The sequence below is a fragment of the Acartia tonsa genome, chromosome 9 (assembly GCF_053477335.1).
Source record: "Acartia tonsa isolate MP-2025a chromosome 9, ASM5347733v1, whole genome shotgun sequence".
NCBI lineage: Eukaryota > Metazoa > Arthropoda > Copepoda > Calanoida > Acartiidae > Acartia > Acartia tonsa.
This window is the reverse complement of record NC_137268.1, coordinates 9,536,418-9,680,596: the sequence shown is the minus strand read 5'-3', so window position 1 is coordinate 9,680,596 and position 144,179 is coordinate 9,536,418. Positions and strand designations below refer to the sequence as shown.

Genomic DNA, 144,179 nt, shown 5'->3' with positions numbered 1-144,179 from the left:
CTAATTATCCCGTTCAAAAAAATTGCAGCCTTTTATTAGAGCAACTCTTTATCTCATCTTTTAATTTGAAATGGTTATCTTTAACCAATATCTATCCTTTTATTTACAGTATGTGTAAGTTTATGGTTTAAGTCAAAAAGTATAACATTACTTTTGGTGATACTTAACAAGAATGAGAACATCTACTGGCAGCAGAGCTCCTGAATAAATTAAAAGGTTTGACAAGGGATAATGTTTTTCTTCAAAAGAGTTTCCCTAGCTGTATTTACTGACGGACAAAGACACGGTTAAAATTAGGTGCAGGAAATTAAGAACAATGAACATACTTTCATGTAATAATTTTAGAGTTGATACGTTTCATGATTCTAGCATAATGATAGAAGAATCCTCTTGTTTGAAATCGATCGGACATTTCAATTATGTCTAAATTTAACTTTCTGTTCTGATGTACACACCTAATTGTTGAAAAGCTTAACTTTTGATTTTCATACCCAGACAATAAGACATCCTATTATTACCTACAACACATCTAAACCATTATATTCAAAAAATAATGGATAAATGATTATAAAAACTTTTTCCCCCAATTTTTTTAAAACTTTTTTTTTCTAAAAGTAGGTTGAAAATTGGGAGCGATCGACTTCCCACCCCTCACTCCACCTCAATTGCCCATAGGGGCATCTAGGTGCATAGCCGCTAGTCTTAATTATTTTTTTGTTTTCATTCCATATCTATACTAGATTCCATGTTGATATAGTTATTGCCCTAGTAAGATTGTTATCCTGTTATACATATTTTATCATGTAAGTATACAATATTAGTATACATATTATTTTCTTTATTTAGCCACATTTTCTGCCTTTAAATTCTACAAATTTCTTTTTACTTATCTTTTAACATGTAAATTAAATTTATTTCATTTAGACTGAAGAGGGTGCAATGTACACTGAAATATATTTCAATAAATAACTAAGAAGTATCAAAGACTTTTTCACTCAGTGAATTTTTCAAAGTCAATAAATCCATCGATGTTGTTTTACAGTTTTCAGAGAAGTTTGGTATTGGTGCAAGACAAGTTTTAGGTTTTATGGCAGAGGTAATTACTGGTAAATCAACCCCCCCCCCCCCTAAGGAGATATGGCATTGAGAAAATAAATTAACGCCTCCTCCTTAACGAAATTTTATCCTTCTATCTACTTGTGCGAAGACATTAGTCAAATTAAAAAGAAATAGTTTGTTTATTTACAAATATAAGTTACAAAGTATGAACAATGAGCACCCAGTACCAAAACTACAAGAATATTTGATCTAAATTTACTACCGCTAACAACCATGATATTATCATGTTAAATACTTGTTACCAGGAATAAAAACAAGAATGAAAATATTCAAATGTAGCAAATTACAGAATAATTTAAAAATCTATTGAAATATTTACTAATAGCAGCTACACACCAAGGGGCCTTTAGTGACCAATTATGGGTAAAACGCGACTAACCCCACTTTCAATTTATAAAGGAAATTTTTTGGGGATGTCATTTTTTTAGGGGGCGATTTCTCTTGGTAGGACTCATCAGAAATGGTCAATAACTGTCCCATGATATATGAATAGCAAGACACCCTTTTAAGACATGAAAAAATATTTTGAAAATAGCAATCATTTTCAGTTCATTGTCTTTATAGAAGTGAATGAAGCAATATCAGCTCGGTCGTTCACTTATTGTCAAATGCGTAACGCAAATGCGCAATTTTTTGCACTCATCCCTCCAAGGCCCTGATTTGCAAGCTGCTTAATGTGCAATTATTAGCCTATAAACATTTAAAACATTCTACTTTTATCATTTTCAATCTTCTCTACTACTAATATATTAGGCAGGGAGGGGACATTGGCTGTGTTTAATACGCTAGTCCCCAAATTTTTATATTTCCGCTTTCTTATTCGTTAACTAAATAACTTTGGGAACTTTGAATACAATTTTGATTAGATGATATATTAAGTTGAGTGTGCAAACGTTTCAACAACTAATTATGATTATAGAAGGAATAATTTGTATACCATCATTAGGGATGTACTTTAATTTATCGGCCATTGTCTTATCCCTTTAAATCCATGATAATGTATGCTGTAAAACAACATAGTTTCGGTAGCGTTGCTTCTCTTTAACTAAAGTTTTACCAGATAAAGTTTAGTGCTTGTTTAAGATTATTACAACTTACTTTGTAACTGTTTCAAAGATATCAAGTAACAAATGGTCAATTGTACCTATATATTATTTAAAAAGTATTGAAAGTCTTAATTCTATTTAAAAATGTTTGAATTCTTGTTAAAAGTGATGCATTTGATTTACTGACTGTTTTGTTGAGCTTTACTCTTATGGATGTTGTCTTCCTTTTTAAAAGCGCAGCTTTTCCATAATTAGGGTCGGTCCGTCCGTCCGTCCGTCTGGAACGGATAGCTTTTTTCGTTAATTTAGGCATGTTAGAATTACTCTATCGATTTAAAACTTTGCTTGGTGATTTTTGTAGTAGTTAGGTACGATTCCTTTTTAAACATGTTGCTTTTTAAGTTTTTGAACAACAAATTCTTATATGATAAAATTATCCGATTGATCTTATTTTTGGAATACTGATTCCTCGGACAACAAACAACAATTCCTAAAAATGTAAGTAAGTCCTTAAACATTATCCTGTACTTAAGCAGTTTTTCAACAAATTTACATATAATTTGGATTCGACATTTATATATTTATGTTCTAATTTTTCAGTTCTGACACTCTACAAGTGTTACTGTTCGTTTGTCATACCGTTTCAGAGCTTCGCTTTTATGGATGTTGTCTTCCTTTCTGTTTCATAAATAGATAAGTTATCTGCCTCCTACTACTTTATAAATGGGTCACTGTTTATTAAACTATTTAGAACATTAAGATAATTTATATTTATTTTATGATCAACAGGGAGGGAGGGAACATTACCGTATGTAGGCATTTTTTTAGAAAAGCTTTTTTCGGCCCCTTTTTAAGATAGACGACTGAAAATGTACTTTTCTTAGTCCGTTGGGTTGTTTATCGGTCATGTTACAATGTAACTGTATAATAAAAAATACTTTTTTAAAGGGTTTTGTTTTTCTATGACCATCTTAACTATAAGTTATTTTGTTCGTTTATATAGCCATAATGCTTCGCTACTTATGGATATTGTCAGCCTTATAATGTTATATTTATAAATTAAATTCAATGGCATAAAGGTTACTCTTTTAAAACTGGATTTATCCCAAAAAACGTCTTATAGAGAAATTGATGTACCTTTTAAAATGTTAAGAGAGAAATTTCTTGAACCTAGTAATAGTGTCAAACTTTTAACTTTGTGACGTAACAAAAATCGAAGGATGAGAGGGGAGGTGGGAAAGGAAACCCCTAAAAAGAGATGGATTTTTGTTACGTCACAAAGATAAAAAGTTAGAAACTATTACTAGGTTCCATTTCTTTTATAGTATCTAAAATACCTAATTGGATATAGCCATATCAGGATAATTTTTGTTTAATAATACAGTCCTCAGATATTGATCAATACGTTCCTCCATAGTCAGGGAGGGGATGGGGTAAAATTGTTAGGGGAAATAGGGGGAATCATTATATTAGCCAGCTGGGAAAAACATTTTATCAGGTTATACACAATATCTACGCATTCTATATCCATCGATACCTTGAGTATGATTATTTTATCCTCATTAACCTATCATTGTTTTCAAGTATTTTTTTGGTGAAATAAATGCGCCAAAAGAGCGGTTTGTCTCAAAATTGTTCACAAAATAATTGCATGGCAAAAAAATGGAAACGTCTGACAAAAATATAAATATTTTACACTAAATATTTTAAACTGATTCCCAGGAATAAATCAGTTAACAACCAAGTTGTTTTATTAAAAGCAAAAGTTATTTTTCTTTCTACTTATAGAATTTTAGATACTTTTAGATTTGAATATTGTAATTTCCTGAACTTTTATGTAGCCAAATACCTTTATGGTTTCTTTAATAGAGTTGGTTTCTTCTAAAATTTAATAGGATTCGAAATGTTTTCATACAAATAAACTTTATGACGTACAGACCTTATTCAAGAAAAACTCAAACTAAGAGTTTTTTTTATTTTAATCCTTTACTCTGATATTACTATGAATCTAGTGGATAAATTTGTAAAAAGGAAAAAAATATAATTTTTATGAAAAGTGGGGTTAGGTAATTTTTCCAAGGTGCTGTTTTTCTTCAGCGAGTTAAGAGCAGCTCTCCTTCAAATTAGATAGAAAATCTTCTCGGACCCTATACGAAGCTTCAATGCAAAGGAGAGCTACAATGGTCTAACAATTAGCAAGATCTTTCGGTACAGACGAACAAACAGAGAGATATCCAGTGTAAGACGTATGAGTATTAATTGATGATATATGGTTTTGGGAAAATTTATTTTCAGTGTCTACGGAATTATTGATCTAATTTCAGAGAATGATGGAGAAATTGACTAATTTTACCAGTATTGAAAGCGAAGTTAAGGTATTAGGTTTTAATGTCATATATTGTTTTTTTTAAATATACAGTGTGGCCCTAAGAAAACTTAAACATTTTATAGTGTTTTGACTTGAACTGTATTTTAAAACTAAACTTAATATTAAGGCCATGTCCTTAATAATCAATATTGGTGTTACTGTTCAGTTGATCTTAATGTGCATAATTCCTGCCAGTGATAGTTACATAAGCATAGCAGGCATTTCCATATTTTCAATCATTAGTTTGATAAGTTTGTACTACATTTTCATGTATTACTATTTGCTGCCTGATTTTAAACAGAACATTCTTGTGTATTTGACAAGATTGCTGACAATATTTCATGGGTTTCAGATTGTTTACAATTTGCCTATCGAAATTGTCCTGCATTGTTTCAAGAAACAGCTAATTTTCCTGCTAAAAGATCATCTTGAAATCCTGTTCATAGTTAGACAGAGATTCAACCCTGGAGTACTTTGGATGGCAGCTATAGTTGAAATCATAGCACTGAAAACCTTGTTAAAGTTTGCACCTGTTTTCTATCTTGGAATGAACACGACAAAGATAAAATTTATCTCACTTCTTCTACCAATTCTTGTTTTTGTTTTGCAAATTGTATTCACAAAAACTTACAATGCTGGCTTGTGTAGCTTCATAGAATATTACACAATTGATATTCCAGATATTGATCAAATAGCAAATTCAAAAAGAAAGAGGAACAGTATTATGATTTGGATATTTGTTCTAGCTTTTATCCTACTGGCTTTAGAATTATACAATTGTGTACTACATGAAAAAATAAAATCTTCTGTATCAGCACTATCAAAGGTTTTTCCAGAAGTTGTAACAAGAAATGATATTGAAACAGGAACACCCGATGATACTGAAAGACGTCATGATGAAGAAACAGCTGACAACAATCAGACTGAAGAAGTTGACAATACACAAATACAAAGAGTAAATTCAAATCAAGTTTCTAACATTGGCATTTCTATACCAAACATAGACAATTATGTAAATGAATCAACTGAGCCTGAAAATAACCCTGATGAAGAGACAAATGAGGTAAACAGTGATATCAAAGAAGACAAGGAGCCTAAAGTAATTAGAAATTATTTAAATTCTACAGCTGCACCCATAGTTAAAATACCCATATCATATGGTTTTGTTCTAATTATGGCTATCTTGGTATGTTTTAATGTGTTTATTCTGTTTCTCAACTTAGAAACAGAAAACAGCAAAGTTATTAGTATGATTTCACTGACATTGTTTAAAATTGCATTAGTTAATGCACCATTTTGGTGGATACTTAGTCATACACATGCTAAAGAATTTGCAGTCAACAGACTTAGACAACATCTTGTTAACTGGTTCTAATTCAGCCACCTTGGTCACCTTCAATAGACATATAGACCTTAAAGGTCTAAATAAATTTAGTTCATAATCAAAAAATTGAATACTGAGTGAGTAAATTAACAAGAAAAGACAACTACAATGCAGATGATGATTTTAAATTTTGATTTTCAGGTATTCTTTAATTTGTGTTTTCATATTTTTTAAGATTATTGAACGGAAAGAAATTAAACTGTATAATTGTATAATCATAATTATATAACCTTCATCGTGTTTAACAAGTTGTATTTTGTATGGTTAAGCCATATTAATTAAACACAAGATAAGATAGGTTATTTTTATGGTCTGACAAACTGCATAATGGACAGACATAAAGATTTACTGATAAACCTAAATATCTTATTATGGAGTAGCTGTGTCCATACAAATTTTAAAAATATTTACTAATTGGTAATTAATGATCTATCATTATTTTAAAATATTTTATAAACATCTACCAAGAAATTTTAAGAGAAGTTGGAATCAATATTTGTTGCTATATATGATAAGTAAACTTCATAAGTAAGAGCCTCTTAAAATAGGAATAAAACAAGAAGAACAGTTTGAAATATAATATGTCACAATTAATAAAAGTTAATATTTTAGTTCAACTTATTCTGATGTTCATCATACCTTCTAGTGACAGCTATTTCAGCATTGCAGTCTTGAGCTTCTTCTCAGTTGGTAGCTTGGTGAGCCTGTATTACCTTTTTATGTTTTACTTCTTGCTGCAAGATAATAAACAAACAATTCTTGTGTATCTCACCCGTTTACTAATTGTCTCCCATACAATTTTAATCCTTCATCATATACCTATAGAAATTATGATGCACTGCTTCAAAAAATTTCTTATTGCTTACATAAAAGAAACAATAGTCAGTGACAATCTTGGTATAGTGTATCAAAGACTCAATCCAGGAGTAATGTGGATGATCACAATGATTGAAATAATTGTGTTTAAGACATTACTTAGAATAGCGCCTGTTACTTATCTAGGTATGAACACAAAAAAAGTTAAATTTATTTGTGCATTTATTTCAACAATAATGTTTTTGGTTCAATGCATTTTTACAAACTCTTACAGTGATGGTTTTTTTTACTCTTTAGAATATCACTCAATACAGATTCCAAAGATCAAACCTATGAAATCTGGTTCTAGTAAAAATGAAATTTTAGCTTGGGTCTTTGTTTTGGCAATTATTTAATTTTTGCTAGAAATCTACGGCAGCTTTTTACATGATAAGCTTATGAAAAGCATAAGATTTGCAAAGACAAAAACTCTATTTATAAATCAAGTTTACCCTACATTAACTCAAGAGAGTATTGAACATGTTGATGATGGACATATAGTAGATGATCCTGTTGACACTGCAGACAACGTTTCTATTAATGTATTTGCCCCACCTGAAAATGATAAAGATCTAAATTTGGGAGGAGAAGGGAATGCTGGCACTGATGATCAAGCTGGACAAGATGATGATAATCCAAAAAAATTGAGGCCTTTGGACAGTCAAACAAAATCCAAAGTAGATGGAAAATCATTAAACTTACCAATAACACAACACAAGTTGCAATCTCCAGTTTCATATGGGTTTGTTCTGATGATGGCACTTCTGGCGTGCTGCAATGTATTCATTCTATTCTTGAATATAGAAACCAAGGGCAGTAAGACTATCAACTGGATTTCCTTCACCTTATTCAAGTTTGAAATCTACAATTCACCAATGATTTGGATTCTAAGTCATCCAAATGCCAAAAAATTTGCATTAAATAGACTTAAACAGAATGCCATGAATTTACCTTTCATATCAAACTTAAATTGATAAAGAATATTGAACATTAAAAACTAATATAAAAACTTATGTATGTAATCCACATTGAAAAGTCATTGGTTCACACTGTAATACATTAATACATATTGTACATACTACATAGACAGCAAGCATAGTTAGTAGAACTATCAAAGTGAAATTTTATTGACAATGGCTGAAGTAATAAAAAAAACTGATAAACTAAATACGTTTATTGTAAGGAAGCAGCTTATAGTGCTGATAGGCCAGTATACATTTTACCAATTGTCAATTACAATGTATACTGGCCCATCCTTGGTCATTTGTATTTTATAATATTATTTTCTATTAGGCACTAAAAGCTGCTTTATTGTAATGATATCTGACATTTTATTTAACAAGATAGATGTTAAGATTATTTTCACTTCAAATAATTATTTTTAATTTATTAGAGTTTCAAAAGAAATTCTTTTCATAAAAGTTAAATATATTTTTTTAAATTAAGAATTGTTCGATCCAACACCTCCTGTAATATTTTTTTCAATTTTGAAAATTTTTATACCTCCCCCCCCCCCCCTCTGACAGAACAATTATTTTAGGTTAGGTTTTAGGCTAGGGAGCCAAGTGCTGCGGCTAGGCAGGCAAGGGGGCCGAGCGCTGCGGCTAGGCAGGCAAGGGGGCCAAGAACTGCGGCTAGGCAGACAAGGGTGCCGAGCGCCGCGGCCAGAGTTCATAGTTATGTCGGGGGAGGAGGGGTTTAAAAGTTTTCAAAATTGTAAAAAAACATATTTCTAAGAGGATATTACCCCAAAAACATTTTTTCTCGAGGGATTAGAAATTAAAGTTACCCTCTCTCAAAATATATGGAGAGAAAAAAATTTCCTGGAGTTCACTTAAAAAGTTTCACTGAAAAGAAGAGCCATCTTAGAGGCAAGAGTATAGATACAAAGACAGACATACACACATCCAGTTAGTTTGATACGTATGGATTAAAATTAAGCTTCTATTAGGAACTAGAATGGATTTTAATCTTAATTTGTGGGAGATTTCATTAATTTCGAATATATTCTTATTTATAGTTTTGGATTTACTCCAGCTTCTCATAGGTCATGGAAAGGTTTTTAACTATTTTGGGTGAGGGTACCACCACCATCCCAAGAGAAATCGACCCTAGAAAAAAATTAAACCAACCCCCCCCAAAAAAAAAAAATTTAATAACAAAAATTGTGGTTGGCGGGGTGGGCACGACCCCCCCCCCCCCAAAAAAAAAAAATCATTTTACTTTTTTTAAAATTTGAAGTAAAAAAAATGGGGTTTATGATTCAATTCCCCCTTCCCCTAGAGGTCTTTAGGGGGCGTAACCGCTATTAGGTAATTAATAATTATACTATTACTGAAATGTTTTTTAACATTTTATGTTTATTTAATGATATTTGTCAATCATTTGTTATGTAATTTGTGTAATAAAATGTTGTAAAAAAATCTTTCCCCAAAATTCTTGTCAGTGCAGTGGTGTGCACGGAGATTTCAAGGCTTTACTTGAATAAAAACAAGGATGACAGCATCCATAAGAAGCAAAGCTTTTGAATGGACATAAAAGGAAATAAGGTATATTACGGACATAGTAAGTAATAACTTGATTAGTAGTCATATGAATCTTTTGACAAAATTTCAGAAATTTATCTTTAATAACAGGTGAGAAAAAATGAATTTATTTCACTTACATGGACACAAAAATATAAAATAAAATATTTAAACGATTTGTTTTGATTAAGCATTAAATTTATAAAATTTTCTAATTCATATAAATATCAATTTTTTTCAAATAATAAAAGTATTTTATATTAATCTCAATTTTTAAAAAGTCAGTGCTTAACTTAGATTTTAATATTATGATTGATTATAACTGATTATTAGTTCATTTTTTTAAAAATTCAATTTTAAAGCCACTTAAAAATTTATTTTTATATGCGTAATTACAGAAAAAAAGTATAAATAAATATTAGAAGATACCCTAAAATAAGTTTTTCTTGGAAGTCAAGCCCCTAAAGCAATTCTAGTGTCTAAATCTTTGCGAAAATTATATTGTCTATCAAATTCAACTGTTGTAAAGAGTATATGGCATTTCAGGGCCTAAGGCGAGATTTTCAACAATTTTAAAACATTGATAAAAACGCCTTTTTTAAGCCCCAATCCAAGTGAAATGGTTAGTTTGAACAAAGATAATAATCTTATGTTTTGCTTTAGAATATCATATTAAGGGAGGGAGGGGACATTGGGCATTTTTATTAAACTAGTCCCCAACGTTTTATGATAACGCTTTCTAATTCTAAGCTTTGGAGACTTTTATTGAATCTTTATTGGCTGGTTCATTAAGCTGAGTGTCCAAGCGTTTTAATCACTACTTGTAATCTACAGAAAAAAAAACAAAAATACAAAAGCAAAAAAAATCGGATAAACCATGCTCTAATACTAAAATCAAATATACCTGTTCAAAAAATTCTAATTATATTTTGTAGAATATAAATATAAAAGCATCGCTTAATATAAAAATAAATTTAGTTTGACAATAGTCTAATATATAAAAAGCAACTATGTCTGATGTAAAGACATAGAGGCCCTAATTATAGAAAAGCTTCGCCTTTTATAAAATAGAACATGTTAATAAAAAAAATAAAATATTCATGACTTTTATTGCAGGCATGTGCCTTACTTTTCAGGGATTTATATCATTGTTATTTAAAGTTTGATTTTGTTAGAACTGAAAGTGGAAAATAAGTTAGAATTTGCATTTAGTTAGATTTAGTACAGCTTCGTTAATTCATATCGATATATGAGGGTGGATGGGAAATATACTTGCAAAATAATGTAATTCATTTAAATCCATTAATTTTCACTTAGTCTCTTAGTATGATTTTGCGAAAATAAATCAATAAAAATTCATAATTTATGGATTAATATATCAAGTTAAAATGCTAAAACACACATAAGGAAAATCTTTTAAAGATAATGTAGAATAGTAAAGATTTTCTTAAGATTCTTATTCCCATCCTTGAATATTTGAATTCATTGAATTGTAAGTTTGTAAAGTTTGCAGGAATATTGGGATAGGTCAGGAGAGGATAAATACATTTATTCAAATAAGTATGAAAAGACAAAAGAACAGTATACTGTGATTTACCATTACCTCGTAAGGGCGGGATTCTCCTTTGATTGTAAGTGATCATCTAGAGAACCCATAGCATCATCAACATGAAATGGGATGCAATACCCAAGGATATTAGGTTAACATCCATCATACAAGCAACCCTTTGATTGCATAACCTTTGTCTGAGAAGTCCTAACTGTGCATGGTAGTGAGTTGCGCTGTTGATAGGCCAAGGCATTCTCCATACTCTTACTATATGTCGCGCACCTGACATAGCAGCAGTAGGAACAATTTTTAATGTCTTCAGTTGTGACGCTGTGTCGGCACGGAAATTCGAACCTATCACCTTCCAGGCGACGATCAGATGCGCTATGTGTTGAGTTACGATAGCGGGTTACAGTATACTGTGATACTAATTAATAATATAAAAATTATCTATATATTACCCTAGTCAGTATAATGTGATAATGAAATAATAATCACGTCACGAGGGGTGTATAAGTCGACCCTCAACTTCCAATTTTTTTTTTATTAAAGAGAGTGTTTAATAGAATTTTGAGAGTTGGTGTGATTTTTTATTCAGGGGTGGAGGTAACCTTTGATATAATAGTTATAAACTTTACAAGGACCTAAAAGATACTGCATTGCAAAGGAGAGACATATTGGTACAAGATTAGTGACTTCCATCGCTACAGACACTCAGACAGACATCCTGTTATTTTTATACATGGATATGCCTATCTCTGCATCCCTGGCTGAATAATAAGTTTGCATGATTTCACCCTAAATTGATTTATCTCAGTTTTTTTTTGCACAGCCACAATTTTTTTGCATAATTCTTCCAGATTTATATTTATTTTGCACATTCAATATTCTATAATAAACAAGTGTAATGATATGAAATACAATAATTTTTACAGAAATTTAATGAAATATGTCTGTCGCCATGAAGATTATAATAATTTTGTTAACAAAACCTTAGAATTTAGATGCTGAACATTAAAAATTAAGAGGATGTAGTTCTCCTTTTCAATGAAGCTTTTTATAGATCCAGGGAAGGTTTATAACAAGTTTTTTAAAGAGTATCTCCACCTTTAAAAAATGACCTCAACACTGGCCCTTCCATTAAGCGCTCAAAGTGGCCTCTAGGGGCGTAGCCTCTAATATGTTAAGGTTTTTTGTAAGCATAAGATTTATGTAACTATTGAACCGATTGATGGAATCATCTTATGAGTTCCTGGACGGTTTTAAGCTATTTAATTCGTATGTCTAAGTTTGGTTTTAGACGATTTTCCTACTCTCCTTACTCCGTCGAGTACATAGTTCCTAGATGCTAGGAGCGCAGCTGCTAGTTAAATATATAAAGCTTCACATATATCCTATGATGGTATTAGCCGATATCTCTTTTGTGATTTAAGTCTTATAATGCTAGGGGCGCAGCCACTAGTATTATATAAATAAAAAAAACAACACATTTATATTTTCCACTCACCTAATATCCAATCGTGATAGCGAATTTTGTGTAAAAGAGCCATGAAAAATGTTAATAACAACCAAGATCAATCTTCAATGAAATTTTAAAAACAAATAGAACAAATTTATAAAAAGTGAAGAAAAATCTTTGATTTGCTTGAAAGATTTAAAAATAAGCATGTAAAAAAATATTTGAGGATTTATAAGAAGTTTTTGATATATTGTCTTATATAGATGCTTTTCTCTACAGTTTTTTAATATTTAGGTATGGGTTAGAAGAACTACTTAGAGATAGGGTCCGCAGGGTGATAGATCCGAAAATGCTGGAAATAAGAATATGAAATTGAAATTAAGAAGGAGGGGAGTTCTTCGATGGTCAAGAAATGGTTTGAGTGCAAATACTTTTAAAAACTGAGCGTATAGGTTAATGTAACAATTTTTTGCCTCCTACCGCCGCCGCCAACTTTGCTACCCTTAACCCCGCCAAATTGAGATGCAGGGAAGCAGGGACGTTCAAGCTTTTATTTTTTTTTTGGGGGGGGGAATATAGGGTTTTGAATGGTTTCAGGGGGGTTATCTAATGCATTTTCTAAAATTTTTAGGGGGGTAAAGTAAGTTGTCTTGTTTTTTGGGGTTGAACACAGATTTACTACCACCCTTTGACATATATTCTGGGACAATGTCTCGTAAGCTAATCACCCCCTCCCCAGGCCCCGTGAATAATAAGCAAATAAAGAATGATTTTATCCATAAATTTGGGGGAAAGATCAATTTGTCATCAATTTCCCTATCCTTCATTCCCTGACTTATAACACTTTTTACTCTTTAACATTAATCTTTCTCAATTTGATTCTCTCTCTCTCTCTCTCTTTCTTTCTCTCTCTCTTTCTCTCTCTTTCTCTCTCTTTTTCTCTCTCTCTCTCTCTCTTCCTCTCTCTCTCTCTCTTTCTCTCTCTCTCGCTTTCTCTCTCTCTCTCTCTCTCTCTCTCTCTCTCTCTCTCTCTCTATCTATCTATCTATCTATCTATCTATCTATCTATCTATCTACCTATCTATCTCTGTCTCTGTCTGTCTCTCTCTCTATATATATATATATATATATATCTTTCTATCCATCTATCTATCTATCTCTGTCTCTCTCTATCTCTGTCTCTCTATATCTATCTATCTCTGTCTCTCTCTCTCGCTCTATATATATATTTATATATATATCTCTTTTTAATTATCTCTCTCTCTCTCTCTCTCTAATGCGCTCCATCTTACTCACATCTTTTAATTGGTGTACTTCCCTAATGATAACACACAACATTACACCTTCTAAAGATTACAATTAGAGGTTGAAATGTTTGGGCACTCCACCAATCAAAATTCAAAAAATGTCCCCAAAGTTGTTGAACCAACGAATAGGAATTGGGGACTAGCGTAATAAATAGTCCAATCTTCCCTCCATTCGTGGTTATTACTACTGGCCTAAAATTGTTACTCACAAAATGGTTGCTAGTGCCAAAAAATGTCAATAAATCAAAAAAATAACATGGAGATATATTCTTGAAAATAAATCATAACATAACATAGAGAAATATTCTTGAAAATAAATCATAAAATAACATAGAGGTATATTCTTGAAAAAAAATAGTTGAAATGTAAACCAGAGGTAAGTTAATTGTTGTTATCCGCTCGTCGCAGGCGAAGGTGAAGGGTTATAATCTCGGCTCAACACTGTGTCATAAGAAAGACTTTAAAAATTGTTATGTCATATTCTCGACATTAACCCGCGACTGTAGGTCAACACCTAGCGCACTCGCTCGTCGTCGGGGAGGTGATAGGTTCGAATCTCGGCTTAACACCGCGTCATAACTAAAGACATTAAAAATGGTTCATTCTGCTATTATGTCAGGTGCGCGACATTAATAGTTAGAGTAGGTGGAATGTCTAGGCCAAAAACTGGCGCAACTCATCACCATGCACAGTTTGGACTTACACACAAAGGTAGTCCAACCAAAGCGTTGGTTCTCTAATGGGCAACCTAAATAAGAAGGATAATTTATACAAATAAAATTAGTCTGATTAAATTGGGAATGGAACACCCTAAAAGTATGGTAGTATGAAATAAACTAAATTTAGACCCTAACTTAAAACTTTTTTGTTGCCTTTAATTTATTTTTAAAGACATATGTCTATTCTAATCAAACCTCCATCACCTAGGCGTAATTTTAGACTAATTGTTTTATGGTTTGAACCTTTGAGCTAAATAAACATTATATATGGTTCAAATCAAATACATGTGTGCTGAAAAAAAATACAATTTTTATATTTATAAAAATGTCTGTCTTTCAGTGTGTTTGTACAGAGGCCTCTAAGGGCACTTAAGGTTTAGGGTGGAATTCATTTCCCCCTCCACATTAACATTTTTTTTAAAATCTGGGAGCGATCTCTTCAGAGGGTGGTGGTACCCTTCCTTAAAATAGTTATAAACCTTCCAAGGACCACAAACATCCTGTAACTGTTATATAAGAATTTAAGTTTACTACATTTGTAATAATAAAGAATAAATGTGAACCCTTGCTAGCTTGAGATCACCTTAAAAATTTAAATATTTAAATATTTTTTGTAGATTTTTAAAGTAAATTTAATCCAGAAAGTCCCCACTTCAATACTTTGCTACATATGGTTCAAGGGAGAAGTAGTAAGTAAAGTAGTGATTAACCCCCCCCCCCCCCCCTTAAATAATTTTTCAGTGGGCCGTAAGAACCAACTGAGAATTTGGAAATGTCATGCCCCCTTCCCCACTCCCCATAAAAATTAACAAGAAAAGTTTTATCTTTAAAACCCGCATAAAAAATATTTAGGGGTTAGTTACCATCCTCCCTTTCAATATAAATTGAATTGAAAATTTTACCCCCACTATTAAGATTTTGTAGCTACCCTAACCAACCCCCCCCCCCCCTCTCCCTAAAAAATTCTTGGCTCTTATGGTTGTATTAATCCCAGCAGTGCTATCTGTTTTTCTTGATAATTGAAGAAAACAGTAACTTTCTCTTGACACAATGAATTGAAAAACCAGATTTATGAAACAATCATAATAATAAAATCCCTCCCTTAGATTGTTTCCTTTAAGTAGGTTATCTATCAATTCCACGAAAGTGTCATAAGTCGATTCCACTAATATCACGTTACCAAAGTGTTCACTGTGGGCTAGAATTAAATCAAGACAAAGTAAGTGCCGAGCCCTGGGACCTATGTATGGTGAAAATAGACATAAAACCATGATGATTCCAGGTAAAAACAAAATATTTCAGCGGAGCTTTTTGAGAAAATTAGATTTGAAAATTTCAAGTTCAATTTTCACTCCCTAGGAGTTGCCGCATAATCATGACAAGAAAAGCAAATATTATTTATTTTAAATTTTGAACAACTTTGCTTTTATGAAGTCCTTCTTAAAACCTCTCTATATATGATTTATTTTAGGCTGAATTTTCGTGACCTTTACAAAGCAAGTGATATAAATGGCCATTTATTAACTCAGGAGTGGTTTTATGAAGAACTTTATAAAAGCAAAGTTGTTCAAAATTTAAGATAAATAATATTTGCTTTTCTTGTCAAATATTTTGGTTTTACCTGGAATCATCATGGTTTTATGTCTATTTTCACCATACATAGGTCCCAGGGCTCGGCACTTACTTTTGTCTTGATTCAATTCTAGCCCACAGTGTGTTACATCCTATTATATAAAATAGTTTTTTTGGTCTGTGGCTTCATTAACTATTGATCTGATTGAGTATTTCAATATTTGTATGGTTTTAGACTATTTTTCTCCTCAGACCCTGGATATTAGGGGCACACCCACTAGTATTAATACAAAAAGCAGGTAATTTCACTCATACTTGAATATGAGTAAAAAAAAGCAAAGGATAATTTGTAGTTATTAATTTGTGATTCTGGTTGGTTTTTAAAATGATAATAAATCCCTATATAAAAGTAAATGTCTAGGTGTTTGTTTGTCTGTCTGGCTATACAGAAGGATCTCGCTAACCGCTGAACTGATATCGTTCTCCCTCACAATATAGCTTGACATAGGTCCAGGGAAGGTTTATTTTTATTTTGGGGGAGGGTACCACCACACTTCCGAAAGAAATCGCCCCTAGAAAAATAACACATTTTTACTTAATCTTTCTAAAACTAAAATTAAAAAGGAGAGAGGCACCCCCACCCCCAACCCCCTTAAGCGGCCCTGGAATCATCTAGGGGTGTAGCCGCTTGAGTATTAACAAAAAAATATATAAGCACTATTTATGTGTAAGTGATTGAATACCTATTTAGTACCCTAGTTTTCTATTGGGCAATTTTTAGAAAAGATTACTGTCACAGAACTATAAGGCATAGTTAAATTTATGTTTTGGGTGTAATATTATTGTAATACTTCAAAGATACTAACTTTGGGAACCGCCTATTTATTTTGTAATGTCCCGCCCTCCTTTCAGATCCAATTTCACATGAATTTTTATCTGGGAACATCCCTCAATACGTTATTGTAAGCTATCTCCTCCCCCCCGCTTCCTCTTTTTTTGGTAAGATGAGGTTAGAACCTCAATAGGGGTTTGAACTCAAGTTTGTTGACATTTTTTTAATGGGGTGGGGGGGTGGTATTCATGGTCCAATTTAAGATATTGGTAAACCACTTTATTATTTAGGGATATATCGCAAAATTGAAATAAACTTATGTAATCGTATAACCGAACCTTCGGCCCGTCGGGGATAACAAAACTGCCATTAATTTTATGCTTTTTTAATTTGATATTCGTAAAAAATTGTCTGTAATACCATGCTATCCATGATTTTTAAGTATTGCTGTGAACCGGTTCTAATCCAGCGGATATTAATAATTGGAAACTCACATTAAAAGTGTATATATACATATACAGAAGTAAGTTATTTTGTCTGTGGCGACGGATTTCACTAACCGCTGAACCGATATGATCCTCCTTTACAGTAAAGCTTCTTATAGGTTTTAGCTAATTTCATCTTTATAAAACGCTAGTGTATGGTTTTAGTCTTTTTCCCGCCATTCCAAATCCTTTCGAATAGAGAGCTCCTAGATGCTAGGGGCACAGTCGCTATAATATTATAGCACACATCATTCTTAAAATTTTCTATTTCGTACCATTCATATCCGTATATATTAGGGGAAATTTAAGAAATAATAAAAATAAACCTCTAAATGAAAAGTAACAAAAGATTTAATATCTTAAAAATGGGAGTTGTCCCCACTTTAGAAAAGCACATGTAGAACATTTATACATGGTACTCAGAGACAGAGAGGGATATGGCAATGGACAAGAAATTAATTTTCTTCAAAATTTTGTAAAATATACTTGTAAAGAATCGGATGTGGATTAATTTAGTGTTCTCTTCCTCCTTATTTGCATTCTGGATGCTCATCATAAAAGATATTTAGTTTATTATATTATATTATACTTAGAGGCCTCTGCAACCCAATTTTTTTTATATAAAAAGAAAAAGTAAATTATTTTCTAGGGCCAATTTCTCTTGGGAGATAGGTGGTACCCTCCCCCAAAATAGTTATAAACTTCCCCAGGAGCTATGAGAAGCTACATTTAAAGGGAGAAACATATAATTTCATCAGTTAGCGAGATCCTTCGGTACAGACAGACGGACACACACACAGCTAAAGATCTTTTTACTTTATTATAAGGATAAAATCCAATTGCCCTTATAACGTCATAACGGACGGACTAGCGGACGGATCTACAATGCAAAGTGAGTGGCAGCATCGATAAAACACCTGTGAAGACTAACTTTATCAGTTATTGACGTACGTAAACACTTTATTTTTTGTCTTTGTGCGCAAATTTTAGGATCTGACATAGATATTAAACAATTTATAATAAATATTGATTTTATTAATTTAGATTTTGAAGAATAGAATTCTTAGTGTTTCAGTTTTAGAGGTTTTAGTTGCAAAGCTACTCAATAATTGTAACGCTACCATTTATAGATATGGGAAATGTGATCTCTCAATTGCTATTTACCTATAAGCATTTAATGTACAGGGTGTTTTTTTTTATTGAGTTAAAAGTATTGCTTAATTTAACCCACTTGCCATTGACAGAAATTAATAATCTATATCTTAATTTCTTCATTGATGTGGGACATTTTGTATGAGAACAAAATATTTGGCGATTTTCAACAAATTCTGCCTTAAAAACCGGTTTTTACAAAGTACCTATTTTTGGAAGATTTTTGGATCATGACTAATTTAAAGAGTGTGCAAAAATGGGTACATTTTTAAAAATCAAATTGCGCGGCTTGTGTTAATAGTAGAAAAATGTTATGCATACCGTTAGAATTGTCATAATCTCTAGTTTTTGAAAATATATGTATCATATTCATGCTATTTGTAGTATAGAAGCTACATTGGAAAATGTGAGAAATGTTAAAAATTTGAAGTAAGTTGGAACATTTTACCACGTAGCGATCCTAAACTATACGTAGCACAGGAATAGTTCTTAAAAACCTAAAAACTAGAGTTTATGAATATTCTAACGATATGCATAACATTTTTCTACTATTGTCTGTATGAAAATAATGGATGTATTAGGTTCTATATGTCTTAGAAAAATTGCATACAATAATAATATTATTACTTATTGAAAAATCATTTAGTAATAAAAATATTTTTTATTTATTAATATTTAATGGTCAGTTCTTTCATCCAGCAGAAGTGGAGGGGATAGGGTTGCAAATTTCATGTTTTTTCAGAGAACATGAAAATCTTGTGTAACATCCAACTTACCCGCGACCGTGGCTCAACACGTAGCGCATCCGCTCGTCGTCGGGAAGGTGATGGGTTCGAATCTCGGCCCGACACCGCGTCATAACTAAAGACGTTAAAAATGGTTCCCACTGCTACTATGTCAGATGCGCGACGTAAATAGTTAGAGTGGGGGGAATGCCTTGGCCCAAAACAGGCGCAACTCGCTACCATGCACAGTTGGGACTTCTCAGACAAAGGTCGTGCATCTCAGAGAGTTGGTTGTCTGACGGGTGAATGGACGCTTTACACCGCAATCATAAGTATTGTATGTATGTTTCAAGGTGCGTGGAGAGAGGTCTAGTTACCTAGTACCCGAAGCGACACCTAGCCCCCTAGAGTCTTAACTCTTAATATCCAACTTAATAATATATCCATTCCTACACCTTGCCCTGTTTTTTCTCTCGCGTATTTGAATTTTTATGTACTTGATTGATGTTGCAGATCTTTATACTGAAAGATTTTGATTATATCTCTAAGATTTTATCAGTATTTTAGGTATATATAAAAAAATGTGCGTTAATATAAAGTTTTTTACAAGAAGCGCAATAAAGATATACTAAAAATAAATATTAACAAATCTTTACAATAATACACAAGTTTTTAAAAAGATTTCTTGATATAAGCACAAAAAAAGGTAAACTACTGATACATATTTAATTACTATGTTTCAATATAAGGAACATAAGGAACATGAATTAATTGAATTAGTAAATTACACCATCAAGGACAAATTTCACTTATAACTAAATCCCCACCTAATTGAATTTCTAGCTTTTTAGGGGACCTTAGTCCTGCGGGCCATACTCCTAGCTGGTTATTCCTTAAATAAGCTTTGTGGTCCTTATGTAGTGAACAATCAATGGAATTAGAGTGTCAAATAAAATCATTCCCTCATTTTTAAAAAATTGTTTTATTAGAAACAAAAGTGATTTTTGTTTTGAAGCTTGAATTTTCCCAATAATTAGAATGATACAATAGACAGAAATATCTAAAACTGATGATCCATCTAAAAAATAGTATGAAACTTCGAAAAATTAAATTTCTGTTACACATTATTTCACAAAAACATGATTGAAAAGATATTTTTTAAAGGTTCTGTGTCCTTGGATGTTATCTTGTAAGCGATTATCCACGGTCTTTAACTTTCAGGCTATTGTTGAGATTCTTAGCATCATCTATGTAAACATAAGAACCAGGGAGGGAGGGGATATTTGGCTGTTTATCATATTAGTCCCCCCCGCCCCCCCCCCCCCCCCAAAGTTTTATAATAACATTTCTCGTATTCATTTGAATCTGGTGGATAGGAACCGGTTCTCATCCATACGAAAAAACTATGTCTAGCATCGTATTATATCCAGTTTTCTACGAATATAGAAATGTACAATCATTAGCCGGTGCCTTCGGCACCACGGGGCTAAAAAAACTAGTTTTAATCTTATAATTGTACATTCTATATCCGCGGAAAGCCGTTTATTATACGATACGAGAAATAACTATTTCTTATTAGTTGGCTTAATAACTTTGGAGACTTGTATTACATTTTAATTGGTTGGTTTATTAAATTGAGTATCTAAACGTTTCAACCATTAATTGTAATCTACAGAAGGGGTAATTTTGTATATCATCATTGGGGATGCATATTTTTACTGTTAGCAGTTTTTAGGTTTAAAAAACAGGACATTTTGGGCAATACGATTAGGAATTAAATTGTTAAACAAAAGCTATCAGACCATTCTTTCCTTGGAGAAGGACTGGCTAACCTAAATAAAGAACAGATAGAGTAGTTTCGCACTAAAAAAAAAATAAATAAACTACAAAAAAATAATAATTTCCTTTTAGAATATATTTATCCAGCTAAAATTTGCATACACAAAGCTATATTTAAGAAAATTGGCTTTATTTTGATTTAAAAAGAAATAAGTTTTGCTTTTTTTATCCTAATAATGTTATATATTTGTTATTAAAGTTGAGATAAATAAAATTATTGAAATTGTAAAGGTTGCGTGATTTTTTATACTCCGAGCTCCGTTACAATTATCTGCCTCTCTGTTACTACAGCAGCGAACCTAAATAAAAATGTATAGTAGCACTAGTAAAGCGTCTCTAAAACTAAGGTATAATCGTTCGCACAACCTTTATTTTACTATGGAAAATGTTATCAGAGATACAGAAAGTTTCATGAGTGACGTCATAAAAATACATCTTAAGAGGAAGGATGAGAGGAGAAGTAGGAAAGAAAACCCCTAAGTAAGAGATGGTTAGGAGTTATTTTTATGACGTCACACATGACACGTCCGTATCTACATAATCATTGTAAACATAGCTATTTGCGCTAAACTGTCTTCCTTTACAATGCAATGTAGCTTCTAATTGGACCAGGGAAGGTTTATATCTATTTAGGGGGAGGGTACCACCACCCTCCCAAACGAAATTGCCCCTAGAAAAAAGACCACTCCCCCAGAATAAAATATATATGTTTACTAAAACTATGAACATTCCTTACCTCACCCTTAGCCGCTATAGCAATCCTTTCTCCATTACTCCCGCAAACTATATCCGCATCATACTTGGTCCCGCAGTACCGTGCGGATAACTTGCGGTTAGACGTGTCTCCTAGATAGATAGATAGATAGATAGATATATAGATAGATAGATAGATAGATAGATAGATAGATAGATAGATAGATAGATAGATAGATAGATAGATAGATAGATAGATAGATAGATAGATAGATAGATAGATAGATAGATAGATAGATAGATAGATAGATAGATAGATAGATAGATAGATAGATAGATACATATATAGGTAGATAGACAGACAGATATATATTTAGATAGACATATAGATAGATACATATATATAGTTAGATAGACAGACAGATAGATAGATATATAGATAGATAGATATATAGTTAGATAGACAGATAGATAGATAGATAGATAGATAGATAGATAGATAGATAGATAGATAGATAGATAGATAGATAGATAGATATATAGTTAGATAGATAGATACCTGATAGTTCCTTTATACAGTATGTTTGATCCGATGGGCAGGCTGTTGACACTCCTAAATAAAAAATGTTTTTTTTTAAATCAAGAAACCTCTTAACTCAAGATAAAATTGATACTTAAGCTCTGAAGTAGTTAGCCTGTTAGCCTTATAAAACGTTATATTTTAAGGGTAAGGTAAAATTTGTGTAGCCTCCCCTCCCTTCACCCTATAACAGTTTTTTTTAGAAGGGAGGGTAGAAATTTTGAAGTTGAAGTTACAAATTATATGTACAATCTTTAGGGTTTTCATAAGAAGAATTCTGTTAAAATTAATTAATTCAACATGAAAATGAATGTAACTAATTCTTTTTGCCAAAATAGGATTATCTTTGCTTTGTAATTAATTTCTTGATCTGATTTACGGAATTAAAACAAACTTTGCCTCAAAATTAAATTTTTAAAAACAAAGCTACTCTACTATTCCTATTTTTTTTTTACTTTTTAGCAATTAATTCTATCCCTGATTAATTCACATTAAAAAAATAAACATTAACATTCTTATATAGCAGCTAAGCAATTTTCCGCATTAGCTAACGTTCTTTCCTACGTTAAGTTAGTACTGACATACTCGAGGTAAAGAGTAGTATCGCTTCTAAAAAATAAGTGTCAAAATCAGGCTGATTAAATTTAGCAAAATGTTTCATAACATTGATGACTGACGGATAAGCTGACAGGCCATGTTTAAAATTGTAGAATAGACGCCAAAAAAAGGGCCCCACCTTATTTTGAACCTTTTGGTTTGTTCAGGTTAGGTTAGGTTTTTATCGGGTGCTGTGTAGCTCCACAGGTAATTTCCATGCAGGGTTCGGAGTTAGGCATGGGAGTATTTAAATACCCCCCCCCCCCCTCTTATATAAACTAATGTTTAAAAATAAGGGGTTGGGGGTAATAGACTATTTGTGCTCAACAGACCCACGTCCGTTATTTAAAAGTTTTATGATTATTATAAAGGCGCGACAGCCGTGGTCAGACTCATATTTGAGCCCGTTAAGAATACTTCCAGCTGATTTTTATATTAGTATAAGGTTTATTTCCCTGAGGCTTACAGGCGGCTGAGGCGCGGCGGATGAGCCCTACCCTTTTAGAAATATTCGATTTAAAATGAAAATAACTTACCCATTTCTCCTTCGCTACAAACATTGTTTGCTCCGTTACAAACCATACACCTGAATAAATAAACGTTCCAGAACAACAGACAAACTATTTTAACAGTATTGTATAGAGACTACGCTTTTTATATCCAACTTTTTCTCGACTATAAATGTTTACATATTTTAATGATCAACTGCGGCCTTACAATAGACAAACTGCTGTAACGGCTGTCGGCATAATCAGCTCCCAATTAATGATATAGCAGAGGTTAGACGACCGCAAATGTGCAGACGCCGACGCAGGCTATTATTTGCCGCAAAATTTTCAAATGTAACCGCCTTAACTATTACTTCATTTTTTTCAGTTTTTTTTTATTGATTTTCAGCCGTTAGTAAACATGTCAAACAGCTCTCTAATGACTGTGGTTTGCTAGCTTTGCTGGCTTAATGATAAAATGCAAAAAAAAACATTATATGTGCCATGTTAATACCCAAGAAAGTAGGAGACATTGACTGTATAATATACTGGTACCCAAAGTTTTATAACCACTCAGAAATTGGGTACTTTTGTTGGATTTTGATTTGTCCAGTAGTATCCAAACTTTTCAAACAAGATTTTAATCTGCAGAAGGGGTTATTTTTATAGATCATTATTGGGGATGTACAGAAATGTATCGTCCATTGTCTTATCCCTTAAAATCCTCCCTGATTAATACCTGTAAATGCCTTTGTCATTGCAAAGATCTTCAGCACAATATTCTTTCAGACATCCCTCTCCGCAATTTTCTTTTTCTCCTGGGAAGTATTAATGAACTTTATTAGCTGTGATTCTAGGGGCATTTTTGTATAAAGGGGCTCTGGAATAGCCTAAAAACATCCCAAGACTTTAATTGAATAGAATAAACCATCCTTAAAATCATGTAAAGGTTCCCCAAAAGGAAAAACTCAATTGGTTCTGTGGTAAGAACTATACTTAAAAACAAACAAAAAACCTTATTATTTTAAGTAATTGGATTGATCAATTTTTGCTTAAAAATTTCAGCTTATTGTATTTGTAGTTATTATTTTTATTATTACTAGCGGCTTCGCCCCTAGCCTCTATGTATAATTACATCTTTTATTACTTACCCAGCAGAACGGATCGCAAATTTTCGCACCTACCCAGCAGGAAAACATTTTCTCAATAAAATAACGAATTCGCAAAATTCGTAAAAAAAAAAAAAAAAAATAGCGATTAAATACCGAATTTACAAAATTCGTAAAAAAAAAAAATGGGGGGAGGATTTTTTTGTTTTTTGGGGGGTTGGGGGTGTCCCACCCACCAATAAAATAGCTTAAAACCACCGCAGGACCAATAGGTATATACCCTGAAGAGTAGAATCCGATCGGTTCAGTGGTTACCGAGATTTTAAGCTTCAGACGGACGGACGGACAGACAGACAGACAGACAGACATCAAGCTACTTTGTATTATAGATATACTTTTTATATTTTCTTATCAATTTAAGAAATTTAAAAATCTGTACCATTCCCTTGCGACTTCAGTTTTGATTCCAGCCATGTCCTGAAAAATCATTATCTAAAAGTAAGAGGATCTCTGTGTGTGTATCTGCCTGTCTGTCTGTACAGAAGGATTTCGCTAACCGCTCAACCGACATGATTCTTCTTTACAGTGAGCCACGGTCCTGGGAAGGTTTAAAGCTATTTTGGGGGAGGGTACTACCAATCTCCCCACCAGAGTAATTGCCCCTAGAAACAAAATACTAATAGAAAAGTCCCGCAAAGCGGTGCACTGTAGGTTGATGAAACTTTTTTTTAAGTTACAATTTTAAGTGATGGGTCGACTTCTCTCTCACCCCCCCCCCCCCCCTTTCTATTATCAAGGGCCCAAAAGGCCACTAGGGGCTGAGCCAATAGTATATATAATTCAATTAAAATAATAATAACAGGTTGACAGTAACCATAAGTAGCGAAGAAAGTTACTTGAAGAACAGATGTTAATTGGTAATTAAAAAGATATACAGAAAATCGGTAGGACAAATAAAGTGTATAAAAGAGTAACTTATCTCAAAAAACTATTTTTAACAGTTATAAATCTATCTCAACCATAACATTTATAAATTAGTAACTACTGCTGCTTCATAACGAAATATATTTCAAAGAAAAAAATCTTCATTATCAATCGCATCTCTTGTAGAAGTGAATCAAGCAATATTAGCTTGGTCGTTTTAGACTATGTATTGTTAATTGAAAAGCGTTTAATAAGTAGAGTAATTAACACAACCGGAGCAATATCTTTTTTATTTTTTCTTATTAAAAATGTTTTAGAATTAAGAATGAAAACTAGAACCTACCAATCAGAAAGTGCAAGGTCTTGGTTATAATTACATCTTCTGTGATATTTCTTATTTCCATCTTTTGCTAAATTAAAAAATATTTAATGAGAGTGGGAGTTCTTAATGACTAACTCATTCAGGATTGCCTAGAGAGAACAAATCTCGGAGGGGCGGGGGGGGGGGTTATATTATCGAGCGAAAAACTCCATCACCCTTTTTAATTAATTGAAAATAAAAGGAGGTGGGAAGTTTTTTCTTCTTCATGTCCTACACAAAGTAAGGGGGGGGGGGGGCTCTAACCCTGCAGGGACTGTAACTTGCTACCTAGTACCAACCTAGCCCAACCTGACATAAAGTAAAACTCAAGAAAACTACACTAAATCATTTCAAATGTTTCCACCTGTTTTCTGATAATAGAAGCAGACATTAGGAGGATGGTCTTCAACTAGGAATGAGACAATATTGTTCACTTTCTTCAGCATCTCCACGTCTGTTGTGTTGGGAAATATAGTCAGGCTTTCATTGCTATAATTAGTTAAAGAATTAGTAGTTTTTGCACCCACTGGCGGTTGGGCCCCTAGGATCAATATCTTTAATATAAGGGCATAAAAACAGCCTAAAACCAATCTATGACTTACATCTAATAATTAAAATAAACTGGAACTATCCTAGGACCTATGTACAGCTTTTATAAAACGGAAAACTCAATCGTTACAGTAGTTATCAAAAATCTAAGCTTCAGACGAAAAAAACCTTACTATTTATATAATAGGATAGACTCCAAGGAGATACTTCCCAATCTCCACAACATTTTTTTATTACTACAAAAAGAAATAATATGGTTATCCGTTACAGTGTGGTTTATCATAGATCCTAGAAAGGTTTAAATCTAATAAATTCCCACTCCCGCAAAAAAAAATATAATATTGAATGTTGGGGGAGTTGACCTCCTAAACCTCCCACTGCAAACTAGAGACCACTAGGGGCATATCCACTAGTTTAAAATAAAACACTTACTAAAGCTTCTCGTGAAAAAGTTCTGCTGGTAAACTCTCATTGAATATTTGGACCAGGAGTCCAATCTTGTCATTTCTACTCTTCTCTACAGGTAGCTGACTCCAACTAGAATTTTAAATAATTATATAACAGTGACAGAATGGCTGTTTGCGATGCTGATCGCTGAACAGATATGTTTCTCCTTTACATGTAGCTTCTCATAGGTCTTGGAAGGGTTTATAACAATTTTGGGGGAAGTTAACGCCACCTTTCCAAGATAATCCCTCTATTCTAACTATTTATGTTGTGTACCTGACATAGCAGCAGAAGAAACCAGCTCGAGATTTCAACCTATCACCTCACCAATAACAAGTGGATTCGCAAGAGTCGCAGATTATTACAAACTCTTACTTAGGATATGATTCTTTAGTTGGCAACTTTTCTTAGAAAGAATATAAGCATTTTGGTGTTTTAATAAAGTCAAAATTATTTTACTTACCCTGCGTCAAATCTTATTTTGAGAGGATTCTTTATTAAATCCACAATTTCTGGGCATAATGTTTCCTTCCCAGGATCTGCCTCAACCTGGATTAGAAACAATATTGAATAGGACAAATATATCCACATGTTGTGAAAATGGATTTTTTATGTATTGGATTTTATAACCAAATTATCATGTAATCTAATAAAGTGAAACTTGAAACTGGCTAAAATAACAATTCCATCATTCCCTCCTCCTGGATGAACAAAATGACCTATAAATATTTACATGTTAGCAACATAAATTAGTTGTAAAGCAAATCCTTGCTCATTGGATTTAAAATAACTCACATGGAATTTTATAATCTGTCTTCAAAAGTAATCATGGGCGAATCATATTGTTGGATGACTAACCTGGCACTCTCCAGCAAGTCCTGCACACTGATAGCAGCTAAGTCCAGTACTGATGTGTACCAAGTCAAGCAGAATTACCAACAGTACAACAGGGTCAAACCATCGCAAGCCCATTTTCTGATTTCTGAAAAGCATTTAACAGTGACCTTTGCTTTACAAATCCATACAAACAAGACATAATTCACATACTAAATGGTTGTTTGATAAGCAATAGTACAGAGGAAAAGCTATGATTATAATAAAAACAAATTGAATCATTGCAAGTCTTATGTAAATTTTCTGATTTATGAAAGCATTTAACACTGTACTACAGTAAACCTATAGATAAAAACACATTTTTTCTGCCTTTTAGATAGCAGAAGGTTATCTCATAAACAATAGTAAAAAGAAAATATTATAACAATTTAATAACAAGTAGCCAATCTATTTTGAGCCTTTATTGATTTACGGAAAGCATTTGACTCTGTACTACATTTAACCTTACCTTAAAAACACATCTTTGCTGCCTTTAAGATAGTATAGGGTTATCTGATAGACAATAGTAAAGTAAACTATGATTACAATAAAAAATAAATAGTCCAGCCATTGCAAGCCCATTCTGTCATTTCTGAAAAGTAATTAGATAATATTTCATCTGGATTAACAAATTATAGCAAAATAAGTTTTTTAGATTTTTGAAAGATGCTGTGAGTATTGGTGCAAAAAATATGACGTAACAAAAAAAATTAGCCAATGAGAAGCCGTTATTGACCAATGGTAAAATTTATAGTGGCCTCTCATTGGCTAATTTTTTTTGTTATGTCATATTTTTTGCACCAATACTCACAGCATCTTTTTGAAAGGCATTTGACACTGTTTTATCTAATTTTCTGAACATTTTATCCTAGCTACATTGACAAGTACTCAATCAATATATAGATATTTACATAAATCTCAAGAACTATTTTTTAAACTTTGAAAATAAGATTCAACTCAAAACAGACGAAAACAAGTCAAAGATAATAAAGTATAGATGAGAATATAACCACCTTGTAATGAAATCTGATAATTAATTTTGTCTAATATTTCTGTAAAATAAGAATTCTTAACACATTTTACTAATAGGACATTTTATTCTACATTACTATAAGATTTTTTACTTTGATAAATTTTGTTATAATTATTTTTTTCCTATTTAAACCTATTATATTTAAAACTGCATTTTATTCATGCGCAGTAGAAGCAAAGTCTCTTTTAAAAACTATCAAATTCAGTATTTTTTACATATGGAATATATGCAAGATTATTTTATTGTCCTGATGTATGTAAAACCTTGAAAATCTACTTAACTTTGGCAAGTGTAAGGTCTAGACCCTGTCAATAATATTGGATTATATAAATCAAGTTAACTGGCAAAAATCCTAAACTCAAGTGGGGTTGTCATTATTCCACCCCTACCCTCTTAAATCTATTTGAAAACTAATTATTTTTGGTTTGGTCCTATTAGGTTAATTGGAGGATAGACTTAAAATATTTTTGTTTGCTATTTGGGAAAGCTTTTTATTCTTTATTTGTAAATTAAAATGTATACTGGCCTGCCATTGGTAATTTAGTCCGTATATGGCCTATAATTGGTCGTTTGTTTTATATGACGATTTTACAGAGCTTAAAGAGCTTTTTATTTTGGGGGAGGGGGATTATAATTTTTCCTCCACAAAAAAAAGGTATTCTACCATTTAACCTTGAAGGTTTTTTCGCTAAAGAAAAATGAATCACCCAAAAGATAATTTTAAGTTATAAAGGATAGATTTTCAAAGAATTGAAGAGTATTCAATTAAATAAATAGTTGAGATTTTTATTAATGTCTAAACAATATCGAATATCATTTATATGTTTTTTTGTTGATATTCTTTGTGCTTGTTTTAAATAAATTGTTTTAATAAAGGTTACATATTGGCGTTGCTACAAAAGCCTAATCCTACAAAAGTCCTAATCCCACAAAATAAAAAATTAAGTTAGGTTAGGTAATGTTTGGTTTAGATTATTGGATATAAATTTGTGCAAATGATTATTGAATAATAATATACACAAATGTATATAAAATAATCTTAACCAAACCTAACCTAACTTAACTTGTAATTTAGATCTTTTCTAGGATTAGGTCTTTTGGTTTTAGGTCATTTGTAATGAAGATTTTTGTTAATGCAACAACATAATTAATGTTAAAAGAAAGGAATGATAAAATGATGATTTTTTATGTATAATTTTACCCAGGGAATACTAAGCTTTATAATTACAGGGAGGTAAAATGGGAGGTTTTAAAGGTTTAAGGGAGGTAATCAAATGTTGTTTTTTTTAGTTTTGAGGAGGGTAAAAACTTTGAAGGGGGTTAACATCTCTTTACCACCACCCTTGGACGTCTATAATTTTATCTTACCTTAAGTTTTTTGTCCTGATACCAAAGCAACTAAATATTCACTTACATAAGTGTGTCTTACAATAATATTATTCAGTTTTTTTCTTGGCAAAGGATAGAATATTATATAAATACCATTCTTTATCTAAAGTCTACTTGTCAAAGCTCGTCAGCTGCAGCCCCTGCCGCTGTCGCATTAATTGTAACTTTTCTTTTGCAAGTCGTAATGTAGCCGCCAGTATAATTCTTAATAAAATCATTTTAATATTTAGTCAATTTTGTCCTAACTTTGTACTGGTTATTCTTAGTCATCTTATCCTATTATATAAAGTAGTAAGCTTTTTTGTCTGTAGCGAAGGATCTCGCTAACCGCTGAACCGATATGGTTCTCCTTTAGAGTGAAGCTTCTTATAGGTCCCAGGGTGGTTTTAGGCTGTTTAATTTTTATAAAAAAAATTTTTTTTTTGCACTTTCATGTCCCTTCTAATATCCCTAGATACTAGGGAAGCAGCCGCTAGTTTTTTATATAGTGCTTCATAGGATGATTAGGCATAATAAGTGTAAGTGACCTTTTATTAAGTATCCTTCATTCAAACTTAAATTATTAGAGCTGACTGTTTTATTTGATGAGCTTAGTTTTCGCGAGTTGTATTATCACCTAGCCTCTCAAAATATTAAATAATCTAAACAATTTCTTTCAAACGACAGAAAAATAGCTGAAATAAGTATGCAATCTTACGGGTTAAATGTTTTTGATTTATTTGGTATTTTTTCTTTACAAGGATTACAACCTACATAAGTAGCGAAGCACAAAAAATCATAGAATGAACAAACAGACAAAGTAAATAAAAAGCAGATAGTAATAATAATGTTTACATCTTTTAAAGCATGACCGACAGACTGACGGACACAACAATGTATAAATTATATACGCATATGTCATATGTATATTCACCAAAACTTTCAGCTTTCTATCTGTAAAAGCAACCAATAAACTCACATTTCCCGCATAGCGTTACTGACTGACGCACAGTCAAAGTGAATTGTAAAGTAGATTCGTTACAAAATATTATATTTTGAAGTTATTTTTACGAAGTTCAAACAAGATGGCAGAAAAATATGTAATTAATATTTAAAAATTAAGCATATGAACACATTAAAATGTATGGTTTTATTTTAACTGACGACAATAAACTATTGTTGGGCTTTATTTTATGCTTTTTTATAAAGGGATAAATATGACTCTTAAAATATTTTGTGTATAAATTTTACAGCAAAGCTACTCTATAAATATCCGACTTGTCATAAATCAATGTTAGTAAATTTACTCTAATTCTCTTTAAGTGTAATTGTCTAATCGACTTAACAATTTTTTTGATGATTCTTATAACAGTTAGGTATGATTTAGGAAACGTAGCAACTTTCTAATCCTTATGTGCATTTCAAACATACAAATTTTTAACTTTTTTGACAACATTTTTATACATAATTTTTTATATTTTTTATACCTATTCAAATGATTTTCTTAATTATATTTTTTAGGAAAACAAGGTACAATGTTAAAAGCGAATCGTCTCTATAATTAAATAAAAAAAAAATAAAATCATGCCCATTATGCAATTTTGCAGCAAACTTATTAAGGTTTTACTCTCTACATGAGTTATTATTTATTTGTCCTTCTTTCTGATTTTAGATGTAACTTTTAAAGATGTTGTCATCCTTTTTTTACTTAATATACTGCTAGACTAAATTGTAGAGCAACTACTAATGGATATAATTGTCCTTGTATTTAATTAAGCATTTTAATGGTAATTATAATGTTTTAGTATTTTCCAGTTTTAATTACAAATATTTGTGTATATATACCCCTGTAGATCACCAATAGCAATGCTTGTAAATATTCTTGAATTATTAATAAGTCTAATTATTTTATTGTCCTTTGCCCAACACTAATATTAATATATACAATTGTATATACATAATATAAATATGGATATAGAATTTACATGAATATAATGACCTGGGTCGACTATTTATCATCGTGGTAATGTCAATTCATAACACGGGGAATGCTTTGGTTCAAAACAGGCGTAACTCGCTATCAAACACAAATAAGACATCCAGATTGGTTGTCTGCAATAGTTAGAATGTTAGCCTTCCCCTCCCTCAGTTGGTAAATAGTCCCCAAAGATATTAATCAGGCATGTAAAAATAAGAAACATTAAGATTGCATTTATTTTAATAAAAGTTACAATTTAATTTAGATTCTTTTAATTATATTTTTGTGGTATTTTTTAAGCAAAAAAGTTGTTTAATGTCTGACCATTCCAAAGAATTTTTTCAGAAGTGAGCATCCATCAATACCCAAATCATACAGGGTGATCACTGAAAAGCCAAGCCACAGTCCCATATTACTTCCAGCATCCACAAGAAACTATTACAAGACACCCTGTAAGGTCGATTGTGTATGTAACTCAAATTAAGGCTTAAAATTTTATCGCCCATTATAAACGCCTACCAGAAATTTAACAAAATTCACTTTTGAACCTGATATAAATTATCATAAATCTTTTTTAAGTAATCAAATTCTATAAAGTAGTAACATTTTTTTTTGTCTGTAGCTTAAGATTTTGATAACTACTGAACTACTGATAACTATTTTTATCTCCACCCTCTCATGAGAAATCGCCAATATGACCTTTGTTACTTTTACTATAAAACTTAGAGTGAATATGTAGGGGGGGTCGACCCTTTCCCTTTTTAATGGAATAAAGGGGTCTGGGGTTAAATAACAGTATGTCCATTGAGTGGGGACCCTGTGTTGACTTTTAATTGGGTCTTTGAATATCAGCCTTTAGTGTCACAAATATAAACACTGCCAATTTGCTACAAAACAGTAGAAATATTTGCTAGTAGACAAAAAAGGTCCCCAACAGAGGGATCCTGGCAGTTGTCCTGTTATGAATGTATATTTATCGATTTATTCCTATACCTATGCAAAATAAAACTTTGAGATGATATAATATCTAGTTGTTCATGGAATAGTCTATCCATTTAATTTAAAATTTTAACTTTCTGGGTGTTCCTTGAAAGTGTTATAATCAGGCAGTTTGCTGTACTTGACAACTTTCTTGTTAAATTGAATCTGGAGGTAAGAAGAATTAGGGTGACTGTGCGGGTTTGAACCAAGCATTTGAACATGGATATTCTAAAAAAGTATTTAAAATTCAATTCACTAAGTAATTGAATCCTTAAAAAAAAGTAGCAGGATCTCTGTCTGTTTGTCTGCCTGTCTGTCTGTTAAAGGATCTTGCTAACTGCTGAACAGCTATGGATCTCCTTTACAGGCTGGATTTTCATAGGTTCTGAGAAGGTTTATAAATGTTTTACAGTTATAGGGGCGGGGACCATCATCCCCCCCCCCCCAACCAAGAGAGATCGCCCAAAGAAAAAAATCCTCCCCCAAATTTTTTTTTTTACTTTTTATTATCAAATCTAAATAAATTAGGTTATGAAATTAAACTCCCCCCTCCTCAAGTATCTGTTAGTTTACAATATTGAATAGAAAGTTTTGACTGATTAAGGTAAATAATATTCATGGACCTGTTGTTGACATGGCAATTTACACTTTTTTTGTACTTCAGTTCCAAAAAGATAAAAATACGGTGCACAATACTGATCCTGGAAATAACTACTGAAATTCAACATGTCAATTGTTGTGCATGGCTTTTTATCTGACAGCCATTCGGGTACACATCCATATTTAGGAACCAGATCTTCATTAATTACATCTTCAACACATTCTAGATAGTTGTACTTGTCATTTGGATTACAGTCATCCTCATCTGCCGACTGTGTGGTGACTGAGATTGATACATCAACTTTGTACGAGTTTATTTGATCCTTGCCAGCTAGTAATCTTATTTCCTCTCCTGTTTGAATAGACATAATATATCTAGATTGTCATAAGTCCGTATAACCACAATTTTTGTCAAACTTAAAAAGGGATATTTTACAGACAAAAACCTTTGTTTATTATTGGTTATTTACAAGATACAGGCAACTAAATTTTGACATACTGTTTTGACAATATAAATTTTTGAAAGCTATCTTTATACTAAGAAATTCAACTATTCATAATAACCTTTTTATGGTTTGTCATATGCTTCACAATAAATGAGTGAAGAAATTCTAACTCAAATAATTTACCCAAGATAAGCTTTATTCTAAGATATTCAACAATAACATATAGCTGACTAAAATGGGAAAGAAACTCTGTAAAATGTTTCAACACAAGAGATATCTTTGTTTCGGAACGCAATGCCTAGCCGTTCTCGAAATCTTATCTCGAAGCCTCCCGAATGACCAACATAGTGAAGTTTACGAATGTGTATTTATTACCATGAAAACAGTAAGTCTAAAACAAAAATATAAGAATTAATTACATAAAATTAATTGTTATTATTTTTAGCATCGAGGTTGCGTGATTTTAATTTAATAAAAAATATGAATTTTCTAAAAAACTTAAAATTGGCACGAATCATATTAAATCGCATCAGAAATTGATAATTTTAGAATAAAATAATCAATAATATAAAAGTAAATATTCGTATATCAAAACTTAGCAGTTAAATGGTCTATTTGCTGAAAAATTAATGATTTAAATTTCTTCATAAAATTGTACCATTCTACGCTTATTTTCAAGAATTAAAAGATAAATTCTTACCACATATGATGTCAAACTAAGCAGGAAGGCTTATTTGAGATCTTCCACATATCAGAGCGCATGTATATTCAAGCAATACATTATTTTCATTCACGTAGCTCCTCACATGGGAAATATCAAAGGAAAAGTGCGCGTCTCTTTTGTTTGTTTACAAGCCACGCGCGGAGATAGTTAGGAATGCCACATAACACACTCATTCTCTGGGGAATTCTGGTGTAAGGAAAAAGGGATTAATGGGTTCGAACTTGCCGGGGAATACAAGAAATACATACCGACACACACCCGTCTATTCACTGGGAATCGAACACAATACCTCATCTTTGCAACATGCGTGCAGACAGTGTCCACAAATCACAATCTCATAACGCATAAATTACAAGAGTTTAAAATGTCATGGCCATAAGGCCTAAAATTTGTTATGGAAACTTACGTATACCACAACGACTCAAACTGCCTCAGTTACCACATAAGGACAGGAATAAGGGAATGGGAAAAGCATTCAACATTCATGAATTGCACATTTACCACTCACACATCTCATTATATCATGGCCTCATAATCTCAAATAAAATTAGAATTACAGACCATGTAATTGCGAATACATGAATTAATAATCATTAGTACCTAAACTTCAATTAGGTACCTACATAATAAAATAGGTAAATGATTTTTATACTAAAAATCGCATCAATAATTAAATAATCAACTCAAACTTTTTTCATCAAAAGAAAGAAAGATTAAATAATAACATTTCTTCTACTAAATCTTTTTGCTAGAAAAGAAAAGTAAAATTGCATAAAAACTTCTCAATAATTAGAATTTTTCTCTGACAGAAAAATAATTCACCTTACATCTAAACATTCTTCAGATAAGATAAGTAAGATCCTTAAATCTAAACATGTTTTAATAAAGTAGATACTTAAATCTAAATAAAGTATGACTGTAAAAAAAATCATCAAACTTCGGAAAATTAAAATTTCATAATTTTAAATCTTCGTGAATCAAAATTGCGTAAAATTAAAATTGCAATTGAAATATGCAAATTAAATTTACTAAAATTAAAACAAAAGCTCAATGTAAGAAAAGAACTTCTCTAAAATGCTGAATCTTCAATTTCTCTCTGTTTTAAGAAGAAAGCAACATATACATATTCATACAGTCATAATTAAAGGCAATCTGGGCCTCAGTTAGAATGAATCCCTCAAGATACAAACTAACAATGTCCATCAAATAATAATAAATGCCTTGTGCCAGCTATCCTGTTGGACGTTATGACTTTCCATCACATCTTTTGATACTGCATAATTTCTAACAGGATTTCTGGCGCAGGGCTGCATCAACTGAAACAAACATAATTAGTGATGTTTAATTCAAAACAAAAATAAAAAGAATCATGAAATAATTCAAAGAAACTTTTAAATTCATCAATCAAAGCAAATCAAATCAAAAATAAATTTTTTATGCTTTAGTTTTGCCGTTTTGCGTCGGGCCTGGCCGAGGAAACAGAGCTTAGGTACGTCGTAAAGCGGTCTTATTAAGCTAAATTCTACGAAAATCAAAGAATCTACTTAATTCATCGCGAAAAAATCTGCATTTTTTCTTTAGGTACATCAGTTCAAAGGTAAATAGTAATAATTTTAATATGCATGTAATATTAAATTATTTATGTGATTGTAATAAATCATAAAGAAATATTTAAATGATGTAAAAATCTCATTTTGTTAATTTCTTATCATATCAAATTTCAATCCAACAAGGATAAAAATGTTTATATTTGCATAGGTACCTAGGAAATTTTCCTCAAAAAAAATCCCAGGTCTCGGAAAGACTTAAATCATTAAAAGAACTTGCGAAAACGTATAAAAACTTAAGTTTGCATTTCAAATGAAAAAAATCTTGCATCGATTTGAAAGTTTAAACGAAATTGTATCAAAAATTGCGTTTTTTGTCTTTTCGAAAAAAAATCTGATAAATCTACCGAAAAAAATAAAATTCAAAGTTAAACAAGAACGATACTTATACTAAACTTTGGGTAGATTGATCTTCAGTAGTCGTCTTGCGGAAATCTCGTTATCTGTGGCGGCAACGTCGTCTGATAATTTGTATTTGGCACTTCTTTAACTCGTCCCAATTTAAACTTCTTCATCAAACTTGTGCTGTCATCAACAAGCACCACATCTCCTGGCTCAAGCAGCACCTCGTTGTGGCGCCACTTGATGGACCTCAACAGCTCGGGCATGAGCTGCTCCTTGTACACCTGATGGAACTGCCTGGTCAACTCCTCCAAGTTCTCCAACCTCTTGGTAATCCTCTCCTTGCAACCGGTTTCAAACGTGCAGATTGCATCATTTGTCCTGCCTCCAAGCAAATCAGCAGGTGAAATAATTCTCCAGGTGTTGACATCTTCGCCAGCAGTGGCATAAGTCAACGGTTTAGAATTCAGCACTCTAGCTGTCTCAGCACACAACAACAGTAAATCATTGAAGGTTACGGTAGCTCCGGCCAACTTCTTGTTCAATACTCGCTTGACCAGCCCAACCTGTCTCTCCACAGTGCCCACAAATGAATGTGCAGCTGTGGGCACAAGATGCCACTCAAAATGCATTCTTGTATCCTTCAAAAGTTCATCCAGAATGCGTTTGGTACCTGCAAAATTGCAGCCACGATCAGTTGTAACTCTTCTTGGCATATTGTAAAACGCCTGAAGTTTTCTCAAGCCGACCAGCATGGCTTCAGTTGAATAATCTGTCAAAACATCAATAAATACAGCCTGTGTAAATCTACAAGCTACTATCAACAACCAGACTTTGTACTTTGTCTTGGTTTTCCTGGTGCCAACGCCAGGTTTCACAACTTCTATGGGTCCGGCAAGGTCCATATGGACGTGTTGAAAAGGCACCGACGGTTCCACACGATCAGGCAGGATCTCAGCCATTGCGGGACTCGAACGCTTGGCATACTCAATGGAACATGCAGCACAATTCTTGACCACTTTCATAGCCTCCATGCGGCCATGTGTGATCCAAGCATACCTTCGGCTTTGAGCCAAAGTCTTCCGATGGCCTCCATGGCCCAGCTCATCGTGAGCTTGTTGTAGTATCAGCCTGGCCAGCCTGTTGTGGCGGCTAAGCAAGACAACACCTGGGCTGTACTTCATAACTTTCCTTGGGCCTCCAGCTGCGGCCTCAAGAGCTTCGTCACCTCTGGCGGCCATTTTAAGTATTGTAAATGTCCGAAGAGGAAAACATCCATCGTGACCCACTATGGGCCAACAAACCTGGACTTTGTGATGATACGGCTGAAGAGAATCGAACTTCCCCTCAGCGTCCATGGTCATTTCCTTCTCTTGGTTGAAGGATGTCAAAAACAGGTCACAAACAGAATCCAAATAAGTGTTTGTGAAAGTATAGTTCTCATAATACCTAGAACTATCATTGTTGCTACCACCATCCTCATTTGTTGCAACACCACGTTTCTTGACAAGTAACAATTTGAATAGGTTAGCAGCCTTAAGAACTGCAGCTACAGTCCTTCTTGCCTGCTTGTAGGTCCTCCTTGCCAGCGACCTCCAGAAATCATTATCCACCATTTGTGTGAACATGCATTTGAGCTTCGCCATCTTTGGATTAAGCTCACTCTCAGGAATAGATGCGTTAACCTCACCCGCCGTTTTAACGGGCCACTGGTCCTGTTCCAGGCGCAACCAGCTTGGACCTTCCTGGTATGTAGATCCAGGTTGTACATCCTCAATTGTACACAAACCTCGCGTAGCTAAATCCGCAATGTTGTGTTGGGTAGGTACCCATCTCCAATCTTCAGGGCTCGTCAACTGTTGTATTTCAGAAACACGATGACTGTTGAAGACATTTAGCATAACACTGTCACTAGATAATTGTGCTAGGGCGCAGCTGCTATCACTAAAAAATACTTTGCCAGAGATGTTAAATGGTAGGGCTCTGACAACTGTATCCACAAGCCTTGCCAAGATTAGGCACGATAACATTTCTAACCTCGGTATAGACTCCATCTTAACTGGTGCGACACGTGACTTGGCGCAACACAAAACTACATCAAATCCTCCAGCAATTGGCCACCTCAGGTAGATAATGGCTGCATAGGCTGAGCTTGATGCATCACAGAAACCAATTACCATTGGAAGCCCCAACGGCTTATTAGGAACCATCGAACGTCTGAACGACACATTTCCAAGCGCCGCTCTGTCCTGGAGGCTGCTCACAAACTCAGACCTCAACTCTCCAGGTATGGAATCATCCCAGTCACATCCATGTATGCAAACTGAACGTAGACATAGCTTGGATTTAAGCAACAATGGTGAAGCTAAACCCAACGGGTCGTACAATTGTTGTACGATTCTCCAAACTTCTCGTTTAGTTATCGTTTCAGGTAGACTTCTCCAGAGATCCTCCAAGTCCAGGTCCTCCAGCAACTTTCTACCTTTAATCTTCGCGCCGTGGTTGGCTCTAACAGGCAAAAACAATACATCCTGTTTTGGGTCCCAAACAATGCCCAAAACTTTTGCTCTGTCAACATCATCTCCAGAATAAATAACAGATTTAAATCTGAAATTTCCAGGTTCAATCATCTGCTCCAGCTCTCGGACCAGCTGGACAGCTTCAGGTTTACTGTTATGACCGCTTAAGTGGTCATCTACGTAGGTACAAGTCTCCAATTTTACAGAAGGAGGATCTTGATACAACACAAATTCAGATCTGAGTGGCTGCTGAACATCTCTCCACACATCTTGATTGGCTACAACATCAGAACCTTTAATCTTCTCAGATCCATAAACATCATGAACATCCTGCAGGGATCTTCCACCAAAAATACGACCAGTGAGTCTGAGGGCGGTCACGGCCATATCGCCTGCGAGGGCCTCGCCAAAATTAACAGTTTTGGTGAGGTAAACCTCCGGCTCTCCATCAACTGTATCAGCAAAAAATACGAGTTTCAGCCGAGAATCTTCATAGGTAGCTAACAAACTATTATAAAACTTCTGGATATCAGCCACAAGCGCACACTTGTAGCTTCTGAACCGAATAAGATTGTGCATCAGGGAATATAATGGAACTGGCCCATCCATCATAATACTGTTGAGACTCATCCCCTTGCAACAGAGGCTGCTGTTGGCGCATATCCTCAACGGCGTGGAAATACTTTCTTTATATGCACACACCAGGCTCGAATAATAAACAGGCCCAGTATAAGACAGATCTTCTGGCGACGCTTTAACATACACGCCACGAGAAACAGCTTCATTAAACACTTGGCAGAAAGTATCATATTCGCCTTTTTTGACCATTCTTTGCCGGTCACGCAGGCAAATCTTGTACGCCTGCTTTGAATTATCAAACAACACACTTGGCAGCGTCTTATAAGGATATGAAGCCGTCCAGATACGGCTCTCAAGATCCAGCGTCAAACCTTCTTCAATCAGCTGCCGCTTGCGCACGTCCAAGGCGGACTGCCCGGCGGCAATGGCAGCGCAATGGCGGCTGTATTCCCAGACTCTCCGTGGAAAGGAACTCCATCTTGCTGACCTCTAGCTTAGTAGCTTTACAAGCGACAGGATTAGCAACAGTCCTGCCGTCTGCAGACACAACTAGATAACCTGTACCAAATAAGCTTCTGTACAGTCTAGAATCACCAACCATTTTATCTGCACACGGGAACATAGCTGGTGTCAGGTGCCCAATAAGAACATCTATCTTACCATCAACCATAGAGAAATTATCAGGCTTCATTTCGAAAATCTCGGCGGCGGCTGCAGGATCAATAGAACGTAACCCTTCGTTAGTACCAATGCTGGGCACTACCGCCGCCTCCAGAATATGGCAATTTCGGTTGCGGTCAACCAAGCAGATTTTAACCGTAGGACATGCTTGGCTCTTTCCATCCGCCAAAGAAATAGTAGCTGTGCGACCAGTTGATGGCAACTCTAACTTTTTGGCGATACTTCTAGAAATTAGTGTGAGATTTGCTCCAGAATCCCACATCGCGTTGACGGTGACTTGACGTTTGTCAGCCGCCACGGCTGGGAGCTGCTGCAACATCAGCATATAATTGTTCTTGCTGAACAACTGTGATTCATAAACTGCCGCAACTTGTCCACCAGCAACAGATTCATGTAATAATGAATTATGAGGCTGATTGCAGCTGTCTATGGTACAGCTGCCAAGTCTATCGGCCTTAGGACAATCAGCAACCCTGTGTCCCCTTTGAAGGCAAAGCAGACAGGCACCGATCTTCTTGATAAAGTTTTTACGTTCAGGAACAGACAGATCCCTAAACTTAGAACACTTAAATAACAAGTGTTCAGAACTGCAACCTTCCGACGGGCAAGGCTGTTTCTTCTTGGTCTTTGCTGGAGACCCAGGTTTACCTACGGCTGTAGCTGCTGCCGCAGGATTACCCTTCTTCTTAGAGGGGGTGTCCATATCAGTCGAGCACCGCATTAAGATAGCGCCCCTCTGCTCTTTGATAATCTGCATCAACTTTGGCACATTTGGGATGTCCATTGAGCCCAATGCCAAATTAAGCTTGTCTTGAAAGTCTCGAGGAAGTTTCTTGGATAACATCTCCAGGAGGATCACGGTCAACCACTGGCTGGTGGTAACCTCATCATCTTCATCATCTTTAGTCAGCTGCTCCAGCTGGCTAACTGCACCACCGAACTCTGCTAACACAGTCACAATCTGGTTGGAGTCCGACGGTTTAGACTTTTTCTCCCATTGGTTGAAAAGGCAGAGCATTTGACGTGTCTTAGACTTGAAACGCGAGTCAAGGTAAGCCCACTGAGATTCATGCGATTGAATCTGAGTTAATTGGAGTCTCAGCTCTTTATTTTTACAGACCTTCTCACTGCTCAACAATAACTGCAAATACGACGGGTCCTGTCCTACAGTAAGCTTTTTAAAATTGTCCTTAAAACTTACGTAAGATGCTTCCTGGCCGTCGAATGAGGGGAGAAGCCGCTCGTCAACACGATTCATATATCCTGGCGTGAACATAGAACCGGTGGCGAACTGTGGTGTGCCAAACGGTGACACAAATGGCGATGCTGCTGGGGCACCCGCCGTCGTCGTGGGTGGCTTCACAGGTTCAAGCTTAACCTCAGCCAATTGTTTCATCAATGCAGACAAAGTGTTTATAATTGGATCAGGCAAAGGGAAAATATGACCCTTTAATAACTTTCACGATCTTCAAGCATCGATCATATAGTTCAGCCTGATGGTTAGGCAAATTATCACCAACTAAATCAACAACACTTTGAATGTCACTAAGCTCTTCTATAGCATCAAGAGCATCCTTCAAGGCACTATAGTCTTTTTGCACAGTAACTATATCAGAAAAAATGTCACTAAACTCATCAAGCTCTTGGATTCTCAAACCAAGCTTGCTAAAACCGCCCATGATGCTGTCGAACGTTTCGAACTTGTCGTGGACAAGGATTGACTCCTTAGTGAGATGTCTAACATCAAGTTCTGAAGTATCACTGACCAACTTCATCACTCTACTTAGCTCACTGGTTAGGGCATCAACGGCTGGGCGCAGCCGCTTACTCAATTGATCACCTTTATTCTTTTTAGGACCCATGATTGTCACTAAAGTTAACTGTACTGATTATGACTATAATAATGTGTGGTAAGGTATCACAACCAACACATTCACAAAACTTCACAGATTCTTCTTAGCTGCATCTGTTCTGTCTTGTTTTCATTGTTTCGGAACGCAATGCCTAGCCGTTCTCGAAATCTTATCTCGAAGCCTCCCGAATGACCAACATAGTGAAGTTTACGAATGTGTATTTATTACCATGAAAACAGTAAGTCTAAAACAAAAATATAAGAATTAATTACATAAAATTAATTGTTATTATTTTTAGCATCGAGGTTGCGTGATTTTAATTTAATAAAAAATATGAATTTTCTAAAAAACTTAAAATTGGCACGAATCATATTAAATCGCATCAGAAATTGATAATTTTAGAATAAAATAATCAATAATATAAAAGTAAATATTCGTATATCAAAACTTAGCAGTTAAATGGTCTATTTGCTGAAAAATTAATGATTTAAATTTCTTCATAAAATTGTACCATTCTACGCTTATTTTCAAGAATTAAAAGATAAATTCTTACCACATATGATGTCAAACTAAGCAGGAAGGCTTATTTGAGATCTTCCACATATCAGAGCGCATGTATATTCAAGCAATACATTATTTTCATTCACGTAGCTCCTCACATGGGAAATATCAAAGGAAAAGTGCGCGTCTCTTTTGTTTGTTTACAAGCCACGCGCGGAGATAGTTAGGAATGCCACGTAACACACTCATTCTCTGGGGAATTCTGGTGTAAGGAAAAAGGGATTAATGGGTTCGAACTTGCCGGGGAATACAAGAAATACATACCGACACAATCTTGAATGCATCTTTATTATTTTCCTATTGGCTGATTCAGACTGTATGACTCTAGAGAAAGTATATCTTTTCCTGTTTGAGAGAACAGATCTGGTCCATGCACAGTTCTCCTACTTTCATCAGTTATGTATATGATGATATCCGAAAATATAGCTTCATACAAATATAAGTTAAAATAGCTTGTAGAATAATTAACAGCTTTGAGACAATTACCAAACCTTGGAAATAAAATTCTTTCAAACTTGTTATAATCATTGGTTTCTTCTATTAAATCCAGGATAGTATCATCAGTTACAAGAGCAACAAGTTCTTCAAAGGATAAACCAACATAGTCACCCCAGGAGGAGTAATTTTCAAAGTTTGTCATGTAGTTGTTCACATCAAAGTTGACCATATTTTCCTGTTTTGCAATAAGTCCAGCAAGCAATTCATACTCATGCATAATACCAACACTTTTTAACTAAAAATTAATAGCAATATTAATATCAGTGCTGTCAATGTGCTTGGAATGTAAAATATGAATTACTTGGATGTTGCAACAGATTTTCATGTATTCTACAATAGAGTGATACTTCCAGCTGGCTAAAATAACTATACCCCTTTATCACCTCTCTCCTACTGGCATGAACTTACTAATAAAGGAGGTCAACATTAGCAACCTAAATTGATGATAAATTTTCCCCAGTCAATATATCCATTTTATTTTACCTTTGTTGCATTAAATTGTTGAGCTGGACATACTAACACCAATGGTGGGTCTACTTCTTTTATGTCAAGAGTTGTTGTTGACATTATCATTGGAATTTTCATCAGTTTCTCAACTGCCTCTCTCATTTGGTAGAAAAACATAATTGTGGCAAGTACCTGAATATTTAACTTCTTTAATCAGCTGGAAAAAATTTATTCCTATTTGTTGTCGACCTACATCTGCAGCCACTGCCAAGTACAGCTACCGCCATCAAATTTATGCTTTGAATTTGTAATTTAAAAAATAACATTTTCTAATAAAATCTTCTAGCTTTAAATAGAAGCAAATTCAGCCATTTATTTTTTTTAATAAAAAGAACCTACAAACAAATGTTGTTGAATAATAGGGTGAAGTTAGAAAAATATGAGTTTGACCATCTTTATCAAACAGGAAACAAGCACTGTGGCTTTAATAGGAGCTGAGATGATAGTGGGGGGGGGGGGAGGAACTAAACCTATCCCCCTTTCTGATTAAGGTGCAGAAACAGTTTAGCTTTAGCTTTTCATGGTTATATACTATGAAACCTGAAGGAGGAGCCTACAAGCTTTGAGTCCTTTCATATTGAAGTTCTGAGCTCTACTGGGGACCTCTGAATTACCATATTAAACAACTCATGAACATTCTAATGTAATATGTATTTATATTCTACGTAATTTATAGCTGTATGTTCAAATGAAGTACCAGCTTCTTTATGTTTGTTAAGAAGTGAATTGATATGAAAAAAATGGACAATTAATTATTCAAAATGATGTCTATTTAAAAATGATTATCTCAAAACTAAACTAGTTTTGTGATGTTTTTAAAATAAGGTTACTTTTATTTTACCTTTACAATTAAGAGATAGAAACAGATTTTAAATTGTCTTTATCTAAATAAATACAAATTAAGTTGTCTGTAAACAATCAGCTGTTTTGGAGTCATACTTTTGAGTATAAGAAACCTTAATAATTTAAACCATCAGTAACAATTAATTCGATTGGTTTCTATTCAAACCTGTCTAATTTTAATGGCATGTATGTAAGAATATGTAATTTTTCAAATATTTCTTTACATATTCAATGAAGGCAATGATTTTTCATGTATACATGCTTTTATGAGTTCATTGAACAAAAACTACATATTAAATAGAAAATGTTTTTTTTGTTTGTTAAATATTACTTAGTAGGGACAGGGAGGAAGGGCACATTGTGCTGTTTATTACACAAGTTCACAAAGTTTTATTAAAATATTTTCTTATTCGTTGGCTTCACCACTTTGAGGACTTATTGAATCTGGATTTCTTGGTTCATTAACCTGAGTTTTCAAACGTTTCAACCACCAATTGTAATCTAGAGAAAGGTTAATTTTGTGTATTATTATTAAGGATGTATTGTACATTAATTTCTGAACCATTGTCTTATCCCTTTAGATCCCTGACTAGTTAGTATTCAATAAAAGGCCATGTTAATGACAACAATCAGAAAGTTTACCTTAAGGTTTATAAACAACATCCAACTTTTCAAATATACAATTTGTAAAGAAAAAAGCTTTTGCAACTAGTTTATATTTGTAATTTAAAAGAATTTTACACTGTGGTATATGTTGCATGTATGTTTAAATATAAATATATTCTGTTTAATAGAATTTATGAAAATGCAAAAAAAAGCAGATAATCTAATCTTTGCCATTTCCTCTTGCACATTTTATCGCAAGTTTTTATGCTTTCAATTTTTAATAAATTTTCTCTTTTATAGCATAGAGAGAAAAAAATACAATATGTACCAAATATATTTTATCTTTAAGACAATTGTCTGTCTGTTTCTTTATTGTCTGAAAAAATGTTTGACCATCCAATTGATACAAAAGATCTCAGACACAAATGGACAAATTATTGCAATTAATTATATAAAAATAAAAAATAATCTTATATTAATCCTAATCTAATAGGGGCCGGAGCATAAATGCTACCAGTGGCGTGCGAACCGAAGGGGGCATTTGGGGCAATCGCCCCCACCCCCCTAGCGACCAAAACGCCCCCCCCCCTGCCCCCCCCTAGCCACTGCCCCCCCCTAAATGTTGAAAAATGCCCCATTTTGCCCCCCCTGGTCAACAAAAATGCCCCTTTTTGCCCCCTACCCTACAAAAAGCAAAACTATCCCATTTTCCAAAAGAAAGATCAAGAAATACTCAAAAAAAAATTTTGGCGCTTCGCGCCAAACAGACAGTTACTATTCATTTAACCTTACCAAATTTTTTTAATTAGTGTAGAAATTAGGTTATAATCTTTTTTCACTGAACATAACAAACCAGGTAATAGGAAGTATTTTATTTGGTATAATATAAACTTTTTACCAAAGAAATTTTGTACATCCCCAATGATGATACACAAAATTACCCCTTATATAGATTACAATTAGTGGATGAAATGTATGGAAACTTGACTATATTAACCAACCAATCAAAATTTCATTAAAGTCCCCAAAGTTGTGTAGCCAACGAATAAGAAAATTTTATATGAATTATTTGGGATTATTGTAATAAATAGCCCAAAAACCCCTCCTTCCCTGCATATTTGAAGAAAAAAAATAGCGCTTCGCGCACTTCCAAATGGTTTCTGCTTTTTATCACATGCATTGTATATTTTGTTTTTATTTCTATAAAAACATTTGTAAACAACAAATATTTAATCAAAAAGTTATTTTATATAAAAAAGAAACAGCGTTGATATTTATCTAAGCCTTTTTCTCAACACTGTATGTCTGTCTAAATGAATAACTATATATGATGTCATATTATTTTCAGGATAAGTTTATCATTTTTTTGTTTACATACCCTTACAAAAAGACATGTTTTTTTATGGCAATTTTCATTAAAAACCCTTAAAACTAACTACACTCTATATTCCTAACTTGATAAAATACTCCACTCTTGTTGTCTTTAATTAATTTTAGTTCAAAGGGGGAGTAAATATTTTTAGGTGCGCTTCACGCACCGCCCTTATAAATCATTGGAAACACCACTTAATGAAAAATAAACAGAGTTTTAAAGTGCCATTTAAAGAGGGTAGGATATGTTGATATAACTTTTTAGCTTCTCTATAATTCACTATGGCTGTCAGTATGTAATGCTAAGAGGGAAATGTGATTTTTTCAACTGCAATTAAAGATAGAAGGCTAAAACTTAATGTTAACATTCCCATCATTATGGAGTATAATTAACTATTAAAAATTCATGGATGTCGGACTGCTTTTCAGGACGTTTTTGGCTATTTTTGTATCTTTTAAATTTCGGGTATAGTCCCTTTTGTGACATTGCCTCTCAAGGTGCATTTTGTCGTATTTTCACAGTAGCTTTTCCCCTATTTATAGCTCCTGCGGGGCCAATTGCCTAACCCTGCGGGGAAATCACCTGACCTAACTTAACCTAGAATAACCTATTAAAAGCTACTATAAAAATACGACGAAATGCCCCTTAAGAGGCGTTGCGACAAAAGAGACTATACCCCAAAGTTTTCCATATTTCTAAGAGATTTTTATATCTGTAGATAAAAGGACAAGTAATTTTTTTTATTTTTTACATAGTTCTTTATATCTTTGGTTTTTATGGTACAATAAATTTTTTTGTGGTTTATAATATTAAATAAAAAAAAAATTTCTTGCTGTCTCGAGCATCCAGTATGTAATTTACTTTGACTGTCATCACACAATATGCAGGAAAAAGGATTTGTGACTTTTTCTACCTAAAATATATATTTATTTCAACAGATGCTCTTTAAATCTACTTGTCTGTATTCTTATTAATGATTTTTTGTGCTTTGCTACTTAAAGATGTTGTCATCCTTGTTGTCATACAATAAAAAAATATTTAAAATCAGTTTTACATATTAGGTTAATTTTTGGTAAATTATTTCCAAAATGAGTGTTTTTATCTCCTCCCCCCAAAATTTTTTTTTAATGGGGTTATTCATCCTTCCTGCTGAGATTTTATAACATCCCCTTTCACCCATAAAAAATGTTTTGTGGTGGGGGGGGGGGAGGTTAAATTATATTCTGTACTTTTTTTTCGAAGATGCTTTCTAGCTCCCTCCCCTTTGGTCATTGGAGGGTGGGGAGAATGGATGGGGGAGAAGAGATGGGGGGGGAAGAGATAGGGGATATAAACGGGAAATAGGAATTGGAGAAGGGATGGGGAAGAAGGGATAAGGACTAGAAGGCCCATAATCAAATAATCCCACCCGGCCCCTTAAAACGCCTTTATTTAAAATTAGTATATATAATCAAAATGCCCCCCCCCTAAAGCAAAGTGCCCCCCCGGGGCACTTTGCTTTAGGGGGGGGGCAAAATTTTACAAAATCTTCAAAATGCCCCCCCCTAGACAAAGTGCTTCGCACGCCACTGAATGCTACTTATTTTATATGAAACAGACAAACCACAAACTCGAAGATATTTTATGTAGGGCAATTTGTGACCGGGAAGAAAATACTGCATGTCAAATTACCAACTACAACGGTCATGGTGACCAATCAAGGTTACTTAAGTGTCAAGAAATTTGTGATAAAACCTGTATAAGAACAAAAATGATAGTAAATCAACTCTTTTCGTCTGTTTTTCTGTCCGGCTCTTTGTCTATTCGACTGTCTTATGGTTTGGATGTTTGTCCCACTGTCATTTTAACTGTCTGTCTGATTTAAGGCAGAAATGTGATTTTCTTGGCTGCTCTTTGAGATAGATGATTTTTCACTATCTGTTTTTCTGTATGTATGTTTTACTGTTTATGTATCTGTCTAGTCTGTCCATCTGTCTGTCTTTCCTTCTGTATGTCTAAAATATGATTTATGTACTATTTCCAAATCTGTCATCATTTTGGTAATTTCTTTAAAAACTGAACTAAACTAAATTAAGAATATGTAAACATTAAAAAAAAACTAAATGCACAAAAATATTAAGGCTCGTAATATTTATTTTGCTTTATCATTTAACAAAACATAAATAAAGAATGAACATTGTTGATTATAAATGAAAACTGATAGTTTGAAAATAGTGATAGTAAGAAGGACGGGACTGCTATTCCAAGCTTATAGTATTACAGTTTTAGCCATTCTAAAACTAGATTTCAATATCTAAAACATGTTTTAGGTGGTATAGTTTAGTTTACTAAGATTACGAGTGACCTTACCACTTGTATTACGAGATTCAACATACATTAGTCCACCCTTCAAACATTTTATCACCTAAAAAAAATCACCCAACCTTTGCATTTCCGGATTTGTATTATTTATATATGTGGAATATAATAAACTTGCGGCTACGCCCCTAGAGGCCTCTAGGGGCACTTGAGGAGGGGAGATTCAAATTTGATAACCCAATTTATTATTTTAGATTTAACACAGTAATAGTGTCTGACTGATTATGACGTAACAAAAAAAATTTAGCCAATGAGAGGCCATTATTGACCAATGGTAAAATTTATAGTGGCCTCTCATTGGCTAATTTTTTTTGTTACGTCATAATCAGTCAGACACTATTACTGTGTTCATTTTCTAGGGGCGATTTCTCTTGGGAGGGTGGTGGTACCCTCCCCCAAAAATAGTTATAAACCTTCCCGGGACCTATGAGAAGCTATCCTGTTAAGGAGAACCCGATCGCTTCAGCGGTTACCGAGATCATTCGGTACAAACAAACAGACAGACAAACAAACACACATCCTGTTAATTCATTATAAGGATAAATATTCAAACAATATCTAGGACTGCAGAATAGGGAAGGGCTAACTGAAAAAGTAAAACCATCCAAAAACAAGAACAAAGCTTCTATAAGTTATTATTATTTAATCTGACCAACCATTTTCGAGATCTTTAGCTTCTATACCTCCATTTCATGAAGTCCCGCAGGGTTTAAGAATCAAGTTTTGGTATTAGAATGGATAGAATATACGTGGATATTATGACATGGGAAAAATAAACGTCAACTTAGGTTACTAACATGGAACTCGTTTATCCGGTAGGAGGGTAATGGATGGGATAAAGGGGGTAACGATTTTTATCCAGCTATGAGTTTCAATTTATTAGAGTAAATGATAATCTGGTGTAAGATCCAAGTATTAATATATCCATTGGGGATAGAAATAAGATTTCTTAAATTATGGTAAACAGGTAATATTTCACTAATTACCTTATTATTACAGTTAGGGAGTTGAATCCATTTTTATAGAAGCAGAAATATAATCTATGATTATGGTTTGGACCCTCTAAAACTGTAATCTACCCTTCCACTTTCCCCTCTCTTGGTGAAGATATCTTCAACGCCGATACGATTTTTGAAATATAAGATTCCCCTTTTGTCTCTCTTGTTGAAGATATCTTCACCAAGAGAATAGGTCCTGGGAAGGTTTATAACTTTTTTTGGAAAGTTACCTACAATTACCTACCTAGAGAAATCGCGCCTGGAAAAAAATATCACCCCAAAGAGATTATTCTATTCCATGAGAACCCTAACGGTTCAGGGGTTATTTGGATCCCTCTGCATTGCAAAGACAGACATTTTGTTATTTTTATATGAAGATAATAATTCTTCATACTTTTTGAATGAAAAAAAAATAAAACCATATTAAAAGGAAATAATAATTGAAAAAACTGCTAAATTGTTAAACATCATTAAAAAAGCTCCACAGTACAATATGGGGTAAAGAAAGCATAAGGAAAGATATAGTTCTCAGGGATCTAAAGGGATAGAATAATGGCCGATAAATAGATGTACATCCCCAATAATGATTCATATAATTACCCTTCAGTAGATTAGGATTAGTGGTTGAAACGTTTGGACACTCAATTTAATGAACCAACCAATCAAAATTCAACCAAAAACCCCAAAGTTTTTAAGCCAACGAATAAAAAAACGTTATTATAAGACTTTGGACACTAGTGCAATAAACAGCCCAGTGTTTCCTCCCTATTTGAGTACAGATAGGTCAACTGAATTGGTAAATTTATCTTATCCTATATAAAATGAAAAATTAGAATGCTATTAATGTTAAAGATTGGGGTAAAAACGAATATATCTTCCATTTTTCTATCCCTACCTGCCTGGTTGGCAATAGAAATAATTTGCCAAATATGTGGACCAACTAAACAGAGCAATAAAATCTGTCAAATTTGTCTTAGATTTTGGTGGGTTTTATCTAAACAGGACTAGGAATCATTTGTTTATTCGGTGCTTTCCCTTAAAGTGTATGTCGAGCATTGACCCCCTCCCCTTTATTTTATAATCCACTTTCGCATTCGTTTTTACAGTTTAACTCTCTATTTGTTTTCTTTTTTTTTCTCTCTATTCTTTTCTCTCTCCTTCTATCCTTTTCTTCACCTGTCTCTTTGTCTCTCCCATTTTATTAGATCGCCTTTTTCTAATCTTTTATATCTATCTATGTATTTGTTTTTTTTTCTAAAAATCTAATAGGTAATTACAAATATGCTTGTTTTAATTTTTATTTTGACTTCATTGCACTTCTTTTTTATCCAAATGAAAGGGAAGGGTCTAGCTGGGAAGTGACTTTAGTTTGGAAGGACTGATCGAGAGAAAATCTCAACAAGAGATGACGATTTCTTTTGGCTTTAATTCCAATGCAGTTGTTCTTAATACAACTCAAGGGTTTAGATAAGTGTTTAAGGTGCCATACAGGGAGGGAGGGGACATTAGGCTGTTTATTACACTTGTCCCAAAAGTCTTATAATAATGTTTTCTTATTCGTTGGATAACATCCTTGGGGACTTTTTATTAAATTTTGATAGGACGGTTCATTTAGTCATGTGTCTTAACATTTCAACCACTAATTATACATCATTTATCGGCTATTGTCTTATCCTTTAGATCCCAGAGTGCTATACCAATATAATAGAGATAAACATTGTAGTAGAATCAATACTTTTTCAGATTACTTTCAAAAGTTAAGCCGTTTGCCTGTAATACAATCCGAGTGAACGGCAATAATACGACCGTCAGAACTTTACTGGCAGACTGAAAGACCAGGTAAATTATATACTTAATACTCCCTGGTGTAGCAAATCTACACAAAAAAATTAGCCGTCTATCTTAAATATCAGCATAGAAAAACACGTTTCTTCCTAACACACGGACAAACGGATATTTTGAATTTTTAAGTTGCTTCGCTTCTAAAAGGATTCACATAGCATAATTGAAAAAAAATATGTTGTGAGAATAGTTATTTCTCGTATCGTATTATAAACGGCTTTCCGCGGATATAGAATGTACAATTATAAGATTAAAACTAGTTTTTTTAACCCCGTGGTGCCGAACCTAACCTAACACGACCTAAAGTAATAAAGAAGGAATGAAAAAGTGCCCCCCTCCCCTTTTTCAATATATTTCAAATTAATGGTGGGGGGTGGGGTTAAGGCAAACAACCAGATTTATTTACCCTTGTAACAATGGATATAGAATATACGTGGATATTATGACAAGGGGAAAAATTTCCGCAATAGACATCAATTATTGTTCAGTTAGTTCATCCAGTAGTAAGGGAATGGATGGGGTAAAGAGTGTAGATGGGGGGAGGGTCGTTATTTTAGCCAGCTACAAGTATTACTTTCTTAGAGCACATGATAATCTGGTGTAAGTTCAAAGTAATAATAAATCTATTCTTATATCCCTGTAAAACCCCTGACACAAAAAGATGCAATACTTCAAGACTTAAAAGGCGTGAAATGGGAGAAATAAATTTGTCTCGTAAGAAAGGAACTTTTTTTCATGGCTCGGCAGCCGCTCATAAGCCTCAAATTTAAACCAACTTGTTTGCAAAAAAAATTCTGAAATAATGGATTGTCTGTTTAGGGACATGTTTAAGCCGTTCAAGCCGTTTTTTTTGGAAAAAGTACTTTTGTAAATACCCCCTCCTCAAAAAAATATTCCGAGATAAGAATCTTCACTGTAAAGTCGAGCCATATCTTTTGGTTGAAATAGCCTAAAACCTCCCCCAAATTTAAACTCCAATGGTACATCAGTTTTTGAACTCTTAACACATATACCTATATCTAACTACTTTGATCAGTATAAAATCTTATGGATTTACTATTTCTTGGATCTTGGATTCTAATTACTCTAATAAAGTGAAACTTGTAGCTAGCTAAAATAACAATCCACCCTTTTTACCCCATACCCTACCCTCCTAATGGATGAACGAACGTCTACCAATAACTGATGTCCAAGTTAGCAACATAAATTGACGACAATTTTTCCACCACGTATATTCTATATCCATTTGTTTAATAATTTCTTTAAAATCATATCATTTTTGCGTTCTAAGAAAAAGAAACTTATGTAAAAAGTGAACGATGTTAAAATTTTAGATTCTTCATAATAACATATTTCATGATAAACCGTCAAGTTTTTTTATGTTTTTCAGATGAATATTTATGACATTTATTTTTTTCTTTGAAACTGGTGAGTTAACAAGGTGTCTATACTTTAGTCAGGAATGTAGGAATTAGAAAACAAGTTGTAATAAGTAGTAAGGTTTTTTTTATAGCTTAAAATTTCGATAAATACTGAATGATAATGAGTTCTCTAGTTTATGGAAGCTTCTTATTGTTCCATGGATGGTTTTGGGCTCTTTTCCTACTTTCCTAAATCTTAAAAGGTTGGGATATGGTTTTAGGCTATTTTTCTACCCTTCCATATCTCTAGGGTTGCAACTACTAGTGTAATATACTTGGATTTATGACAGGATTTTCGCATTCTTTAATAATATAATTTTGCTAGCTGGCTAATCCAAGAATCGGCTTCATGAGTATGCATTCTATTATCCAATCAAGTCAATTTATATTTTCCTTTTTTCTTGCAAGTCCTGAAAGTTATGGAAAAAGGAGAGATAAATGGTAGGTTACAAAAGTTAGCATATAACAACAAAGTAAAAAGAAACACTTTAGAAGCGCTAGTCTGTCTATCAGTCTGTCGGTCCGTCAGAAATGGTGGAAATGTAGTTTATGCTTTATTTGATGAGTCTTGTCTGTCGGTCAGGCTTCAAAAAACAGTGGTACTTATTTTTTATAAAGGTTTGTAAATATTTAATTGTATATATTTTTTTCTTTTCCTTATGACAACTGAACAAGGGACATCCGAGCTTTTTATTTTGTGGGGTTGAAATGAGGGTTTTCAAAGGTTTAAGAGGGTAATATAATGTATTTTAAAAACTTTCGAGTGGGAGTAAAGTGAGTGGTTAACATCCCTTAAACCTTCTAAAACTTTTATCCCATTACTCACATGGTTTTTAATTCGAAATAGAAAAGATTAAAACAAATTATTTAAAATATTAAACCTGCAGGATTTATGCCTAATTACAGGACACCTCTATGATATAATAGTATGAAAAATCTAAAATATTTGCTATTTCTCACACAAATAATGTTTGCTAAAATGTATAGACATGTGTAAAGTCGGGCTTACCCTGTAAATCTAGTGTGCATAATGATCAGATAAAGGAATATGTAAAAATGGTAAAACCAGGACAATTACGTCTATAAAAGCAACAAGGATGACAAACTAAATAAAAGCGAAACTCTGTAACGGTAGTACAAACAAACATTAACACTTGTAGAGTGTCAGAACTGAAAAAGCAGAATATAAATGTATAAGTCTAGACAAAATTGTTAGAAAATTAGTTGCAAATGTTAGTTTTTAAGAGAAAGGAAAATAAATCAGGAATTGTGTTTTTCAATTCTTTAACCCTTGGAATATTGTAAGTAATATCAGACAGATAAGATAGATAGATATACAAATATATATAGATAGATAGATAGGATGGTTTAAGAGTTAACGGGGATGTTTTTAGATGAGATAAGGCTGGGTGGGGGGAGGGGCCGGGGGAGAGGGGCGTAAGTAAGGGTCAAGGAATATTGGGGAGTGGCTGGAAAATTTAGAACAAGCTAATTGTATTTTGTGGTTCTTTTGACAAATCCTATGATAGACTTGTTAACCAGGATGTGAGGGGACATTGGGTTATTTATTATACTAGTCCCCAAAGTTTTAAAATAACGTTTTCTTATTTGTAGGGTCAAAAACTTTGGGGACTTTTATTGAATTTGGTTTGTTACTTCATTAAGTTAAGTGTCCAAACTTTTCATCCACTAATTGTAAAGAAGGAGTATTTTTGTGTATCATCATTGAAGATGTACTTTAATTTGTCGGTCATTGTCTTAACCCTTTAGATCCATGCTTGTTAGGGGAATCTTCACATTATCATAATTCTAACGTCTTACAGCAGCCAGAAGACTCTTTTTTTCTTTTTTCAGACATTAAAGTAAAAGATAATAGAGGGGAAATAAGTTATGTGGAACTCTGCCCACAGGGCAGGCACCTTGTCCCGATTTTATATTGGGTCTTTAAAATAAGCTAATAGCGTCGGAAATATAAACTCCGCCGAAACCCTTCAAAAGAATAGAAAGCAATTTGCTTGCATACAAAAAGGGTCTCCGCCAATTTGGCAAGGTAGCTGTTTGAATTATACATCTTTTTTTATACACTGTCTACTAGAAACAACAAAATTTCAAATTTCCAGCGTAATGTTTCATGTTGTACTTTTTCCAGCCGACACTCTGCCATACACACAGAATATTAAGTGGACGGGGAGTAAAATGGTTAGGTCCAACAAAATCTGTGGTGGTGTGGGGGGGGATACAAATTGGGAAGAATTATAATATTAAAAAGGGGCGGGGTGCAAGGAGTTAAAAGAGACGAGAGAGAGAGAGAGAGTGATTTATATAAAAACAGCAAAAAAAAATATTTGTTAACAAAGCTAAATTAAATGCAAGAAAATTAAAACAGCCTTACGAATCTTTATTTAAACAAGAACATGTAAGCACATAAGTAACGCAGCTAAAAAGACCGATAGAGAAAGAAGAGTAAGTATTATACAGTAGAAATAGAGCACAATGTATTATTTTTTAATGTTCTATTTCGAAGTTAGTGACTTATTTGTGAGCAAGCTAGAAACAGATTATAATTTGAACAACATAGAGGAGACAAAATACTGATTCAGTGATAGACATACGAACGTTGCCTTTTTATCGCTTGGCTGCCATTTTTAAAATTGTGTTACTCAAATAAAGAATATTGTTTTTCGTTGTATGGCTGAAACACCGAAAGATATATGGTTTTGGTTTTGGTTCAGTGTGGGTGGAGGGGTATGAAGAATGGTTGGAGGGGAGGGGTACTCACTCAGTCCGCTCGCTACTATCACAGCAAAAGTGAGAAGGGGAATGGGACGAAGAGAGGTGGGAAGACAGGAGACAAGGAAAGAAAGAAAGGAAGAGTAAGAGAGAGAAAGATCTCCTAAATAGAAGATTTTCCGTGCAGTTGTTTTAGTTTTGACACTTACAAACATTCTGAAATAAGTGAGCTACTTACAAGAGCTTAATTTTCCAGTGATTTTTATTTACTTTAGTGATATTTTATTAATTTTTATTAACAATAATTCTATGCCAGAGCATTTCATGATTTTTAAAAGTGTTACAATTTAGTATATTTAATTTTATATATTATGCTTATTATTTAAAACCACAGGTTTGGGCTATGAATTAATAACGTTCCTTAAATATTTAATTTAACCCTGGCCTTAAGGTGATTTAAAATAATATTTATCACATATTAGACAGTCGAAAATGCTAACATATTATTCATTACAAAGAATTAATTCTTTCATAAAAAGTTTGTAGTCTTTATTTTAATGAAAATTTAAGAAAAAAGAGTAAATTCTGCCCATGTAAGTAGTAAGGTTTTGTGTCTAAAGAAAACCTCTCGGAAAATTCTTGTCCCACATATTGGTACTTTTTAGGGAAGCTTTTTAAATGTCTTTGGATTTTCGGATATTTTTCTTATATTTTTTCTATAAGGCAACTATTTATACCTAAAATTAATGTCTTTAGTAGTTCATAAAAGTGACATAGAAATTCAAGTTAAAGAGTAGCCACATAAAAAATATTCCCTAAAAAAATTTAGTAGGTAGGTAGGTCAGCAACCAACTTTAAAATGAGAAATAAAGGTCACCGTTAGAATTTACATAAAAATTAGTCTTAACTTGTTTTAAACATTTATTCATGGGCGGGGGTTTGACACTCGAAAAGAAAAATATTCATGTTTTTATGACACTACATATACAAAAGCATGCTACAATTGTTGTTATAAAGTAATGTAATTTTTACTGACAAAAATTCAAAATAAATTCATAGATCATTAGATCCAAATAATATTTACTTAAAATAAGATATAAACCTTTTAAACTTAATGATACTGTTGTTATTTTCATATGATAATCTGTAAAAGAATAGTAATTGTATTGTTGGTCATAGTAATGATGTTAATATCAGGCATGTTACGACACGTCGTTAATACACCAGCAATAGCCACTATGATAAGACTTTTTTTTGTCGACATAAACTATTGTATCATTCATACAGGTTTCAGGGAGGGATGGGACATTGAGCTGGTTATTACACTAGTCCCCAAAGTTTTCTTATTTGTTAGCTTTACAACTTTTTGGACTTTATTGAACTTTGATTGGTCGGTTCATTAAGTTGAGTATCAAACGTTTTAAACACTAATTGTAATCTTCAGAAGGGGTAATTTGTGTATCATCATTGGGGATGTACATCCTTATTGCCTTATCCCAGTAGATCCCTGATTTTAATAATGATTTTTTTTACATAACATAGAATTGTTTTTGCCAAAACTATGCGCTAGTTGCAATAATTTTGAAATTGTATAACATAAATATTTATTTAAAATGCATGATTGTTAAAAAGTCTGGCAAGTTTCTTTTAATTGCCTTGCCTTTATTACAAAATATGCAGGGATATTTTAGTGCTCCATAGAAGCTTTGGGGGAAAACACAAAAAACCTCAAGGATCATAAAATGACAGGTTTAATTTTACTATTAATGATACCTACATTTTTTACCTAATTGTCTGCTTGAAAGCAATGGTAATAAACATTTTTAACTCGAAATTTATTGCATTTCTATTTTGATTTTACAAAAGCAAATTGTATTATTGTAAGTTTGTTTTTTCGTATAATTTCTTATAAAAAAATGTTCCAACCTTTAAATAAAAAATCCATGTAAACCGTGACAACAATTCCGTCCATGACCGTATGTGTATAGAATGGATATATAATATACATGGATATATTGACAAGGGAAAATTTGTCGTCATTTGAGCTTGCTAATATGTTAACCTCATATATTGGTCAGTTCGTTCATCTAGTAGGTGAAGAGAGGATGGATGGATGGTATTGTTTTTTTAGCCAGCTTCTATCATCACTTTATCAGAGTACATGAAAATCTGGTGCAACATCCAAGTAATATTATACCAATTGTATAGATAGATGTATAAAAACAAGATATATTGACATTTAATTGATAACTAATTCACTCACTGAAAAAAATGGTTTTATCATTGTTTCACTGAGTTTTGCAGTGCAAGTATTTTCTATAATAATTAATGATTGTATGTCTGTATGCATTTTTAAATAATTCCCCTATATGTTAAGTCGAAATTTGACATGATTGAATCATTCAATTGATTTAAAACTATAAATTGTATATTTTACTGTTAGGTTTACTGTTACGATAGGTTTTGCTGTATAATTGTTCATTTGTTCTGGTTGAGTTTCGCAGTATCGAGATTATCATCCTTGTTTGGTTAAAACCAATAATTTCCTTATTATGACTCTATAAAATATTTTACACTTTAAACTGTTGCAAAAATGTAGACTTCTTTTTGTAAATTTGACACTAAAATTAAATGTTATTGAAACTAAATTCTCTTAAAAAAGTAATATGTCCCAAAGGCGTGCTCATGTTTTTTACTTAGGGGAGGAGGATTAACTTAGTCCCTAAAAATGTTACCCTATCCCCCTTGGAACCTTTATCCCCCGCCCCCTTTTTTTATTAATCCTAGACCTAGTTAGGAAGGGGGGTTTGTGGATTTAGTATAGATTGTCTTTTGCTATTTCCAAGACAAAATAGAATATACGTGGATATTATGACCGGGGAAAAATAGTCGCCAATTTAGGTTGCCAACATGGACATCATTTATTGATCAGTTCGCTCATCCAGTAGGAGAGAAGAGGATAGGACAAAGGGGATGAATGGCAGTAACGTTATTTTAGCCAGCTACGAGATTCCCTTTATTAGAATACGCGATAATCTGGTGCAAGATCCATTTATATAAGAATAAGAATAAGCTAGTGTCGAGGGTGAATATTTTTACCTCAAATGCCCTATCACTGCTTATGATATACTACGTCGAGGTGCAGATGTAGAAAAAGTCATTAATATTTGATCATACATAATATACATTTATCACAAGTATGACATACATTCATCATGTAGCAGATAACAAAAAAAAGTAAATGAAATACAGAGAATTGAAGTTATCAATATGCCTCAATATATGAATTTTAATGATTCGTTTCGTAATATTGATCATTCTGGAATGGATATAAAATATATTCTGGCAATGTGTGATCACAAGGCAAAAATTTAAATTTTTCTCTACCCGTATGTGCAACATTAAATAATGCGATACACAATTTTATACGATAATGTATTAATTATAATATAAAAAAATCTTACTGGAATTAATACAAAATAGTTTTAAATACAATTAAATATATATGGAATTAAAAGGAATTATAGTAGTATTAAGTGTCCAAGATTCATTTACATTTTAAGGCTATCTTGACTATAAGCCTTCAGAAGGACATCTTTCTACTCTTTAATGACACAACCCACTCTTTCCCGATTTTGTATAATTTTTTTAAGGAACACGACTCCAGTGACGTCATATTTTTCTTTCCCGAAAAAGGGAAGGGAGGAAGAAAAAAAGAGATGAGAGAAAAGGGGGTTTTCCCCATCTCTTTTGAAGAGATTTTCTTCCCCCCTTCCCTTTTTCGGGAAAGAAAAATATGACGTCACTGGAGTCGTGTTCCTCAAAAAATTATACAAAATCGGGAAAGATTGGGTTGTGTCCTCTTTAATACATAAGTTTTAAAAAGTTTTATTCTGTATTAGGAAAAATAAGCATAATAGAACATACTTGCGTGTTAATAATAATATAATGTTGGCTACAGGAGCCATTTCACAAAATTTGCACGAAGCATTTTTGCATTACGAATTTGCAAATGTCACTACCACATATCATCACACACACACGCAAACACACACACACACACTCACAGACATATGAATTAAAACACATCAATACATTACATATATCTATTTACTTTTTGCCATCAAATTTTAATTTTATTTCCTTAAACAGTAATACTTTTCCCCCAGAAAATTTTACTTTTTGAAACAATAAAATTTTTGACACAAAAATACTTTAGAAGGTTTTATATCGAATTTGTTTATACAATTTTAATTTTGTTGAAAAACTATTTTAAACATTTAACAAATATGCATATTTTAAAAATCCTCTAAAATTTTAATTCATTCTGAATATTTAGAATTTTATCCCAAATCTGTACAACAAATTATTAAATATTTAAATAACAATTTTTAGCAAACTATTTACTGCAATTTTTATTAGAAATATTTTGCTTGTCTTACTAAAGTTTCAAATTTCTTAGATTTTATTAAAAATTGCTTAAAAACTGTATAAATTATATTAAAGAGAAAAATCTAAAACTTTCTAGAATATTCTAGAATTTTCCCCTTCAATAATATATGAAATTATATAATTGGAGCAAGAATGACAAACATCCATAAAAGCGAAGCAAATCAGGCGTTCATACAAACTATCAATAAAAAATGTAGACTAACAACAATTATTTATAAGTCTGAATGTAAATCCATATACACTCAGAAGCGTTCAAGCTTTTGATTTTGAGGGGGATAAAATAATGGGTTTCAAAGGTTTAAGGGGGTATTCTAATGTTTTATTAAAATGAGGAGTTTTAAAGTTTTTGGGATAACAAATTCATATATATTTATTCTAAAATTTAAATTTTTATTTAGGGGTGGATGTGAGTGACTTATTTACAGTGGCACTCCCCTTCTACACGCCTCTAATCTAAAATTTTAAGTACCCTAGAAAACCTTCTCAGACCAGGGACGTCCAAGCTTTTTATTTTGAGAGGGGTAAATAAAAAGTTTGATGAGGTAATCTGTGTATTTGTTAAAATTTTAAACGGGGTAGAATTTGGGGCTTGAAAGTTTGAGGGTGGTAAACAGTACCCCTTGACACCCACCCTTGGACGTCTGTACCTTTGACAAATTAAAGAAAAACATGTAATAACAATTTTGTGTTCCTGACAAGTAAGTGAAAGAATAATAAACCAATAATAGGACTCGCACAGTTAAGCAATAAAACCATGCAACAAGTCATAATAAAATTGTTCATTCAATTCAACAAACATTTTTTCTTTTCTTGTTTAGGTAAAATGTAGAATATTTATCCAGGAAGGAAGTGTATATGTGGCTGTTTATTACACTAGTTCCCAAAGTTTTAAATGGCGTTCTCTTATTCGGTGGCATAACAACTTTGGGGACTTTTATTGAATTTGATTAGTTCGTTAGTGTCCTAATGTTTCAATCACTAATTGTAATCTAAAGAAGGGAAAATTTTGTCACCATTTGAGATATAAATCAATTTATCGGCCATTCTTTGATTTCTGCTATTTATCGAAGCATCCTTTTGACCTTGGTATAGCATTTAATATATTTTAAATATATTATTTAAATACGACTCTTCACCAATGAATATTATTTAAACAGGGACAATTTTAGCCATAAATTAGCAAAGAAGGCAATACAGCGAACAGAAGAATTATTTGATATTTGAAATGTGCTGTTTTGTGAAATTTTTTTCATAAAGCAAATTTTTCTATATCATAATGGATTTATATCATTTAACTTTGATTTAATTTGCTGTTTAGTTTCAGCAATCGTAAAAACAAAAACAATGATAATCTATTTATTACAGAGTTGCAAAAGTTTGATTTTTTCATTATAATTTTGTTTAGTATGGATTTTTATATTGGTGACATTGATATTATCAGAGCCGGATCTTTATATCATTTCAATGGTGCTCCAAATCGGGGTGCGCCGAATTTCCGCCAATCACAGCGCGGCATATCATAAAATGTTGTGCTCTCATTGGTGGAAAGTTGGCTCACCCCGATTTGGCGCACCATTGAAATGATTTAAAGATCCAGCTCAGGATGGAAAGGGACATTGAAGGTTCCAGGACAAACGCAGGAGTCCCAAACGTCGGAGTGGACAAACGCAGGAGTGTTAAAATATTAATTTAATTAAATATTTCTGTACAGGCTAGGTTAGGTCAAGATATAAATATACAAATAAGCCGGGAGTAAGGCATTTAAAAACCCAGAAGATAGTTTAAAATAGGTTAAGTTAAGCTAAGTTTCCAATCCTACGTTTGAGACCACATTGAAGTATTAATTATTTATATTGTTCCCCAAAGTTATATAAAACACGCTCTCTTTGAAACTTTGATACTTTTAATAAATCTAATTAGATTGTAATAACTAGTAGTGTACTAACTTTTCAACCATCAATTTTAAGCTTAAAGATATACTATACACAACAATTTTGTTACAGGAAACGGCATGCCAGGTTTTAAATCAAGAGGATAATTCTAACATGCCGTTAATCATTAGATCATGTGGAAAGCTGAACTTTATAAACATAGAATGGGTTATTTATATTGAAGTGTAAGGAAGATTAATTTTAATTCCATAAACCTATCTCTGTAACCCTGTATGGAAGAAAGTGAAAACCTAAATAAATAATTTATGAATTGCAAATGATATTCAGAGAATTCTTAAACTTTTAAACAGGTATTTAGATCATTTGTATTAAAAAAATATAATAGTTATTATAGTCGTGGATTGTCGATTGAAAAATTACAAGAAAAAATCAAGTTTTGTTAGCCCTGAGCTCACAAAAATTGCTTTAATATAATAATTATTCATTTTGATATCAGCGAAAAGCTGTCTATAATACGATCCGACAAATAACTATAATTTTTCTTCAGAAAACATTTCCATGACACATTTTCTCTCTTTGCATAAACAGTTCGTCAAGTTAAACAACTTAATTCATTTTTAAACCTTGCCTAATTTCATTTTGTATAAAGGGAAAGGGCAAAAAAGAAATTTTGGATGATTCCCAGTGCTCGGCAGCTGCATGTAAGCCGCGTGTAAATTTCAGTGAATAGCCATATTATTACTTTAAAATTCTGCTGGATGTTTAACCTGTTCCTATACAGACAATCTATATTTTCGAAGATTCTTTTTTTCTTCACACTAGTGCGTTTTAATCTGAGGCTAATGCTCAGCTGCCGAGCCCTGGTTATACATGCTGGATTGTTTAAATAGCTATATAGTACACTTTTTACTTTCTTTCACTGTTTCTAAATAATGTCACTCTATATTTGTAAATGTTCGTTTGGTTGACTTTCTTTTTTTGTTTAGCTTCACTTTTTATAAATTTTCACATTCTTATTTTCAACGGAATTAAAAGGAGTGATTGTGTAAATACTTTTAAATTCAGTTTAAGATAAATTTTTTTGGAATTGTTAAAAGAACTGCCGTGTAGTATATACTATTACTAGGATCTTACACCAGATTTTCATTTTCTCTAATAAATAGAAACACTCAGCGGGCTAAAATAAATCCCTTCAACCCCCTTTCCCCACCTCTACTCTTCATGAACGAACTGACCAATAAACGAGTTCTAAATTAGCAAGCTAAATTTTTCCTGCCATAATATCCACGTATATTCTACATCCATTCGATTAGTGTGTCGTGTAAATGTCAGTTTTTTATGAATATAAAATTATAGAGCCAAACCTATTAATTATGCGGAAACCATTTGAGAGACTTCATTAGCATGAAAATAATTTCTAGTAACCTGATCATTCATCAAGTATTTATACTTCAAAAGTATTCTTACTCCAAATTAATTGTTTTGAGTAGTTTAATATGTATCAGCTATAGTCCAATTTAGTGAGAATATATCTATATCTAAGAGCCCAGGGTTGTTTAGCTGGGATCCAAAGGATAAGATAATGGCCGATCGATTGATTAACATTCCCAATGATGACCCCTTCTATAGATTACAATAAGTGGTTGAAACGTTTCGACTTAATGAACCACCGATCAAAATTCAAAAGAACAACCAAGGTTTTTAGACTACCGAATAAGAAAATGTTATCTGAAAACTTTAGGGACTAGAATTATAAACTGCCCCTGTCCCCTTCCTCACTGGTAAGGTAGCCTTTTAAAGAATGACTAAGAATAGTTATTTCTTTCATCGTATTATAAACGGCTTTCCGCGGATATAGAATGTACAATTATAAGATTAAAACCAGTTTTTTTTAGCCCCGAGGTGCCGAAGGTACGGGCTAAAAAACTGGTTTTAATCTTATGATTGTACATTTTTATATTCGTACAAAACTGGATATAATACGATGCTAGACATAGTTTTTTCGTATGGATGAGAACCGGTTCCTAACCACCGGATTCGAATGAATACAAGAAAAGAAATAAAAACCTTGTATTTCACCATTGGACTGTTTACTTTCTAAAATTATTCATTGAACGGTATGATTCATACATATACTAATGATCTATACGCTTTAGATATTTATTAATAGGGAATTTCTGATATGTAGTCATCGTAAAGTTCGAAGAATTGTGCATTAATTTTCAACAATTAGAATTATTATTTTAAAATTAAGATAATAAAGTTTTATTTTAAATGCTCTCTGTAAAATTTAAGATAGTCAATCTTAAATAGCAGTCGAGAAAATCACTTGGCGTTACTTACGGAAGGATGAACAGACAAAAAAAAATAGACAAACTATTTTTTTTACCTAAGTTTTTTACATATACAAATTCTACCTATCATAGGTGTATTTGTAGATAATATTTATTGTAATGTATTGCATATTTGTATTAATTGAAATATCATATTCTACTATTATTTTCCAGTTTATTCATTCATGAAGGTTTTATTACAATTCATTTATATTGATTTTTATTCTTGGAAAAAGTATCTCTATAGATTCATCTTGATGGAAAACAAAAACAGCTCTTTGAAACCTTTCATTTTGACCCCCTCAAAATTCTAAAAAAAATACATTTGTTTTAACCTCCCCCCCCCCCCTTCCTCAACCTTTAAACCCCTCATTTTAACCTTCTCAAAAGAAGCTTGAATATCATGTTCTCATTTACACTGCAAAGTTCTGCTATTTAATATTTAAGACAAGTTATAGATATGAAAAAAGCAGCTACAATTTTGAGTTAGATTTGGTGAATAAACTAAAACTTAGTGTGTTGATAATTAAAAATATTGGATTGTGCAATTGTGCTCTAATAATGTTTCCTCTGATATACATTTAGAATCCCCCCCCCCCCACTATCTCTCAAAATATATTTATAGAACTCCCCCCCCCCCCCACAAACACACATATAAATGATTAATTGATATATCTCATAACTATCTTTGCACATTAATATACACTTATTATTGACTTATTAGATATAGATTCAGAACTTTATTTGCACATTAATATACACTTATTATTGACTTATTAGATATAGATTCAGAACTTTATTTGCACATTAATATACACTTATTATTGACTTATTAGATATAGATTCAGAGTTACATTTGCACATCAACATAACTTTTTTATTGACTTATTAGATATAGATTCAGAACTTTATCTGCACATTATTATACACTTATTATTGACTCATTAGATATAGATTCAAATCTTTATTTGCACATTAACCCTTAACGGTCGGGGGGGGGGGGGGGCGTTGAACGCCCCCCCATCCGGTTTTTTCTATCTCATTTTCTGTGTGTGAAAGATAAAGAGCCCAAACTGCTTGACTTTTTAAGTATGGGTATGACACACAACTGAGAGTTGGAATTTTTTGAATATCTCCATCCTGGCGGGCACAGGATGCCAGCAAACCTGGCAGGGTCATCCAGGTAAAGAGCAAAAATATTTTTTTTGACTAAAACAAAGCATTTTATCATACCAAAATACTAAAAAATCCTCTAGTAGTACATCCTTATATGAAATACAGGTGTTCAAGTCACTTTCAGGTTCCAGGTATGATCCTGCAGGTCCTGATCCTCCAGGTCTCCAGAAATCTTTAAAAGGCTCCTGTGGCCGCAATTTTTGACTTAGAGACTTCAAATTTTAAACTTAAGCTTTTCTTACATGTCTACATAACGTATTGAAATTTCATGAAGATCCGCCGTCGTTTTCCCGCCGACCGCCGACTGTGGCGGCTGGCAGCTGCCAAGTACAGCTGCGGCCGCTGAAATTTATATTTTGATATTTCTAATGTAAAATTTACATAAAAATAAACATTTTCTGGGAAAAAATTTTTCTTCTAGCTTCAAAAATAAGAAAATTACTGCCGTTTGAAATTTTTAAATAAAAAAAGACCTAAAAACAAAGGTTGTTAAATAAAAGGGTGAAGGAAGCGAAAATTGACTTAGACTTATAAAAGGTCGGAAATTCATTATCAAACAGGGGACTTGCACAAAAAAAATAGCCCTCTAGCTCTAATAGGAACTGAGATAATTAGGGGGGGCGTTGAACGCCCCCCCCCCCCGACCGATTAAGGTGCGGCAAGGGGCCCGACTGTAAAGGGTTAATTAATATGCACTTATTAGATATAGATTCAGAGCTTTATTTGCACTTTGATATACACTTATTATTGACTCATTAGATATAGATTCAGAGTTACATTTGCACATCAACATAAATTTTTATTGACTTTTTAGATATAGATTCAGAACTTTATCTGCACATTATTATACACTTATTATTGACTCATTAAATATAGATTCAAATCTTTATTTGCACATTATTATACACTTATCATTTACATATTAGATATAGATTTAGAGTTACATTTGCACTTTAATATACACTTATTATTCACATATTAGATATAGATTCAGAGTTATATTTGCACATTATTGTACACTTATTATTGACTTTATAGATATAGATTTAGCTTTTTTGCACATTAATATACACTTATTAGATATAGATTCAGAATTCTGTACATTATATAATCTCTAGGGAGAAAATTTTAATTTCTCAAGAGCTACTTAATGTAGATTGCAGATTTTTGTGGTAAAAAAATACCCATTACCAAAAAGCATTTTGTGTACATTATTTTGCCTATAAGTCTTTTGTTCATGCTTAAAAAGACATCTAAATATCGATTTATATATAAAACTCTCTACTGACAGACATCCTGTTACTTTTATACAAAGATAATAGGATAGCCCTCTATATCTGCTATAATTATTCTAACAAAGGGAAACTTGTTTTGTTTCATATTATGAATCCCTAGCTCTATTATTCACCACATATGTTTTCAAAAATTCAAAGGGCTAGTTTGATAATCATTTACATCTTTACAAAATATGTTTCTTTTAGGTGATTCAATTTTAAAATCTTGACTACTATCATTTTTGTATCTTAACTGTTTTGAAGTAACTAATCAAAATTCATTAAAAAGTACCCAAAGTTTATGGGCCAACGAATAAGATTACGTGAATAAAAAAACGATACTCACTATCGACCCCCTTAACCCCATCCCCTCCTTTTCTACTGGATGAACGAACTGACCAAAAATGATGTCCATATTAGCAAATGGAAACAAATATTCCCCTGTCAATATATCCACGTATTCTATTCCCATTATCATAGAAAAAATAGTATTTATCCTATTGCTTTTTAAAATTTCAATATAAATTTTTTTGTAAAGATTAAGACAATTAAGAATCTTCTCTATAACTATATTAGTCAACCTGTTTTACATAACGTAAAAATGAAATGAGAAATGTGCTAAATGGAAGTTATCATCCTTGATAAAACATGTTTTGGGGGGTAAATTAGAACTCTAATGAACTTGCTTCTATTTTCTTACTAATTTGTCATTATTTCATTGTCATTGGAAACACATTTTACTAACGAACATCAGTATTTGAATAAATCTTGATAAGAGAAAATCTTCTAAGTTTATTTTAAAAATCTGTTGAATTTCACGAAAAAAAATTCCTATCATGTATTTGACTATTTATTAATTTGTCCGTCTGTCTGTCGATATGCTTCAAAAGACAAAAGATTATTTGTAAAAGTTTTGTGATTGTTTTTGCATACTATCTCTTTTTCCTTTCTTTGTTATTACAACTGAATATCTGCTTTATAACTAACTTTGTCCGTTTGTCAAATCCCTTGCTTGTTTCGTGCTTCACTACTTATGGATGATGTCATCCTTGTTAAAATTATAAGTGGTATAAAGTTTGTTAACAAACATTCATGAAAAAATCTTCTAAATTAAATAAAAAATTTTTATATTTCAGATAATCAAAACAAAAATCTTATACAGTGAATTGAAAAATACATGGAAGAAAAGACACAGAATTTGTATCAATAAAATGTGATTAGAAAAAAATAAAAATACGCCAATTTAATTTAGATCTAAAGTGAATATTTACCCACCAGACAACCTGCCCAAGATGTTAGATTGGAGATGGTTCTTTTCTAGTGATTATCATTTATGTGAGGAGATATGTGAATCATATTGTTAGATTCATATCTTAATTTTTGGTGAGTTTTTTTTTCTACAGTTTGTGTTCTATAGTGCTTAGTTTACAACCTATTGTACAAATTATTTATATATGACGTTTTTGTAAAAAATGGGCTGTCGAAAGGATAGGCAATTGTAGATGGGGCTATCAACACTCGCCTCAAAATTAAAATGGGTTATCATCCTCTTTTTAAGTCCCTCTCAGAGTGCATTACCTGAGGGAAAAAGCTGTACATGCCACTGTTTTCAATATTTTAATAGTGATCTATCGCATCGTACTTTAGACAGCTTTCAACGGATAGTAAAAGTAAAAAGTTTATTTTTAATATTCGTAAATATAGTCTGTAATACGAAGCTATACATGCTTTTTCAGTATGACTGAAAATCGGTTCTAATCCAGCGGTTATTAATCGGTTTTAAAGCCACACTGGAAAAGATTTTATAGACATATTTATCATAGCAATCGACACCTTGATGTAAAAAGTTCGCAATTAAGCATTTATAAATTCGAGGGTTAAAAAATATATTTTTATAAAGAGTTTATTTCTATAAAATCGAAATAAATCCTAATTTTTAATTTATATTCAAAAAGTAATATAAGTTTAAGTGTCATTAAGTGCTGTCTAGCAATTTATACAATGTTTATTTATAGCATCCTCTTATGCTATTTATATTATCATACTTTTTGTGGTGTAGCTATTCAGTTATAAGGATAATTCTGATCATACTTAAGAAGAATGGGGCATGGGCTGATTATTACACTAGTTCCCAATTTTTTATAATAATGTTTTATTATTTGAACAACTGTGGGACTTTTATTAAATTTTGTTTGAATTGTTCATTAATTTGAGTGTCCAACGGCTAATTGTAATCTATAGAAGAAATATAACTGTGTATCATTAGGTATGTACATTAATTTATCGGTTATTGATCATACTGTTTTATTTAAGTACTATAACCAAAATTACTTTGATTTTTATTTTGAAGACAGATTTTAAAATTTAGTAACTAACTTGCTTATCATTTTAATATATCGAATAGTATCTTTAATCGTTATCAATTAAAGAACTGTTAAAATAATAACTATTTATTTGATTTGTAATATCATTGTTCTTTTTTGACAATGCTTCGAAATGAAAAATTAAATGATAACATTTTATATCATATGTTTAAAGAAGGAAGACATATCATTTTTTAGGTGCAAGGTTTTTTACCAAAAGTTTGAAAATTAAATTTGGAACTATCCGATTTTGATGTTGATATTAAAATATAAGATTATTCCAGTTTTTTTAGCCTCGGTCCATGCCATTAAACTGTAATTGATATCACAATTTTAATTTTAATAATTCGTAGAAAATTGTCTTTGATAAGATACGATACATGATTATTCCGTATGAATCTGAATCTGTTTTAGCAACATTATAAATTTGTATTCCCTTATTGATTACATGATTACTACCGAAACCGTTGAATCCATGTTTCTTAAATGTTAAGTATTTACACTGTCAAATGTCTATTTCTTAATTTTTTAGTATGAAATCCTTGGTTAGTGCAGTGTGAAAAAAATGACTTTACAAAAAAGAAGAATTAACACTTTTAATTTACCGTACTAATTATTAATCTGACAGTTCCCTTTACTGTTCTTTAATTTCTTCCTTGTACCTTCAGTTTTTATCATGCAAGGTGTGTTCCATAAAGATTGTATTCGATTCTGTTCATATTCTATTATATAAGGTAGTAAGGGTTATTTGTCTGAAGCTTAAGATCTCAATAATTATTAAACCACTTAGATTCCGTGTTGGTTTTAGGCCATTCTATTTTCAGATCTAAATCTTGTGATGGTTTTAATCTACTTTCTAGACCTTCTGTGACTCTTCGAATACAGAACACTAGAATCTAGGGGCGTAGCGGCAAAATTATTACTAACAATGTTTTCAATCTAAAAAAATATCATATCAAAGGATTATTAAGTATCTTCCAGGGATCTAAATGGCTGATAAATTTTTGGTTATCTCCAATGATGAGAAACAAATTACCCCTTTTGTAGATTACTTAAGTGCTTGAAACTTTTGGACACTCAACTTAATGAACCAACCAATCAAAATTCATTAAATGTCCCCAAAGTTGTTAAGCCAACGAATAAAAAAATGTTATTTTAATTTTTTTAAACTTTGGGGACTAGTGTAAAAACAGCCCAATGTCCCCTCCTCCCGGAAAACCTTCCCTGAAAAGGTAAATATGATTTGACCTGCTGTTTATTAGATCTTATATTACAAGTATTCTTAGGTTTTATTATGTGCTAAGTAGTAATTAATTTATTATTACTTGGATGTTTCACCACATTTTCATGTTCTCGAAAAAGTGAAACCCGCAGTGGGCTATAATAACGCGATACCTATCATCCACCTTCTTTACCCCATCCCCTCCCCTTCTACTGGATAAACGAACGGACTGATAAATGAGCTCCATGTTGGCAAGCTAAATTGACGTCAATTTTTCCCCCTGTCATAATATCCACGTATATTCTAAATCAATTGTCCTAGTGGTTATTAATTATCAGATAGTACGTTTTTAAAGTGTAAACTTGATTTTGCCCTTAAGCCTTTTTTACACACACGCAAAATGAACACACACGAACACATCCACACAAAAACACACACACACAAACCTACACCAAAAACACACATACAGATTACAGATTGTAGTAAGAAATAAGAATGGTTATAAAACGGTATTTAACATTCTAGGGACTAATTTACAAACTGACAAATAAGTTTTTTAAATAGTTTTTTAGAATTAAAAATGTCCATAACAAACTAGGAATAAGAGTATAAGTCTGAAAAACGAAGCATTATGTTATATAAACAAGGATGACAACATCCATAAAAGCTGAGCTCTGAAACGAACATTAACACTTGTAGAGTGTCAGAACTAAATAATCAGAACATAAATGTATACCTAAAAGTCGAACAAAATTGTAAGTAAATTTGTTGAAAAACTGAATAAATAAAGGATAATGTTTATATAAGGACATACTTACATTTTTAGGACTTGATTAAAGAGATGCTTCGGTTGAAACATTTACTTTGTTGTCCTAGGAATCAGTATTCTAAATGCTATCCGTTCTGGACGGACGGACCGACCCTAATTATAGAAAAGCTTCGCTTTTAAAAAGATTTGTCTTGTATCTTAAGATTTTTATAATTACTGTACTGATTAGTTTTCATTTATGCAAGCTTCACATAGTTACCAGGATGGTTTTGATTTTAGAATGTAAGTCTTGGTATGGTTTGAGACTATTTGGCTGCTTTCCCTAGCTCTTCGATTACAGATCTACTAGATACTAGGGGAGCAGCCGCAAGTATATTTGAATTATATATCTTTACTTTTATTTTATACCTATATTTCTTTAAATATCGAAATTAGCATAGGTTCTATTTCGAGATTTTCTAATTAATAGCAAATATTCGGCTGTTAAAAAGATTTGCAGCAATTTCTGCAAACTCCTTATCAATTCTACCAAATAAATTCCCCGCATCGTTTAGAGGCAATAATTTCTTCATTCCCCTTCTATTATGTAAGAAGTTGTTTTAGAAAACAGCACTTAGATCAATTTGTAACTTTTCACGAGCAGCTAATAGTGCCTTCATACTTGCCTACCATTGGTCAAACAAATTTTATACTGGCCTGCTTTTGGTAATTTAATCTGTGTATTGGCCTATCATTGGTCATTTGTATTGTATGATGTTATTTTTTACAGGCACTATAAAGAACTTCTTTCATGAAAGAAGATAGAAGATGAATTATGGAGAATCTTCGCTTTCGAATCCTATACAAAAAGATAATTAACCCAAACTTTTTAAAAATAAATAGGCTCTATATCTAAGTCGGTAATCGTATAGTAGGTGGTTAAGGATTAATAAGAATAAGAGAGGTTGTTTTATAAATTGCCAAAAAAAAACTATTGAGTGCTCAAAATTTGCCAATAAAAACTGTTTAAATGAGAAAGATATTCAATACTACAGAACCTCACAATTAATTATTTTTTTTGCTGTTTCATGGAATCTCCTTTTGTTTATAAAGCAATTGTTTGTGTTTGATTGGTACTCTAATTAGCAACCAAATTATATTTAATGGCAAACTTGGTTATTTTCCTTTATATTTATAGCAATACTACTCTATAATTCATGTGTCTGTCTTCTGGCCGTTCATATTAATAAGGAAATATGATTTACATAACTTTTTTTAGCGATTTGCTGTAATGGATGTAGAATATACGTCGATATATAAGGGAAAAGTGATCGTCAATTTAGGTTGCTATTTTCCCTGTCATTTATTAGTAAGTTTGTTCATCCAGTAGGAGGGGAGGTATGGTAAAGGGGGGGAGGTGGGGGGGGTTGTCGTTATTTTAGTACGCTACAAGCTTCACTCTAGTACATGATATTCAGGTTTAAGATCCATTTAATAATAAATCCATTTTAGCAGTCAAATTTTTTTTTTAAATAAAAATAAAAAAAATATCTACTCTCTCTAACTTTCTTAGTCTGTTAAATGGGCTGTAGTGCTCTCTAGAATATCAATTTGTATAAGGGGAGTGATGTAATTTTATCAGCTGTTTTTAAAGAGAGATATCTAAATTTTTACTTTGATATTTTATATCCATGTTCCAATTCAGGAATAAGGTATAACCAACAAGCAAAATAAATCTAAAATAATATTTGGGGGGCAAATAGAGTGGTCGTCAATTTTACGATGTGTTGCCCCCCAACGACAGCTTAAAAACACGTATAGGTTTAGTAAATTTTTCCGAATTAATTTCTTTATTGGTATAAGCTGGTTCCAATTACTTTATTGCTATGTTTATACTTCTAAGCTTAGCTCTATATCTTTGTTGTTATCCTTGTTATATTTCCTTCTTACAAAGATAACTTATTGGTACTCTTATTAGCAAAGGAAATTACATGTAATGGTAAACAAATATTTCCTCTATTCTACCATTTTTACTCTAAGCAAGGATGTTTATATTTTTAACCAGCGCAGCTATAATATTAATCAGTACACTAGTTACTTAGAGTTTTTAAAGTAAATAACGGATAATAAGTCCAAACAGGAAATGTTAAATATTAAAGTTTTAAAAGTACAAAAATTTGTGAAAAAATAGCTTGTTGTTCCTTTTATTTTAGAGTAACTTTTCCTCCTTTATAAACTTGAAGCTAAAATTTAAAAATTTTAAAAATTTATCAACAAATGTAAATAATGATGTAGATATTAATTGTTGAAAAATAGTAAGATTAATATTTTTTCTTTGTAGTACTTTGGCATATGTATAGGAATGATTATAGTTTTTCCTCTCTGAGCCCATATAATTTGAAATATAATTACAAACTCTAAGAGTGTAATATACTATCCAGTTTGGATTCGAAACCGATTAATATCAGGTGGATACGAACCAGCTCTCAGGCACCCTAAAAAATCATATATCGTATCGTATTATATCCAGATTTCTACAAATAGATATAAAAATGTATAATAATAATAATTTTAGAACTAGTTTTGTTAGCCCGTGCCTTCGGCATATCTGGGCTAACAAAACTGGTTTTTAAATTATAATTGTATATTTTCATATCCGTTTACAGCTCTTCTGTAGTTTTTAAAATAATCTCAAAAAAAAATATTAGCCAAAGTGTCCCGATTTACGTCATATTTCCTCTTTGCGTCATTTGCCCTCTTTTGGGGGTGACACATTACCAGTCTCAGAAAGGATATAACACTCTTAGATTTCTTTTAAAACGAAGAAAAATGCTTTCATTTACTCCACTCTAATATCATTTCATTTGTAAATTTATTAAGTGTTAAAATGTTATCAAAAAATGTATTACGTTGCAAAATTAGATTTGAAACCAGTTACATCTTGATTCAAACTTTTTTTAATTAGCAATCATAATTTATTACAATTCAAAACATTAAATTATGGTGCTATAAGATAGGTAAATAAGTCCAAAATAGTTATTTTTTGTATTTTAACAAAAAGACAAAATCCATATTTGCTCGTGTTTAAAGGCAAGATTTGAGAGAATTATTGGACAAAAAAACTTTTTAAATGGTCAAATTTAATCTTTGAAAGGAATATTTTTAGGAATTTTTCTCTGTGACGCAAAATTTGAAGTGTAAATAAAATCATTTTCTTTGATAAAACATATTGCCACACAGAACCTGCACAAAAGGGTTTTGGAGGGGTTGATTTTTTCAGTAGTCAACATAAAAAAGTAAAAAAAGAAACTTTATAAGAATATTAGAAAAAAAACTTCTCTAGGTTGACCAATTTTTTTTGCAATAGAGGATTAATGAATTTAATAGATGCAGTATTTCTTTTGTGAAATTGACTTGCAAAGTTTTAATTTGACAGAACAACAACATATTCTTCTATCCCTGATCGAAATGTACTTTGAGAGAGATGCCCCAAGATGTTTTATAATAAATGCACCTTTTTGTCTGGTGGTCCATCTTCAATTTCTTTCTACAACTAGATTTTTAATGCGTAATATCAAAGTAGACTTGTAAATTCAGGGATTTTAAGGGATAAGACAATGTTTAATAAATTGATTTACATCCTCAATGATGATAAACAAAATTATTACTACTGTAGATAATTACTTATTTGTGGAAAGTTTGAACACTACTAATTAATAATTCAAGTACCAAAAGTTTGAAGCCAACAAATAAGAGACAACTTTGTCATAAATATCTGGGTATCAGTGAAAATTACATCCTAATGTTCCCTTCCACCTTGAGTATGTTCTATCCATGGATGTTATACAAAATATAGCCTAATAATTTTGCATCGATAATGTTGAATAGTCATCCAAGTTTAATGTTATATATAATACTAGCAGCTACGCCCCTAGAGGCCTAAAGTGGCACTTTAAATGTTTGGTTCTTTTAAAAAATAATACGTTGCGTTCAAGTCAAGTACAAAATTCGATTTTTGTGATTTCTCTTGGGAGTGTGGTGGTACCCTCCCCGAAAATAGTTATAAACCTTCCCGGTTCAGCGGTTAGTGAGATCCTTTGGTACAAACAAACAGACAGACAGACAAACAGACAAACACGCATCCTGTTACTTTATTATAATGCTATTTACTGCTTACATCTAATTTTAAAGATGCCATATTGCCTAATTATCCCATGAATCCCAATAAGTATATAGGATTATTTTACTATGCTCTAAAGATTGTTCTATATTGTTCTAAGAATCATTATAATCTGTTACAAACACAGAAAAGTGTTTTTTTAATATTAGTATTTTAATTGTAATAATTATTTTTTTTCAGTGCTATGGTGAATTTATTGTTGATCCTACTATCCATGGTACACCTTTCTATACAGGAGTTAGGTAAGATATCCATGGTACACCTTTCTATACAGGAGTTAGGTAAGATATCCATGGTACACCTTTCTATACAGGAGTTAGGTAAGATATCCATGGTACACCTTTCTATACAGGAGTTAGGTAAGATATCCATGGTACACCTTTCTATACAGGAGTTAGGTAAGATATCCATGGTACACCTTTCTATATAGGAGTTAGGTAAGATATCCATGGTACACCTTTCTATACAGGAGTTAGGTAAGAGCTGCAGCATTTACAGTATGGCTTCCAATCCGATTAATATCCGCTGGATTAGAACCGATTCTCAGCCATGCTAAAAATCATGTACAGTATTGTATGTTAGAATAAAAATCATAAAATTAAATCCCTTTTTGTTAAACTGGGCCTTCGCCCTTTCGGGGGTCTAACAAAACTAGTTTTAATCTTATAATTATTCATTTTAATATCCGCGGAAAGGTGTTCATAATACGATACGATAAATAACCATTTTCTCTCCTATTGCAATTTTGATTTTTGTTGAGTGTATATTAAAAGCGAAGCGAAGGGTCGGTCTGTCCGTCCGTTACGGATAGCTTTTTTCGTTAATTTAGGCATGTTAGAACTCTATAATCACTATCAGAATGTTAGTACGTCCATTTTAAACATGTGGATTTTTTATATTTTTTTAACTACAAGTTTGTATGTGATCTAATTATCCGATTGATCTGATTTTTGGGATACGGATTCCTGGGACAACAAAGTACAATATTATAAGCGAAGCAACTCTATAATAAAGTCCTAAAAGTGTAAGTATGTCCATAAACATTATCCTGCATCAAGCAGTTTTCTCAACAAATTTATTTACAATTTTGCTTCAAGTGTTAATATCCGTTTGTCCTACAGTTTCAGAGCTTCGCTTTTATGGATGTTGTCATCCTTGTTTTCTGTGGGGATGTGCATTGCACCCCCCTTTAATTTGAGAGCCAGAGTAAAGTGTAATCTCCTAAACCGCACTCTCCTTAAAAGGAACTAGATTTTATAATTCTGTAATAATGAAATTGTTTCTAAAAATAATTTCTAAATTAATAAAAACCAAATTAGTTAATGGAACTTGAAAAAGTTTGATTAAGTTGATTTGTTTTGTTATGTAAGTACTGTCATAAATTAAAGAATAAAGTAAGTTTAACAAAATTAAATTTTCGGAAAACTTCCAAATTTTTTATTTAAAATCTAATAATACAGAATTCTTATTTCAAATGTCTGTTTTTGTTTATTAGCTAAATATTTTTATTCTAGAAAAGGGGTAATAGTGTTTATTATCACCGGGAGTTCACACTAATATATCCTTATCCCTTAAAATTCCTGGTGCTGTTAAATTAAACCATTTTTTTCCTCCTGACTTAAATAATTTACTTTTTTTATGACCCTGTAGGTAAATGTTATTGTATAAAATGACCTTGTTTATATAAAGGGTGAGCAAAAAAAAATGCGTAGATTTTTAAAATTCAAATTGCGCGGCTTGTGTTAATAGTAGAAAAATGTTACGCATACCACTAGAACCGCTATGAAGTCTATTTTTTGGAAATATAAGAACGATTCCTCTGCTACGTATAGTTAGGGAGCTACGTGTTAAAATGTCCCAACTGACTTAAAACTTGACTTGCGAGTATATTAGTAAATATTAGACAATAATTCTTGCAAAAAGACGTGCGTACATTTTTAAAATTCAAATTGCGCGGCTTGTGTTTATGGTAGAAAAATGTTACGCATACCGTAAGAACCGCTATGAACTGTATTTATTGGAAATATAAGAACGGTTCCTGTGCTACAAATAATCTAGGAGCTAGGTGGTAAAATGTCCCAAAATTTACTCGCAAGTCAAGTTTTAAGTCAGTTGGGACATTTTTACATGTAGCTCCCTAACTATACGTAGCAGAGGAATTGTTCTTATATTTCCAAAAAATAAACCTCTTATCGGTTCTAATGGTATGCGTAGCATTTTTCTACTATTAACACAAGCCGCGCAATTTGAATTTTAAAAATCTACGCATTTTTTTTGCTCACCCTTTATGTAATATTGCTAAACTTGGTATGCAAGTTACATTCATACAATTTTCACGGATGCTGGTATTGGGGATTTATTATTTAATCATCCCAGATAAATCTTGAAAATTGTAAAAAAAAATGTCTTTAGTCCTTTTTTTATCCTTATAATAAAGTAATAGGGTCTCTGTGTGTGTGTGTGTACTGAAGGATCTAACTAACCGATGAACTTATATGGTTCTCTTGTACAATGAGGCTTCTCATAGGTCCTTATAAGGTGTATCACTATTTTGGGGGAGGGTACCACCACTTTCAAAAGAGGTATCGCCCCTAAAAAAAATATCAAAGAATATTTTAAAGTGTTGCTAGTCGGCGCTACTGTACGACTTACTGAACTTTTCTTCGTACAAGGGTGCAGAAAATTTTTCTTCATATCTACAATTGAAGGAGGGGTTGATTCTTTTATATGCTTTCCAAATTATTAACCATTATCTCTTTGAAACCCTCATATTTTCCTACTTAATTTACAAATAAATAGTCAATAATAATAGTCATAATAGTAGCAACTAACAAAATATATTTCTTACAATTCCTTTATCTGTGAATCCTAATATAGAATAAATATATTGAATATATGATTATTGCACCTTCACAATATTACACATTTTGTAACAGTAAGGATATTGAACTGAATATTGTATAATTGAGCATGTTATCTGCTTTTTGTTGAAGTATAATCCTAGTATATGAAGTAGTAAGAACTTTTGTCTGTAGCTTCAGATTTTGTTAACTACTGAACTGTTCTTCATATTATGTAAGCTTCTTGTAGGTCCCTGGAGGGTTTAGGCTCTTATTTTTTTCTATCTAAAATTCGTTTTAGGATATTTTTCTACTTTCTCTATTATAAAAACTATGAACAACACAATACCCTATAATGTGGAATTACATAGTAGCATATTCTTTTTATATGCATGATTTATCTAAAAACAAATAATATACATACATAAGAAATATTTTAGAGTTATCCACTTTTAAAGAAATATCTATGACATGTAAAATAATAGATAATATTGACTCATTTTTTCAAGAATTCCCTAAAAATACTATTTTTAAGATAAATCATGCATATTGTATTACTATGATGACTAATATTTTTTTATTTTTCAGAATGGGCGGTTCATGTAAAGGGAGGAGCCCTACAGGCAGATTTATTAGCTCAGGTATAATTATTATATCATATAGTTACAGGTATAGTAAAGGGTGGAGTAAAGGGAGGATCCCTACAGATTTATTAGCTAAGGTATGGTGGTTATTATATCATATAGTTACAGATATAGTTTATGTAAAGGGAGGGAGTCCTACAGATTTATTAGCTAAGGTAAAATTATTATATCATATAGTTACAGGTATAGTAAAGGGAGGAGTCCTACAGATTTATTAGCTCAGGTATGGTGGTTATTATATCATATAGTTACAGATATAGTTTATGTAAAGGGAGGGAGTCCTACAGATTTATTAGCTAAGGTAAAATTATTATATCATATAGTTACAGGTATAGTAAAGGGAGGAGTCCTACAGATTTATTAGCTCAGGTATAATTATTATTTTCCTTGTTATAAAAGGAACAGCTATCTGTGGGTGTGTGTGGCGAAAGCTTTCGCTAACCACTGAACCTAGAAGAAGCTTCCTTAACAGTGATGCTTTTTTAAGGTCCAGGAAAGTTACATCCAAATCCAAAGATAAATCTAGTGGCCTCTAGGGGCATAGCAACTAGTGATTTCATATAGTAACAGATACTCTTAATATTCATGTACAGCTAAAAGATTGCCTCATTGAGGTTATATAGTATTTGGGAAAGAAAGTTACTTTTTCGTTTTGTAGACATAATAAAAATTGGTAATGTAAATTACCGTTTGATTATATTTATTTATCTTTCCATCTATCCCGGATTAAAATTTACTTAGATTTTACAAATGAAATATTTAAAATCTATTTTATTGCCAAGTCCATTTCAATAAAGCCAATAGTAAAATATTTAAATCTCTGGATCTACTGCAGTTCACGGTAAAATATTGCTGGTAACGAATATTGCTAAAAATTTATGAATTTTAAAGGCTGCTAGCTGCCAAACGGCTGAACGTACAGATCATACCCGCACACTATTTTAAGCGGCATAAGGAGGCCTTCAAATAATCTGGAATAGCCAAGATCCAATTATGCACAGGGAAGGCTTCACTGAAGAAAAACCGCGTAAAATAGGTCTTTTTCGCGCATTTCTCTGCACTGCAAGATAATTATGCATAATTGATTAATGGCTATTCCAGATTATTTGTAGGCCTTTTTATGCCGCTTAAAACTATGTGCGGGCATGATCTGTACGTTCAGCCGTTTGGCAGCTAGCAGCCTTTAAAATTCATAATTTTTTAGCAATATTTTACCGTGAACTGCAGTAGATCCAAATCTCTACATACTTGCTACTAGTAATTTTATTCAAATTTGAAATATTCAATTTTGGGTTGACAGTTAGATAGATATCAATAAAGACTTTAGAGTTAACTGTTAATAGAAGCGTAGCTGCAATACATTCAATAATCGATATATTATTACCTGAATGTTGCACCAGATTTTTATGCATTCTGATAAAATTATGCTTGCACCTGGCTAAAATAACGATACCCCCCTTCACCCCTTTTCCTATTCTCTTACTGGATGATGGAACTGACCAATAATTGAGGTCCATATTAGTAAACTGAATTAATGACATACTTTTCCCTGTCAATATATCTATTCTCTTATATTCTATGTCAATTCATACGATACAATATGATTTGTTCGTCCTACTTACAAAAAAGACATTTAAAATTAAGATACTTTCCTTGTAATTAGTGGATTTTCAAAGACTAGAACATTGTCATTGCTGTGCTTTTTACTAATAGCCTAATATCAATCTTACTTATTAAGACTTAAAAATGTATTAGTGATTGGTCAAGAATTATTAGCTCTAATACTAAGCGAATAGAGAGTTAATGGAAAGGTAGTAAGAATGTCAGAGGATATAAGTTAGGAGGCATCAGCTTTGTGAAACAGTAAATTTATAAATTTATTAGTCCAGAAAAAGGTTTTCGCCTATTTTGGTGGAAAGAGTCCATAGAAGAAAAAAATATTGCAACTTACCTAACCGTCAATTTAAAAAAAAAACTTAAGTCACTCTAGCTCTATCTTTGAAATGGGTAGCCTCTATTGGCGTAGCTGTTATAATGCATGAAAGTGATTTATTCCTAATATATGGCTAAATAACTGTTTTTGAAGAACACCCAGGGGACGCAATAAAGATTTTTAAAACCACTGACTCGTATGCAATTCAACTTCTATCAAAACATCACGGAATAAATTTTAATTTTGTGGAGTGAGTAGCTATGAGGGAATTAGGGGGGGAAATTAATCAAGAATCTTAAGGGATGAGACAATGGCCGATAAATTGATGTACATCCCAAATTACACAAAATTACTTCTTCTGTAAATTACAATTATTGGTTAAAATGTTTGAACACTCAACTTAATGAACCCATCAATCAGAATTCAATAAAAGTCCCTAAGTTGTTAATGAAAAAAAAACTGGAAAACGTTATTATAAAACTTTGGGGACTAGTGTAATAGCCCAATGTCCCCTCCATTCTAGGAATATAAGATTCGCTAAAAAGTACATAGAAATTACTTCAAGTTTGAAGAAGAAAAAACAAAATGAAATAGCTTGTGAACGAGTTCAAATTTAAAACCAAAAAAGGCGTTATTTACATCTCTTTCTATCTAGATTTATTTATATCAATATCTATCTAATTAACTAACTTTCTAGCTTTAAAATTAGCTATCTATGCTAGCGATAATACTAGAATCATATTATTTCCTATCTCTCCATCTAGCTTTTTATCCATATTTTAAGACATCTATAGAATATATATTTATTTGCTATCTAATTTTCTATCTATGAAATGGTGAATGTTGGAGAGATAATACCAGAAACATATGATTTCTATCTTTTTATTTAACTTTATATATATTCTTTAAGATACCTAGCTATATAATTAATTATCTAAATAGCCAACTTGATATCTAATTATCTATCTATTTAGAAACATGAAATGGTGAATGTTGGAGAGATAATACCAGAAACAAATTATTTTCTATTTCGAACCAAAGACAATGCTAGAAGAAAACGCAGTGTCAGGTAAAAATATTTCCGGTATGGCTTCGAAACCGATTAATATCCGCTGGATTAGAACCGATTTTCGGCCATACTGAAAAATCATGTATAGCATCGTATTACAGACTATTTTCCACGAGTATTAAAATGAAAATTATAAAAATTAAATTATAATTTTAGTTCGCCCGGGACTTTAGCCCCTTTGGAGCTAACAAAACCGTTTTGATCTTAATGTTTTATTTTGATATCCGCGGAAAGCTGTCTATAAATTGATAAATAAGTATTCTAGAATTGACATTTTAATGACTCCTAATGTAAAAAAGCACCATAAAGTGTAAAAAAAGACGTATGATTATTAGAAAGTAAAAAACATACATTTAAACAGAGGCTTCTCTGTTAAGCCTAGAATAATTTTTAAAACCTAAATTGACACGTAACTTTTAAAATCGTTATTACATAGTTTATTGCAAAAGATGAAGTTTTTTTATGAGTAATTTATCGTCTATTGCAAATCCCCATAAATGCCTGTTTACATTTATAATTACTATTAGAAACCTAAATATTATTCTGGTATATTATTAATAAAAAACATGAATATTCTTTTTATTTACACCTAAAAATACATCTAAAAATAAAACAGTAAATGATTATTTATTTATGTGAGCCAAAGAAACAATTACCAAAATGGTCAAAATGCAGTTTTATAATTTCTCTTTTCAGATTGACTTTTTAACAGAACAAAGTCAGTAAAATAATATCATACACATACAAGTACTTCATTTTATTTATTTATTATTGTCGGGGATAGAAAAAGAAAAATTTATTTTATTCAGTAATTTTTTTAGTTATATTGATATTAAACAATTAGATTAGAATCAGTGGCGTTAGCGAGGGTTTTAGACACCTATGAGTTTTGGTTTCATATTGGTTTCACATCCCCTAGTGAATCGCTGTGCACGCCACTAAAAATAATAAATTTTTAGCTTCTTATCTAAAGTATTAGAAAATACATGATTATTATCTTTTTTGGATAAAATCTCATTGCGCAATTATGTATTCATAATTATTGATTATGAAAGCTATAATAATTTGATTTGAACTAAATTTTAAATTTAACAAAAAAGTTATAAACTAGCTTCGAAACTTAGGAAAAGTGTGGATTTCCTTATTGTTAACTGTTTATACATTTAACAAGTATAATGTGTAGTAATAGAATATATTCTTGTAGGATATAAGGAATATAAAAAATGCTTGAAAATAAATTTTCTTTAATATTCTTACAAAATTAGAAAAAAAAATATACTTTTCGCTTTTTTTATTTAATCATTTTTTGTCAAATTTTTAATTAATACAAATATTCCAATCCTTTTCCCCCTGTTTTATAGTAAACTAAATAATTATATGAATTAGGTCTGCCATTACTTCCCCAAAACTTAATTGTTAATTTTCAAAATGAAATACACACGCCTTTTTTAACCGTAAATAACGGTGTCATGATGATAAAAATTAATTTCAATCTTTGTAATATTTAATTTAGAGCTACGTTGGTTTTGTTTTGTTTTAATATGTTTGGTTTTCTGAGATAAGAAATGTGCCCTTTTTTGTCAAATTTTTAAATTAATACAAATATTCCAATCCTTTTCCCCCTGTTTTATTATAAACTAAATGATTATATGAATTAGGTCTGCCATAACTTCCTCAAAATGTTAAATCTTTGTTAACTTTCATTAAGAATTAAAACATATTTTATACCGCTATCGCCTTTTTTAACCGTAAATAACTGTGCCACGACGATAAAAATTAATTTCGATCTAGATGGTCTTAACGTATAGCTACGTTGGATTTTATTTTGTTTTTAATATATCTTTGGCTTTATGAGATAACAACTAGTGGGGGAGGGGGTCAACCCCCCCCCCCCCCCCAAGTCCCTAGAATTCCAAAAGATCCTCCCTCCCCCCATAAAACGAAAACTACAAGATGCGGGAGTGATAACACACCATGTTGTATTAGCATATGAATAACATTTAATTTATACAATATTTATTCATTGTCCTGTCTTCAGAGCTGGGCCGTCTGGAGCTTACCAGGGCTCGGCAGCGGCGCCTCAGTTGCGCATAAGCCTCAAATTTAAACCAGCTTATGAGCTTGTGGGCAAAAAGAAAAAATTCTATGAAAAATAGATAGTCTTTTTATGAACAGGTTCAGACATCTACCTGAATTCATAGTTGTAATATAAGTATTTCACTGAGGCTTACACGCGGCTGCCGAGCCCTGGAGCTTACAATTCATTTATTTAGATAAATTTAGACGTTGTTAAATGATGCTATGTTAATGAATGAACTTGGAATATTCCCAAATTTTTATTAAGTAATCAGCATAGCTTTAGATAAAAGTAACAGGATCTGTGTATATGTCTGTCTGTCTGTAACGAAGGATGTTTCTGACCGCTGAACCGGTATGATCCTCCTTTACAGGGTCCTGGGAAGGTTACAATTATTTGGGAGAGAATACCAACAATCTCCCAAAATAAATTGCCCATATTAAAAAAATGTCCCCCAACTAACGATTTTTGAGGAAAATATTCGGATCATATGAAGAAAATGAAGTCATTCCTAAAAAGGACAGAAATTCCCTTCCTTGGGTATAGGAAGGCTATTTACTTTCCTTTTTCTTACAAATTCTCAGTAAGGAAGGTGATTTCTGTCCACTATCTTACAAATTCTCACTAAAGGAAGGTGACCTCTGTCCACCATCTTACAAATTCTTCCTAATTCTTAGAAATTCTTCCTTTTCCTCACTATTACAACTATGCTTAATAAATCTACATTATTTACCCAAATTCTCACTTATTCTCAGAAATTCTACCTTAATTACACAAATTCTCCCTTATTCTAAGAAGACCTACCTTATTCTAGCAAATTCTTCCTTATTCTAAGAAATACTTCCTAATTCTATGAAAATCTACCTTATTATAAGACATTCTTCCTTATTCTAAGAAAATCTACCTTATTCTAAGACATTCTTCCTTATTCTAAGAAAATCTACCTTATTCTAAGACATTCTTCCTTATTCTAAGAAATTCTTCCTTATTCTAATAAGATCTACCTTATTCTAAGAAATACTTCCTAATTCTATGAAAATCTACCTTATTATAAGACATTCTTCCTTATTCTGAAAAAATCTACCTTATTATAATAAGATCTACCTTATTATAAGACATTCTTCCGTATTCTAAGAAAATCTACCTTATTCTAAGACATTCTTCCTAATTATAAGAAAATCTACCTTATTCTAAGACATTCTTCCTTATTCTAAGAAATTCTTCCTTATTCTGATAAGATCTACCTTATTCTAAGAAATACTTCCTAATTCTATGAAAATCTACCTTATTATAAGACATTCTTCCTTATTCTGAGAAAATCTACCTTATTCTAATAAGATCTACCTTATTATAAGACATTCTTCCTTATTCTAAGAAAATCTACCTTATTCTAAGTCATTCTTCCTTATTCTAAGAAAATCTACCTTATTCTAAGACATTCTTCCTTATTCTAAGAAATTCTTCCTTATTCTAAGAAATTCTTCCTTATTCTAATAAGATCTACCTTATTCTAAGAAATACTTCCTAATTCTATGAAAATCTACCTTATTCTAAGACATTCTTCCTTATTCTAAGAAAATCTACCTTATTCTAAGACATTCTTCCTTATTCTAAGAAAATCTACCTTATTCTAAGTAATTCTTCCTTTTCCTTACTAATTCTCTCTTATTTTCAGATAACCTAGCTTATTCTATGAAGTTCTTCCTTAATTCCCCTAATTCTTCCTTTTTCTCAGATAATTTTCCTAATTTATATTGGGATATCATAACTGAAATAGAGGTATAGAGAATATATAAATTCTGCCTTTTCACCTTCCTTATTCTCTCAAAATCTTGGTTTTTCTCACATATATTTCCTTATGTTTATTGGGATATCAGAACAAGATGTGTAGGATAAGTTTGGGTTGTATCTTTTGACCTGAAATATTTGTTTGTACTTTAGAGGAGGAACCCCAGTCTGTAAAACAAATATGAAATTATCTTAAGAAATAATAGTACATTCAGTATTTTTTTGGTTGTATCTTTTGACATTTAGTGTTTATGTTTTAATTAATAAAATTATTGATAATATTAACATAATTTTACTGAGAAATAAACCTTATAATAACAGGATAGCAGAAAATAAGAACAGGAGTCTTTATAATCATTCACTAGCCAACACATACAAATATTAGACCAAGACCAAAAAAGTAATAATTTCAAAACAAATTTAAATATATTGTTTTTTTTACTGATATTTTCTTATATAACTATATGTAATTATCAATCCTTTTATAAAAGTAACAGGATGTTTGTCTGGGCTCCCAAGAGAAATTGCTTAAAGAAAAAGTTCCTACCCTACCCATCAGAAAAAAAATAATTTCCTTGTCAAAAATAAAATACCAGGCTTAGAGTCAGACATTTTTATTTGATTAATTACCCTAAGTGTCCATGGAAGCCTCTAGTGGCGTAGCTGCTAGTCTCAACCAATGTAATGTTTTTTTTCACATTCCTATTTATGTGGTACAAACTCTATAGAAGGTTGGCAACTTATTTTTTTCGCCGGAAGTGATTGAACTCAAAACAGCTGATAATTATGAAATCAATTCAAGGGCGTACATTGAAGTTTTACTATTTAACCAAAAGGGGGGGAAAAGTTTAATAAATAGACAATAGAAAAAAAATAAATAGAAAGTTGTAATTGATTAATTAAACTTGGAAATTAAAATCATTTTACCGGCCATTATCTTATCCCTTAGATCTTGAAGACTGGTTTTCACACATTATCCACCCCATAAACTGCATACGGAAGCAAAGGTTTTCTATAATTAGGGTCGTTCCGTCCATGTGTTAGCTTTTTTCGTTTATTTAGACATTCAAAACATGCGGATTTTTTACAACTTTTTGTATGAAACTAGCGGCTGCGTCCCTAGCCTTTGGTGGCTTTGTATTTCAATGGGTAGAAAAGAGCAGAATAGACTAAAACCATCCCTAGACTTAAATTAAAATAAAAAAGTTGCCTAAAACCATCCTGTACCTATGTAAAGGTTCTCTACAATGGAGAACCTAATCGGTTCAGCGGTTAGCGATATCCTTCTTTACTTTTTATAATTGGAATAGCGGTTGCGCCCCTGGCATCTAGTAGACTCTTTCTGTTGAGGGGTAAGGAGGTGGAAGAAAAATAGCCTAAAACCATCCCAAGGCTTAAATATAAAATAGCCTAAAACCATCCCGGGACCTATGGAAAGGTTCTCTACAATGGAGAACCTAATCGGTTCAGCGGTTAGCAAGATCCTTTGTTACAGACCAAAAAAGGCTTACTACTTTATATAATACTAGCGGCTACGCCCCAAGAAGCCTCTAGGGGCACTGCACTGGTAGGAGAAGGAAAAGTCGACCTCATCCTATTTTAAATTTGAGTTTCCAAAGAGTTATAAAAATAATTTTTTGGGGGGAGAGGGAGGTTAGGACACGCTCTCGAAAAATAGTTTAAAACCTTCCCAGGACCTATAAGAAGCTTCACTGTAAAGGAGAACAATATCGGTTCAGCGGTTAGCGAGATCCTTTGGGACAGACAACAAACGCTTACTACTTTATATAATAGGACTAGCGGCTACGCCCCTAGAGGCCTCTAGGGACACGTAATTTTTTTCTCTCTTATCAATCTATTTTAAAATCAGCTATTTACCAAAAATATTTTTTCGCTGATAGATTGTGTTAGTTATGTTTTTTTCCCGGGACATATGAGAAGCTACCCTGTTAAGGAGAACCCGATCGGTTCAGCGGTTAGCAAGATCCTTCGGTACAAACTTACAAACACAGAGACATCCTGTTACTTTATTATAAGGATTTATTTATATATGTAACATGGGTTATTTTTTAACATTTTATTAATGGAAGACAATTGTTTCACTATTAAACAGATCATCGGTTCCAATTAAAATGTATAAAAAGAGTTACATCTTTATATAATAGGATAATTATCCTATTTCTCATACTTTGGGAATAATGATTCCTAGGACAACAAGGTACAATATCATATGCAAGGCATCTCTCTAATCAAATCCTAATAAAAAAGTACATATATATAAACAGTATCCTGTATTTAACAGTTTAAACATTTTTACAGTAACACATTTATAGTCGGATTATTTAGTTCTGACACTCTAAAGTTTTAATGTTCTTCTTTCCCGCCGTTTTAGAGCTTCAGTTTTATGGATGTTGTCATCCTTTTTAAAACTAAAATAAGGGTTGTGGGTTGACCTCCCCTCACCTTAGGTGCCCTTAAAGGCCTTGAGGAGCGCAACTACTAGTCAATATTCAAAATTAACATTGTGTGTTTGTGTATATCTGTCAATACCTGTGATTATATATGTATATCGAAAGCTCTCGCTAACTGCTAGACCAATTTCTGGTTCTCCTTTGCATAAATTGGGGAAGGTACTCCCACTCTCCCAAGAGAAATTACTTAGATAAAGAGGGTACAATGGGCTGTTTGATAATAGTCCCCAAAGTTTTCTTATAATGATTCTTATTCGTTGGCTTATTACCTTGTGGAATATAGTGAATATTGATTCTTTGATTTTTTGTGTTCAAACGTTTCAACCACAAATTTTTAAGGAGTAATTTTGTGTATCATCATTGGGTTGTACATCAATTTAACGGCCATTGTATTATCCCTTTACATCACTGGAAAAATCTGAGAAGAAACAAATTTAAAATCAAATCAACCAGCATAAAAACTAAAGGCATTAATAGTTAAAGTATGTAGAATGCCTTGGCCCCAAACAGTCACAACTCATTACCAATCCCATTAAGGACTTCTCCGACAAAGGTTTTGCAATCAAAATGGTGGTTGTGTGATGGGTGTTAGTGTTACTTAACCTAATACCTCGGGTGTTTGGGCAGTTATTTTGGTTTGTTGGACCTGGCGTTTGAGTTAATTGATAATACCCAGGGATCTAATGGGATAAGATAATGGCTAATAAAATTATGTAAATCTCAATATTAAAACACAAAATTACCCCTTCTGTAGATTACAATTACAAACATTTGGACACTAAACTTAATACACCAACCAATTAAAATTTATTAAAAGTCCTCACAGTTGTTAAGCCAACTAATAAGAAAATGTTATTGTAAATATTTTTGGACTTGTGTAATTAACAGCCCAATGTCCCCTTTCTCTCTCTCTCTCTGCAAACACCAATATTCTCTGTTTATGTAATACTTTTTGAACCACGGTAGCGCGTACATCCCCAATGATGATGCACAAAATTATCCCTTCTATAGATTAAAATTAGTGGTTGAAACGTCTGAACACTTAATTAACCAACCAATGAAAATTCACTCAAGTGCGTAAAGTTGTATAAACTTACAAATAATAAAACATTATAATAAAACTTTGGGGACTAGTGTAATAAACAGACCATTGTCCCCTCTCTCCCTGAAATAATATAAGTATAAACAAAATTAAACATGGATGACAGCATCCATAAAAGCGAAGCTCTAAAACGGTAGGACTTACGGACACTAACACATGTATAGTGTCAGAACTGAATAATCAGAATATAAAAAAAGGAGTCAAAGCAAAATTGTGAGTAAATTTGTTGGAAAAACTTCTTGATAGAGGATAATGTTTATGGACATATTTAATTTTTTTGGACTTGATTATAGAGTTTCTTTGCTTATAATATTGTACTTTGTTGTCCCAGGAATCACTATACCAACAAATTATAACAATCGGATTATTAGATCACATAAAAATTTGTTGTTAAAAAAGTAAAGAACCAACATGTTTAAAATGGACGTACGGACATTCTGGTAATGATTATAGAGTTGCTACGCTTTCTTAATCATACCTAAATACTAAAGGAATCACCATGAAATCGACAGGATAATTCTAACATGCCTAAATTAATGAAAAAAGCTATCTCTCTCAGACGTACGGACTGACGGACGGACGGACGGACGGACCAACTCTAATTATAGAAAAGCTTCGCTTTTTAAAAAGAATGACAATATCTATAAAAATGAAGCTCTGAAATCAGAAGGACCTCATTGTTATAGGAATCATCATGCCAAGTTTTAAATTGATAAAACAATTTTAACTGTTTAAATTAACGAAAAAAGCTAACTGTTACATACAGACGGACCAACCCTAATTATAGAAAACCTTTGCTTCTACCACTTTGAAGTCTCAGGGATCTAAAGGGATAAGATTATGTGTTCAATTTTTCAACTATAAGTTAAGTCAGTATTTAAATTATGTATCGTACAGACTTTAAGGTTAAAGAAAACATTCACATTTTTAAAAGAAAATATACAATTTAACATTAGCGATTGGGGTGGGTGGGGGAGGGTAGATATATAGATAAATACTATGCTAATTTTTGTACAGTTTACATGATTTTTAATTTACATAATTCTAATCTTACGTAACTCCAGTCTTGTATATTTTAATGTTTTTATGTGCAATCTTAGTTCGTTATCGATAAATAATTGCTATTCTGCATAATTTTACACATTGCTATCGTGTTATATAAAGATAAATGATGATCATTGTTCAAAAAGTTTAATTTAAATATTTCTGGAGAGAACACAAAAACTTTCTTTATACCCCAAATAGTACAAATTCATAGTACGCCCTTGCATCCATTACATAATTATCAGCTGATTTATAGACAGACTGAAAATTAAGTTGCCAACCATTTGAGGAAGGGGGGTGTACTTTTCATTATATACAAATATCTGACTCTCTGCCTGGGTTTTTATTTTATTATTGTAAAGAAAATTTTTTTTTTTTTTGGGGGGGGATGATTTTCCATTTTGGTCTAATATTTGTATCAGTTGGCAAGTAGAACAGATTATTGATACAGCTAGTGTGTTTTACAGACTGGGGTTCCTCCTCTAAAGTACAAACAAATATTTCAGGTCAAAAGATACAACCCAAACTTATCCTACACATCTTGTTCTGATATCCCAATAAACATAAGGAAATATATGTGAGAAAAACCAAGATTTTGAGAGAATAAGGAAGGTGAAAAGGCAGAATTTATATATTCTCTATACCTCTATTTCAGTTATGATATCCCAATATAAATTTAAAAAATTATCTGAGAAAAAGGAAGAATTAGGGGTATTAAGGAAGAACTTCATAGAATAAGCTAGGTTATCTGAAAATAAGAGAGAATTAGTAAGGAAAAGGAACAATTACTTAGAAAAAGGTAGATTTTCTTAGAATAAGGAAAAATGTCTTAGAATAAGGTAGATTTTCTTAGAATAAGGAAGAATGTCTTAGAATAAGGTAGATTTTCTTAGAAATAGGGAAGTATTTCTTAGAATAAGGAAGAATTTTTTGGAATAAGGTAGATTTTCTTAGAATAAGGAAGAATGTCTTATAATAAGGTAGATTTTCATAGAATTAGGAAGTATTTCTTAGAATAAGGTAGATCTTATTAGAATAACTAAGAATTTCTTAGAATAAGGAAGAATATCTTAGAATAAGGTAGATTTTCTTAGAATAAGGAAGAATGTCTTATAATTAGGTAGATTTTCATAGAATTAGGAAGAATTTCTTAGAATAAGGAAGAATGTCTTAGAATAAGGAAGATTTTCTTAGAATAAGGAAGAATGTCTTAGAATAAGGTAGATTTTCTTAGAATAAGGAAGAATTTCTTAGAATAAGGTAGGTTATCTGAGAATAAGGGAGAATTTGTAAGGACAAGGAAGAATTTCTTAGAATAAGGTAGATTATCTGAGAATAAGGAAGAACATGGAGGTATTGGGTTAATTTTCTTAGAATTAGGAAGAATAAGTGAGATTTAGGAAGGTGATTTTTATCCTCTTTTTCAGATATGTAAGAAAAAGGAGAGTGATTTTTGTCCATATTTGAGATATCTGAGAAAAAGGAAGATGATTTCTGTCCTTTTTGGAAGGGAATTTCTGTCCTTTTTAGGAATGACTTCATTTCCTTCATATGATCCAAATATTCTTATTGAACTAAAATAAAAATTTTTACCAAATAACATCCAGTAAACAAATTACCTAGTCCGTCTGTCTGTCGGCCATGCCACAAAAGACAATTAGCATTATTTTTAGAAAGATTTTGTTCTCTCTTTTTAATGACCATTAAATATCTGCTCTATAACTCCGTTTGTCAATCCAACCATGGATCTGCTTATCATTGTTATGGTTATTAGATGGTAGCTGGGTTTCATATAATTCGAGTCAAAACCTTTTTAATGATTTACTGTTATATAATATTTTTTTGTTAAGTACAATTATCTCTAAACAATTCTGAAATAGACATATTCAATAGTTTTTATAGTTTGCAAATTCATCGGTATATTTATGTATTATGTAACATTTCAAAAATTAAGTTTCAACAAAAAAAATAATAAAAATTCTTTCTTTTAGCTTAAACTTTTATAGCTAGATAGGACATTCACCGAAAATTAACATTCCTTAAGCCTAAGATATCTAGAAAATAATATGGAAACAATTTTTAACGACATTGTGTGGTATCCGCCGAGGATCAATGGCAGACACCGGAGTTCAATTAGATTACGGCAGTGTGACAGACGTGGACACCTTACTATAGAGAAGCTACGCTTCTCTAGCTTTCACTAGATAATGATCCACATCTACTTTTAGTTGTCACTTTATTGAAGGCTTAAGATATACTGGAGTTATATACAACAAACAATAATTACATGGATAGGAATAAATAATCATAACATAAAAGCATAAATAATATATATACAATGGTCAGTTTGGGCAATAATGATTCCCCCATCCCTGGAAAGGGTGGGGGAGAATTAAGAATACAGTTAGCCATAATAAACATGACAGATTCAAATCATTAATTCTAAGCGTAGGGAGGGGGTCACTAGACCCCTTCCCCAGGACTCGGGGGAGGGCCATTGACCCTCCACCGAACCCCAGATCAGGGGTGCCATAGACATGGCTCACGGTTGCCGAATACCACAACTCTCCCCTCGGAAGGCTGGGAGATGGTTTCCCTACCAGACTTCCGACAGTGGTTGAGGCCTTCGGCCCGCTCCTTAGGGCTAAAAATATATACAAACGATAATGATTCAATGGAATCCTAGTGGTGAGTATCTTCTTAGGGTTGATGGGCTCCCAATGTGGGGTAGAAGGCAGAGGCTGCCTTGGGTTGGATACGTTGGTCGGCGCCGGCAGGTATCAGGTTTGGTGGTGGCACATTGGTTGCTGGAACGGTCAGCAGTGGGACCTGCGGGTTGTTGTTGGCAGCGGCTGGGGCACTGGCTGCCAGGTTGAGTGTCTGAGCAGCGGCCTGTCCTCCTGAGGGGCCGCGGGGTCTGCCAGAGGGCGGTCCTGGTCTACCTGGGCGGTCATGCCCGCTGTCAGTGGATTTCATAGACACCATTTCCTCGGCTGCTTCCCTGCCGATGGGGATGGCATCCCAGTCCACTGAAAAGTCCCGGGACTTGGCATGGTTGAGCCTGGCTCTAGCCATCGCCTTCTTATACAAAGCTGGGTGGTACAGGAACACTTGTGATATCGCATTCAGGGCTGCCCGGACTCCTCCTTGTGCTGCTGCCAGAGAAATGATGGTGAGGTCCCCCAGCAGTTTGAGGATCAGCAGCAGCAAGCACAAGATGGCGGCGCCATCTCCCCACTCATGGATGGCTTGTCTAAATCCTGCCCAGACATCCAGGGCTGCCTCTCCTTCCTCCGCCAGTCGGTCAATGTTGTAGGACACTATCCCATGGTCTCCTGTGGCCGAACAGCTGCCTTGCTGAACGCAGGAGCCATAGGATAGGCCGGTCAGCATGGCGCTCTTGTATGCTGGGAACGCCAGCAGCTGTTGCCAGTCGTTCAACTCAGCCTGTGAATACAGACCACCTGAACTGAAGTCATCTAAGGGGTCTGTCAACAGCTGCTTGGGTGTATCCAGCGGGGGTGGCCTCTTCTTGGGAGCAGGGGTCAACTCTATCCAGCCTTCCTCTGCGTGCACAGTCAGGGGGTAGGTGGAGGAACAGGGAATCTTGGTGGCGTGCTCACTGTATACCCGCGTCACGGCGTCTACAAAACCTGTGGGCTCCACTGGCACTTTGTCCCAACACTCCTTGTGTTCGCGGACAACATACTTGTGCCTTTGGCAGGTCAGCTGCAGCAGGATGTCTCCCCTCAGTACCGAGAACGTGCTCCCCTGGACACGCACCGGGTGGGCCGGATCTAGTTGCTGGAGCTTCCAGCAGTTGGCCGCTACTTCTTCTGCTGCAGTGCTCCTCATGCGTGTTTCCAGGGTGAATCCAATATAACCTGCATGGATCTGTGCTTGGAGGGGAACGTCAACATCCCTGGCCGACACTCGGGGCAGCGCAGCCGCGGCTGGGTCAGCTGCCACAAACAGCGCTGGATGGTTGGTGGCATGGGCCTCGAAGTCGCAGTTCACAATTGAGGTGGGGCTGGTCATGTTGATGAAAAACTGGGCCTGATGGTCAACCAGATATGCATCCCTCACCAGGCTGGGCTGGAGGCTGCGGATCAGCCTCAAGGGGCAATCTCTTCCCAGGTGGTCCCACACGTAGGTTGCTTCCCCAGTGATACAGGACAGCTCAGAATGGGGACAGTCGAGGGTCAGGTGGTCAGACTGGGACTCCACCCGTCCATCCTCCACCACATAGGTCTCCTCCTTGACCAGCAGCCGCCGCTCCTGGAGCACTAATTCATTGCGGTAGAGCTGGCCCTCAAAGTGGACGTCCTCCCCCTCGCAACCCACCCCCTCGGGGCTGTTGACGAGGGCGCCCACTACATCAACGGTGAAGAACAGGGGGTGGTTCAGCTGGAACGTCAGTGGCTGGGTCTTGCCTGGCAACGTGTATACTCGGTTCCTGGCCAGGTCTCGGCACGCTTCTGGGTCTATCTTGGTTGGCCTCATGAGGGTGGGGACCGAGGTCACCTTGAGGTGACCCCATACCCCACACCTGAATGTCCACTGGGACACGGTGAGCTGACAGCTGAACCCAGTGGTTTCCCTCACCTTGACTTGCTGCAGGACGTGGATGTCGTGGCCCAGGGGCACCTCCTGGTGTAGGGGCTCCGTGTCACACATCTTTTCTTTGTTGTAAGACGTGACATGGGTGGGGTTGGCACAGTCCCACCCCACCAGGACGTAGCTGGTTGTAGGCCACACGGCTGCCGGAAGGAGGCCCCACAGGACCATCCACCAATGGGAGAGGCTTCCAGGTAACCATCTTCCTCGGGCACGCGGCTGGGGATCTCCGGTTCTGGTCACGGCTGCTTCTTGGGGCTGGACACGGCTGGGCTGCTCCTGGCTAGACACAAATTTCCATTGAGCGTTATCTGTATGCGGCCGAGGCACCCCGATACCCTCCCCAATGACAGACTGGCAAGCGACTGGCACTTGCCTGGGTGTCGGCTCCCCTAGCCCTAAATGCTCCCTTCCCTGGTCCAAGGCATGCCCAGTGGCATGGGGCTGAAGTGCATGTGGCACAGGCTCGCCCTTACTCAATGCCCTCCCCTGCCCTAGGAACTCAGGTGCATGTGGCACAGGCAAGCCCTTATTTTCCCAATTTTCAATCTCCCCAGCCTCAAGTGCAGGGGGCACAGGCAAGGCTGGGAGTTTACAAGGTTTTGGATTCAATACATTTAACAAATTCAACTTATCCTGATGGTGAGCCGCTGGGTTCCCTTGGCTGGTAGAGGGCTCTGGATGGCATGTAGCTGGACTCTCCCTGCAGGCTGGTGGCGCTGGCTGGCATGTAGCTGGGCTCTCACTGCAGGCTGGTGGCGCTGGCTGGCTGGGGGTGACGGGTGTCACCCCTTCCTCTGGGACCGCTGGCTCGTTCCAGGACTCAGGTCTCTCGGTGGCGGCGACGGGGGTCGCCCCAGACATCAGGTTGGAGGCTGGCTCGTTCCAGGATCCAGGTATCTCGGTGGCGGCGACGGTTGTCGCCCCAAGCACACGGTGGGAGGCGCTGGATAGCACCCCCCCATCATCCCAGGTGGCGACGCCGGGTGGCGTCCCATACATTGATGCAGAGGTGCTGGCTAGCACCTCCTGCCTCTCTCGTTCAGCGGCTGCCAGGGCCTCCCCATACACCGTCTCAGGGACGCTGGGCAGCGCCCCTCCACTCTTGCTGGGTAGGCTCGGTCGGGCAGGTTCCATCATATTGAGACTGAAAGGCTGGGGCCTCAGCACCTCTGGCTCGGCTATGTTGTTGGGCTGTATCAGCTCTGGCCCCAGATGGTTCAGACTGAAGCCTAGGCCAACCCGGTTGGGCTCAGCCGCGCCGCCCAGTACGTTGATCCTAGCTGGGACAGTCCCGAACTGCGGCATCCCATCGGCTCGGTCCGCAGCTCTGGAGGTGGCTGCTTGCGGTGGTGGTGCTGGGGGCGCGCTCCCTTCCATATGGGCCACTCTGCTGGGCTTCCCTGGAGGGGCACCTTTGTCGGCGGTGCGCCTGCGGCTGGCTACCTGGGCCCAGTCAGCTCTACACTCGGCCGCCGTGTGGCCGTCATAGTGGCAACGCTCACACTTGGCAGAACGGTCACGGCGTGGCTGGGTGCGCCTCTCCTCTAGGCTAACTTCCATAGGCGTTGGACAGTCTCGAGCTCGGTGGCCTCTCCCCTGGCAGCGGTAGCAGCGGCCTGGAACCTTGTCATCTGGAGCGACCTTCCCCATCTGGTGGAGACCCGGAGCCAAGGAGCCAATCTCCATTGGCTCCGACTCGTCATATTGGGGCAACTGGATGCAGGCAGATCCAGTCAGCCCGTCGGTCGAGTCCACTAAGCACACACCCTCCTTCAGTTGCTTAGTAACCATGGTCACGGTGAACATGGCCTTGCGAGTGTACTCAGGTACACTCGCAATTTCATGGTTCATCATGAGGCGTTTTACATTGGCGTTACGAATTCCACGGTTTAATTCGTCCACCAACAATTCAAGATCCTCATGATTGTAGGCGTCCCTATACAAGGCGCACTTTGTTGATATGTACGCCTGTATAGGTTCTGTCGAGTGTTGCTTGTAGTCCCTAAATGCTTGTTTAAGCGTTTGGGACTCAAAAGCAGGACGAAATAACAATTCACACTCGGTCTTGACCTGCTCGTAGGTCAAGGCTTGGCCTGCCTCGCCAAACAGATGGGACGCCATTTCCGCCGCTTGCCCTACCAATGACAGTAGTAGGGCGTTGCGGCGGTTGAGGGAATCATGAGGTGGCACGCGGTAAGCCGCCCATGACATTTCCAGTCGGCGGATATGTGCCGACCAGGACTGCTTGGGCGGCCCTCTATACTCCGGCAGATTGCTCAACATCAGCTTGCGGTACTCGGCTGGTGCCGGCTGAGGGTCATCCTGGAGCCATCCTGGGGCTTGGTCACCTCCTGGGACTTGATGCTGGTCCATTGGGTCAACGGTGAAACGGCGGGCACAAAGTTATACAGGAATACAATGAATGGGTTGTCACTTGAGGCTTCCTAGCCTAACAGCCAACACTGTTTGTATCACTAGGTTGGGAGTTTTAGTTGCAAAGGTATAACTTAGCTGTACTTATCAATGGTTAGATGTTGAGGTAGATAGATGTTGAGGTAGATAGATGTTGAGGGTCTGAACTGCTGTCAGGAACTGATTGGGTTTTCCCTTATCACACTAGAGCTAGGAGGAAAGAAACTTGCAATTCTTTATTTGCTAAAAATACCCCTGTTAGATGCTATGGAGTAGCTCTGCTCTGGTGTGAAGGTGTGTGTGTGTGTGTGTGTGTGTGTGTACGTGGAATCTTCTGTCCTTGTAACGCGCGTTCGCGCCGTCAAATCCGCGCACACGGGGAAAACGCGCTCTCACCCCTCAGCTCGCTCCCTCATTGGTCCGTTTCGTCCGTTGGATTTATGATGTTTTCCGCACTTTGTTGCGCTACCCGTGAATGGCGCTCTGTATATCCGATCGCTAGCTCCACACTACAGACGGACTTGGCCTAGTGTGGGTAGGAAGGGGGAAGCGCGTGAGGGGACGGGGGTAACTCCGTCCGTTCCCTCTGTGAGGGAGGGGGTAACTGTGTGTTGGTGTAATGGGGCCTCTGCTTCTTAATCTCAGGCTTATCTGTTATATAACCCTGATTGTATTTGTCTTCAAATGGAAAGGGGCCCCCTCCCCTTCCCTTGGAATAAAGGGTGTATTTGTTATTGTGCTGTGGGCTTGAAATTGTTTTGATTATATTACATCTAACTTTTATTGCTGTCCTTATCACAATTACATAACAGATTTGTTGACCAACTCTGTTCTATTTTTAGCTGTTATCACAATAAACAGTAATCCAAGCCTGTTCTATTCTTAGATTTATCACAACACAACAATTTGTTTGCCAAGCTTTGCTCATAAATCTATTGTTTGGTCATCACATTGGGGTGGTAATCCCTGCAAATGTGATATAATATCTGTCTTCTAGATGGGTGGCTGCGTTGTAGCTTCTCAGGATACTCGGGGTTGACGTAGTTTTTCTCTGTTCTGGTGCACTACACCCGTATGTTAGCTCGCAGCTTGCAGCTATGTGGCATGTTTCAGCCTATCGGCGGCAGGGAATGTCCCGTCCTGCTAGCGCCACTGGTTCGGATCCTGCTATTTCTTGCAGTAAAGTTGGCCTATTTTCAGCCGTCTACACGTATTTGGCTTGTTTCAGCCGGTCCGCAGGCCTGTTTCAGCCCTTTTGGCGCTCAATTCTCCGTTAGATATCAGCGCTGCTCGCGGTTATTCGTCAGATTTCGCTGTTTTGCTTCCACAACTGCCGGATGCAGAGTTAAACTTTGCTGTCCAGGGTGGGTAATTCAGGTTGCTTGCGTCAGTTTTGCCAGATTCACTGCTGGGAGTACCTTAGCCTCAGATGCGCGTCTGCTCTACACTTGTGGTTCGCCGTAATCTCACACAGCTGTCACCAAAGTTGTGGTATCCGCCGAGGATCAATGGCAGACACCGGAGTTCAATTAGATTACGGCAGTGTGACAGACGTGGACACCTTACTATAGAGAAGCTACGCTTCTCTAGCTTTCACTAGATAATGATCCACATCTACTTTTAGTTGTCACTTTATTGAAGGCTTAAGATATACTGGAGTTATATACAACAAACAATAATTACATGGATAGGAATAAATAATCATAACATAAAAGCATAAATAATATATATACAATGGTCAGTTTGGGCAATAATGATTCCCCCATCCCTGGAAAGGGTGGGGGAGAATTAAGAATACAGTTAGCCATAATAAACATGACAGATTCAAATCATTAATTCTAAGCGTAGGGAGGGGGTCACTAGACCCCTTCCCCAGGACTCGGGGGAGGGCCATTGACCCTCCACCGAACCCCAGATCAGGGGTGCCATAGACATGGCTCACGGTTGCCGAATACCACAATTGTACTTTCAGTAATATAAAAGTTAGAGAAGGCCTGTAAGAATTAGCTTAGAACCATCCGAAGACTAAAAGATGAATAGAAAAGGGCCAAAAACCGTCACAGAACCTAGTTGAAGCTTGCCTAAAATAGATAACCTAATCGGTTTAGTAGTTGCTGAGATCTCAAGCTTGAGACAAAAAAACTTTATATGATTGGATACTACTTCAATTAGACGTTTGTTATTTCGACTGATAATCAAACGCTTTGCTAAATTCCAAAGTACACTAAATTGCGTTTTTTTTCGGTTCTATTCTTATCAAACAAAATTTCATTGCCTCGCTAATTATTACCATAATCTATCCTTTAAATTTCAATAATTTGCTATTTTATATTATTTTTGTAAAAATTAAACATAAGATTTTGACGTATTGCGACAAGTTTATGAAAATGTGTGTATATGCATCAATCTTTATTTATCATAAACTTTTTAAATCCTTATTGAACATCTTAAATTTTATTTTCAATAACAGGGATAGACATTCAGATTCAAGTGTTTCTAGTTTTAACCTACACTCTTCTTAATAAGTGACCATTGTACTAACGCGGTTACTCTATAGCAAGATATTTATATTTGTCCCAGATAGTTATTTTGAGGGTTATAAAATAAGGCACATTAAAGGTTTGAGAGGGGGGGGGGTGTAATGTTTTTTATTGTTCATGGGAATAAAATGAGGGGTTTAAAAGTTTGAAAATAACTTCTATACAGTATCATTTTTTCGCCCCTTAATGACACATTATGTAAGGCTTTAAATAATACTATATAAAATATAATTTATTTTCAAAAAATTTTAAAGGGAGATTGAGGGTGGTAAACACCCTTTACCCCACTCTTGGGCGTCTAAGTGACAATCATTAAGAAATAAACCTCTATACCGTATTTCATTTGCCACTCAATGGCACATTATGTAGGAATTTATCTATATATGGTACCAAATATGTTCAAAAAGCTACGCTGTTACTTTTATCTGTTCTTTCATCTAAAAAAAATTTTGTTAGGACTAATTCTTTGGGAGGGAGGGGGATGATTTCTACACTCAATCATGACATGATTCAAATTTCTGAGAGTAATTATCTAGCCATGCTTATGTAAGTTATGAAGACTATATTGTGTAATTTATTATGATACATCAAATTTTAACACAAAAGAATGAAAGCTTTTGAAAAAAAGTCTCATTATAATCTGAACTTTTTTACCCCTTTTTAACACAAGGATGGCAATATTTATAGAGAAAAAGGTATTTTGAAATAAAAAATATTACAATATTCTACAATATTTACAAATTAAAAAATATTTGTATAAGCAGTGTCATAGGTTTCTATTTTTTTATGAAATTATATTTTTTTTATTTTTTTAGTGATTTAGAAGAAATTTTTTCATCGGATGAAGAAGTTGATTGGGCTGAATTTCAGGTTAGAAAGATACCTTGCATATAACTATGTAGAGTTGTACATTTATGAATACCTAAGAGTTAAAAAATCCTATTATATAAAGGTGTATGTATTTTCCGAAAAATCTTGTAAATAGTTGGACTGATTATTCGCTAATTTTCTGGACACTTTAATAATGGGCCATGTAAGGTTTAAAGAGGTTAGAACTGTTATATCTAGGTATAGGTATTTATTATTAATAGGCTTAATACTTAGTAGACCAAGAAGGTAGATAATCAAAACTTTTAGATTAAAGAAAATGTTAAGTTCAATTTAGACAGAGAACAGTTTTATTATTCTTGGCTTCATACTACTAATGCAAAGATTTAAAATTCTTTTAATTTTTTACCATTCTCAATTTTTAATCCAAATAAAATATAGATTTATACTATAAATGTCTATCTTTTCATAGATGAGATTCATAAAATAAGAAAAATATTGACATATGGATCCTAGACCATTTTTAATTTCAATATTTGTAAATATTATAATATTCAAAAGTATTTTTTTTATTATTTTAGGCTCCAAAAGTACGGGTAAAGCGCATTCCACTTTCTGCAGAAGATGAACTTTTATCCAGAGACGCTAGATATCATGTGCCTAGTAGGCAGAGTAGCATTGGCGCGGCATTTTCCTCCAGACACAAAGACGACATTCTATCAATAGAAGAAGAACTTTTGTCACGTGATGTTAGAGAATTGGAGGATTTTGAAGGGGAGGAGGAGTCGTTTGGGGAAAAGCGGGCAATTCAGCCCGCTGATTCATACGCTTATAAATTTGGTCGCAGACTTGTAGATAATCTGCTGCCAAGAAGGGTAAGTTTTTATATATATTTATTAGGGAAGCTTCTTTCCAGCTCTTTATATGGGCTTTATGATATGTAGTGTTAAATAAATGAAAAATACAAACTTTTGTTTACATAGTTTTCAACACAATTTGATAAAGTTTGATGTTCGATAAATCCAGACACAATATAGACATAACTTTATTAAAAAACTTTTATTTAGTCAGTGAATATGAGAGTGGGCTTAGAAAACAAAAGTTGAAAATAAAGTTCCATCAGACAACTCTATTCTACGATTTAAAATTTTTCAGAAAAAGTTGTTTTCAGAAGGAGGGGACATTGGGCTGTTTATTACATTTTCTTATACGTTGGCTGAACAACTTTTCTGACTTTTATTTAATTTTGATTTGTTGGTTTATACAGTTGAGTCCACTAATTGTTATCTACAGAAGGGGTAATTTTGGAGATGTACATTGTACATAAATTTATCGGTCTTTGTCTTATCCCTTAAGATCCCTGAGTGTTTCGCTTAGGTTAGGTTTATCTAGAGACTGTTTTTTGGTCAAAGGTCCGTGTGGTTATTTACGATTTATTAGCAGATTAAAGGATCATACCTTAAAGTTTTTTATTAAACATGCCAGAATAGATACAGGTACGATCAGTCAATATAAATATTGCTTAGATGAAATATTGATTATTTAGCCTTTTTATTCTTAAAAGAAATATTTTTTATAAGAAAACTGGGATCATGAATTTGTAAGAAAAAGGAAAGCAATTAGCCTTCCTGTACCCATGGAAGGCAATTTCTGTCCTTTTAGGAATGACTAAATTTCCTTCATATGATCCCAAAACTACTTTACAAAAATCATTTAAAACAAATTAGCCTAAAACTATCCCAGTTTCTAAGTGAAATTTCTCTAAAAGATATCTTAACGGACAAAAGAAGCCTTACTTCTTTTGATAATTCCTTGTTTATAAAGTTTTAGATATCTATTATTTTCCGGCTATTCCTTCAAACCAATAGCTAATAAATTCTAATTTGTCTGTAGAATTTAGAATTGAATAGCGACTACGCAAAATTGAAAAAAAATGAAAAAAAATTTCTAAGAGGATAACGCCAAAATCTCAAATAATTTAGTTACTCTATTTCAGGATTACCTATACCTCAAAAAAATATTTTTTTTTTACAATTTAATTTTAACCTGTGAAGGTTTTTAATGAGCTGCCACTGAAGGCTAATAATCAAAATGTGTTAAGTTTGATAGCGGACTATAAATATTTTTTTTAATAAATATTTCCTGGGGTATTTTAAAATGAAACCACTTATCTAGACTTGTGATAAAACTTTTTCTTTCTATAGAAAAGTGTTAATAGCAAACAAAAATTATAATATACACTCAAGTGTTAACAATTCTTTATCATTCTAAAACAAAATATATTAATTTTTTGTATCCTATGTATGTTTCCAATTATGACGTAACCTTTGACGGATATGTTGGACATTAAATAATTTTTTTGTTTTGAAATTTTTGCTTAAATGTGGTAACACCAATTAAAATGTCATCCCCAGTGGTGTTCATTTTGGCACTCTGTGAAAACAAATTACGGATGGATATAGATATTGGTGTTCATTTGCGCAAGCCAAATTTATCAGTTAATAAAGTTATCAGAAAGGCTAATATTCATTGCAGCATTTTCTGATATTTTCACCTCAAATTTTAGGCATTTACTTTTTGTATGTTGTGACAGCATTTGATATAAAGTTAAGCTGAACTTTATTATGACAAAAAGTTAGGTTTATAAACTTTTTGTTACCTATCCTTTATCTTAACATTTGTTGTAATGCTAGAACGTCTAAAGTATGCCTATTTTGGCACTCTACCGTTAAAGAGGGCCCTATCCATTTAGTCAAAATGACAAACACAGAAAAAACGCGCTAAATTTTACAAAATATAAATGAATATGTTGTTACTTGCATGATGCATCTTACCCAAGATTTTCATGTTCTCTAATAAAGTGAAACACATACAGCGAGCTAAATTCATGATTCCCTCCTTTCACCTCCTTTACTCCGTCCCCTACTCTCCTATTTGAAAAAGAAATTGACCAATAAACAAGTTCTATGTTAGCAAACTAAATTCCACTTTCATAATATCTACATATTGTCTACATCCATTGAAATATATATTTCATTAGATAGCATTAAAAAATCACGCGAAAAAAACTTACTAGCCTCAAACACCAAAACATACTTTATTGTTTTCCTGCCTAAAATTCTAACAAATTTCATTTTGAATAATGCTTTTTCTTCACCATTTAAAATAAATTGGTTGAAAAAGTATATTTTTCAAATATTTGAAATGTAAATACTCTTTGAAGAAATATTATTTCTGTCTGTTCAGTCAGTGAGTTATGAGAACTATATTATTGGAGGCGGAGCTGTTCTATAGCTAGGATATGAACGTCTGTCTGACCGATTCACCTTATTAATTTAAGACTATTGTAGTTGCTGATATATAAACGTTCGGGTATTGTCCCTTTCAGATTTTTTACAGTAGGTTTTCTCCTGTTTTTCTCTAACCCTGCGGGGCAATCACCTAACCCAATATAAAATAACCTAACCTAAAATAACCTTTAAAAAGCCTTTTTGAAAATACGACGAATCGCCCCTTAAGGGTCGTTGCCACGAAAGGGACTATACCCAAACGTTAAAAAAGAAATACTCTATACTATAGAGTTTGTCAATCTGCCGTCTAATAATACTTATACAATATACAATTTTAAGTATCCTTTAGATTTTTTTCCAGTTTTTTTTTAGGATAGCCTGATATTTACATAGATAATTGTATAATTGTATGCTATACTTCCTTGTTACAATTATGAAAGATATATTTTTCTAGAAAATCTTTATACATTTCTTGGCTAAGCTTTCCATCTATTTATTTTTCTTTATAATCTTTTTTTAGATTTTCTTTTTAAGTCCTTTTCCCTTTTAAATTTTTTGGTAGAATAAAATGATAGAGGTTTACTAACATATTTTTAAACTTTGAAAACAGAAATAATAAATATAAGCATGCAGCTATAGTAAAATTAACAAATGTACAATGTTATAAGCGAAGTATCTTGTATTTCATCTGTTTTACAACAAATTTCTTTTAATTTTAATTAGACTTACATATCTATATATATATTCTGCTAATTCAGTTCTGACCTTCAACATGTGTTAATGTTTGTTCGTCCTATTGTTTCATAGCTTTGCATTGATGGATGCTATCAGCTATCTCTATATTTTTGTGTTTGATATACAAGTTCTTTTTAACCTTATAGTTATTCTTTTGTGAAACAAATTCTGTACAAATCAATGTTTAGTATATTCTTACAAGGATAACTATATCCATCAGCACCATCGTTGTCGGGAAGGTGAGCGGTTCGAATCTCGGCCCGACACCGCGTCATAACTAAAGACTAAAGATGGTTCTTACTGTTGCTATATCCGGTGCGCGACATAAATAGTTAGAGTAGGAGGTATGCCTTGGCCCAAAACAGGTGCAACTCTCTACCATGCACAGTTAGGACTTCTCAGACAAATGTCTTGCAATCAAAGGGTTGGTTGTCTGATGGGCGAATGGACGCTTTACACCGCAATCGTAAGCGGAGTCTGTATGTTTCAAAGCGCGTGGAGAGGTCTAGAACCGGAAGCGACACAAGCCCACTTGAGTCATCATCAAAAAGTTTGCATATTAGTCATTTGAGTTTGATCAAATTTGATTAGATTCAATATTGATATCATATGCAAACATTAGACAAACAGACGATTACAAGTCAGATTTGAAAAGTTTATTTCTACCGATAAAACTCAAGTTACCAAGATACTTGCAGACAAAATGAGTTGTGTAGAAGCTTTTTCTACTAATTAGGAATATAAAAGAATGTCAAGAATTATATTTCCGCTTTCCACGGATGGAGAAAGATTCATGAGTTATACATTTTTTTAAAAGCAAAGCTTTTCTATAATTAGGGTCGGTCATTACGTTCGCCCGTCCGTCCCCGACGGATAGCTTATTTTCGTTAATTTGGGGATGTTAGAATTGTCCTTTCGATTTCAAACTTTGCAAACTTTAATAGTCAGGTACGATTTAGAAAGCGTAGCAAATCTGTAAGCATTACCAGAATGTCCGTACGTTTGTTTACTTTTTTAACTACAAATTCCTATTTGATCTAATTATCCGATTGATCTGATTTTTAGTATGTTGATTCCTGGGACAACAAACTATAATGTTATAAGCAAAGCAACTCTAAAATCAAGTCCTAAAAATGTAAGTATGTCCATAAACAATATCCTGTATCAAGCAGTTTTTCAACAAATTTACTTACAATTTTACTTCGACTCTTATACATTTATATTCTAATTATTCAGTTCTGACACTATATAAGTCCGTTTGTTCTACTGTTTCAGTGCTTCGCTTTTATGGATGTTGTCATCCTTGTTTGTCATGTAGTGACTTCTTTGTTATTCTCTAGATGTTATTTTTCAGGGATCTAAAGGGATAAGACAAAAGATTTACATCCCTAATGATGATACACAAAAGTACCCTTTCTGTAGATTACAATTAGTGGTTGAAACGTTTGGACAGCCATCTACATGAACCAACTAGTCAAAATTCAATTCTAATAGTCCCCAAGGTTGTTAAACCAACGAATAAGAAAATTATAAGAATTAAAATACTTTGAGGACTAGTGTAACCTCAATGTCTGTCCCTGGTTATTTTTACTCAAAAATGATATGAAATGTTGAAAATGTATACCTATCCAAATTTTATCTGACAATTGTTATTCTTATCATGCTCGTATATTCTTTATTTAGATGTTATTGAATCAAATCAACGATCCTTTCTGGTCTGAGATGTGGTATGTCAATAGGAGAGATAGTCTCACCATGAATGTACAAGGTATAATAGTTTTTTTTATCGCATCGTATTATAGACAGCTTTCCGAGGATATTATGATTAGAAAATATATAATTAAAACCAGTTTTGTTATCCTCAGGGGGGGGGGGGGCGAAAAGGCCCGGGGTAACAAAACTGCTATATATTTTATGATTTTTGTTTTAATATTCTGTGGAAATTGTCTGTTATCCGATGCAATACATGGTTTTTCAGTATGGCTGAGAACCGGTTCTAATCCAACGGATATTGAAGTATAATAAAAATGTAATATTAGAAGCTTTAATTTAGAATTTTTGAGAGATACCGCACTAAATTATGCTGTTATTAACACCTAATTAATCATCCATTAGTTTTTAATGGAAAATCAATTATTCTTAATTAATTTGGTTATAATATCAATATCATATCCATACACTGCAGTACTAAGATCAATGTTTTGTTTTAGAAAAAAATTCTATATATCAAATTAGGCCTCTAGGGGCACTTTTACTATTTTTCCTAAAAATGAATAGGTATTTTCCCCCAAAAGAGCTACTTTCGCTTTAAAGAAGAATCATATCGGTTAAGCTATTTGTGAGATATTTTGCTTCACACAGACAGACAGAAATCATATTACTTTTATCACCAGACCAAAGCAAAATGATTTAAATCTTTTGTTACATATAAATTACATGTATTTGATGTACTCAATTTAAAAATAGCCTGAAACCATCAATTTTATTGTGATTTAGGTGCCTGGAACCTTGGCGTAACTGGTAGAGGAGTAGCCGTCACAATTTTAGGAATAATTTCACATAAACAATTTAATAATATAGATTGAATGAAAATGTATAAGGTTTAAAAAAATACAAAAATATGGAGAAATTCCTTTCCAACTAACAAAGAATGATTATTGATATTAAAAGTTTGAAATCAATATTACAATTCAAACATGCCTAAATTTAATATCTGAAACAGACTCAACGATTTTTATGGAAATTAAAGTACAATTAAGCCGATATTTTTAACTATAATATAAGATAAGCAAACAATTTCAAAATTTAATTTAGTCACCAACCTATTAATCACCTTATACCAGCGAGGCTGCTGTTCATGAAACTTTAACGCCAGGTCCAACAAAGTAGGATAATTAAGGAAGGGTGAGCCAAATCTCTCCTTTTCTGTTTTTCTTTGTTTCTTTAGTTACACCTAATAAGCAACCATTTCTTTACATGTTCTGTTTCTATCCAAGGCATTCCCCCTACTCTGTCGCGCGTCTGACAGAAGTAGAAACCATCTTTAACGTCTTTAATTATGACGTGTCGTTGAACCGAGATTCGAACACCCCAACGACGATCATTTTATACTATTTCATTTACCTTTCTGTAACTTTTTCCTTATTTTGTCAAATGCTTTACTGTGGTCAAGCTGTAGAAAATAAAACATTTTTTATAGGAAGGAACGACTGTTAAAAAAGATTGTTATGTAATATATAAAAATTTGGTGAAATAAACAAGTAAAATAGTGATATAATTAAAATATTTTAACAAAATGAATTGACAAATTTTAATTGGGAAAATATTTAACGTAAAATATATAAATTAAAACCTTACGTAATTTTGTTTAAAGGGTATTGTTTTTTCAATATGATCTCACTAACAGTCCGGCCAATTTTTCATAAATACTTTTTTTTCGGTCTTGAAAATTCCATTTAGTTGAAACCATTGATATTGTACGTCGTAAGAATTTTGATTGTATATACAAAGTCCAATCCTTTCATATAGAGTAGTAAAGTTTTTGTTTAATTTTTCGTTGAGATTTGATAATAACAGATCAAATTGAACCGTTCCTTTCAGGAAAGTTTCATATAACTCCAGTGGTGGTTTAAGGCTATTTTAATTGTTTTTAACAGCGCCCCTGGATGCTAGGAAACCGCTGCAATATTAAATACTGAATGTGAAATTACTGAAAACTGGTGCTAGATGATGGGATTGAGAAAGATCATCCAGATTTAGTGACCAACTATGATCCTCTTGCTTCTACTGACATCAATGATGGCGATAGTGATCCTAATCCTAGGTAAATAGAAAAAAAAGTTGTTATAATGGACAGCCATACGTTTTAAAGCAGCTGGCTTCGGCTATGCAACTGCCGATGAATAAAAATCCATTATATAAATACAGTCAATAAGCAGCTTAAATATTGCAACTAGCATGAGGCTGCAGCTTTTTTTTTCAATGACAGAAAAACTGACAATTTCACTTTTCTTCTATTGTAACATTGAGACAATAGCAGTTTAATTGATCTAGAAACATTCCTTCTCATGGTGTATATATAATCTGTTAAAGGCATTATTTTACACTAAAAACCTTTTGCAAATATTTATCGTGTGTTGATTTATCTCAAAGGATCTAAGGATGTCCAAGTTTTTTTTCATAGGGTTAAATTTTTTGTGCCCCCTACGACACCCTCAAATTCGTCTGGTCACCCCCCCCCCCCTTCGACGTCTCTGTCTATACCTACATCTAATGTATTTCTTATTTCAGATATGATTTCTCGGATTCTAACCGGCACGGAACTCGCTGCGCTGGTCAAGTGGCTGCCACACCAAATAATTCATACTGTGCCATTGGGATTGCCTATAATGCTCAGATAGGAGGTAACACAACACTTTATTTGCATGACCTTTGTCCAAATATTAAAGTAAAATAATAGAGGAGGAAGGGGTTAAATAACTTTATGTCCCCTTCCCGAATACCTTTTACTTACTATCAATTTTGTCTTTACATTAGCCAATAACGTAGCAAATATTAATACAGCCAATTCGCTACAAAAGAGCAGTACGCAATTTGGTAGCAGACGAAAAAGGTTTCCAACACTGGATCCAGGTAGTCCTCTGGATTATATACATTATTTATTTAAGGTCCAAATAACAAATCTGATAATATTTATTCTATTTTTTCAATATAACATATAGGTATATTGTATTTATAACCGTCTATTAGCACAAACAAAAAAAAATGTATTATTTATCTTAAGTTTGTAATAAAAATCACAATTCATCGTTTAAACTATATATTTGTTTGCATTGAAAAATATAAATTCAAAACTCATGTTTGAATTCTACATTGGTATACTTTTAAACAATATTTATAGTTTCTTTCTTTGGATCTAGTGCAGTTCACGGCAAAATTTTCCTGGTAGCGATTATCTCAAAAAAATCTATGAACTTTGAAGGCTGCTGGCTGCCAAACGGCTAAACCTATTTGTCATGCCCGAACATCGTTTTAAGAGGCATAATAAGGCATATGAATAATCTGGAATAGCAAAGAACCAACGACACACATGGAAAGTCCCAATAAAGAAAAAATGCTCAACATAATTTTTTTTCACGCATTTATGTGCACTGCGAGATAATTTACCATTATTTAGTAGTGAGTATTCTAGATTCTTTGTAGAGCTTTTTGTCGGTTAAAATTTGGTGCGAGCATAATCTATACCAACCACCGTTTGGTCGTTAGCAGCCTTTAGAAATCACAGATTTTTTTAGATAATCGTTTTTAAAATATTTCACCGCGAACTGGACTAGATTCTTTTCTTTTAATTCTAAGTAAAGGGTGAGCAAAAAAAAATGCGTAGATTTTTGAAATTGAAATTGCGCGGCTTGTGTTAATAGTAGAAAAATGTTACGCATACCATTAGAACCGCTATGAAGTCTATTTTTTGGAAATATAAGAACGATTCCTCTGCTACGCATAGTTAGGGAGCTACGTGTTAAAATGTCCCAACTGGCGTAAAACTTGACTTGCGAGTAAATCATTAAAGATTAAAGTAAAGGGTATGCAAATAAAAATACGTACATTTTTAAAATTCTAGTTGCTCAGCTTGTGTTAATAGTAGAAAAACGTTATGCATACCATTAGAACCGCTATGAAGTCTACTTTTTGGAAATATAAAAACGATTCCTGTGCTACGTATAATTTATGAGCTATGTGGTAGAATGTCCCCACGGAATTAAAACTTGACTTGCGAGTAAATCATTAAAGATGAAATTTTTCCACTTTTCTCACATTTATCAATACAGCTCCTAAACTAAAAATAGCACAAAAATCGTACTTATATTTCCAAACAATAGAGCTTATGACGGTTCTAACGATATACATAGCATTTTTCTACTATTCACACAAGCCGAGCAGTTTGAATTTTAAAAAGGTCCGCATTTTTGCACACACCTTTTTTTATCTTTAATGATTTACTCTCAAGTCAAGTTTTAAGTCAGTTGGGACATTCTTTTACGTAGCTCCTAAACTATAAGTTGCACAGTAATTGTTCTTATATTTTCAAAAAATAGACTTCATAGCGGTTCTAATGATATGCATAACGTTTTTCTACTATTAACACAAGCCGCGCAATCTCAACTTTAAAAAGGTACATATTTTTTTGTATGCTTTAATCTTTAATGATTTACTCGCAAGTCAAGTTTTAAGCCAGTTGGAACATTTTACCACATAGCTCCTAAACTATATGTAGCACAGGAATCGTTTTTATATTTCCAAAAAATAGACTTCCTAACGGTTCTAATGGTATACATAACGTTTTTCTACTATTAACACAAGCCGCGCAATTCCAATTTTAAAAATCTACGCATTTTTTTTTGCTCACCATTTAAAACAAAAAAATACTGATTTTAGCATATATTATAATATCCCAATTAAAATTAAATTCTTCATGGGAGCTATGAGAATCTTCCTTAAAATCAATCAAGCTTTGCATATAGTACTCATATAACATGATTAAATTTAAGGAAAATAACTATATACATATCTCCAAAACAAGGTACAAACTATAGCCAAGTAAATTATAAATTAATTAAACTATTTGGTGCAGATATTTCAAGATACTTTAGATGACAGCAATAATCCTATGCAGATTAATATATATCTAATCAATATCCCCTATTTCTAATATTTGGTCATTTTCTGTCCCTCTTTTAATTTTTTCTTTTGTCAATAAACCAATAAAGAGGTAAAGTTACATGCCTTACAACTTTTAAAAATCATATATATGTACACAGAAGTCTACTTTTTAACTTATAATGAAATTGTATACAAATATAAAATGCATTTTCCGTATATGGTGTATGTACAAGAACAATTCTGTCAAAAAACGAACAGGCAGAAATCATTTACTTATGATACAGACATTTTATAAAGAGGAAAATTAAGCAGAAAAAAAAACTATTTCAAGAGTTTTAAAACTAAACTAACTAAGATACTTTTACAGACAGACGTATGTACAAATCCTGATTGTATACCAACTGTGCTTCTAAAATAGTAGATTTTTGTCAATTGGTTGTTTTACTATAAAAACTTAAAAATAATATTTATTCTGCTTGTTATGCTTTTCCACGTCCTTGTGTAATAGTTTATCGCTTGATTAGAAATAGTTAGAGGGTTGACGTGTGAACCATCCATTCTTTTTATCTTTATATTAGGAACATAAGGATAAGTTAATTGAAGGAAATTATTCTTTTTCCTTTAAATATTTCGGCTGTGAATTTGGCAGCCTCATTGAATTTCATGGGTGTGAAAATGACAGTAAAACTGTGTTTTTGACAGTAGTAATGGAATAATTTTGACAGTGGATAAAAAAAATATTGCCAAAAATACAGCTAAAAATGAAATTGACAAAAATACACCCACTTTTTGTCAAAAACACAGTGGTTTTATTTTTGCTAGTGGTAAAAGTGGCAGCACCCCCTTTAATGCTTTAAATATTTAGATATATAAAGATAGAAAATCTTGGTAATTTTTGTCTATAGGTGACTTGTGAAACATTCATCCTTTTTTATCTTTCTTTAATTAGGGTAATTTAAATTAAATAGCAGCTACGCTCCTGGAGAAATCATTTTGGTCGTGGGGTAATTTTTCGTGGGAGGGTAGTAGTATCCTTTCAGGCTTAAAATAGGACCATAGTAATCAATATGTTGGTTTAGTTGTTATCTATATCTTTCAGTACAGACAGACACCTTAACATCCTGTTACTGTAGAAAGAGATATATTTATATATTGGCTGAAATTTGTTTGTGCACCTATTTTTTTCTTTTTCTCTTCTATTATATCATTTTTAATCTCTTTTCCCTAGTTTCTGTTTCGTTTTATTTACCTAACATAACCTATCCTTTTTTCTTTTACATTCTTATGGTGACTTGCTATTTGATGTGTAGGTGGTATAATTTTTTCTTCCAGTAGATTAACTCTAATCCAATCTCATTTCTTATCAACAATTATACTCTTAATCTTTTTCCTTTTCATTTATAAAATGTTTTTTTTTATTTCATAGTGTTTGGACCTAAGCCGTCATGTGTTAGATTGAAACATTTTTGTATAGCCACAAGGGCCAGTTCAAAATCACTGTACATTTTTCTAGTGCTTCCATTCGTTTAAGAGGAATCTATTGAAGCGATTGACATGCTACAAAAGAAAATTAACATGTAGTAGGCATTTTCGTTTTTAAGATATATGTTGTTATTTTAGATAGGCGTTTTTTTTCAATATAGCCAAGAAAATGGCCTAAAACCAGACAAGAACCATAATGTTTTAGTCAAGTGATTTCCAGAATTTTAACACACACAATTATACATCCATACATCTAATTACTTTAGCATATGGGATATTTACCTTTTATTTTGTATTAAGAAGAATGTGGCCATTTTTTTGACAGCTCACTGCTTTTCCTTGCAATAAATTTCTTAAGTCTCACTTTATCTACTTGCCTATCTTATCTTTTTAATATCTTGTGTATAAATGTTTGATATCCATCTTTTAATTTATTTATTACTAAATCATTTTAGTTTTAAATAGCTACCATTTATCCATTATCATTTAAACATTATGTCCATCTGTCTAAAATTTCCATTAAGTCCTATCCATTTAGCTATGTCTATCTACTTATATATTAAATATAACCAATTAAATCAACAAAAATATGTGTTTATCTATAACCCATCTATATTTTTATCCATCTATCTATCTGGCCCATGTGAGTATTTGTTACCCATCCATTCTGATCTGAAGTCAAGGGAATGACAGCTTCATAGGAAATCAGGGAAACAGGGGTAGGTCATTGGACACTTTTTTATCAGTGTGCTTGGGAAATTAGTATTAGGAGGAATTATTTTAATATTTCTTATCTACGTGTCACGTCTAGGAAAGCAGCTTACAGTGCCTCTAAAAAAATGACGTCATACAATTCAAATATAGGCCACTATACAGTATACATCTAGTCATTGGTCAATTACAATGTATACTGGCCTAGCATTGGTCATTTGTATTGTATGACGTCATTTTTTTTTGGAGGCACAATTAGCTGTTTCAAGTCAAGGTCTTTAGCAGATTTTATATTTTTCGTTTCTTGAATTTTGGCGCTTGCAAATTTTTTTTAAATATTTAAATTTTAGCCCATTCCACTCCCATGAAATTTTTTTATGGGGGAGGGGGAAGGTGAATGGCTTATCTCCCCTTCCACCCAAAAAATCTCTCAAACCCCCTGGATACATAGTTTAATGCCCTTAGTTTGTACAAAATCTTTTAACAGAATACATTACTTTGGAAATTTTCTATATTCATTACCTCTCCTTTAACCCATAAGATATAGAGGACATAAGATTAACCATATATTAGATCTACTTACAAAATTTTGCATCTAAACGTACTCTACACATAAGATATTTTAGTCTTGAGTTTTTAGAGAATTTTTCACGTACAGATACATTAGCCTAAACTTAACAATAAGATGAAAGTTAACATATCTCCTCAATAGTATTAGTTATACCTATAATCAAATATATTTATATATGTATATGAATTTCCAAAATAAAAAAAAATTAGGAAGGCTTCTGGGATGGTTTCATGCCATTTAATTTCTGAATAAAAATACGTGGTTTTTTTAGGCCTCATTCTCTTATTCTGACCTAGATGTTAAGAGCCAAGTGACTACATGCTATTCTTTTTTCCCAAACATGTTTAATGAAACGGGACTGGATATAGTTCTTATGATGTTTAATGAATACGGCTTCTGATCACATCAATCATACACAAACAATTTACTCCCCATTTACTTCGATCCTCTCAATCACACACATACACACACACATACACATACACACACACATTCCTACATACATACACACACACATACCTACATACATACACACATACATACATACATACACACACATACCTACATACACACACACACACACACACACACACACATACCTACATACATACACACACATACACATACACACATACACACACCAACACACACACACACCTAAGGTATTTATTCAACCACCATCATTGACATTATGCAGGATATTACAATATACTGTTAGAATCATAATCATTATATCAAATCATGTTATAATAGTTTGTTTTAAAAACTACGTATAAGAGTCAAAACAATTACTGAAAAAATTGACCTACAATGTAATTTTAATTTTTTTTTTATAAGCTTAGTATATTGAATTTTGTATAACTTTCAAATATGGATTTTTTTTACAGTGTTAAAAAAAAACTTTTTATTTACTTATCTATTTAAGATATAATAGCAAATAAAAAAACTCATTTGTATCATATTAGCTTGAATATTGATGCATATAAATAAATTTATTTTCTTAGTCTATACTACGGGCCTCTTATAGTTTTATCAGCGTTTCTCTGAAAGTGAACAGAAAGCCCCTCCCCACATCATTTGAAATAAATTTACAAAATTAGGGGAGAAGTCTAGGAGTGTTTCGATTCTGAGGTTAGGTTATATTTTGTATGGGTAGTCCTGCAGGGTTAGAATCCCTGGAGGGGTTCGACATAAAAGAAAAAACTTAACCCTTTAATTTTAATTAGTTTTAAAAAATGTGCTTGTTAAGTTGTTAGTGGGAAAGCTACATATTATTTATTTATTTTTTAGTTCTGTACATAGACAGCCAGACATATAATCATAATTTTCAAATTTTAGGTATCCGAATGCTGGATGGCCAAGTATCTGATGCAGTAGAGGCCAGGCAAGGGACATCCATTTCATACTGAATTTGTTATTTATTGGGTGTTTTTTTGGGGGGAAGGGAGGGGGTTATGGCTGGAATTATGTATAACCAACAACCAATTACAATCCAAAAATATCGTATGAGAGTCATTCACATGTTTGAAAGATTGAAAAAAGGGCAGAATAAACCGTTTTTGGTAGATTTCTAACATGGGAGTTTTATGGAGCAAACCCTCAATCAAAACTGTTGATATTAATTTTATTTTATTTAATCTAAAATTATTTGCTTTATTGCTTTTAAATAGCACAGATTTCATACAATTTCGGCTTTCAAAAATAGTTACTTTGAATGAAAAGTTGGTTGGGTTTTGATAAGCATAAAATTAGAGGGGTACTAAATAGCTACTACTGATATGAAAATATAAATTTGCCCGAAATGAAACTAATATTTTGTTTATGTATGAAATGGTTGTTGTTTGTTGCAGATCCCTATCTTTCAATCCTGACCATATAGATATATACTCTTCATCCTGGGGACCTAATGATGATGGTAAGATTATACGGAGGTTTCCCTCAATGTGACTGTTGAGCACTGAACACCCTCCTTCCCCTTAATTTTATGTTGAAAATAAAGTGGAGTAGTTTTTTGTATGTTTGATTATTACTTTAGGGCAGATTAGGTTTTATTGGGTACTGGGTAACCCCACAGGAGTTAGACATAGTGCAAAAACTACGCTGCTTATTTTCATTTTATTTCAATAAAAGGGGGAGGTGGTGTTAATTGCTACACAGGCACATTAGAGTTAAATCACAAATCTTTTTTTAGTTTAAATAAAGTTGCACTATAAGCTTTAATGTATTTGTCGTTGGTCTTATTGGTTTTAATACTATTTATCAATAAACATTTTGATTTAAACATGCCTCCTTACTTTATTTGATACTAGCGGCTACGCCCCTAGAGGCCTCTAGAGGAGTTTGAGGAAGGGATAGTCGAATTTGATAACCCCATCTATTATTTTAGATTTGAAAAGAAAAAGTAAAAAAAAAATTTGGGGGGTCATTTTTTTTCTAGGAGCGATTTCTCTTTGGAGGGTGGTGGTACTCTCCCCCACAATAGTTATAAACTTTTCTGTGACCTATGAGAAGCTACAGACACACAGACAGAAAAACACACATCCTGTTACTTTATTATAAGGATTATTTTAGGATAAAATTATTTTTATGATATACTAGTGGCTTTGTATTCAGCACTAAAAAGATTATTTTTTCGGAAGGAAAGGGGTGACAGGTCAATTTCCTAATGAATGAACCTTCCCTGAAAAGTACATTCAGATTATATATTTCTGAGATATTTTGATTTAGACAAAATAATTATGACTATCCTATTATATAAAGTAGTAAGATTTTTTTGTCTGTAGCGAAGAATCTCGCTAACCACTGAACTGATATGGTTTTTCTTTACAGTGAAGCTTATTTTAGGTCCACTGAAGGTTTTAAACTATTTTGGATAAGTGTATCTCCCTCATTAATTGCCCTTAGAGGCTTTTAGGGGCTTAGCCGCTAGTACACATTTAAGAATTAAATTATAATTTGTACACTTTTGACTTTGTAAAAGCCTTTAATAATATAGTAAAAATATTTAAATAATATGTAGTTAAAATTGTGGTGCCTATCTGCAGCATGTGTATGTTATCTGAGTTTAATATTGTGTAAGATTCTCAAGCTAACATCAACTCATATCTTCAATCTAACTTTATTTAAAAGCTAGGTAGCCGCATTATATGCACATAGCCGCGTTGTCGCAACTGCAATCTAATATTGAAGCAACCTTTGCTACCAGTTCGTTTAAAACAGCTGCCTAATCTGAAAAATTGTTCTGCCGTGGCACTTTTGTCGACAATACAAAATTTGCAGCTTATCTCGGCTAAATAAAAACCATAGCCGCTTTATTTCACCAGATGTTACAAGAATGTTAAAAAATTAATAGCCGCAGCAAGCTGCCCTAATATTTTGCGGCTGCCGATCCCTCCGTTACATCTAAAGTTTGTAATGGGAGATTTACATTCTTATTCAAAGCTATCTCAGAATAAAGCTGTAAGCGTTGTTAGAAAATTATGGAAAATTAATATCATTTTATCAGAATTTAAATATTTTGTTTTATAAATTACAAAATGAACCATAAAAAATTAATTTTTGCTTCTTTATAATATTAAAATAGTACAAGCTATTAGTTTTTGAAGGTAAAAACGTTTTAAAGGAAGACGAAAAAGTCCCTCTATGACGTCATAAAAATGAAGGGAGGAGAGGAGGAGTGGGAAAGAAAACCCCTAAAAAAGAGATTGACAATCCCTCGTTTTTATGACGTAACATGCTGATTTTTTGAGGGACTTTCTTCATCTTTTTTTTAAGTGGTTATGATTGAAAAATATATGCAAATAAAATAAAATAGTTCCTTAACATTTTGAACTTGAAAAGAAATTTTTCACTTGAGGAAGGTGTTGATGGGGGAAGTCTACTCTCCACTTAAAATTTTTAAATTGATTGATTGATTGATTGATTAGCCATAGTTTCTTAGGGTTTGGGCCTAAGTAGTCATGGAGTAGGCTGAGACACTTTTGCTTAGCCACTAGGGCTATCAAGCTCCACGTTCAAGCACATTATGACTTGACCCGCTGTCTCATGAGAGCTACTCATTATTACCTCACCCTCGCCGAGTATGGCAGGTGTCCCAAATTAAGTCACCGTAATGAATGACGCTCTCTGCAGAGAAGCTTGAGATAAGGGTAGTACTGATGTTATGTACTTGACTATTGGGTATCCAAACTTACTCAATAATCCCCTTCTAACACAACCAGGGGAAGTTGCGTGATTATTATTGCGAATGAGAAATTCGAGTCAACACACGGAGAATTGAACTCGAATTCTCACCACCGTAGCTCAGTGTGTTACCACTCAGCCACGGCACCCCTTAAAAAAAAAAAAAAAAAAAAAATTTTTAAATAATATTTGGAGGTAAGAGAGCGATTTTTTTCTAGGGTCAATTTCTCTTGGGAGGGTGGTGGTACCCTCTCCCAAGGGTTATAAAACATTCAATGGACATACTCTACACTGAAAAGAAGAACCAAACCGGCTCATCAGTTAGTAAGATCCTTAACTAAACACACACATACACACAACCATCATGATACTTTTTTTACTAAATATTATATTGAAAATAATATTGTCTGAAGGTTTGTATGTTTCTATCCGCGGAAAACTTTATTGTATATAATACGATGCGATCTCACGGTTCATTCTCCTTATCCGTGATGATGTTAAGAAATGTTAGAACAAATTTCACTGAGCTATATTTTAGGAAAATGCATTTTAAATTGATTGAAAGTCATAGGAGCCATTTTTATTAAAATCAATTTTGATAAATTTATTAAATTGTTTAAATTTGTTACAGGCAGTGCATGCAGTGTACTGTACAAAATTTGGTTTTGTACAGTTTTCTCAATATTTTCTAGATGTTGAATAGTTTTTTGTATTTATCAGGGTTGCTATTCAGCCAATTAATTCCATTTGAAATTCGAGTAAACTGGAGCAAAACTTTTTTTTGGCGTAACTGAAAGGGAAGTGGGTAGGAAGGGGAGAAAAAAGGGAATTAGAATTAGAATTGTTAGTCAGAATCACATTACCTTTTCCCTGGTCTTTATGCTTTTGTACAATAATTGATACTTTTGCTTTTAGTGTAGCACATCTACTAATAAATAGCAAATGTAACTACGTCCAAATTAATTTATTATGACAAGACTATTGACCAAGTCATCCTTGTTTACAATTAAATACCTAATCAGTGATTTATTGACAAACTCCTTAGTATATGCTAGAAATCATAACTGATCTGATATTAACAATCTCAAAATACTACCTCCTTTAATTTTGTTACTGAACATTATTGTTCTTCATAATAGAATATTGGCTGCGCCCCTATAAACTTCTAGAAATTCTTAGCAATACAAACATAGACACCCTGTTACTTTTTTTATTTTTTATTGTTATTAATAGTTTTGTTTATTTTTGTAGGTAAGACAGTAGATGGGCCTGGTAAATTGGCGAGTAGGGCTTTCCAACAAGGCATTTACAGGTATTATTTTTCTTAGTAATATAGCTACTCTATAATTAGGATATGTCCGTCCGTTAGCCATTCACTCCGCATTATCTTACGCCCGGGATTCTTTTGAGTGACTCCCGATTAATTTATTTCAACATACTTTTTCTAGTTTTAGCCATGAAAGGAGGGGACATTTGGTTGTTTATTATACTAGTCCCCAAATTTCTATAAAAATGTTTTCTTGTTCTTTGGCTTACCGACTTTGGAGACTTTTATTAAATTTTGATTGGTATGTTAGTGTCAAAACGTTTCAACCACTAGTTATAATCTACAAAAGCTACAAAAGAAGTAAAAATGTTTTTGAATTCTTTAGCTTACCGACTTTGGAGACTTTTATTAAATTTTAATTGGTATGTTAATGAGTGTCAAAACGTTTCTTCAACCCCTAGTTATAATCTACAAAAGAAGTAATTTTGTATCATTGTGGATTGATCAATTTATTAACCATTGCCTTATCCCTTGAGATCCCTGAGTTTTAACCCAAATTTAAAAACTCCTGAATCCTGGACTTCTTTTCTTTTCTTTTAAATGGCTTCCCTTAAAATGTTAGATGTGTATTTTTTGGCTAAGATGTGCTTTTTTTCTTTTTATGAAATCATATAGTAGACCAATATTATTTGGCTTCTTTTAAAGCCATATGAAAGTTACCTGTTGAGTTTTTTTCTTTAAAATTTTTTTGATTTTTTTATTCTTCTGAAATATCAAAAGATCCTTCTTATTCGTTTCTAAGTTCTAATTAAATCTAAAATTATATGGTTTCCTTTTGATTAGTTACTAAATATACAGAAAAATAACATTTATAAGTTTGGAAATTTTTTAAAACATGAAGCGTTGATATTAGACTAATAGAAATATAATACGTGGATAATGTTCTTGTATACACTGATAAAATGTTTTCCACAGCTGTCTAATATAACGATACCCCCCAACTCCCCCCGTATTACTTGACCCCATCCCATACCCGTATGACGGAGGAACGTATTGACCAATATCTGAGAACTATATTAACAACCTGAATCGACGTAAAATTGGCTAAAATTAATTTTAAATTGAAGAGTATCTTGCATGAAAAATATAAATTTTATTTTTATACTTTTTTTCAGAGGACGTGATGGGAAAGGTTCTATATTTGTGTGGGCTAGTGGGAACGGTGGTAGATACAAGGAAAATAAATATCTCATTCTTAAAATCTTATTAATTGATTAGTTTCTAAGAGTTTGTACCCAAGTCGTCATGTGGAGACACTTTTGTACAGCCGCTGGTGCCAGTTCAAAGTTAAAGCATTTTACTCTACCCGCTATCTTATGAGAACTCCTCATTATTACATCACCCTCGTAGAATATGCCCAAAATTAGGTCACCGTAATAAATGACGCTCTGCGCTGATGAGCTTGGGTTGAGGGTAGTACTGTTACCATTTATGTGACTATTGAGTATTAAAACTTACTCAATAACATGTATACTTTCTTCAACAACCAGGGAGAAGTTGCGTGATTGTACTGTGACTGGAAATTCGAGTGGAAAATTGAACTCTTAACACCTTAGCCCATTCCTAATGATTTTATAGAATTAGCTCTTATAGTGCCTTGTAATCAAAAAAGTTCAAATAAGCATGTTTTAAATGGACGTACGGACTCTTTGGCAACGATCAAAGAACTGCTACGCTTTCTAAATCGAAGCTACTTGTGGCAGGAATCACCAAACAAAGTTTGAAATCAATAGGTCAATTTTAACAAGCCCAAATTACCTCTAAGAGCTATCCGGCACATACGTATCTGCCCTTAATGTAGAAAATCTTTGATTTTAATAATGATACGAATGAGAAATTATTGTTTTAATAAAATAGGACAATTGTAACTGTGATGGTTATGCCACCTCTATTTTTACTATTACAGGTACGGATAGATAATCAGATGCATAGATATATATATTAATAGATAAATTAATTAATTAAGCACCTCATCAATTGTTAATGTAAATGTGATGGGATGACACCTTTTCGAAGTAAAATAGATTGATAAATAATAATTAATAAATAACGTAAGATTTTGTTTTAACACATACATTATTACATTATTTTTCAGTAAGCAGTACTTCAGAAAGTGGGGCAATACCTTGGTACTCTGAACCTTGCTCTGCTACCCTTGCCACTACTTATAGTTCAGGTATAGAAGGATAGATATAACGATAGATATATAGTTAGATAGATAGATACACACAGAGATAGATAGATAGAAAGATAGATTATATTCCCTTGGTATTCTGAACCCTTGCCACTGCTTATAGTTCAGGTATAGATAGATATATGTACAGATATATAGTCCACGTAGAATGAATAACAAAATGAATAAATTATTTGTAAAACATCATGTTTCATGCATTATAGCAATCTTCAGTTACAATAAATGTACTTACTTTTGAGATTTAGATTAACAGACACACGGATTGATAGATACTATCATTATTTTATTTAGGAACTGCTTCTGAGAAGCAGATAGTTACAACAGACCTACACCATTCATGTACTACCAAACATACAGGTAAACATTCATACATAATTGTAAAGTAGGTGCGATACAAAAAAATCCCCCAAATGATATTGAACAAGGATGACATATCTAGAAACGCAGTCTAAAATATGACGGTATGACAAACGAACACTTACTAGTGTCAAAATATTTGTTTACAAGTCTAATAGAATTTTAAAAATCAGATTGATACTGTAAATATATCAATATCATACAAAACTGTCAGAAAAATTCAGCACGTACTTTCTGATAAGAATTATAGAGTTGTTAAAGGAATCATAATCCAAAATTAGAATTGGACAATTCTAAAATGTCTAAATTAATGATAAAAGCTTTTCGTAACAGACAGACATAAAAGCCGACCCTGATTATAGAAAAGCTTCGCTTTCAAAAATAATGTGTATAAAGTAAACTAAATTATATAAATGTTTATTTTCATAATAGAAAACAATTTGGCATTGATTGTTGGTAATGGATATATAATACGTAGATATGTCGTCAATTTTGGTTGCTAATATAAACCTTATTTATTGATCAGTTCGTTCATATAGTAGAAGGGAAGTGGATGGGGGTACTGTTACTTTAGTCAGCTGCGAGTATCCTTTAATTATTTTAGTACATGAAAATTTGGTGCAACATCCAAGTAAAAATATATCGATTTTGTTGGTACACATCAATTCAACATTATCATGCATTTAGCAGACAGGCAAAAAAGGATATTCATAAGTGCTGTGTTGTATTGGTTGTTATATTTATAAGTGTTTTTAAAAAAATTGAATCCGATTCATAGAACGGCTGATTGTATTTTTATCATAAAAATTTCATTAAAGTACCCAGAGTTTTAATTTACATATAACATATGATTTACATTTTAATAGGTAGATACGTAGTTAAATAATCAAGAAAGACAAAAATTCCATTTTACCTATTATTAGATTTTATGGGGTACTATTGATTGTAAATTTATTTGTATTGAAATAGCTAGGAGATAAAATTTTTATTAGTTAATGGATTAAAATCAAATTTTTTATAACTATTTTGGTGAAACGTACGACTAAAGTGGAAAGTGGGGAGGTCCCTTCAACTTAAGTACATCTTGGATCAGGGGCGTCCAAGCTTTTTATTTTTTTGGGGGGGGGGGTAAAAATTTTTGAAGGGGGGGGGGGTAATTCGTTTTTGGGGGGGGGGAAATTTAAATTTTATTAAATATATAGGATTAAAAATGCGCGCGAACCGCGCCAAATTTTTTTTTATTAGAGATTTTTTTATTTTGGGGGGGGGTATTTCCCCCCCAAAAAATTGTTTTGGGGGGTAAATACCCCCTCCTAAATGGTTGGAGGTGCCTACGGCACCCCCAGGGTAGGGGTAAATTTTAAATGGGGGGGGGGGGGTAATCGCCCCATTACCCCCCCCCCTTGGACGTCTATGTCTTGGATCCTGTATGAACTTCAGTGAATTTCATCTTTAAATATTTTCATGTTTGCTAGGGACGAGTGCAAGTGCTCCTATGGCAGCCGCAATTATCGCCCTGGCCCTGGAGGCGAACCCGAAGCTCACCTGGAGGGACGTGCAACACATTCTGGTCAGAACTTCCAGGTAAGAACAGCTATGAAACAACAACAAAATAATGCAATTTTTTTGTTTATAAAATCTAGAAGGTTTGTTCAAGAGGGGCAATTTTATGTTAAGAGTAGTTTTACCTGGATTGCCAATTAGGACGTATTTTATGGAACTTCCAGGTAAGAACAGCAAACAAAACTCAGTAAAGGCAAATTCCAAGTTTACTACATCATCTAGAAAATGAAATCCTTATATGAAAGTAAAGTATCTCTGTGTGACCGATGAACCCATATGGTCCTCCTAAACCAAGTACCTTCTCATAGGTCCTGGGAAGGTTTATATCTATATTGAGGGAGGGTACTACCATCCTCCCAAGATAAATCGTCCCAACAATTATATGACCACGCCCCCTTAAAAATGTTTTTTTTATATTTTCCCTTACAAACATAAATTATAAGTGGGAGAGGAGGTGGTTGAGCACCACGCTCAAGTGTCCCTAAAAACCTTTAGGGTTATAGCCGCTAGTTAATAATTTAAACTTTAATGTGGAGAAATTATCATGCAGTTCTAAGGCTGACAAATCATAAATTAATCTAATGTTTACTTGAAGGAATAAATAACTAAAATTTTACAATGTATACTTCTTTTGTATTCTACAGACTAAATAGATAGATTTCCTAATCCACACCTCATTTATTTAATGCCTGGTTCAGATATTTTTTCTTTATTTTTTCCTGTTGCAAGCAGGTTTTAGGACAGGTATTCAAACATCTCAATGCATTAAAACATGGGATCAAGGAAAGAAAACGAAGTATCGGGTTTTTCGTATTTTCACAGTAGCTTTTCTCCTATTTATGACCCCTGCGGGGTAATCATTAACATTTACCGAACCTAACCTAACCAAAGATAACCTATCAAAAGCTACTGTAAAAAATACGACGAAACCCGCAACTTCGTTTTCTTTCTATGATCCAATTGTTTTAAACCATAAAGACCAGACAGTATGGCTTCAAAACCGATTAATATCCGCTGGATTAGAACAGGTTCTAAGCCATACTCAAAAAACCATGTATAGCATCGTATTACAGACAATTTGTCACGAATATTAAAGAAATATTAAAATTAATACCAGATTTGTAAGCCTTCGGCCCCATGGAGCTAATAAAACTGGTTTTAATCTTATTTAATTTTAATATCCGTGGAAATAACTGTCCCTGTCTACAGTTGCAAAACAAGGGATTATAGTCTATCATTTAATTTTCAAGGAAAAATATTGATATAGAGATATCTCTTGTCTATCTGTTTTCCAATCATTATTTCAAAACAAGTTCAAAATTTATTGATAGACATCTGGAAAAAATAATCTTTTGAGAATGGAATAAATAAATGGAATAAATCACGAAACCTTTTAAAAATATATAATGTCTTTTGAAGCATTAAGCTAATCTAGGAATCGATCTAGCACCCCAACCAATAGCAAGTCTTTAATAAACTTGGTGAAAATATGTAGAATGTTGACTTACTTAATCCCTAAAAATTCCAGCTGTTTATCTTGAACAGGAGTCGAAAAAATCATGAAAATTGAAAAACTAGGAATCGATCTAGCACCCCAATCAATATACAAATTTTAATGAAACTTAGTAAAAAAAATATGTAGGATGCGAATTTACTTAATCCCTGAAAATTTCAGTCGTCTGTCTTGAAAAACAATTTAGAAAATTACGAAAACATAAAAATCTAGGAATCTTATCTAGCACCCCAATTATCAAACAGATGGACTAAACAATGTATAGATTAGATGCGCATATGTCATAAGAATCTTTACTAAAATTTCCGCTGTCTATCTTTAATAGGAGCCGAGAAAATCACGTTTCCCCCACTTTGTCTCTAACAGACGGACGGACGGACAGACGGACATTTCGAACTATAGAGTAGCTCCGCTACTAATAACAGGATGTTTGTGTGTTTATATCTGTCTGTCTATCTGTAGCTAAGAACCTCGCTAACCGCTGAACCGATATGTCTCCTTTGCAGTGAAGCTTCATATAGACCACCCCTCCCTACCTCCTTGGTTTAAATACAAGAGAAAGGGACCATTTTTCCATAGCTATTTAAAATAAATGAAAAAATAAAGCATGGTCTAATTTTATGTTTAGAAGAAAGTTTTTTTTAAAGTTATTATAGGGAATAGATATTTATCGCATCGTATTATAGATGGTTTTCCGCGGATATTAAAATGATAATTAACAAAACTGTCATTAATTTTCATTTTAATATTCGTGGAAAATTGTCTGTATTACGATGCTATACATGATTTTTCAGTATGACTGAGAATGAGTTTCGAAGTTGTACTGAAATATGAATTAATCTGGCAATTTCCAATACCTTTTTCCTTGACTTAAATGTCATAAAGTTGGTTCAGGACATATGCAGTTGTTATGAAATTTCATTAATTATAAACTTTAGGTGTAAAACTCGGGGAAACAAATGTAGGTCACTCACACATTTATACACACGCAAATACAACACACACAAACACACACACACACTCACTCACACACACACATACATAGATAGGACTTTACTTCATGTATATTCTTAAAAAGCGAGATAAGTAGTTGAAAGATGAAATAATAATGTCCTCCCAAAAATTTAAATATTTTTCACCATAAAAATAATTAATCAAAAATATATCCCTGTTTGCCACAACCCCAGCAGGGGTTAGGCAAAAAAATTGAAAAAAATCACCCCCCTCCTTTAATCTAAATTAATTTTTAAAAATGAGGGTGGGGGAGGTCTCTGTGCTCGTTAGGTACTTTGAGGGAGAGGAGTGTCAAATAGTTGAGAAATACACTTGTGACAAACTTGTACAAACCTTCGTAAAATTACATCTACAGTATAGTGTAATTACAAAACCACAAATTTATCAAAGTTTTTAATAAAATGCCGTTTGAAAAAAAATAATCGCTTCGGCACTTTATAATCAATATGATACTAATAAAAATGTTAAATTGATACAAAATGATTTAAACAGTAGAATTTAAAGTATTAATAACTCCTTCGAGAAATCAATTGTTATGCTTTTTTTAAGGCCTGGAAACTTACAAGCCTTGGACTGGAAAGAAAATGGAGTTGGTAGAAAGGTAACTTTATCTTTCCTTTAATCTTTCTATAAAATACGTCTGAATATAAGATTATTTCAACCGTTTAATAAAATAACTATGAGACTAAGTAGGTTAGGTTAAGTAAGGGTATGTTAGTTAGTTAGTCTGCTGTATTTAGGTCCCTTGCTAGGTTCGTGGGTGCCTTCCTATGTGGGTGGAGTTCCGATGATTTTCCACTTTTCAATAGTGGCATAATTAAAGATGCCCGCCAATAAACTTTATTCTTTGTAAATAAAGTACTATGTCCGTCTAAATGTTTTATTGATTTAAAACCTTGTCACTACTTACTAATATAAGGTAGTAAGATAATTTTGTCTGTAGCGTAGGATCTCCCTAACCGATGAACAGATATGGGCCTGCTATAAAGGAAGGTTTTTTAAAACTATTTCTGGGGAGGATATCTCAACCCTCGGAAGAGAAATCGCCCCCTTTAAAAAATTACCCACCCCAATAATTTTTTTTTACTTTTTAAAATTGAAAATAAATAAAGGTCCTCCCTTTAAGGCGAGGCTGCTAGATTAAATTGATAATCTTGTATTAAGTTACTATAATTATTTGGCAAAATAAAATCTGCAAGTTAACAAGTTTATTAAATAACTTTATTAATATTAATATTGTATCCAACCAAGCTAAACCTAGAATCATTATGTTGACACAAGTTTCAATTGACAAAATATGGCATAAATTAGTCTTAACTGGCATATAATGACATGATATAAGAGCTTATGTATTAATAAAGTGGGGATTTTCGATAAAGTTAGGTGTTGGCTTTTAGTCAAATGCTCTTATTAATTATAAGCAAATGCATATATGTGAAATGGTCCATAATTAAGAACAGTTTTACTTGATAAGTGCATTTGACTACAAACCCAATTTTTCAGAAGTTTTCCAAAAAAATACCCTCTTTTATGTTATGTTGATATAATAACAGCACCAAAGTTTAACACAGTATGACAACATCTTGTATGGTATGAACTGTACAACAAGTCAACATATTTGCCAACAAACTTTTTATATTAAACTCCTAAGTTATTAGCTAGAGGTGTGTGCAGTGGACAAGAGAGGGATGTTGTAAAGCACCGAAAGAAAATTTATTCCCCCTTCGATTTTTTGCCAATAATATCTTACAATAGAAGGTGTATAGTTTCCTCTCTTCATTTGTATGGGTCAAAGTAGAGGTTAAGGACCCTCCCCCAAAATTTTTATAAATCTTCTTGGGACATATAAGAAGCTACACTATAAAAACTATTTCAGTTCAGCGGTTAGCGAGATCTTAAGGCGTAGACAGACACACAGATATTCTGTATTTTTTTCATAAGGATTTGAAGAAGCTAATTATAAATGGGCAATAATTCAAAAAAAATATTGAGCTGAATCATATAAAATCTAAAAGCTGATCTAGGAGTTAGGGTTCCCAAAGTCATAAATAGTTAGTTTTATCTTTACAAGGCTAAGGAAATACTAATTATATGGGACCCAAAAACTTTGTTTTTGCAGGTGTCCCATAATTACGGGTATGGATTAATGGACGCCGAAGCCATGGTTACTCAAGCTAAAAGGTAAAAATAGTTTTTTAATAAGAATGTCAACATATTTAGAAGTGCAGCCATAAACAGAACACTATGTTGATGTTTGTGTAGAGTAGGCCTGATTCAGATACACACAGAGATCAATTGTAAAGATTCTTTGGCCAATTGTCAGACTAGTAAGCTTCGCGCACAGCTGAATGTATTGAGTATTCAAGCTGACCCGCAAGCTACTTAATTTTTACATCAACCTGGCCTTATTGAGTATGGCAACAGAACATTATAGTTTTTACATGGAAAAGAGATAATACTTTAATAATTACAAGCCAACTTACATGAAATTCTATTAAATATATATTGGATGTATTAAAGTTTGAAATGAATACAACAACTCCATCACATAAAACATATTTCAGGTGGAAAGAAATGCCAATGCAACAAAGCTGTGAAGTTGTCTCACCTTATTATTATAAGGTAAACATTTTTATTCCTTACATTATAAAAAAAATCTATGTATGTTTTTTAAAAAATAGCATAAACTTATTATTTTTTATGTTTATTAGTGCTTTCCCTCACACAAAAACCCACCCCGTAAAATAACTTAGAAAATAAGGGAAGTGGTCTTTTAATGCCTGCGGGGTCCTGTACATGTTTGGTCTATACCTGCGTTGTTCAAACCCAATGTAACCTAACCTAAATCAATATCTGCCAAAAAAACAACCTCCATCCTCCACCCATTCCTTTTATTAAATTGGTATAAACTTTATATACATACTTATAACCAATATTATTTTGTTAGGAAAGTATTTTTAAGAAACTTTATTAACTTTGTTTTGATGTATTATTCAGGTTATTCAGCCAATGTCCTTTATCACCATAGAGCTGGATGTCTTATCCTGTCCAGGAGTGAGGTAAAAAGTTTTTCCAGTATCACTTCGAAACCGATTAATATCCGGTAGATTAGAACCTGTATACTCAGCTATACTAAAAAATTATGTATAGCATCGTATTATTTCCAGTTTTCTACGAATATAAAACTGTACAATCATAAGATTAAAACCAGTTTTTTCAGCCCGTGCCTTCGGCATCTCGGGGCTAAAAAACTGGTTTCAATCTAATAATGGTACATTTTTATATTCGCGTAAAGCTGTTTATAGTCAGATGAATATCTATTCCAGGATTAAGTTTTTCATTTCGTGTGAATTGATGTGCACGCCACTGAATATAATATGACTCAATATAGCTCAAAAACCAAAACAATATTTTTAGAAATTAAGAGGAAATATTAATTTTATAACTGCTTAAAACAGGAGAGAAAAAAAATGTCTTGATTAGGGATTATATAGGGAAATGCTGTTTTGATTTATCTTGGAATATTAATTGATCGACTTTTGTATAATCTCTGAATCCTTAAATCATTTTTTATTTAATCTTTAAATATTAAAAAAAAATTTAAAAAATATTTCAGGTTTTTAGAACATGTAGTGAGTCCAATCCATGTTACAGCTGGTAGAAAACGCGGGGATCTCAGGAAAATTTACCATCTTCATAAACTAATAAAATCTGGTGCTTTCCCTTTAAAAAAAAACCTATAGACCCTCTACCCCCTGCCCTCACCAATTTTTTTCAAATAATTAAAAATTAAACCTTTGTGGGGGTATAATAGTGCGAGGCTACCCAATACTCAATATAAAGTAATCTGACCTAATCAAACAAATAGATAACTGACTCCCCTACCCCCCTCATACTTTATAATTTATTTTAAAATGAGTTATGGGGAGATTCCATGCGCTGCTCGACAAGGGACTTAAAGTGATATTGCATAAAATTCTTATTGGGAGTAGAAAATAGAGAAACTGATTCTGATGATTTTCAAAGCGTCTATAATATTTTTAGATAATAACCCTTCCTTGATTTTATGACACTTTTTTTATTTATGAAGAAAATATTCCAAAAACGTTCAGATGCTAAAATGCTCTTATTTTAAGAATCCAACTGGGGATCATAAAACTAGTACAAAGGAAAATAGTTGAAACACTCCACAACTTTTAATTATTAAAGTAGCAATTACTTTACAAAGTTTTATGTAAACTATTTTACTTTAGACAACTTAATTTTGAAAGATAATTTAAGAAAGGTTGATTTAGTTTCGCATAATTGTATTAAACTGTAGGTTATTGAATAAAAGTATACATAATCAGAGAAATAAGGGACAAAAGATGTTAATTAAAGTGTCCCCAAAGTTTTATGATAACGTTTTCTTATTCGTTTTCTAAACAACTTTAGAGATTGACTTTAGTGAATTTTGATTGGTTGGTTCATTAAAATGAGTCTTCAAAAGCTTCAACCACTAATTTTAATCTACTAAAGGGATAATTGAGTGTATCATCATTGGGGATGTGTTTTAACAGTCTTTTGTTGATATATTTACAGCATACCAAGAAAAATGGATTGGTTGAACTTAAAGATCTGTAATATATAGGACAATCTAATAAAGTTACTCTACTATAATTACTTGTAAAAGTTTATGTACACTTTGTCTAAAAACTTTTACTTGCTAAACTTAAAACATAGAATAAAAAAGATAGAAAACACAATTTTATATTCATAATTTCGCATTATTTAAAAATTCAGATGAGCTATAGTTTCTTTTGTTTTATTTTATATTTTTTATTCTAAAAAGTTCATAGCTTATTAGTTAGAAAACCTAATTTTCATAAAAAAACGCATTTGATAATCAAAGATTGTTTAGTATATTCTATTTCAAAAGTCAAAAATCAGTTTTTAATTTAATTGATTATAATTTTTTTTGATTTCACAATTAGCTACCAGTAAATATATCTCCAGTATTTCATGTTATTTTCAAAGTTTGGTCTGCAGTAATTTATCTATCATTACGTAATATATCTATTAGTTAAAAAGAAACAAAAATATTATTAAGGAATAAGCAAGGCCGCCTTGGTACATTGCACCCAATAAAAAGATAATACAAAATTATGAAAAATAATGAATATATAAAATTGCAAGAGATTGCTTTTACTTATAAATTATCATAATTGAAACTATATAATATTATAACTGTTATATAGAAAAACAATAATAGCGGTTTCCCGTATCAGGACCCAGAGGCGTCCATAATTCAATAATGTAAAAAGGCACCTACCTAATTATGAAAGACTATTGAATATCTAGTAGTATAAATGCTCGCGAAGCGCGCCAAAAATTTTTTTTGTTAGGGATTATTGATTTTGGGGAGGTATTTACCCCGCCAAAATTGTTTAGGCGGGGGGGTATTTGCCCCCAAAAAATTTTAGTTATGGAGGGGTTACGGTGGTCAAGAAATATGACTGTCCCTTTTTTATTGAACATTAACAATGTTAAAGAATGTCCCTTTAATCTATTTATGTTTTCCTTATCCATCCATCTGTCCGTTTGTGCAGAGAAAATAAGAAAAAATGGTCGCAAAGGCCATAACCTTGTCAACTTTTATCAGGAATAAGAGATAGGTTAATGTATCAAAAAAGTTTACAGTAATAACATAATAATACCTACATCCCTGTGTAAATACTTTTATCCTATGAAATCTAGACTATAGTAGTATCTTTATACCTATGTATATCCCTGTGTAAATACTTTTATCTCTATGAAATCTAGACTATAGTAGTATCTTTATACCTATATCCCTGTGTAAATACTTTTATCACTCTGAAATCTAGACTATAGTAGTATCTTTACATCTATATCCCTGTGTTAATACGTTTATCCCTATGAAATCTAGACTATAGTATCTTTCTACCTATATCTCTATGTGTATATATTTATTCCTATGAAATCTAGACTATAGTAATATCTTTATACCTATATCCCTGTGTAAATACTTTTATCCTTATGAAATCTAGACTATAGTAGTATCTTTATACCTATGTCCCTGTGTAAATACTTTTATTCTTATGAAATCTAGACTATAATAGTATCTTTATACCTATATCCCTGTGTAAATACTTTTATCCTTATGAAATCTAGACTATAGTAGTATCTTTATACCTATGTCCCTGTGTAAATACTTTTATTCTTATGAAATCTAGACTATTGTAGTATCTTTATACCTATATCCCTGTGTAAATACTTTTATCCCTATGAAATCTAGACTATAGTAATATCTTTATACCTATATCCCTGTGTAAATACTTTTATCCTTATGAAATCTAGACTATAGTAGTATCTTTATACCTATATCTCTGTGTAAATACTTTTATCCCTATGAAATCTAGACTATAGTAGTATCTTTATACCTATATCCCTGTGTAGATACTTTTATCTCTATGAAATCTAGACTATAGTAGTATCTATATCCCTGTGTTAATACTTTTATCCCTATGAAATCTAGACTATAGTAGTATCTATATCCCTGTGTAAATACTTTTATCCCTATGAAATCTAGACTATAGTAGTATCTTTATACCTATATCCCTGTGTAAATACTTTTATCCCTATGAAATCTAGACTAGTAGTATCTTTATACCTATATCCCTGTGTAAATACTTTTATCCCTATGAAATCTAGACTATAGTAGTATCTTTATACCTATATCCCTGTTTAAATACTTTCTCTATGAAATCTAGACTATAGTAGTATCTTTAAACCTATATCTCTGTTTAAATACTTTCTCTATGAAATCTAGACTATAGTAGTATCTTTATACCTATATCCCTGTGTAAATACTTTTATCCCTATGAAATCTAGACTATAGTAGTATCTTTATACCTATATCCCTGTGTAAATACTTTTATCCCTATGAAATCTAGACTACAGTAGTATCTTTATACCTATATCCCTGTGTAAATACTTTTATCCCTATGAAATCTAGGGTAGGGTAATTTCCTATTTCAATGACATTTTATGCATCTTGGATGTATTTATACATTTTAGCAAAGACATACATTTTGATCTAGCAAAATAATTTAGGAAAACCTTCAGAATTTTATTACAGGGATAACATTTTGAGAAATTAAAATATACAACAGATTTGTATGCTTTTATAAATATTACTTGCTTGCTTTGAATTTTTCTTTCTTTTCTGTGATTTAAAATTGATGGAAAATCATGTATAGTAGTATAATACTTTACTTTTCTCTTTCATTTATAATATTATTAAACTAACCATAATAAATAAATTTAATAAGATGGGACAGTTAATTATCCAATCATATTATTGAAAGTTTTCCACAAATAGTAAAATGAATAATTATGGGATCTATTGCTCTTATTGGTCCCATAGGCTGGAGGACTGAACCAATAAAACAGGGATTAATTTATAAATTATTATTATTTAAGAATTGTATATAATTGAACACACGATTTTTTAGTATGACTTTTACTGATTTTAATCCAATCCTTATACTAAAGTAACAGGATGTTTGTCTGTGTGTCTATACCGAAGGATCTCACTAACCGCTGAAACGATCGGGTTCTCCTTAACAGAGTAGATTATCATAGGTCCTTGGAAGGTTTATAACTATTTTCGGGGAGGGTAACACCACCCTCCTAAGAGAAATCACAATAAAATCGAAAAAAATTAAAATATTCCCGCCGCATAGTGTCGCTAGCGTTGTGGCGCTGCGAGGAGACATTAATTTAACAGCTGATTGACCATAGACAAATTATTTCTCAAATTAGATATTTAAAATAAAAAAATTTAAATACCACTAGAGGCCTCTAGGGGCATAGCCGCTAGTTGATTTTAAACTGATTCAAAACAATACTGGAAAAATAATTTCAGTAATATTCTTTATGTACTGTAATAATCTGTAGCAAATATGGTCAGAAATGTAACAACATTTATTTTAGGCCAAAGCAAAAATGAAAGGGTAAGAAAAAAGGGGTTGATAAGTACAAACGGTTACACTTTTAAAAGAAGGGGATACAATATAAAAGAGAAAGAGGGAGAGGGTAAATAAGAAAAGAGAGATATAGAGGAAGATGTTAAAAAGTGAAATGTTTCTATAAACATGCAAATCTACAGAAAATAGCAAAATAGTAAAAAAAAATAATAGTTGTTGGAATGAATACTGATGATGGTTTTGTACATGTATAGATAGAAAAATATAAAGGTACTCTTAGAAAGACACACAGATAGACAGAAAGACAGACATATTTAAAGACAGAAAACTTACAGGACAGACATTTTCACTAATAGACAGACATACTAGGGAACAGATAGACAGATAAAAAAATCAAAGAAAGTATTGCAGAATTGCAGACAGAGAAGTGGAGAAACTTCTAGACAAGCAAATAAATATATCTATAGACAGACGAATTCACCGACAGACTGATTATATAAAGGCAGATCAGATCATAGAAACATTGTGCCGGATTTACATCTAGTATAGAGTAGACACACATAGAAAATTACCAAACAAAAACAAGCGATATGATGCCGCCGCGTTTTTAACGGTCCTCTCTGGCTTTAGCGAAAAGCAGACAGCTTTAGCTCTAGCTCCGGCTTTACATCGTTGTAAAAAAAAAACAATCCTCCTATTACTATTATTATTTCTCGTATTCATTCGAATCCGGTGGATAGGAACCGGTTCTCATCCATACGAAAAAACTATGTCTAGCATCCTATTATATCCAGCTCTCTACGAATATAAAAAAGTACAATCATAAGATTAAAACCAGTTTTTTTAACCCGTGCCCTCGGCACCTCGGGGCTAAAAAAACTGGTTTTAATCTTATAATTGTAAATTCTATATCCGCGGAAAGCTGTTTATAATACGATGCGAGAAATAACTATTACGTTATTGTAAGAATACCAAAAAGTTGTGCATCGTTCGCGAGATGGAAACCATATTTTGTAGTCGGAAAACATTTTTCTCAGCATTTATACATTTCATTTAAATAAATGTACAAAACTATTACATAAGTAGCGCTTTAACAACAAATTAAAACAATTTGTCTAAAAATTGTAAATTCAGGAACTTTCATGGAGGGGGGGGGGTGGATAAAGAGGTTAATTCCCCCCCTCCCCCCAACAAAAAATATTGGACGTCCTTGCCTCTATGGAATTAAGATTACCCATCCCCCAAAAAAATGAGCTTGGAGGTGCTGTGAGCACCCCCAAAATTTTAATTTTTTATCCCCACTAAATAAAATGCTTGGAAGTCCTTACTTTTTAGACATATATGTACATAATCTGAAGGAAAATAAGTATGCCATGCTGGATAAATATTGAAATTTATCTAGAGGATATGTTATGTTCGTTTTGGCTTTAATACTTTCACTCAAGGTTTCTTAATGCTTGAAATATATATTGGGGGAAAATGCGTATTTTATACTGTATGCTCTTCCTTTCATATATAGCAAATCCGTTTTTAAAAGCTTTATGAAGATTCATATTTAATATTATTTACTTTTTTTACGATTATCCTTATACAAAAGTGACAGAATGTCTGTGTGTCTGTTACTTAAAATATCGATTCTTGACTGATAAGGTCCACCTTACTGTAAAGTATAGCATACAAAGATCAACTGTAGGTTTGAGAAGAGGAATATCTTGATTATCCAAGAAGTCACCCCCCCCCCCCAAAAAAAAAAAAAAAATAATAGCTGCCAATAAAATTTGAAGGCATAGATCATCAAATAAAAAAATATTCCAACATTCTTATTCTTTCTCTATAACTAACTTTGTCTGTTTGTCCATCCTGTTTGTTTTTTGTGCTTCACTACCTATGAATACACTCCAGCCAGTTGCGAGTATCACAATATAGAGTACATGAAAATCTGGTGCAACATCCAAGTAATGATATATCGATTGTTTAAAGATGGTAAATGGTAAGTCACCTGCAGGATATATTTGATGTCCCCCAGCGGAACTAGATCCACACTCCTGCATAATCGTCCCTCAGATTTCTCCAACTCTGGCTTCACAAACTGGCCCTTCATGACCACGCACTGCTGGGGAGAGTCGCCTATTGGTAAGTATTTTCCAGTATGGCGTCGAATCCGATTAATATCCGCTGGATTTGAGTCGTTTCAGCGCTACGATAAAAATTATGTATAGCATTGTATTACAGGCAATTTTCCACGAATATTAAAAAATCATAAATTGATACCAGTTTTGTTAGTCAGGGCCTTCTGTCACTCAGTGCTAACAAAACTGGTTTTAATCTTGATTTTTTTCATTTTAATACCCACGTTAAGCTATCTATAATACGATGTGATAAATAACTTATATTTGTAGAACCTTTATCAAGAGGTTCTTATGAATGATATTTCAAAGAAAGAAGATTTAAGGAAGGGAGATTACATTGGACTGTAAAATACATGCGTACCCAAAGTTTTTATTCGTTGGTGTAAAAACTATTGAATTTTGATTAGTTTCATTAAACTAGTTGTGCCCTTGTATTTGATTTTAAAAGTTGAAAATATTTTCTTAATTCCTAATATTGTAATTACTGAATTATGTTCTTTGTTGGTAACAGTTACAGTATGTCTTTTTCAGAAGAATTTTTTTTAATTTCCATTATGACTGGGGGTCAAGTTGGATATAAATAATATTTCTTTCCTTAACCTCATATTACTAAATGATAGAGATAGATAGATTGTTTCTCAATGGGGAACAAACATACAAACAAACAAGTTGCTATATCTAATTAAATGTTTAATTAAGGAAAATGGACTCTTGAGATTCATAATGATGCCTATTCGTCGTGGGTTTCAGAAGCTAAATTTTTCAGGTATAAATTCTTTATTTTAAATCATTTCTTTAACTCAATTTATGTATGTACTTAGCTACACACTTAGACTAAAGAGGGATCATTAATTATAAAAAAAAAATAAAAAAATATTTCCAGGACCTATCTAAATCATCCCTGAAAATTGTTTTAAATAAAACCTTCTCCTTATCTAATTTATCTTTCTCATAAAGATAGCTACCTTTCTTGTAAATAACTCTTTAACGAGTGGATAGGTGAATTTTTTTCTTATATACAGAGTGGTTTTTTTTTGGTGAACAAAATTATTGTTTTATTTATCCCACTTACCATTTACAGAAATTAATCAATAATTTATTATCCTTTGATATAAAGTAGTAGAATGTTTTTGTCTGAATCTAGAGATCTCTGCTACTTCGAATTAATTGTACTTATTCAGAAAAGCCTTATATTTTATGTAAATGAAGAAAATTATATATTGATAATTATTTTCTGTCAAGGGTAAGTGGGTGAAATTTAAGACAACTGTAATATAAATGTAACGTTGTAACTGATAAATAATGCTTTTTAGATATCAATCTACTTTAGGTTACTAAGTTACAAATTTACTTTGAAACTAACTTTTTCAGATGGTCATTAAAGCTGTACGGGACACAAAGTGACCCTAACTCTGATAATTCTGACGACCATGCTTGGTATGATGAAGAGCAGATAGAGCCGGTAGATTGGAAGGAAAATGTTGTCAGGGAAGCTCCTCTAGGTAACTATCTATCTATTTATATATTCTATCTATCTATTAAACTGTGTGCCTTACCCCTATAAATTTTCTTGATGTTAGATGGATAATTGAACATCAAATGTCAGAACCCTATAACTTTTAGTACAAAACTTTACTTTTAAGTATGCCTAACTCATACATAAGTATGGCAGGTGTCCTACTAAGGAACTCACCCACTTCCTTTTGATAATACCCCTCTAGGGTGAATAGAACTTCTGTTTGTAAGGGAAATTTCTTTTGAGAGGAAGTGGTATCCTTCCACAAAATAGTTTTAAACCTGGACCTTGAAAACTTCATTGTAAAGGAGAACCTTATCGGTTCAGCAGTCAGCGAGATCCTTCTCTACACACATACACAAAAGATTGCAGTTATATATTATGTTTTACTTAAGGATTTATAAATATTTCTATATATAGATAATATAAATCCACTTTAAATCTTTTGACAATATTTTCAAAATCTCTTCCTTTCATGTTCTTAATATTTAAATGCTTGTAAAATATTAAAACAGGACTTTTATACAGACACACCAAATGTAATTTGTCAGGAAATAGCGAAACTTGTAGAATTGTATAAAGTCGGACAAACGAACATTATCAAATTGATAATTACAATGCATTTTAAAAAATCATATAGACATCTAAATATAGCCGTATTAAATAATCAAGTGATCATGATTGACATAATATCTTCATTTGTCAAATTGCTTTTTCGACTATAAGAAGTAGACATAACTTACATATTACCGATATAACGGTTATTCAACGGTGTCAAGCTTAAGATCTCAAAAACAATTCAACTGGTTTGGTTCTATGTTTTAAGTAAGCTTCACATAGGTCTTGTGATGGTTTTAGGCCATTCTATTTAAGATTTAAATCTTTTAGGCTATTTTTCAGCCTCTCTGCTCCTTCGAATAAAGAGTCCATAGATTGTAGCTGCTAGTTCATACATAGAACTGCTTTTTTTTGGTATATAGAACACCTTTATTTAAGCTGTACTTAATATATATTTGTCTCGTGTTCAAAGAGGGATAGGTTACGTAAAGGAAAAAAAACTTTTTTGCCATAAACTTTTTGCCACTTTCCGTTAATATTTGTGAATTAAGGGTTTAATGATTATAGAATAATGAAGGTTTAACAAAATAGTTTTTCTTGGGATGGCATATACCTGACAGCCCACGTCATACAATTTTAAAGTTTTTTCTCGTATTCATTCGAATCCGGTGGATAGGAACCGGTTCTCATCCATACGAAAAAAACTATGTCTAGCATCGTATTATATCCAATTTTCTACGAATATAGAAATGTACAATCATAAGATTAAAACCAGTTTTTTTAGCCGGTGCCTCCGGCACCTCGGGGCTAAAAAACTAGTTTTAATCTTATAATTGTACATTCTATATCCGCGGAAAGCCGTTTATAATACGATACGAGAAATAACTAATCTCTTTGTTTTACTCTGTATACAGATCTCTTTAAGCATTTTAATTTTAAATGAACAAGGAAAAATTTTTTAGTAAAAGTAAACAAGGATGACAATTGTCATATTGTGTACTTATGAGCCTTGCAGGTTTAGGATATTGTAGGTATAGTACAGACATATTATATGTTAGGGCCCCCGCAAAGGTTAGGCATAGGTAAAAACACGTCCCTCACCTTTCAAGTAAATTATGAATAAGGGAAGGGGTATTTTTTAGGCACTTTCAGTAAAAGTGCTAAATAAAATCTATAGAAACATTTTATATGCCTAGAACCATGTCTAACAGTCTTTAAAAAATTTATTTTATTATTTCAGAATCAACAACAGTGGAAGCCTCAAGTACAACCGCACCCACAACACCAACCACCTCCTTAGAAAATACAACACCAGCTCAGGAAAAAAATACTTTAATTTTTTTACTAGTATGGCTTCGAAACCGATTAATATTAGAAGGATTAGAACTAGTTCTCAGTCATATTGAAAAATCTTAGGCATCGTATTTTAGACAGCTTTCCGCGGATATTCAAATTATAAAATTTAATCCTGTTGTGATGTGCCTGATAGACCAAAGGCCAGGACTAATAACTAAACTGTTATTAATTTTATGATTTTTTATTTCAATATTCGTGGAAAATAACTATTCTAAAATATATTATTACTTACAAATCTCAATTTATGCTTGCAGCAAATTAATGTGCAATAAGATCCTTTTTTTAATAAAATGTTGCACTGCATTGTATAAAAGTATTAGTTTGAATATAGTAAAGCATTTTACTACATCTATATTACTACCCCCCCCCCCCCCCTAGAGACCTCTAGGGGGGCTTGAGGGAGGGAGAGGGGGAGAGTTTATTTGTCACTCAACTTTTAATTTTAATTTAAAAAATAAAAGTAAATTATTAGTGAGAGGTCATTTCATATAGGGAGGGTGGAGGTATCAGAAATAGTTGTAATATTTTCTTGGACCTATGAGAAGCTTTAAAGGAGAACCATATCGGTTCTGCAGTTAGCGAGATTCTATACCCACACAGACATATAGTCATTTTATTATCTTTTTATAGGGATCTCTTGATTTTTAAAGTTATTTAGGAAAAATAAGACGACTTTTCTAACAAAAAGAAAGAGTGAAATCTAAAACTAATAAAAGTATTGTCTCTAGAAGCGTGGGTGTATCTCAACAACACTGGAGTGTACCACGACCAAGGATGAGTGTCGCAAGTTCGAGCACCGCAAAGTTGCCGGCATTTTCTGCCGTTGCATTTCACAGGCATAATAAACATTTTATTATTAATGTTTCTTTAACTTCCAGGGAGGGAGGGACATTGTGCTATTTATTACACTAGTCCACAAAGATTAATAATAACGTTTCTTATTAGTTGTCTTCACAACTTTAGGGACTTAAATTAAAATTTGATTGGTTGGTTCATAAAGTTAAGTGTCCAAATGTTTCAACTACTAATTGTTCTCTACATAAATGGTTATTTAATATTGTGCTACATCATTGGGGATGTACATTAATGTATCGGCCATTGTCTTATCCCTTATAAACTTTAAACGTTAAATGAAATTGCCCCTAAAATTATTGGTTGAAAATTTTGGAAACAGTTATTTTGAACCAAGCAATCAATGGATAGGATAGGAAAAATACCCTAAGTTAAAAAAAATAGCTTTTTGAAGTAGATGGTCGGTTTTATTTTTTCTTATATGGATAAGGGAAAAAAGTTGTAAATTTAGGTTTTTAACATTGCCACTTATTGGCCAGTTCATTCATCCAATATGAGGGGAGTGTATGGTTAAAAGGCGTGGATGTAGGTATTGTTATTTTAGCAAGCTTTATTAGATCATATGATAATATGGTGTGAGATCTAAGTAATAATAAATCCAATTAACTATTCCTGTGACCTAGTTTTTGGATGAAATTTTAATGTTTGAAGATACAAAAAAATAAATGCTTATTACCTCTCCTAGTTATGTATTGGAGTAGCTTTCAGCCGAGACAAGATGGGCGACTACAACCTACAGTGCTACATGAGAAAATCAAAAAAGATGTTCTCCCCCAAACGACCATTCTACTGTCAATTTATTCCGTTCTTTAACGGCAAAAGATGACGAAAAAAGAATTTAAGCCTGACACCAGATCTTCCTTTCTAGAGGAGTGATTGTAGAAATTATGACAAATTATAAAATAGAAAACAATAAATTTGGTAAAATAGACAATAGTGACAAAATTTAGACATAAAATTAAAGTGAAAAAAAATATTCTAGTACTTATACATATGTAATTTATGAATTATAAGAAAGGTGTACCTATTATTTTAAAATTTCTTATTTTATGTATAAACTTATTACATATTTTAGGTTTCTTCGCTAAATTATTTTTTTTCAAATTTAAGTTGTAGAAAAATTGTTAAAAAACTGTTTTGTATTAGGAGTAACAACCCCCAAGGGGGGGGCCGGGGGGGGGGGAGCTTTCAACCTGCAGAAACCCAGCATTATATTAGACTAAACTTTCATTTTAAAAGGATTTAATTTACTATGTTTAAGATAAATTTAATTTATGTAGGTTTAGCTAGGTAATAGTAAAACAAATTAGGTCTAAAATCTAATATTAAAACGTGCCATAAAAAGTACTTAAGATTCATGCTATAATTATTAAAATAAAATATTAATATTATTATTGATAATTTGATGAAAATATATCATATTTGTTGTATTATGTGTTTCTCTTTGTAATAATGAATGGCTGCGCCTTAGCCACTAAAGAAGGGATTACCAGAGTATCATCGCTTGTCATGGGATGCAATACTCCAAAAGAGATAACCTGATTGGTATACTATTTAGTTATTTAAATCTTAAATATCATACAAAAACATTATAAATATTTTAGTATGTATGATTGTCAAGGATCTAAATGGGTAAGACAATGGCCGATAAATTGATGTACATCCCCAATGATGATACACAAAGTTACCCATCTGTAAAATAGTTGTTGGAACGTTCGAATACTCAACTTAATGAGACAACCAATCAAAATCCACTAAAGTCCCCAAAGTTGTTACGCCAACGGATAAGAAAACGTTATTTTAAGACGAAGCCCAATCTGCACCACTTTTGTACCACTTTTGATTCCTGTGACGTCATAAAAATGAGGAAGATGAGAAGTGGGAAAGAAAATCCCTAAAAAAGAGATGGAGTATCCCTCATTTTTTTTGACGTCACAGGAATCAAAAGTGGTGCAGATTGGGCTTCGTTTTATTTAAAACTTTGGGAACTACTGTAATAAACATCCAGTTGTCCCCTCTTCCTCTCTGTATGAGTGTACTATGCACCAGAATGTATAAAAATACCATTAACGGACAAAGTTTTTAACAAACGATGCATTCTATTTAAAACTTTACAAATTTATAAAAATGATTTCCAAAGCTTTGTAATATATAATAATGTAAGTTGTTATTTTTTCATGTGCATTTGTACTTTATGGTTTGTCATGATTTGAAATTTTACTAGAATAATGAGGACAAAAAAAACAACAAGCGAAGCTCTTGAATGTAAAAATAACAAGAGTCAGGCAAATGAAAGGAAATAGTGTGTATGCAGAACTGACAGACATACGGACATGCTCGATATTCTGGCGAATCTTTAAAACAAATTTCTGGAATTTATCTTAAATAACAGATGAGAAAATGTTTATCAATAGACCTACGGACAATATGATTTATAGAGTGGAAGTTTATTGGTCAACAAAAAAAATTCACTAAAAAATTGTCTATAATCCGTAGCAAATGAAGAAAGCACAACTCTTTAAAAATTTTATGTCCCCCAGAGCACTGACAGGCAAAGTGACAATACATAGAGTAACAACATCCATAAAAGCGAAGCTCTGAAACAGTAGGACAAACGAACATTAACACTTGTATTGTGTCAGAACTGAATAATCAGAATATAAATGTAAAAGAGTAGAAGCAAAATTGTAAGTATATTTGTTGAAAAACTTCTTGAAACAGGATAATCTTTATTGACATACTCACATTTTTAGAACTTGATTATAGAGTTACTTCGCTTATAATATTGTACTTTGTTGTCCCAGGCATCAGTATACCAAAAATCAGATCAATCTGATAATTAGAACACATAAAAATTTGTTGTTAAAAAAGTGAAAAAATTCAACATGTTTAAAATGGACGTACAGACATTCTGGTAGTAATTATAGAGTTGCTATGTTTTCTAAATCGTACCTAACTACTACAGGAATCACCATACAAAATTTAAAATCGATAGGACCATTCTAACATGTTTAAATTAACGAAAAGAGCTAAATGTCTGTGATGGATAGACGTACGGACATACGGACCGACCTTAATTATAGAAAAGCTACGCTTTTAAAAAATCCGAGTAAATCAATTTTTTCCAGCAGAACCTTCAAAACATAACCGTAAGACTGACGGAAGCGGA

At 33.0% G+C, this 144,179-nt stretch overlaps 2 protein-coding genes across 2 annotated transcripts; one reads left to right on the top strand and one right to left on the bottom strand.

Moving 5' to 3' along the window:
• Positions 1-20,997: 20,997 nt before the first annotated feature.
• LOC145328181 (uncharacterized) lies at positions 20,998-27,662 on the bottom strand. The gene is made up of 11 exons (XM_080171770.1): positions 27,543-27,662; positions 27,148-27,233; positions 26,670-26,774; positions 26,053-26,177; positions 25,671-25,737; positions 24,843-24,880; positions 24,034-24,112; positions 23,343-23,392; positions 22,189-22,242; positions 21,673-21,782; positions 20,998-21,235 (listed from the first exon to the last, which is right to left on the bottom strand). The coding sequence occupies exons 1-11, from the start codon at positions 27,654-27,656 to the stop codon at positions 21,116-21,118; spliced, it is 948 nt and encodes a 315-aa protein (XP_080027896.1). The 5' UTR covers positions 27,657-27,662; the 3' UTR covers positions 20,998-21,115.
• Positions 27,663-68,270: 40,608 nt separating this feature from the next.
• LOC145328171 (furin-like protease kpc-1) lies at positions 68,271-142,440 on the top strand. Its single transcript, XM_080171761.1, has 29 exons — positions 68,271-68,514; positions 75,825-75,886; positions 79,073-79,125; positions 82,036-82,130; positions 101,000-101,054; positions 101,594-101,887; positions 106,721-106,805; positions 107,534-107,584; positions 108,764-108,860; positions 109,328-109,440; positions 115,800-115,845; positions 116,312-116,376; positions 119,895-119,955; positions 121,086-121,148; positions 121,830-121,876; positions 122,066-122,146; positions 122,456-122,521; positions 123,997-124,105; positions 127,161-127,212; positions 128,731-128,792; positions 129,176-129,233; positions 129,609-129,670; positions 130,228-130,292; positions 136,607-136,732; positions 137,428-137,494; positions 138,100-138,230; positions 140,043-140,122; positions 140,887-140,994; positions 141,696-142,440. The coding sequence occupies exons 2-29, from the start codon at positions 75,829-75,831 to the stop codon at positions 141,834-141,836; spliced, it is 2,391 nt and encodes a 796-aa protein (XP_080027887.1). The 5' UTR covers positions 68,271-68,514; positions 75,825-75,828; the 3' UTR covers positions 141,837-142,440.
• The last annotated feature ends 1,739 nt before the right edge of the window (positions 142,441-144,179 follow it).

What these genes read in the sequence shown, in the direction of transcription:
- LOC145328181 (XM_080171770.1), bottom strand. Translation starts at nt 27,656, where the DNA reads ATGGGCTTGCGATGGTTTGACCCTGTTGTACTGTTGGTAATTCTGCTT. An exon ending in GACTTGCTGGAGAGTGCCAG is followed by an intron (nt 27,234 to 27,542) that starts GTTAGTCATCCA and finishes TTTCTAATCCAG; the next exon opens with GTTGAGGCAGATCCTGGGAA. An exon ending in ACTGAAGTCGCAAGGGAATG is followed by an intron (nt 24,113 to 24,842) that starts GTACAGATTTTT and finishes AATACTTCCCAG; the next exon opens with GAGAAAAAGAAAATTGCGGA.
- LOC145328171 (XM_080171761.1), top strand. Translation starts at nt 75,829, where the DNA reads ATGGTGAATTTATTGTTGATCCTACTATCCATGGTACACCTTTCTATA. An exon ending in TCTCACCTTATTATTATAAG is followed by an intron (nt 129,234 to 129,608) that starts GTAAACATTTTT and finishes TGTATTATTCAG; the next exon opens with GTTATTCAGCCAATGTCCTT. An exon ending in AAAATACAACACCAGCTCAG is followed by an intron (nt 140,123 to 140,886) that starts GAAAAAAATACT and finishes TATTGTCTCTAG; the next exon opens with AAGCGTGGGTGTATCTCAAC.